Source organism: Mya arenaria, chromosome 2 (assembly GCF_026914265.1).
Source record: "Mya arenaria isolate MELC-2E11 chromosome 2, ASM2691426v1".
Classification (NCBI taxonomy): Eukaryota; Metazoa; Mollusca; class Bivalvia; order Myida; family Myidae; genus Mya; species Mya arenaria.
In genome coordinates this window covers 26,840,552-26,977,312 of record NC_069123.1, presented here as the reverse complement: position 1 = coordinate 26,977,312, position 136,761 = coordinate 26,840,552, and the positions used below count along the sequence as shown (strand labels likewise).

The 136,761-nt window shown below is 36.4% G+C and overlaps 12 protein-coding genes and 2 pseudogenes across 20 annotated transcripts; 7 read left to right on the top strand and 7 right to left on the bottom strand.

Annotated features, from left to right (window-relative positions):
- The first annotated feature begins 814 nt into the window (after positions 1-814).
- On the top strand, positions 815-16,886 carry LOC128218070 (UPF0585 protein CG18661-like). Of its 4 annotated transcripts, none has more exons than XM_052925612.1 (7): positions 815-856; positions 2,924-3,129; positions 3,843-4,008; positions 4,960-5,019; positions 9,290-9,357; positions 13,638-13,716; positions 16,712-16,886. In XM_052925612.1, exons 1-7 carry the CDS (start codon positions 854-856, stop codon positions 16,757-16,759), a joined length of 630 nt encoding a protein of 209 aa, XP_052781572.1. In that variant the 5' UTR covers positions 815-853; the 3' UTR covers positions 16,760-16,886. The 4 variants fall into 4 exon arrangements, with proteins under 4 accessions (XP_052781572.1, XP_052781564.1, XP_052781588.1 ...); XM_052925604.1 differs by having other exon boundaries at positions 837-928; XM_052925628.1 differs by having other exon boundaries at positions 845-891.
- Positions 16,887-25,568: 8,682 nt separating this feature from the next.
- LOC128220213 (hepatocyte growth factor-regulated tyrosine kinase substrate-like) lies at positions 25,569-48,010 on the bottom strand. 2 transcript variants are annotated; one of them, XM_052928505.1, is made up of 18 exons: positions 47,871-48,010; positions 45,545-45,629; positions 45,152-45,227; positions 44,557-44,649; positions 43,403-43,523; positions 42,834-42,955; positions 42,230-42,354; positions 41,226-41,328; positions 39,952-40,056; positions 38,753-38,848; positions 35,040-35,228; positions 34,627-34,837; positions 33,696-33,868; positions 31,696-31,830; positions 30,333-30,518; positions 29,779-29,941; positions 28,895-29,029; positions 25,569-26,699 (listed from the first exon to the last, which is right to left on the bottom strand). In XM_052928505.1, exons 1-18 carry the CDS (start codon positions 47,905-47,907, stop codon positions 26,446-26,448), a joined length of 2,409 nt encoding a protein of 802 aa, XP_052784465.1. In that variant the 5' UTR covers positions 47,908-48,010; the 3' UTR covers positions 25,569-26,445. The 2 variants fall into 2 exon arrangements, with proteins under 2 accessions (XP_052784465.1, XP_052784474.1); XM_052928514.1 differs by having other exon boundaries at positions 41,253-41,328.
- Positions 48,011-51,523: 3,513 nt separating this feature from the next.
- LOC128241792 (uncharacterized) lies at positions 51,524-52,649 on the top strand (annotated as a pseudogene).
- A 1,219-nt stretch (positions 52,650-53,868) lies between these two features.
- LOC128221070 (ADP-ribosylhydrolase ARH1-like) lies at positions 53,869-56,374 on the bottom strand. Its single transcript, XM_052929516.1, has one exon. The coding sequence runs from the start codon at positions 56,315-56,317 to the stop codon at positions 55,238-55,240; it is 1,080 nt and encodes a 359-aa protein (XP_052785476.1). The 5' UTR covers positions 56,318-56,374; the 3' UTR covers positions 53,869-55,237.
- A 135-nt stretch (positions 56,375-56,509) lies between these two features.
- LOC128221066 (uncharacterized) lies at positions 56,510-59,257 on the top strand. Its single transcript, XM_052929504.1, has one exon. It carries the CDS (start codon positions 56,697-56,699, stop codon positions 57,849-57,851), a length of 1,155 nt encoding a protein of 384 aa, XP_052785464.1. The 5' UTR covers positions 56,510-56,696; the 3' UTR covers positions 57,852-59,257.
- Positions 59,258-61,657: 2,400 nt separating this feature from the next.
- LOC128203412 (uncharacterized) lies at positions 61,658-63,669 on the bottom strand. Its single transcript, XM_052904825.1, has 2 exons — positions 63,518-63,669; positions 61,658-62,982 (listed from the first exon to the last, which is right to left on the bottom strand). Exons 1-2 carry the CDS (start codon positions 63,541-63,543, stop codon positions 61,818-61,820), a joined length of 1,191 nt encoding a protein of 396 aa, XP_052760785.1. The 5' UTR covers positions 63,544-63,669; the 3' UTR covers positions 61,658-61,817.
- Positions 63,670-63,775: 106 nt separating this feature from the next.
- Positions 63,776-69,179, top strand: LOC128203404 (uncharacterized). The gene has a single exon (XM_052904815.1). The coding sequence runs from the start codon at positions 63,918-63,920 to the stop codon at positions 68,733-68,735; it is 4,818 nt and encodes a 1,605-aa protein (XP_052760775.1). The 5' UTR covers positions 63,776-63,917; the 3' UTR covers positions 68,736-69,179.
- A 131-nt stretch (positions 69,180-69,310) lies between these two features.
- LOC128203423 (ADP-ribosylhydrolase ARH1-like) lies at positions 69,311-71,274 on the top strand. Its single transcript, XM_052904835.1, has one exon. It carries the CDS (start codon positions 69,565-69,567, stop codon positions 70,717-70,719), a length of 1,155 nt encoding a protein of 384 aa, XP_052760795.1. The 5' UTR covers positions 69,311-69,564; the 3' UTR covers positions 70,720-71,274.
- A 6,592-nt stretch (positions 71,275-77,866) lies between these two features.
- On the bottom strand, positions 77,867-90,825 carry LOC128214053 (uncharacterized; annotated as a pseudogene).
- Positions 82,595-84,585, bottom strand: LOC128209325 (uncharacterized). The gene is made up of 2 exons (XM_052913316.1): positions 84,458-84,585; positions 82,595-83,922 (listed from the first exon to the last, which is right to left on the bottom strand). The coding sequence occupies exons 1-2, from the start codon at positions 84,481-84,483 to the stop codon at positions 83,454-83,456; spliced, it is 495 nt and encodes a 164-aa protein (XP_052769276.1). The 5' UTR covers positions 84,484-84,585; the 3' UTR covers positions 82,595-83,453.
- Positions 84,753-88,105, top strand: LOC128209316 (uncharacterized). The gene has a single exon (XM_052913304.1). It carries the CDS (start codon positions 84,858-84,860, stop codon positions 87,282-87,284), a length of 2,427 nt encoding a protein of 808 aa, XP_052769264.1. The 5' UTR covers positions 84,753-84,857; the 3' UTR covers positions 87,285-88,105.
- A 2,367-nt stretch (positions 90,826-93,192) lies between the features above and the next one.
- LOC128242988 (monocarboxylate transporter 6-like) lies at positions 93,193-96,473 on the bottom strand. Its single transcript, XM_052960453.1, has 3 exons — positions 96,212-96,473; positions 95,083-95,246; positions 93,193-94,570 (listed from the first exon to the last, which is right to left on the bottom strand). Exons 1-3 carry the CDS (start codon positions 96,397-96,399, stop codon positions 93,510-93,512), a joined length of 1,413 nt encoding a protein of 470 aa, XP_052816413.1. The 5' UTR covers positions 96,400-96,473; the 3' UTR covers positions 93,193-93,509.
- A 797-nt stretch (positions 96,474-97,270) lies between these two features.
- On the bottom strand, positions 97,271-101,281 carry LOC128225153 (monocarboxylate transporter 2-like). Its single transcript, XM_052935198.1, has 3 exons — positions 101,008-101,281; positions 99,667-99,830; positions 97,271-99,208 (listed from the first exon to the last, which is right to left on the bottom strand). Exons 1-3 carry the CDS (start codon positions 101,193-101,195, stop codon positions 98,148-98,150), a joined length of 1,413 nt encoding a protein of 470 aa, XP_052791158.1. The 5' UTR covers positions 101,196-101,281; the 3' UTR covers positions 97,271-98,147.
- A 4,699-nt stretch (positions 101,282-105,980) lies between these two features.
- On the top strand, positions 105,981-123,830 carry LOC128213041 (inactive rhomboid protein 1-like). 5 transcript variants are annotated; one of them, XM_052918526.1, is made up of 15 exons: positions 105,981-106,047; positions 106,651-106,746; positions 107,198-107,528; positions 107,823-107,936; positions 109,821-109,939; positions 110,174-110,422; positions 111,433-111,544; positions 111,896-111,970; positions 112,659-112,820; positions 113,102-113,190; positions 114,853-114,916; positions 115,236-115,412; positions 116,255-116,355; positions 117,122-117,275; positions 117,832-123,830. In XM_052918526.1, the coding sequence occupies exons 2-15, from the start codon at positions 106,661-106,663 to the stop codon at positions 118,279-118,281; spliced, it is 2,283 nt and encodes a 760-aa protein (XP_052774486.1). In that variant the 5' UTR covers positions 105,981-106,047; positions 106,651-106,660; the 3' UTR covers positions 118,282-123,830. The 5 variants fall into 5 exon arrangements, with proteins under 5 accessions (XP_052774486.1, XP_052774492.1, XP_052774512.1 ...); XM_052918532.1 differs by having other exon boundaries at positions 105,994-106,038; XM_052918552.1 differs by having other exon boundaries at positions 106,011-106,038; positions 106,654-106,746.
- Positions 123,831-136,761: the final 12,931 nt, after the last annotated feature.

Here is a 136,761-nt window from a genome sequence, read left to right as displayed (position 1 = left end):
TAGCTCAGCCTCCACACTGTTTAAGCAAAGTTACGTAAGGCCAGACTCAAGAATTTACGTTAGATGGGGCGTAACTTAGGGGCGTAACCGTTTGACTTGCGCCCCCCCCCCCATCAGAACCGAGAATTATTTGGTTTAAAGTTTTGGCATTGAGGGTTTGGGGGCGGGGGCATTTCCCGCGAAAAAAAGACAATTTCAAGCCGAAAATGGCGCATATTATTACTTAATTCTCAACTTTTAAAATAAAAAGTAACCTTGGACATTTTTTCTTTGTTTGTTTTTTTGGTATGACCCCCCCCCCCCCCCCCGACCCCAAAACACACACACACACACACACACACACACACACACACACACACACACCGTCACACAAACCTGGCTCCACTAGTGTAACTCTGCAGTGATCATTCAGGATTAAGGTATTACGCGAAAGTATGATACAGTATTGTAAATTAACCATAATTGCTATGCTTAATCTCTATTTTGTCACGCGAATTTAAAACCACTGCTATACCACAACGTTGGACTCGGTAACCCGGAATCTACAGCCCTGGTTACTCTTAATACCCGATTAATGATAATGAAAGTGTTGTTGTTTTTATTTTATTTTCGTAAATATATATCTACCATACAGCGTAGTTCTATGGATTCGAATTGAGTCACAATAGTTATCATAATAGTTGTTTTAAATTGTTTATATCACTCAATGGAAGATACCTTCTTACTATTCCGGTTTCTTTTCCGGCAAATAAACTGGCTTTGATTCTTTAATCAATTTGAGTTGCTTGCCTTATACTTAAATTATACTTTTTGTGAGTAGCGTCCCGTGTTTCAAAATTTGTCATGAGCCCTAATGGTAATCAACTTGATACAGTTTTCTAGAATTAAACAGTTTGTATCTTTTTCTTCATCAGTCATAAAAGGAAAGGTTGGTTTTATGGCATTAAATGCAATGTTGTTTATTTGTAATCTTTACATGTAAATTTTCAATATGCAGCTCTTGAAAATTAATTTCAGCTGTTCAGACTAGCCAAAAGCCTGAAAAGGGCGGCTGTGACCAGTGGTGAATATAAAGATACCATGAGGGCCCATAATATTTGAATCAGCGATGGTTATAATACAGACACAAGATGGATGAATCCACAACTTAGCAGTTTACCTTTTGTACTGAAGTTTGTTTGTGTGTGGCTAAGAACCAGCAGACTAGTTAGCTCAGTTGGTTAGATCTCCATGCTAGTGTTTTGACTATCTTGGGTTCAAGCCCCACACTTGGCACACTGTTCCTTCCAGGTTTTCTTTACCTGTGTCAGAAGTGAAAGTCAAGAGTGCCCAGATCAGCCTAAAAGGTTTATTAGGGGAGGAGTGGAGTCAGTGTGGTAAGAACCTGAGCTACTGGATTAGCTCAATTGGTTAGAGCTCTGCATCCAATTGTATTGAGCTCTGCAGCCAATTGTATTGAACTGGATAAGTTATCCACAGCTCATCACTCGGCTAGTTTGCACAAATAAGCAATTGGATTGGTCAACAACATACATGTGATAATTTCTTGGGTCGATTCCGGGACACTCGTGGTAATGTCAACGCACACTAGGGGGGTCTGGGGGCATGCCCCCCCCCCCCCCCCGGATTTTTTTTAAATGGGGAACGTCTGTGGTGCATTCTAGAGCATATCTGGGGCTATTTTAGTTGTTTTTAATGTCGGGAAAATGTACCTATTTTGACTGCCAAGACGTATTTTTTACTTGACATGGTTTGTTTTTTTCTGCATTTTCTTGAAAAAATAAAACCACCAGATATTTTCCCAGGCTTTAAATGAAGTGCTAACCAGGAGGATATGCAGTCTACTTTCGGTTTCATCAAAACAGGAAATAAACAACTATACGGGCACCTGTTTTCCCGCGCTTTTGAGAACATGCGTTACAAAATATTTATTTTTTCATCACATTTAAAACATTTACAATTTATGACACACAATATTTTCCAGTCGATGAGCTTTTTTCCGTTTTGGGATGCATATAATTTTGATCGAGACGTGTCAACAATCGGCTGTATAAAGCGATCACATGACTTACCATGGTCACGTGATTAAAGCACTCTATATAACCACCTGTATACCCCATATCATCAGTTTTATTTCTGCGTAAAAATACACAACGATAGTTCGAAAAAAAAGTTCAAAACACTAAAATTCCTTATGGACGCGTAAGCTGTTTAAAGTTGTTTAAAGTATAACGACGTATCGACTTTGAAATTTGAATGGAATACGGGATGTTTTCTGTGTTTTAATTTTGTTTTTTTTACTCATTTTGTCACTTTCTTTGAACTTACCTTCATGCTCGTTTGTCGGTAAAATGTGTGAAAAATATCAATTCATCAATTAAAAGCTATCATTCATAAGACCAAACAAATCCATATGAAAACAATGGTTTTGTATACAAGAACCCTCCCCGACTCGTTAAGCACAACAGTAGGCCAATAGAACGGGTGATTGATGATGACCTCGACGACACACGTGCCAATTAACAGATTAGTGTCAACATGTCCTGTGGTTTACGACCAGTGTCCCGGACAGGCAAAATAGCTGACTTACATTGGTAAAATTAAGATTCCGAGATTATTTTTTTTTGTTTTTATTTTTATGACTTTCCGGGACAAACATGCACCCTCCGTGACTCCGTGACAGAGATACGATTTCCGGGACAATCCCGGACGTCCGGGACGTTATCACATGTATGGTCAACAATCATTATTGGATAAATATTGACCAATCAGTAAACATTTTACTTTTACCAAACCAAAGAGTTATAACCAATTGGTTTCAGTTCTAGTGTCTCGTTGGTCATGTGTACGAGTCTAACACCAGGCACACTTTTCCTCCACAGTTAACTTAACTTTAGATATATCTTTTATTGTTTGTTTACAGCAAGTAATGCAGCAGGCTCCAGCAGCTGACCGGAACAAGGGGGCCATTCTAGAAGTGCTTTTGAAGTACCTAGGGAACCCTGAATCCTTTATGGGAAATGTGTTGGAGATTGCTTCTGGAACCGGGCAGCATGTAACTCATTTTGCCCAGACTTACACGGCAGCCACATTCCAACCCAGTGATGTAGAACAGTCCCACGTTGACAGGTTGGATTTTTTTTTATCGGCATCAAGCTTTGAACACATGTTCACCATAGCTTATATGATCAGGACAGCATAGCAGGTCCCATAACTCTGCCTAAAATAATTGTTAAGATATATTGAGTAAAAGGGACAAACTTTTCATGCACACCAGATAGGCATTCCCAGTGAAATTTTGCATGATGGAAAGTTCCATCTGGCAACCCCAATGCCAGATGAATCATATCTAATAACAGCAGTAAATAAAGCGCTTTTGATGAAATATACAGAAAAGCATGTTTCCATGTAATTTTTCGCACATGTAAATGTAGGTATTTATGAAAAATCAATCATGTGGCCTGTTCAGATAAATATATCTAATCATTCGGCACACTGCTTTGCTGGTAACTTGGCCAATCACGTTAACTGCTTAGACACCTGCCCTTAGGTCAAATTTTTTCTATCTATTGAGGACAAGAAACCAATATTATTTCTTCATCATTTGAATTGAAAAATATACAAGCGTAACAAGTAAGAGCAATTAATTCAATAGGACTAATAGGATATTTATAAGGAATTCTATTTCTAATTTAAAAGAACTGTTCCATGAATATTTGTAAAATTATTGTACTGACTAATTTCACAGTGTATTTAATATATTTGTCCCTAATGGTAGATAGAACGTTAATCTTAACACATTTGGCCATCACTTACCTATATTTTATTGGTATGTCTTTCAGTATATCAGCGTATATATCCCACTGCAAGCTAGGAAACGTCCAACAACCATTAAAAATTGACATCACAGCTCCTGTGACGAGCTGGCCTGGTGACATCACCGCAGGAAGCTATGATGTCATCTACAACGCAAATATGGTGCACATTTCTCCCTGGAGTACTGCAGTGGTAAGGGAATAGCTTATTTATTAGTTTAAACTTATTTGATATATAATCTTATGATGTCGACTTGCACCTTTAAGTATTACGTTGTCTCTTATCATGTCCTTCGTTACCTGTAAAATCATTCGTAAAATTTAAACAAGCCTTACGTGCTCCACTTGCTATGTTATTTGTAAATGTTAAATCGTGTATTTTGTTTTTCTAACGGGCCATGTGGCTTATTGAACATGTATTTAAAATAAACCATCTATCTATTTATTTTACAACAATTGTTAAACAAGTTGTAACAACTTTAATCACTCTCGTTTGGCACTATTTTAAGCGAGAGTCTGATTTTGTGTTGTGTGGGAAAACTGGAGTACTCGGAGGAAACCCAATTATCAGACTAGGTGACCACAAACCAAACTCACATGCACCCAGGTATGGAATCGAACCCGGGTCGCCTAGGTGAAAAGTGAGTGCACTAACCACTACGCTAACCAGGCTGGACAAGTGGGCTTCATCCGGGAACTGCGACCATATTCGCACGTAAACTTGTGCCAATCAGAGCTATTAATATAATGTTGTAATAAATTTCACAATCATTGTATTAGGATAAATAAGTTGGAACTTCTTTTTTAATAATGATGTCTATGGAGTGATGTAACTATTTGTAACATGTTGATAGTAGGCTGTTGCCTTGGACAACATTCAATAACTACCATGTGTGTAAGAGAATGTACTTGTTCTTTGTCTGCATGCCAGTTTTTGCACAGCATACTTTGTACCTTTCTGAAATAAAGGTAAATCTACAGACGGAGAGAAAGTAAGTACTGCCATTTTCTGACAGTGAAGTATCTACTGTTTAATGTTTACCATTATATCTTAATTAAACAGTTTAAAATGTAGGGCTGATAAAAAAATGTATCATGTCTTACCAACCCACATCTGATTTTACCTTACCATATTTTATTTTAGGGCCTGTTTAACTTTGCTGGATACTTACTGAAGGAAGGTGGAATGTTAATTACATATGGTGTAAGTTAAACAATTTTGTAAGTTTGTCTTAAACTATTCGTGTGGGGGTTATTCCTCAGTAACCACCAGCTTGAATCCAATAAAAAAAATTGGGAAGCTTCACTAAGAAGGGAAGATGCATATTTTATCAGCATGTCCCGGCTGGGTGATATTTCACAGTTTTATATGACCCTTTTAATATCTATGTATGGTACAGGACCAGTCTGTCCCACTATTTGTGTCTGGGCTGTTTCTCATAAACAATTGGCTTGAATTCAATGAAACTTAAAGCTGCACTCTCACAGATTAAGCGTTTTGACAACTTTTTTTAATTTTTTGTCAGAACGAGATGATTTTTGCGAAAATGCATGGAAACCAGTTATATAAGACTGCTGACAAAAAAATAAATTGCAGATCTTTATATTCAAGTTAAAAAATTGATGTTTTATGCATTTTGTTTAAACCGTTAACGCTTGAAGCAATAAAACATTAATTTTCGAACGGAAATATGAATATCTGCGACAGATCTTTTGTCAGCAATCTTTTGGTTTGCAGATATTTACGCAAAAATTTGCTCTTTCCAAGACAAAAAATAAAAAAAGTTGTAAAAACAGTATATCTGTGAGAGTGCAGCTTTAAAGAGAAGTTGAAGTTATAATAAGAGATGCACATATTATCAGAACTTGAGTTTGATTATTTTTCACAGAGGTATGACCCTTTTAATTTCTAGTTTGATTTATGTCCATTCATTTCTGGGCTTTTTCTCAATAAAATAGGGGCTTGAGTTCAATCAAACTTCATGGGAAGCTTTTCTTCAAGAGGAAATGCGCATTTTATCATGTTCCGGTTTGATGATTTTTCACAGAGTTATGGTATACTTAATTTCTATATAGGTTGATATAGTTTCATTCTGGTCTGGACTATTTCTTAGCAACTGACTTGAACACAATGAAAATTTATGGGAAGCTTTGCTGGCAAGTAGACATGTGCATATTATCAGCGCATTCCGGCTGTATAGTAGTCACAAATGACAGTTTAAACGAAAATAATACCAAGTGTTTGTAATATGAATATGTGAAATATTATAGAGTTTAAGGGACATCATATTTCACAGAGTTTTAATCACGTCAGGGAGCATTCATAGTTTCCAATGACAAGCTGTAAAGTGGTCTGTTTTTTTCCTTATTTTTGTTATTTCTTTTATTCCTTCCTATAATGAACTACTTTTTGGTCCAAAACTCCTGAAATTTCCTTCTTTTTTGGTTCAAGTTGTGTATTGCACAATTGCCTTATCTTAATAGTTGAAAAATGGTAGTATATTTGTAGAATCTTTTCAATTGGGAGTGCATAGAAGACTGAATTCATCTTGATGAGACTGAACAGACTGGGGGTGCAGACTGGGTACCTGTGGCTGCTAATACTTCATGATTACACCAAAGTGAAAGATGTATGAATCAAAAGACCAGTCTATGCAGTCTTGTCAAGATGTATTCTAGTTTGCAATTGTTGTCTGTGAGTAATACCAAGTTCTGTCCAAAGGTTTGTAAAACTCCTACTTTTTGAGTACAAATCTCTTATTTTTCCTACTTTTTGATAAATTTTATTCCTACTTTTTGGTAAATTTTATTCCAATTTTTCTCCTACTTTTTGGTAAATTCTATTCCTACTTTTCTCCTACTTTTTAGTAAATTGTATTCCTACTTTTTGGTAAATTTTATTCCTATTTTTCTCCTACTTTTTGGGTAAATTTTATTCCTACTTTTCTCCTACTTTTTGGTAAACTTTATTCCTACTTTTCTCATACTTTTTGGTAAATTTTATTTCTACTTTTTAATAAATTTTATTCGTATTTTCCTCCTACTTTTTGGTAAATTTTATTCCTACTTTTTGGTAAATTTTATTCCTATTTTTCTCCTACTTTTTGGGTAATTTTTTTTCCAACTTTTCTCCTACTTTTGGGTAAACTTTATTCATACTTTTCTCCTACTTTTTGGTAAATTTTATTTCTACTTTTTAATAAATTTTATTCCTATTTTCCTCCTACTTTATGGTAAATTTTATTCCTACTTTTTGGTAAATTTTATTCCTATTTTTCTCCTACTTTTTGGGTAAATTTTATTCCTACTTTTTGGTAAACTTTATTTCTACTTTTCTCCTACTTTTGGGTAAATTTTATTTCTACTCTTTAGCTCGACTATTCGAAGAATAGGTGGGCTATACTACTCGCGTCGGCGTCGGCTTCCGGTTAAAGTTTTAGGGCAAGTTGGGATTTTCACTTATAAGTCCAATACCCTACATTCAATTGACTTAATACTTCACATAGTTGTTCAGGGCCATCACATGATGAGGTTAGATAACTCCATATTATTCTTTACACAGATTATGGCCCCTGATTGACTATGGAACTTGGGTTAAAGTTTTAGGGCAAGTTGGTATATTTATTAATAACTTCTATATCCTTTGTTAAATTGACTTAATACTTCACACAGTTGTTCAGGACCATCCCACAATGAGGTTACATAACTCCATATTATCCTTAATACAAGTTATGGCCCCTGATTGACTTAGGTTAAAGTTTTAGGGCAGGTTAAAGTTTTAGGGCAAGTTGGGATTTTCACTTAAAACTCTAATACCATTCATTCAATTGACTTAATACTTCACACAGATGTTCAGAGCCATCAAATATTGAGGTTAGATAACTCCATATTATCTTTTATACAAATTATGGCCCCTGATTGACTATGGAACTTAGGTTAAAGTTTTAGGGCAGATTGGGATATTGTTTAATAACTTCTATACCCTTCATTCAATTGACTTAATACTCCACACAATTGTTCAGGACCATCACCCAATGCGGTTACATAACTCCATATCCTTAATACAAGTTATGGCCCCTGATTGACTTAGGTTAAAGTTTTAGGCAATTAAAAGTTAAGGGCAAGGTGGGATTTTAATAAAAAAACACTTCTATACCGTTCATTAAATGCACTTAATAAAATTCAAAATTATTTACGACCATCTGACAACAAGAAACATAACTCCGTTTTAAGCCTAAATACAAGTTATGGCCCTTGATTTTTTTTTTTTAATTTCCTTTGAAAGGCATATTTGTATATTCTTAACCACATTTTCATAATGGGAAATCAAGTTATTTGAATGACTTGCATCATTGTTTGGGCAGGCTGCTGGGAGGGCAGCATCAAAGTCACCTTAATATGTATCAAATAGTTTAAGTTAGGTTTGACATAAAGAGACCAAACTTGGTATTATGACATCGTTATTGTATTCTAAGTCAAAGCGGCGTAGTCGAGCGCGCTGTCTTACGACGGCTCTTGTTGATAAATTTTATTCCTATTTCCCACCTACTCTTTGGTAAATTTTATTCCTACTTTTTGGTAAACTTTATTCCTTCTTTTCTCCTACTTTTTGGTAAACTTTATTCCTACTTTTCTCCTAGTTTTTGGTAAATTTTATTCCTACCATTCTTCTAGTTTTTGGTAAATTTTATAACTTCTTTTCTCCTACTTTTGATAAGAAGTTCACTTGACAGCCTGCAATTATGACCTTATTTTTTAAAGGAAAAACTATTGAATAAATAATGTATACAAAAGTCATGTACTATGTGCTCATGAGAAGGTAGAAGCTTAGATACTTACCCATTGGATTGATTGTGCTGAACTTTTTCAATGTCATTAACAGCAAAGATAAAACAAGTATAGTTAAAACATTGTTTCAGTATTTGTGAAATGTACCACAAAGCACATGTGTACACATGAAACTTCTGGGCTATCAAAGATTTGAAATTTAACAACGATCCAGGTAACAACATCGTTAACTTTAACAATGTTCTGAACAATCAGCCAAGTGAGGCCTAAAAAAAAAATACGGAATAGGCACCGACCATACCGATTTTATAGTCAGTTTGAAAAAAAATTGAAAAACTTAAAAGAATTTTTTTTTTTTTAAATTGCTTTTCACTTTGTAGTTAAAAACCTTAAATGCTTATACAGAAGATAACTTTAACACCATTATCTAATGATGAAAATAACATTCATATATAAAGCCTAATAACAAAAAAGCCTACCTACCCTACCTATTTTGGAAAAGGATGTAACCCTAACCAAACATTTTTTTTTATTTAGGCCTGATTGTTAAATTAAAACATGTAAATTATATTAAAATATTCAATAGTTGTTAATACATTTTATAAACTATTCTTTCAGTATCCTGTTTGTAATAGCATATTATTTATGGAGAAATAGATTATTTACTTAAATGTTTTATCTTCCAGCCGTATGCTGAAAACGGAGTTTTGAAACCTGACAGCAATGTACAGTTTGATTCATCGTTAAAATCAAGGTAGTGTGGTCCACTTTACTCTCATCAGATTTCCATTTCAAGGAGTCATGTTTAAAGCTGCACTCTCACAGAGTGTCAGTTTTGACACGTTTTGTCTCAAAATAGGCTGATTTGGGCATCAATTCCTTTAATTCAGCCATATTAGGTCATTCACATAGAACAGATCTCAATTGTTTGGTAAACTGCTGAAAATTTCATTTTTCTTAAAGCATTAGTAATGCTTTTAGCCATAAAACATAATTTTTTGAAGGTAAATATGATAAATGCTGATCTGATCTTTTGTCCGCAATCTTACCCGGAATATCACTGGTTTCCAGACATACACAAAAAAGTTTGCTCATTCAAAGACAAAAAAAAAAAAAAGTTGTCAAAACGATGAATCTGTGAGAGTGCAGCTTTAAGTTATCATATTATTATAACTGTGAAAAGCATGGATCTGACCTAAATTTAAAAACAGTTCATGGAACGCATAATTTTTAAAGTGTCTCATATTTAAAATCAATATAACAAACATAAATCTTGAGTGATAGACCTGTTACTAACTAAATGATATATTTATGGAAAATATTTGTCACTGATAACAGGATTGTAATTGTGGAATTGTGTTTTTAATAGCTGAAAATGCAGAAATATTAAATGACTGGTAGGTCCTAAAAGACTTACAGTTATCAACTATTGTCTCATAAGGAATAAATACTGTGTTTTCTGCACCTTTCTTTCAAATTAAACAGGTATCCTTCAGACTGCTTATTTGGGAGTAAAAGTGCATATTTAAGTTATAGAACCTTTTTACTTTGAAGGGTATGAACATAAACTGAAAAAAATTAAAGCAGTTCATGGAATTTTAAATGTTCAAATTATAGGGGCGATACTTCTCATCCGGTCTCTGTTTTCAAAATTATATTATAATAGTAGGTATCGACCGTGTGAATGACCAGGGGATAATAGGATTACAATTGATTAAAGATGGTAATAAAACAAAACAACATATGTAATATCAATGTAACAGATAATAATTAAACAAATAATATATATGCAAATACAATTGACAATTTTGTTTGCCAAGCATTGGCAACATTATCCATTGCCTGACGCCATAAGTTATTTCAATACCTAGGGACTGGGAATTAGGAGACCGGCTGAGACCGGATAATACAGTAGAGACTGGGAAATAGTATCGCCCAAGTATGTTTTTTACTATGAAGAACATGGACATGAACTGATTATAAAAAATAGTTCATAGAATGTTTAATGATGAATTTATGGTATCTTTCAAAAATGTTCCGTCTGTGAGAGTGCAGCTTTAATATTGGTTGTCTCAGACGTTTGCATCAAAAACACTAGGAAGGACCTTGAAATGAATATAGACAACTTTGGAAGCAATTATAAAAAGGCTCTAAGGCCCTTTTACTTATGCACACCCTCAGCTATTTTTCAGTATTGACATTTATCAGCTACAAGAACCCTTGTTTTGTAGTGAAGGGAAAATAACCGAATATAAATATATTTCAAGGACTTTAAAAGAAAGTTTTAATTTAATATAGTCTAGACATTGATATCATTTGGGAAAGGGTTCGTTACAGTGTGGACGGAAATTTGATTATGTTATCGTGATTTTAGTTGTCACCCAAGGGATGTGTTCCTAGAAAAATGAGGTTGTTAAATTAATGTATTGGAGCTTCAAGAAGAGACATCTGATAATGGAAATCTGTATATATTGATGCCATTAATAGCTAGATATAGCCTTGGTTCAGTTTTTGCTGTATTATATTAGTACCATTAGGAATACTAAAAATAACCGTTATCATATAATAAGCTATCATTAAATCACACCTAATTACTTTTCCTTGGTATAAACCAGAAGCCGGATGTTATGAAACAGGTTACGTTTTTGCGTTTGTTCAATGTTATCCAAAATGTTGTTTATTTGATCCACAAATAAATCCTTCACTGCCTGCCTTTTGCCCCCACACCCTGGCTTCCGCTGGTCATCACAGCATCTTGTTGTACTTCGGACGGTCACATGACTGTTGGGGTACAGTACTCTGAGCTTCAATCTTCTACAAGAGGAACCAGACTCATAATATGCTAGGGAAACCTAGTGGGCAACCTGGTAGTACCGTACTACAAGGTTGCCCACTAGGTTGCCCTAGGATATGTTGGGTCTGGTTTCCAATGTAGAAGTTCTTCCCCAGAAGTTTTTTATCTTGTAGGTTCTTCAAAATGTTTATTGATTGGTCAATATTTATCCAATAGAAATTACCAAAAAGTTTACCCAAAATGAGAACAAAATTAATGGTCATAAAAAAACCTGCCTGGTCAAGATCGGAGGACCCATAATGGTTCCCAGCTCTAGCATTTCCTTTTATTATTTTACACACACAGAAGTTTGATGGGAATGAACTCCTGCTTTGGTGTCATATGACCTGTAAATCATTTAGTGACATTTATTTTTTTAAGCCCTCTACTCTTGTATTCAAGTGATCCATCCCGATGATGCTCTTGTATTTAAGCCTTCTACTCTTACATTGAAGGCACCCATCATGGTGATGCTCTTGTATTTAAGTCTTCTACTCTTACATTGAAGGCACCAATCATGGTTATGCTCTTGTATTTAAGTCGTCTACTCGTACATTGTAGGGATCCAGGATGATGATGCTCTTGGATTTAAGCCTTCTTCTCTTACATTGTAAGGATCCAGGATGATGATGCTCTTGGATTTAAGTCTTCTACTCTTACATTGTAAGGATCCAGGATGATGATGCTCTTGTATTTAAGTCTTCTACTCTTACATTGTAGGGATACAGGATGATGATGCTCTTGTATTTAAGTCTTCTACTCTTACATTGTAGGGATCCAGGATGATGATGCTCTTGGATTTAAGCCTTCTACTCTTACATTGTAGGGATCCAGGATGATGATGCTCTTGGATTTAAGCCTTCTTCTCTTACATTGTAGGGATCCAGGATGATGATGCTCTTGTATTTAAGTCTTCTACTCTTACATTGTAGGGATACAGGATGATGATGCTCTTGTATTTAAGTCTTCTACTCTTACATAGTAGGGATCCAGATGATGATGCTCTTGGATTTAAGCCTTCTACTCTTACATTGTAGGGATCCAGGATGATGATGCTCTTGGATTTAAGCCTTCTTCTCTTACATTGTAAGGATCCAGGATGATGATGCTCTTGTATTTAAGTCTTCTACTCTTACATTGTAGGGATACAGGATGATGATGCTCTTGTATTTAAGTCTTCTACTCTTACATTGAAGGGATCCAGGATGATGATGCTCTTGGATTTTAGCCTTCTTCTCTTACATTGTAGGGATCCAGGATGATGATGCTCTTGGATTTAAGCCTTCTACTCTTACATAGTAGGGATCCAGGATGATGATGCTCTTGGATTTTAGCCTTCTTCTCTTACATTGTAGGGATCCAGGATGATGATGCTCTTGTATTTATGTCTTCTACTCTTACATAGAAGGGGTCCAGATGATGATGCTCTTGGATTTAAGCCTTCTACTCTTACATAGTAGAGATCCAGGATGATGATGCTCTTGGATTTTAGCCTTCTTCTCTTACATTGTAGGGATCCAGGATGATGATGCTCTTGGATTTAAGTCTTCTACTCTTACATAGTAGGGATCCAGGATGATGATGCTCTTGTATTTAAGCCTTCTACTCTTACATTGTAGGGATACAGGATGATGATGCTCTTGGATTTAAGTCTTCTACTCTTACATAGTAGGAATCCAGGATGATGATGCTCTTGTATTTAAGTCTTCTACTCTTACATAGTAGGGATCCAGGATGATGATGCTCTTGTATTTTAGCCTTCTTCTCTTACATTGTAGGGATCCAGGATGATGATGCTCTTGTATTTAAGTCTTCTACTCTTACATTGTAGGGATCCAGGAAGATGATGCTCTTGTATTTAAGTCTTCTACTCTTACATAGTAGGGATCCAGATGATGATGCTCTTGTATTTTAGCCTTCTTTTCTTACATTGTAGGGATCCAGGATGATGATGCTCTTGGATTTAAGTCTTCTACTCTTACATAGTAGGGATCCAGGATGATGATGCTCTTGTATTTAAGTCTTCTACTCTTACATTGTAGGGATACAGGATGATGATGCTCTTGGATTTAAGCCTTCTACTCTTACATTGTAGGGATACAGGATGATGATGCTCTTGGATTTAACTCTTCTACTCTTACATAGTAGTGATCCAGGATGATGATGCTTTTGGATTTAAGCCTTCTACTCTTACATTGTAGGGATCCATCGTGGGGAATAAGAGACATTAAAGATCTAGCTGAGCTTGGGAGGAAAAATGGCATCACACTTGTTGACAAGGTAAGATGGTTTGCAAGTAATTCAAATGGAAATAATTTAACACCTTTAAGTCAAGCATTTTATCAGGCATCACACTTGTTGACAAGGTAAGATGGTTTGCAAGTAATTGAAATGGAAATAATTTAACACCATTAAGTCGAGCATTTTAACACTCCATTTTCACATCTTTACTTAATGACTTTCAGCTTTTTAGAAATTGACCATAAAATTCTCATACTAGGTGCAGTCAAAAAGTTCCCAGACTGCCTTTGTACTGTTGTCATTTTTGGGATTTGAAAAAATAAAATTGCATCAAAGTAAAGCAGAAACTATATTCTACAAGACTGTACATATATTAACTTTTAATCACACATAAAACAATCATTTTTTACATAGCAAATAAACATAACTCAAACTGTACGGATCACTTCATATGGAAATGACGTACTGTTGACGTTCACTAATGAAATTTGGATATATTAACATATTGTTAGGATTTACGTGTGACAAGGATTGACATTTTCAGACGTCAAAAGTGTGCAATATATAACCAGTCCGGGAACTTTTTGACTGCACTTCGTACATGTATACAGTAAACATTGGCTTTTATGTGAATTTGTATTCTGTTTCCATACTTACGGAATTTTTGAAATTGAATACAGCTAAATATGGTGCTTTTGGACACTGACAGTGTTTTAATCCTACTTTAATGTTACTCTTAATGAACAGTTCTGATTTACCCCCAATTTTTTTTTTTAAAGATTTATTACTTGGATATACAGTAGTTTTTTTGAAGGACCTTTTTTGCAGAATGCATATACAGTAAAACAGTTGAACAGGCAGTCATATTCCAATGTAGGTTGTTTAGAAAATGTGCTTTTTGTAAAAAAAAAAAATCTTGTTTATTAATTGTTTATTTTTTTCCATTTTCACATTATTATATGACAGCCTTTGAAAATATGGGCGAATTCTACAACGCAATACATAATCAGTGCCGTGCCGAAATAAACAATCTGTATGACAACTTCAAACTTTGTAAGACATTGAATAATAGACTAAAATAGAAACTAGGGTCATTCGAAACATCAGATCACTCGAGGTTTTAGCTCGAGCTCAGCGTCATGAGCGATCGCAGTTTTACTCTACATGCAATTGTTTTGGGCTGCAGATATATTAGTACAGTTAACATGAGATTTATTCATATGCTCTCAATGTTTACTTTTAAATATCTACACATGGACAATAGAAATTCAAAGCATTTAGTATGCTTCTATGCAGGGTTAACTTTATACTTGAAGTTGATTTTTTTTTACTAATGCGTCCCTATAGTTTTCACTGTGTATCATTTGATGATGGAGATTTTTAGCTCGACTATTCAAAGAATAGGTGGGCTATACTACTCGCCCCGGCATCTGCGTCGGCGTCGGCGTCTGGTTAAAGTTTTAGGGCAAGTTGGGATTTTCACTTATAAGTCCAATACCCTACATTCAATTGACTTAATACTTCACACAGTTGTTCAGGGCCATCACATGATGAGGTTAGATAACTCCATATTATTCTTTACACAGATTATGGCCCCTGATTGACTATGGAACTTGAGTTAAAGTTTTAGGGCAAGTTGGAATATTTATTAATAACTTCTATCTCCTTTGTTCAATTGACTTAATACTTCACACAGTTGTTCAGGACCATTCCACAATGAGGTTACATAACTCCATATTATCCTAAATACAAGTTATGGCCCCTGATTGACTTAGGTTAAAGTTTTAGGGCAGGTTAAAGTTTTAGGGCAAGTTGGGATTTTCACTTAAAACTTCACTACCATTCATTCAATTGACTTAATACTTCACACAGATGTTCAGAGCCATCACATTATGAGGTTAGATAACTCCATATATCTTTTATACAAATTATGGCCCCTGATTGACTATGGAACTTAGGTTAAAGTTTTAGGGCAGGTTGGGATAATGTTTAATAACTTCTATACCCTTCATTCAATTGACTTAATATTTCACACAATTGTTCAGGACCATCACCCAATGAGGTTACATAACTCCATATCCTTAATACAAGTTATGGCCCCTGATTGACTTAGGTTAAAGGTTTAGGCTAGTAAAAGTTAAGGGCAAGTTGGGATTTTAATAAAAAAAACTTCCATACCGTTCATCATTAAATGCACTTAATTAAATTCAAAATTATTTGCGACCAACTTACAACAAGAAACATAACTCCGTTTTAAGCCTAAATACAAATTATGGCCCTTGATTTTTTTATTTTTTTTTTATTTTTTATTTTTTATTTCCTTTGAAAGGCATACTTGTATATTCTAAACCACATTTTCATGATGGGAAATAAAGTTATTTGAATGACTTGCGTCATTGTTTGGGCGGGCTGGTGGGAGAGCAGCATCAAAGTCACCTTATGTATCGAATAATTTTAGTTAGGTTTGACATAAAGAGACCAAACTTGGTATTATTACATCCTTATTGTATTCTAAGTCAAAGCGGCGTAGTCGAGCGCGCTGTCTTACGACGGCTCTTGTTTAACATATTCTCAACATATAAAAAATCATGAATAATTATATATCGATGAATCGAAGGGCAATTTGTTATTAGAATGTTTATTTCCTTATAAGACAGTTTTCTTCATACATTTTTCAATTGTTATGTTTGTTGTTGAAGCCTTTTGAAAAGCGTGCTTGAAAAGATGCTTTCTATCATTTGTAGTTAAATTAAGAACTGAGACACTGAGATCATATTGCCAGGAATGAAAGAGGATGGTCTGTTTCCTTAGAAATAAATAGAGAAAGTAATTAAAGTCTGTTATTTCTGTAAGCGCGTTGATTATCAGCTACAGTTTTATTACCACATTAAAACTCTGAATATTTTTTTTGTCATTCCGCAAAGATTTATTTGAAATGTCATTGCATCTTTTAATTTAATTATTCCGTATTTATTTATAGTTTCAGGTGACATTGTTTCAAGTAAGTTATATAGTTCTGTACTTTCATTTTAAGGTTGAAATGCCAGCCAACAACAAGACGCTTATTTGGAAAAAGACGTAGATATGTTCTCAATGTCAGCTATGTTTTGAATTGCTGTAGATTCAGCTTTTTACATTAATAAAATAGTGTTTATTCACCAAAGATTTGAAATATCAGTGCATCTTTTAATTAAATTATTCCAAATTTATTTTAGTTCCTGGTGGCAATCCTTTCAGTGTTTGTCCATGGCTTTCAAGGTGAAAATTCCGTAGAAACGTTTGCATTGTCAGCTATATTTGGAATTGTTCTAAGGGTTGCCTACAGAACCAGTCTTTTCTCAGTGCTCTTGTTCTGTGAGAAAACAATAACAGTCCTCATTTTTTATGTGTCACACTGTGTGCGTCGTTTGTCACACTGTTGACTGTCGTCTGTCACAGTGTTGTCCGTCGTCTGTAACACTGCTGTGCGCCGTCTGTCACACTGCGCGTAGTCTGTCACACTGTTGTGCGTACTCTGTCACACTGTTATGCGTCGCCTGTCATACTGTTGTGCAGCGTCTGTCACACTGCTGTGCGTAGTCTGTCACACTTGTTGTGCGTCGTCTGTCACACTGCTGTGCCTCGTGGGTCACACTGTTGTACGTCGTCAGTCACACAGTTGTGCGTCGTCAGTCACACTGTTGTGCGTCGTCTGTCACGCTGTTGTGCGTTGTCTGTCATACAGTTGTGTGTCGTCTGTCACACAGTTGTGCGTCGCCTTACACACTGCTGTGCGTCGTCTGTCACACTGCTGTGTGTCGTCTGTCACACTGCTGTGAAGGGCAAGGGCTTTTTGTTAGTATTTGCGGTACGAAGACTGGCCACTTTGACCGCAAAAATATGGTTATAAAACCAAATAAAAAATCCAATAACTATGTCAAAAATCTTAACACAAACACTAACGGTTGTTGGGTGCGAATGTTGTAAAAAATTGATATATGGTGAATAAAGAACGAAATCATGAAAATTACCACCATATATTTTTACGGTTCGTCAATGGATTGCAGTTGCGCAGTGTGCATGCACGGGACATGTCTAAGAGAGACAACTTGTTTCTAGAGTTTGCAGTTGTTGTTTTTTGTTTGTTTAACTCTCCCTTGCCTTTGTTAAAGAGGTAAAAATTGCAGTTTAAGACGGTTAATTAATTTTACCCCTTACTGACGCAGTTTCCGTCGATCGTCGTTTGTGCGTTCGTCTGAACACAATTGATTGATTGTGAATAATATTCAAATTATGCCCCTAGGGTCAAAACTGGCCACGCCCCGAGGTTCACAAATTCCCTAAAGACTTACATAGAGAAAAGTAAATCTTTGAAAATCTCTTGTTTGTTCAAAGTATGCCCCTTGGGTCGAAGCTGGCCCCATCCCTTTTGACATTCTTTCGTATTTTTGAATATACAGCAATAACATTTTAATCATGTGTATAGTTTTAAAAACAAATATCAATGTAGTCCTCGAATGACCTTAGACCCACCCTTTTGACCTCCGTTTTTATAAGCAGCTGTGCATGGCACTATGTACTTCGCCCGTACGTCAATGTGGTTGTAAACAATTGTTTGTGAATATTCTGCTTATTACATTTCCTGCCCTCGCACATTGAATTTGGCACAACGTTGACCAGAAGAGCAATGCCAGTAGAGCATAGACCCAGGCTCTCATGGGCCTCTTGTTATGTTGATCAACAACATTATCATTGTATTTAAGAGAAAAAAAAGTATTTTAGTTCTTTTCAATACTTCATATAAATTCAAAAGTAATAAATTGATTGGGTTTTTTTGCATTATATTTAATGGCCTTATTTAGATATCATACTCGTTCTTTTAAGAATATAAGAATATTGAATTTGAAACAACAATAATTTAATTTCCGTTCTTTTCCAATATATACAAGATTGAAAGAATGTTCTTATGTAGAATGCAGCAGAATGTTAACTTGGAGACAATACATATCTTAAAGAAATCAAGGTATAAAGAGTGATAACGCGGCAAAAATTGGCCCGAGAATTGTAAATATTTTGAAACGCACACTTTCTTATTGCCATCTTTTTATGTCCCAAGTTCCATGAAAATCCTTTCAAATGTTTCCGACTTAGGCTTAAGGCAAAATTGGTTGAAATCAAAGTATAAAGGGAGATAATTCACAACGGTGTGAACATAAGCATGTTTCAATTCCTGCACTCTGATCATCTTCCCTTATCTATCAATGATAAACATTAAATCAATGTCTTCCAGTTATGTCCACGTAACGCTTTCATATGGGACAAACGTTTTTTTAAAGAAATTAAAAGGGATTTTAACTCTGCATAAAAGTTTCATAGAGTTATAATACTTACTCTGTGAATAACTTCGCATTGTAATCTACCAATGGTTAAAAGTTTTTAAGTTTTCTAATCCTTCTACTAGTTTTTTGAGTTATGCTAAAGACAACTTTGCTCTTAGGGAAATGACACGAAATGGGCCAAGTTTATATGCATTACTTCACATCTATATTTGCTCAGTTTCATTCATTTCCTTCCAGTAGTTTAAAGTTATATTTTGCACAAACGGTTTTCTGTTGTCTCCTCTTCGACTGGGATAGACATACTGCTTTTGTTATTCTTCTTCTAAGCATGTCTCCTATTCGACTGAAAGGGAGACAAACCGTGTTTGTCATTATTCTTATTATTATGTCTCCCCTTCGACTGAAAGGGAGACAAACTGTGTTTGTCATTATTCTTATTATTATGTCTCCCTCCGACTGAAAGAGAGACAAACTGTGTTTGTCATTATTCTTCTTATTATGTCTCCCCTTTGACTGAAAGGGATACAAACTGTGTTTGTCATTATTTTTCTTATTATGTCTCCCCTTCGACTGAAAGGGGTACAAGCTGTGTTTGTCATTATTCTTATTATTATGTCTCTCCTTCGACTGAAAGGGAGACAAACTATGTTTGTCATTATTCTTATTATTATGTCTCCCTTCGACTGAAAGGGAGACAAACTGTGTTTGTCATTTTTCTTATTATTATGTCTCCCCTTCGATTGAAACAGAGGCAAAATGGACTTATTATTCTTCTTCTTATCATTTCTCCCCTTCGACTAAAAGGGAGACATAATGGACTTATCATTATTCTTCTTATTATGCCTCCCCTTCGACTGAAAGGGATACAAACTGTGTTTGTCATTTTTCTTATTATTATGTCTCCCCTTCGACTGAAAGGGAGAGAAAGTGGACTTATCATTATTCTTCTTATTATGTCTTCCCTTCGAATGAAAGGGAGAGAAAGTGGCCTTATCATTATTCTTCTTATCTTGTCTCCCCTTCGACTGAAAAGGAGACAAACTGTGTTTGTCATTATTCTTATTATTATGTCTGTCTCCCTTCGACTGAAAGGGGGACAAACTATGTTTGTCATTATTCATATTAGTATGCCTCCCTTCGACTGAAAGGGAGACAAACTGTGTGTGTCATTATTCTTATTATTATGTCTCCCTTCGACTGAAAAGGAGACAAACTGTGTTTGTCATTATTCTTATTATTATGTCTCCCTTCGACTGAAAGGGAGACAAACTGTGTTTGTCATTTTACCTATAGTAAGTGTCCCCTTCGACTGAAAGGGAGACATAATGGACTTATCATTATTATTCTTATCATGTCTCCCCTTCGACTGAAAAGGAGACAAACATTATTCTTATTATTATGTCTCCCCTTCGACTGAAAGGGAGACAAACAGTGTTTGTCATTACTCTTCTTATTATGTCTCCCCTTCGGCTAAAAGGGAGACATAATGGACTTTTCATTATTCTTCTTATTATGTCTCCACTTCGACTGAAAGGGAGACAAACTGTGTGTGTCATTATTCTTATTATTATTTCTACCCTTCGACTGAAAGGGGGACAAACTATGTTTGTCATTATTCATATTAGTATGCCTCCCTTTGACTGAAAGGGAGACAAACTGTGTGTGTCATTATTCCTAATATTATGTGTCCCTTCGACTGAAAACGAGACAAACTGTGTTTGTCATTATTCTTATTATTATGTCTCCCCTTCGACTGAAAGGGAGACACACTGTGTTTGTCATTTTTCTTATAGTATGTGTACCCTTCGACTGAAAGGGAGACATAATGGACTTATCATTATTATTCTTATCATGTCTCCCCTTCGACTGAAAATGAGACAAACATTATTCTTATTATTATGTCTCCCCTTCGACTGAAAGGGAGACAAACTGTGTTTGTCATTACTCTTCTTATTATGTCTCCCCTTGGGCTAAAAGGGAGACATAATGGACTTTTCATTATTATTCTTATTATGTCTCCACTTCGACTGAAAGGGAGACAAACAGTGTTTGTCATTATTCTTATTATTATGTCTCCCCTTCGACTGAAAGGGAGACATAATGGACTTATCATTCTTCTTCTTATTATGTCTCCCCTTCGACTAAAAGAGAGACATACTGGATTTGATATTTTTATGCCCCCGAAGGTGGCATACCAAGATGACGTGTCGCGTGCAAGACCCGTGTCCCTACCTCTAAGGTCAAGGCCACACTTAGGTGTTTATTCACAATGGATTGCTGCATATATAAGGACATAGAGTATAGGTTGTCGTGTCCGGGCTGTAACTTTCCCTTGTATGGACAGATTTTAAAATAACTTGCCACATGTGTTCCACATACCAAGATGACGTGTCGCGTGCAAGACCCGTGTCCGTACCTCTAAGGTCAAGGCCACACTTAGGTGTTTATTCACAATGGATTGCTGCATATATAAGGACATAGAGTATAGGTTGTCGTGTCCGGGCTGTAACTTTCCCTTGTATGGACAGATTTTAAAATAACTTGCCACATGTGTTCCACCAAGACGACGTGTCGCGTGCAAGACCCGTGTCTCTTCCTCTAAGGTCAAGGTCACACTTAGGTGTTTATTCACAATGGATTGCTGCATATAAGGACATAGATTATGGGTTGTCGTGTCCGGGCTGTAACTTTCCATTGTATGGACAGATTTTAAAATAACTTGCCACATATGTTCCAGATACCAAGATGACGTGTCGCGTACAAGACCCTTGAAAGATACACTTAGTGTTTATTTTCAATGGAATGCTGAATATAAGGACATAACAGTGTAGATTGTCAAGTATGGGTGGTGTTTTTTTATGTTCAGAGGCAATTTAAAATAACTTGCCATATGTATTTGACACGTAAAGGCAAGATCAACTTTTCATGTACTGACCTTGTTCATAGGTCAATGTCACATTCGGGGGCATTCGTCACATACTGTGACAGCTCTTGTTCTTCATATTATGTCTCCCCTTCGACTGAAAGAGAGCCATACTGGATGTGTCATTACTCTTCTTGTTATGTCTCCCCTCCGACTGAAAGGAAGACATAATGGACTTATCATTAGTCTTCTTTTTATGTCCCCCATTCGACTGAAAGAGGGACATACTGTATTTGCCATTTTTTATGTTATTCTTATTCCCGGGAGACATACTCTTTTTGTCATTATTCTACTTCTAATGCTTCTCATTCTTATTCTTTAACCTAATTTTGTCCGGAACAACTGAAATGAATTGATTGGAACTTGCACCTTGCAAGATTTATAGCTCTCAGGCACATTTATGCAGAGCTATCCCCCCTTGTACATTGTAAATGCAGTTTATCCAGGCTTTTACTTAAAACTGCCTGGAACAATTGAAGCTTGGTACATATATAGATAGTAATACGAAGTTGTGCACCCTGCTAGAATTATAACACATGGGAACTTTGTTTCTGAATTATCTTCCCTTGTTTATTTTTATAATAGAAATTTTGTCCTGGCACTACTTGAAGGAATTGATTGAAACTTTGGACAAAGATAAATATGGATGTGAAGTTGTGCACCTTGCACAAATTATAACACTCGGGCACTATATTGCAGAGTTATCCACCCTTCTTGTTTTTTTTTTAAATAATGCAAACTTTGTCAAAATTGCTTGAAGGAATTGAATGAAACTTATAACATAGATGGGTATTGATGTGAAGTTGTGCACATTGCACAATTTATAACTAATGGGCGAATAATTGAAAGGTTATATCCCCATGCTCATTATTTTATAAAACATTTTTCCATACACTTACTCAGGAAATTCAATGTAAAAACTATTTTACCCCCTACTTAAATCTTATTTTTCTGCAACTAAGCTCCCCTTTAAGGGGAGACATCAGTTTTCGAAGGCAGCGCCTCGAAAAGAATATTTCTAGTTTTAAGTTTCAATACGACAAAAAGTCATAATCATTGCATTGAAAACACCATCGCATTGTCACCTTTCAATGGTCAAAGATGCATTCAATTCCAGGAAGAGGTTTTTGAGAAATGTATCAGACAACTTTTTAAAAAAAAAAAACAAAGTATAACTGTGTAACAAAGTACCAAAGGGTTAATATTAAAGTTCTTGTGCTGCACATAACTTCTCTTTGCTATCTAGCAATGTTCAAAGTTTCATTTTTACCATTCACTAATTTCCAAATAATATATTGCACTCTTTTAACTCTTGGTGATATTGTTGGCAGAGTTATCTCCCCATTCACGTTGATTTTTTTATGAAATGTTGTCGAAACAACTGGAAAGATATGTATGCAACTTTGAACATTAAAATGCACAGGTCAAGAATATTAATTCTTGCGCACTTTCTAGTAAAGTTATCTACGCTTGTACTTTGATTATCTTCAAACCAAGTTTGTCTGAAGCATAACTAAAAACTACCTGAAGGAACTGATTTAAAAAATCAGTCTTACTCCCAAATAAGATTAACCAAACTTAATGTTGTTTTTTTTAATATATCGGAAGGGATGAATAAATGTCGAAAACGATGGTTCTTATGCAGGATACCGAGTTAAATTTGAACAAAAGGTGCAGAAAATGTCTACCTTATGAGACGATAGTAGATCACAGTAAATGTTTTAACACTCACCAATAATTTAATATTTTTGCGTGTTCAGCTATTAAAATACTCGGATACAGTCGTATCATCAGTAATCAATATTTTTCATAAATGCATAATTTAAGAAGTAGAAGTTTAAAGGTTTACCACTCAAAGTTTATGTTTGTTATGCATGTGTATGTATTGATTTTGAATAAAAGTGCCACTTTAATATATGGCAATGTGGAGGAGTAAACAACACTGGGGTCGTAGCTCTTAAACACGTTCTTGCTTAGTTATCTTCCCTTGTACTTCTCTACTTATAAACAATGATTTCTTTCGAACACAGTTTGCATGAAGCATAACTCGGTATCTGCTGGAAGGGATTTAATGACTTGATGATTTAAAAAACAATGAGAAGTTGTGCACATCACACGAATTGTAATTATTGGTCACTTTATTGCAAGTTATCATTCTTTGTTTTTCGAATTTCTATAAACAAATATTATCTTTAACCTAAATCCGAAACTGAGGAAAGGAATTCACTGATGCTTGTGACATTGATACAAATGTAGATTTAAGTATTAAATTGAGAAAGATTTATAACTCTTTTACCAATATTGCAAAGGTATCTCCCATTTTAACTTATTAAATATACTCTAAAACATAAATTATTATAAGTCTTTTAAAACATTTAATTTGCTTTCCCCGTCTAGGTTCGAGGACCTGACCCTGAATGTCCGCGATCAGGCCCTAGATCGAGTGTACGAGTCAGCTCCGTATACTTCCGGGAAAGTCATTCTAAAATAGATTCCGTATACATCTGGAGTAACAATTGTCTCCCCGATAGCTACATTGTATGTTAATAAAGAACCTGTCCAGTAAAATATAATGACACCTGTAAATATTGTAATTATAAATGAACATTAATATTCAATTTAATATCCCCGTCTAGGGCCGAGGACCTGACCCTAAATGTCCGCGATCAGGCCGTAGATCGAGTATACGAGTCAGCTCCGTATACTTCCGGGAGCATCCCTCTAAAAAAAGATCATTGGTTTGTTTCTAGACCTTGCAGTTTAATAACGATTAAATATCTTAATCTAAAATTGAGGTAAAGTGTACTCATAAAATGCCTACGTCAACACTATTTGTGATCACGTGATGCACTTTAATCTGCTGCGTCACCGAAAATTGCTGTAAAATGTACTCATATAATGCCTACGTCACCACAATTTGAAGTCACGTGGTACACATAAAATATTTACGTCATCACTATTTGTGATCACGTGATGCACTTTTATCTGCTACGTCACCGAAAATTGCGGTAATATTTACTCATACAATGCCTACGTCACTACATTTTGAAGTCACGTGGTACACTTAAAATACCTACGTCATCACTATTTGTGATCACGTGATGCACTGTAATCTGCTACGTCACCGAAAATTGCGGTAAAATGTACTCATATAATGCCTACGTCACCACAATTTGAAGTCACGTGGTACACATAAAATACCTACGTCATCACTATTTGTGATCACGTGATGCACTTAAATCTGCTACGTCACCGAAAATTGCGGTAAATGGTACTCATATAATGCCTACGTCACCACAATTTGATGTCACGTGATACACTTAAAATACCTACGTCATCACTATTTTTGATCACGTGATGCACTTAAATCTGCTACGTCGCCGAAAATTGCGGTAAAATGTTCTTATATAATGCCTACGTCACCACAATTTGAAGTCACGTGATACACATAAAATACGTACGTCATCACTATTTTTGATCACGTGATGCACTTAAATCTGCTACGTCACCGAAAATTGCGGTAAAATGTACTCATGTCACCACAATTTGAGGTCACGTGGTACACAAAAATTAAACCGTAATTAGACCACAATTTGATACATGTGATTCACTTAAACTGTCTACGTCACACCAGGAATTACAAACTCTGCTCCATGTAAATATATTTATTTTTTTCAACTTTCATCACAACGTTTTATTGTTATAATGTTTAACCATACACAACAGATTGGAAAACAACATGTAATTTTAATTTAAAAAATCATTCTTTCACTATTCAATATAAGACATTTCATTGTAAAATTTCAAAATGGAAATCAGGCTAAGTCATTAGTCTGAATAAACAAATAATTCACTATTACAATGATTACAAATTAAACAAATACACTGCAAGTGTAGAATTACACATTTACATTGAAAGAAATGTATCACAAAAACGTAGACTACACCTATATTGTTATGCAATTTTAAACAAGAGTGCCGGAAAGGGAATGCCAACGGTCGTCTGTCAAAACAAGATGCATGTAACTCAACAAACATTTAAGAGATATGGCTTTGTTATACAATGTACATGTACATAATGTCTCAAAATATGTAATTAATTTCTTGATCGTTTTATAAATTGTGGCCAAGGTTTTTTTTATCAGCATGATGTAACATGATTTTAAAATGCTTTTATAATATCTTGTTCATTTCATTTTTACTTTCCGATTTGATTTGGCAATGCTAGCAACAAAATCGTTCTAAATTGCAATGAACACATTTTTGACGCAATCTGGGGAAAAGAGACCGCAGGGGATAATGACTTTATACCGGATACCAAGTGGGGGTTTTCAAAAACGACATGTTATAATAAAACCCATTGACACACTAAAAAAATTGTTCTGTTGAAAAACGTTATTTCTTGCGCTACATCAATTTCGCATGTGGCCTGATTTCGCAGATTGCGTATCATTTATGTATTTAACTTTTAACATAAATGTGGTAGTCTCAGTGTTCTAGAAGTATGTATCAACTTTTATAACAGTGTCAGTCAAATGATATAAGCTCTGCCTCGTGGGGGCCAGGTTTATGCTGGGAGGTACCAGGCTCTACCCCCTGGGGCTGTCCGATCCCCTGCGGAGGATACTGCTGTGCTGGGGGTGGGGGTGCTCCACCTTGACCCCCTATGTAGTACTGCTGTTGTTGCTGCTGGGGTGGTTGTTGGTGTGGGTGGTGTTGCTGTTGTTGAGGGGGCGGTTGTGCTCCATAGCCTTGGTTTTCTGGGAGTGCATTAGACATGCCTGGAACACAGGAGAATTTTAGAATATAACAACAACACTGTTAGGGGATTCTAACACTAGTCTTTAGGGCATTAATCAACAAAACTATCAGCAATAGTGATACCTCTGTTAAGCTGCACATAACTAGTTAGTTTCATAAAATACATTAAAATAAAAGATAGTAATAAGCAACATTAATACCAAGTTTCATATCTTAAACAAGAGCTGTCACAGTATGTGACGAATGCCCCCGAATGTGACATTGACCTACGAACAAGGTCAGTACATGAAAATTTGATCTTGCCTTTACGTGTCAAATACATATGGCAAGTTATTTTAAATTGCCTCAGAACATAAAAAAATACCACCCATACTTGACAACCTACACTGTTATGTCCTTATATTCAGAATTCCCTTGTGAATAAACACTGTATCTTTCACCTTAGAGGAAGGGACATGGGTCTTGCACAAGACACGTCGTCTTCGTATGTGGAACACATGTAGCAAGTGATTTTAAAATCTGTCCATACAAGGGAAAGTTACAGCCCGGACACGACAACCTATACTCTATGTCCTTATATGCAGCACTCCATTGTGAATAAACACTAAGTGTGACCTTGACCTTTGAGGTAGGGACACGGGTCTTGCACGTGACACGTCGTCTTGGTATGTGGAACACATGTGGCAAGTTATTTTAAAATCTGTCCCTACAAGGGAAAGTTACAGCCCGGACACGACAACCTATACTCTATGTCCTTATATGCAGCACTCCATTGAGAATAAACACTAAGTGTGACCTTGACCTTTGAGGTAGGGACACGGGTCTTGCACGTGACACATCGTCTTGGTATGTGGAACACATGTGGCAAGTTATTTTAAAATCTGTCCATACAAGGGAAAGTTACAGCCCGGACACGACAACCTATACTCTATGTCCTTATATGCAGCACTCAATTCTGAATAAACACTAAGTGTGACCTTGACCTTTGAGGTAGGGACACGGGTTTTGCACGCGACACGTCGTCTTGGTATGTGGAACACATGTGGCAAGTTATTTTAAAATCTGTCCATACAAGGGAAAGTTACAGCCCGGACACGACAACCTATACTCTATGTCCTTATATGCAGCACTCCATTGTGAATAAACACTAAGTGTGACCTTGACTTTAGAGGTAGGGACACGGGTCTTGCACGCGACACATCGTCTTGGTATGTGGTACACATGTGGCAAGTTATTTTAAAATCTGTCCATACAAGGGAAAGTTGCAGCCCGGACACGACAACCTATACTCTATGTCCTTATATGCAGCACTCCATTGTGAATAAACACTAAGTGTGACCTTGACCTTTGAGGTAGGGACACGGCTCTTGCACGCGACACGTCGTCTTGGTATGTGGTACACATGTGGCAAGTTATTTTAAAATCTGTCCATACAAGAGAAAGTTACAGCCCGGACACGACAACCTATACTCTATATCCTCATATGCAGCACTCCATTGTGAATAAACACTAAGTGTGACCTTGACCTTTGAGGTAGGGACACGAGTCTTGCACGCCACACGTTGTCTTGGTATGTGGAACACATGTGGCAAGTTATTTTAAAATCTGTCCATACAAGGGAAAGTTACAGAGCCGGACGGACAGACGGACGGTGCAATTTTAATATGCCCACCTTTGGGGGCATAAAAAATGGTTATAAGCAACATGAGTACCAAGTTTCATATCTTAAAAAAATGGTTATAAGCAACATGATTACCAAGTTTCATATCTTAAAAAATAAGATAATAATATTTAAGCATCGTTAATACCAAGTTTCATATCTAAAAAAAGAACGTTAAAAAGCATCATGATTACCAAGTTGCAGATCTTAAAAAAAAAAGAACGGTAATAAGCAACATGAATACCAAGCTTCATACCTTAGAAAAAAGAATGGTAATAAGCAACATGAATACCAACTTTCATATCTTAGAAAAAAATGGTAATAAACAACATGAATACCAAGCTTCATATCTTAGAAAAAAATGGTCAAAAGCAACATGAATACCAAGTTTCATTTCTTAAACAAAAAGAATGGTAATAAGCATAAGCACACCATCATCAACGAAGACCCCCGCACTTCGACATTCACAATATCTCAATTTTTCTTTTAGAATTAAATAGACAAGCTAGGAAACAAGTTCCTCTTGAGTACAATGTATGTAATCCAGCCCCAAACCTTGCAAGTTGAATGCTCCCTGTTGCTGATAGTCTCCCATCTGTGGAGGCATGGAGGTGTACGCACCCGGCCCCTGACCTCCAGGCATCCCGCCACCAGCACCCTGGGGTAGTGATTGGGCTCCTGACGGATCGGCTGGAATATAAAGTAAGCCACTTTTAGTAATGTGTTTGTAATTCGTTTGCAAAATCAACAGATTAAATTTACTGCAAGTGATACTACTCTTGTCCACAGCTTTTGTAAAATGACCTTTGTTGTCCGGGTAGCGCAGTGCTTTTGCACTCGCTTTTCACCAACTCGAGGTTCAATTCCTGGCCTAGGCTACTGTGAGTTTGGTTCCTGTTCACCAAGCTGGATAAGTGGGTTGTCGAAGTGTTCTCAGGTTTCCCTCCCAACACAAGACCATGCTCTTGCAACATCTCGTCAACGAGAGTGACATTGTATAAGTTAATATGTCTTTCTTCACAATCGTAAAATAAAGTTTTAACTAAACGACCTTTGTATGAACAAATATAATAGGTAGATTTATGAAGCACTAGAAACAAATTGAAACAAGACAAGAGAGCAGCAGATTGAATGCCAATACTGGTCTGTTTTTGTGTTGATGTTTTTCATTAAAAAGGGGGCATAACTCAACAACTACTAAAGCCAGATTAATGGGCCTTGCTTTTCATGTGCGTATTATCTCTGGCCACATGTGTACCAAAAAATATCTTAAAGAAGTTTGAATTATGGCTAAGGTAAAGATTTTGCAAGCTGACATTTACACTAAGGCTATGACCATACCTTAAATCTTTTTTTTTTGAAAAACAAACAAGTTAAATATGGTTGTTGAAATTCAATAATCTGCACAGTAGTACTCAGTTGACACAATTTCAAAGTACCTGCGTTATACTGAACACCATGGTGATGCTGGTATGCCCCTCCACCCTGCCCATGCATGCCCCCAGGGGCAGGACCATCTGTCTGGCTGTATCCACCCTGGTACTGGTGCGTGCCCTGTGGGGGTATGGACTGGTACATACTGGACTGGGGCCCAGCTCCGCTCTAAAATATGGATATATTGTACATGTACTCACATACTTGCAAAGAGATGAGGATAACTGCTTTTACAGCAATATCATCACAACAGATCTGCACAATAGTACTAATTCTAGGCTGCTATTTGTAAATGATTATCTTTACTGTTTATTAAATTCATATTCAACATTGCATTATCATCATCATCATGATTTTTTCGAAAATAGTTAAATTTTTCAAGAAGTCCGATACACTGAATTATTCAGTCTAGTTTTTACAACAACAGTACTCTCCATGACCTTTTACCTGAATGCTTGCTTAAGAGTAGTTGCATTCAGTACTGCTTTTTTTTTAACGTTTTACAAACTGGCCTATTTTAATTTTTCAACGTTTTACAAACTGGCCTTAAGTGCAGTACCTGGTTATACTGTGGCTGCTGTCCGCCATGTGGAGGGTACATCTGGGGCATGTATCCTTGTCCCGGGGCCATCTGGGCTCCCTGCTGCATCTGGTGGACAGGGGAACCCTCAACTGGTGCCCCTGGGCCAGGCCCGTACATCCCCTGTGGCGGCATTCCCTGCATCTGACCCTGAGGGTAGCCAGCCTGAAGTATCATTGGACAATGTGTTAGATGGATGACGATGATAAACTTTAGCAAAAATAATTATTGTAGAATACAGTGCAAGGTGCTTCTATAAATGAGTAAATGACTACTTAGCAAATTACTTCTGATGTTAAGGAGCGCTGTAGAGCAAAGGCGAAAGCACATCTGTTGATCTTTACAGTCAAACAAGGGACATAACTAATTTAATTGGAGAGTAGGAGTGTATTGTCTCTGGCAACATGTGTACTAAGTTACATTTAATATGTGCAAAGTTTTTACACAGGGATGACATCAAGGCAAGACAATACATTCCCGAAAATAATCTTTGCAAAAAAAAAACTAATAAAAGGGAATGGTCATGTCCAGACAACTGATTTGAAATTGAAAATAAAAAATAAAATCAATACAAGAAGGAGAAATACATGTAAAATGTTACTTAATAATTGCCACTAAATTTGACATTTAAATATTATAAAGTTGACCAACATAGAAATGTTAAAATGAGAGCAGTCTGGTGGTGAAGGTGTCTTCCTCTCACCCAAGAGCTTGTGGGTTTGAGCTCCACCAGGGGTATGTTCTCTTGATCTTTCAAAAAGTACACCAGTACTGGTTTCTTACAAGGAAACACACTCCAAGAGTATAAACACTAGCTAAGCTGTTTTCACAATCCAGCTCAAGTAAATTTGTATAACCTTTAAATGGCAAAAAATTCAAGGCTTATTGTACCAAGTTGTATCCACAAAAGTTCTGCATGTGTCATCTCAATATAACTACAGTGACCAACCATGAAACCATACCTGGTTATATCAGCCATTAGTTCTGCATCTGTATGAGCTGTCTGCTGCTCAAACGTCATCTGCATCTCCCTCTCAATATGACAACATTCTGTATAAAACTATAACAAGCTACCATGATCTATACCTGGTAAAATCCACCATAGTTTTGCATCTGTATGAGCTGTCTCTGCTGCTAAAACGTCATCTGCATCTCTCTACTACACCACATTCTTTATAAAATGATGAAAAGCTACCAACCATGATCCATAACTCGTTATATCCCCCATAGTTCTGCATCTGCCTCATCTGTAAGAGCTGTCTTTGCTAGACAAACGTCATCTGCATCTCCCTCTCAACTTCACCACATTCTTTATAAAACGATGAAAAGCTACCAACCATACCTGGTTAAATCCGCCATAGTTCTGCATCTGTCTCATCTGGGTGAGCTGTCTCTGCTGTTCAAACCTCATCTGCATCTCGCGCTCCTGTTCCTGCATACGCTGTAGGGCAAGCTGGCGCTGCATCTCCAGGTACTCCTGGTAGGGAGAGACAAAGGAAAGGTTGTTCTCAATAAGTTTTGGTTTTAATGTTGAGAAATTACGGCAAGTTATGTCACAAAGTCACCTAGCAAATGCCAAACCTCATCTGTTGTTTTTTCTTAAACAAAACGCATTCTTCAACAACAACTGAAGCCAAAGTTATAAGCTTTGCTGTACATGTTTGTATTGTCTCTCAAACATGGTACCAACTTTTATTTGAATGGTTTTTGAATTATGTTTATGGTTAAACTTTTTGCATGACCACATTGCCAACATTGACACCAAGGCTATGACAATACAGTACACTCAACGAGTTGGACCCACTTTCCGTTTCCCTCCGCGATTTTTCGCTATCGCAGCCAACACAATGATTTTATCGACTGTCAGCGTTGCTCGGAATTTAAGGCCCTCGGTGGGTGATCAGTCGACCGCAGAATAACGAATGCGGCGTTCCTTGGAGGGGTTAACTCTGCGAAACTCTGCGGACACTTGATAAGAATCTACGCTTAAGTTATTTTTTTTATTAAAATTTTGAACCGATAACGACGGCTCCAGTAAATTGCTATTATTCTTTTTCCTCTGCCCGTTTTGCATGAAGTTAGCTTACCACAAGAATGCAGTCGTATTTCACTAGTTGCACATGCATCTTATAAACGTGTTTTAGCTAATGACTGAATACATCGATAAACACATTACACTCGAGAAGGCTAGGTTACACATTTTCGGAAAATCAGGAGGTCAAACACGCATGATTTTGAAGGCCTTCTTGCCTCGTTTTCTGTGGAAAATTCCATTAAACGTCATAGCTTTTTTTAACCACCAATAATAAATAGTATATTCTGCATTGTATTGACAACGCGCTTGACGTCAGAGGTCATGGTTCAGAATCGTGTAAAATGTCAGCTGCTTTATGATGCAATAAAATTAGTGTCAATACTTTAATGATTCAATGTTTATTCGTCAAGACAATATTCAATTTGCATTTACGGACACAAATACAAATTAAACGTTGGTACATGTAAGAAGCGTAAGCATACAAATAAATAACTTGTAAACAAGAATTATTTCTTGCTTATCTGATTAGACTCGGAGTTCTGCCGCGGGATCATAAAATCGGACGATTTCCAACACTATCGTTCATATTAAACTCGGCGGTAAGCCAGCCACTCGGAGGAACTCGGGGGGATTTTAGAGAGGGCAACAGTTTTACCCTCAGAGGAAATTCGCGATCATCGACTTTATCCCTCGGAGTGAGCGAGGAAAGTGGGTCTAACTCATTGAGTGTACTGTACCTCAACATATTTCTTTGAAAACAGACAGGCTATGAATACCACAGCGAAGCAAATGCCATCTTTCTCCAAAAGGGGCATAACTCAAGACTAATGAAGTCAAACTTATGGGCCTTGCTATGCATGTGTATAATTATTGTCTCTGGCAAAATGTGTACCAAGTTTGATATCAATATCTTTGAATTATTTCCAATATATCAAATTTCGATTGAATGGATCAGTGATCATAGTCTACATATGCACTTAGTTTTGAAAAAAATGTTAGAATGGCTGATGAATTATAGCCACAATGCTGACATCAAGACAGTATGACACTATCAGGTATTGTCAACAACAACACCAAGTCTATAACAATACACGAACATGTACTGGTTTCTGAGAAATCAAAAAAATCTTTGCCAACAATGTTCTCAAACAAAAGCTCTTGCCCCAATTTTTTTAACAATCCCAAGTCCCTTAAAGAACAGGGTGAAGCTAGACTGACTATCTGCCTTTATGTAAGAGACTCATGAATACTGTTAGGCCTAATGTTTTTAAGAAACTCGGCCAGAATTTCCATCTACCAACACATACATGTTTCTTCTGCCTCATGATGTCCAGTTTCTGTGCCATCTGTATTTGCCTCAATCTCTCCATCTCCTCAAATTCCCGACGTTTTTTCTCCCGATGGTCCTCTCGTAGGGCGTCTAGTGCCTCTCGCGCATCTCGTAGCTGAGCTAGCTTGTCTTGCAGGGACTCATAGTGCCCTTTGAAAAGAAATTAAAAAATAATTAAAGTGATACTCGTATCAGACCATACATATGTATAACAAACATAAATCTTAAGTGATAAACCTTTAACTACTTACTAAATCATGCATTAATGGAAATTTTTTTTTTACTGATTACTGATTGAAACCATGTTTTTAATAGCCGGAAAACACAAATATTAAATGACTGGTGAGTCCTTAAAGATTTACAATGACCAACTATCGTCTCATAAGGTAGAAATACCGTGCTTTTTGCACCTATCTTTCAAATTAAACACGGTATCATTCAAAAGAACCGTTGTTTTCTAAATATTTTCGGTACATAAAAAACAATTGTATTAATTGTGGTACTGCTTATTTGTGAGTAAAGGCTCATCTTTAAAATTGGAGTGAAATTTGCAATTGGTCCATCTAGCACGATTCAATATAATAAGATGCTAAGTTTTCTAGAAATACCTATATGTCACAAATAACAGTTGATAAACAGTTAATAAACAAAATCACCCCAATACAAATGGATGCCAATATTTCCAGTAAATAAGGGGTAACAATTATTAAGGCCAGAGTTATGAGCCTTGCTACAAAAGTGCAAACAGTCTCTGGCAGCATGTGAACCAAGGTTAAAATATCTTGAACATTTTTTTTACAAAGAAGGCCGAGCTTGAAGTTTCTGCAGGCAGAAACCAACTACACAAATTTATGCTGTGAAAATGACGTCGGAATAAATTCTATGATTCAATGTTCATCCATCCATACCTCTCAGGTCCTCCTGTTGTTGGACATACTTCATCAGCTGTGGGTGCATGTTGCTGATCACGTTAAACAGTGACTGTACGGACGAGTCGACAGCAATACTCCGCCCACGAGTTGAGTTGCTCCGCATACGGTTCACGAAAATCTCCACGCTACTATTGAGAGCATGAAGAAACTGGGCTGGGTCTTCCTCGGTCTCCCCATTCTGGTAATGCTGAGGAATTAATATCAAGGTCAAGCCAAATTTCACATGATGCTTTTTGGTTAATCGTCAATTCAATTGTCTTATTGAGGGATTATAAATTTCCAATCAGACTTCCATGAAAGCCTAAAGGTCAGAAGTGACATTAAATAAAGAAGCAGATTGAACCTTTTCACTCCCATCCCTCAAAATATACACAATCTTAATCCCCTACCTCCTGCACTTTACCCCCACCATGGGTGTTCTTGGGCTCAGTTGCCTGGGCGACTGGTGCCGAGGGCTGGGTTGTTGTCGTGGAGATGACCTTGACTGTCTCAGATTTCTGCTCCCAGTAGTTACGGTTCAGGTAGCGGGCTAATTCCGGGTCCATATCAGAGGTGTCCATGACAGGGGCTGATACAACCTGTGAAGGGATATTAATTATTTCATGTTTTTCGATGAAATATGGAGTTTGATCTGTGAAATAACAACAATGAAAATATCAATTTCAGTTATAACCTGGGAAGAGATATTATACATTGAATTTATCATAGCATTGCTTGCCTCCGATTCATGCTATCAGTGATAATGATTAAGTTAAGATTTGTTAAAATTAACAGCGGTCTAAATTGTTGTAAACTTTCAAATCTTCACTGCTCTGGAAATTTAAAGGATACACTTGTGATCTGCAATACAAATCATCAACTATTTCAAGTTGAAAAGTTAACAAAAATGTCTTAACAACAGAAGTTCTGAACAATCCGCTAGAATTGTTTATAGGGCCATTTCACCAAGGATTGTTTTGGTCCCGAGAGTACCGGATCCCTTTTTTAGTCGATCGGCCCTTTTTTTGCAAAATAAGTCGGGAACCTGTGTGCACTAACGTGCACTAACCTATACCTTCGGGATAAGATCTGGCGTGATCGCATTAGTCCCCTGAGGGTTTGGTACTTAAAAAGTGATCGGCTACTGTTTTTAAACAAGTTGAAAAACAGTAGCCGATCAAAAACCGTCGGCCCGTGGTCACCTTGGTCGTCCGTAGGTCCTCTAAAGGTCCACTTGTCTCACCTGCCCTCTGGAGCCTTCTGGAGCTTTGGTGTAGCCTCTGCCGCTCTCTTCCGAGGGTCGTACGTAGTGTCGTCAGAGTGTAAGCATCCGACCATCACCAGATCCTCGGATCCGTGGTTCATTTGTCAGGACTCAATCGTCTTAAAAAATAGGGACGATTGGAGGCGATTCAGGACGACAATCTGGCCGATCAAAAAAATAAATCATCGGGGATAATCTGGTACAGATCAGGCTGATTGGATAAAAACAATCCTTGGTGAAATGGGGGTATTATCAATGATTATAAAACGGTGTCAGAAATGTAAAAAAACAAGAGATGTTTGTCAAACATTATGCCCCCCCTGAGCGCCATGTTGTCAGGATTATATGGACAATTGAATGAAATATGCATGGACCGAAATGACAGCTGATTTGTTGCCGTTAAGGCAGTTTTAAGATTATGACCATTAAAGTGTGAGGATAGAGTGTGTTATGACCATGACCTTTGACTCTATGAACTCAAAATCCAGAGTCATCAGCTGGTCACCAGAAACCTAAATGTCAAATTCCAGGGCCATGGGTGCAGGCATTGTCAAGTTATCACACAGACAAGTTTTTTTCGTTCAAGGTCACTGTGACCTTGACCTTTGACCCAATGACCCCTTAAATAATAAGGGGTCATCTACAAGTCAGATGCAACTCCAAGTCAAGTTTGAAGGCCATGGGTTCAGGCATTGTTGAGTTATCACTCGGACAACCTTTTACCATTCAAGATCACTGTGACCTTGACCTTTGGCTCTATGAATCCTAAAATCAATAAGGGTGATCTACTGGTCAGGCTTAACATCCATGTCAAGTTTAATGATCATAGGTTCAGGCATTGTTGAGATATCAGTGGGAGAAGATTTGTTAACTTTTTTGCGTTAAAGATTACTGTGACATTGACCTTATCCTGATGACCCCCAAAGTCGAAAGGGGTCATCTACTGGGCAGGCCCAACCTTCATGTCAAGTTTGATGACCATAGGTCCAGGAATTGTCGAGTTCGCTTTCAAGGTCACTGTGACCTTGACCTTTGACCCCTAAAATCAATAGCAGTCATCTACTGGTCAGGCCCAACCTCCATGTCAAGTTTGAGGGCCATGGGTGCAGGCATTGTTGAGTTATCACTCGGACAACCTTTTATCATTCAAGGTCACTGTGACCTTGACCTTTAGCCCAATGACCCCTAAAATCAATAGGGACCATCTTCTGGCCAGGCCCAACCTCCAAGTCAAGTTTGAGGGCCATGGGTGCAGGCATTGTCGAGTTATCACTCAAACAACCTTTTACAATTCAAGGTAACTATGACCTTGACCTTTGGCCAGTTGACCCCCAAAAACAAAAGGGTCATGTACTGGTCAGGTCCAATTCCAAGTCAAGTTTGAGGGCCATGGGTGCAGGCATTGTCAAGTTATCACACGGAAAACCTTTAACCATTCAAGGTGACTGTGACCTTGACCTTGGCCCGATGACCCCCAAAAACAATAGGGGTCATCTACTGGGCAGGCCCAACCTTCATGTCAAGTTTGATGACCATAGGTCCAGGAATTGTCGAGTTCGCTTTCAAGGTCACTGTGACCTTGACCTTTGACCCCTAAAATCAATAGCGGTCACCTACTGGTCAGGCCCAACCTCCATGTCAAGTTTGAGGGCCATGGGTGCAGGCATTGTTGAGTTATCACTCGGACAAGCTTTAAAATTATTTTACCATTAAAGGTCACTGTGACCTTGACCTTTGACCCAATGACCCCCCAAATCAATAGGGGTCATCTACTGGTCAGGCCCAACCTTCATGTGAAGTTTGATGACCATACGTCCAGGAATTGTTGAGTTATCACTCGGACAAGCTTTGGTCTACCGACGGACCGACCGACCGACATACCGACATGCCTGTGCAAAGCAATATACCCCTCTTCTTCGAAGGGGGGCATAATAAATAAAATTGTTCAGTAAAAATTAGAACATTCTACTGTTCTAGTTGTTTTACGCTCAAAACTGTTCCCATAGGTTCAAATTAGCCCAAACCCAGAACACACAGTAAAATGTTTTCCCTGCATGATCAAATTCTGGATTTTATGTCACAGTGCGTGTTAATTTTTTGGGAGGTTGTCAGTGACACATTCTTTACATTTTATGCCCTCCTATAAAATCTGAACCTGAAAAATGTAATTCCCTGGTGCTAATAAAATCAGCCACCAGACATTACGAAATTGGAGACTTTTATAGCTTGAACCAGTCTGGCATTGAAACAAAAACAATCTTGCAGACAAGATAAAACATCAATCAGCCCATTTAAATGAAGTTCAAGGATTTGTTCATTCTTCAATTTATATATCAAGAGCTTTGCTTAAAAGGGGTATGAAATGACAAAAAATCCACCCAGAGATATGGGTCTTATTATTTTGGACCAATAAGTGCGGAAGTTTTGGTAAAACCATTTTTTTTTTCATTTTATATAGCCATTTTCACCATCAATGCATTAGAAGATCAGCAATTTTTATAAGTATTTGCATGAATAGGAAACCAGAGATCAAACATCATGCCAGCTTCTATGAGACTAAACATGTTTTCTTTAATGTTTGTGCTTTATGTATTGTGAATTGAGCAAAAGAGGGCCTCTCTCCTTGGACCACAATTTAGCAACTTGGCCTGTTGGTCAAACTGAGCTTCAATATCTCCAAGAGCTCTGGCATTACGTGAAGAAATTATTCGTCAAATAGAGAAGCAAACAAGACCTAAAGCCTTACTACTCACAATCGGCTTTTGTTTGGGGACGGGCACTGGTGCCAGAGTTTCAGCTGCCAAAGATACTGTAGCTTTTCTGCAACACTATCAGACAAGATACTTGAATTCTACTCACCACAGCAGGCTGTTGCTGCGGGATGGGGGAGGGGCCCCGATTTGTCTCCTTGTTTCCACCCCCATAGATACCATAGTTGCTCCGCATCCTCTCTCGCTGTTAATTTACAAACATGTTGTAATTTTTATAATTTGAAACTTTTTTAATTGAACGCTCAGCTCTAAAGGAGCAAATTCTCTACAGAAGTGAATAATATTATTGCATATTAATCATATATAAAGGATATTACATAAATTACCATTTGCTACAGAAATATATGAAACAAATGTTATAAAGCAAGTCTTCATATTTTTTTTTATATCAAATGGCAATAAAAGTATTATTGAATTTATTCATTTCATCACATGAAACATTTGTTGCCAAGAAGATATTTACCGGTATTCATTTTTTTTTCAGAAAAAGGTTGACTTTAATTTTAAAGTTATATTACACTAGTGTATTATAAAAATATGGGTTATGGTTGTATTACAATAAAATAATGTGATATAAGTCAATATAATATGGGTGGAGCAATTTCATTTTCTCATTCAACAATGCCTTTCGTCTATTATTAACACCAGTATTCACAAAACATCTCAAGTCATTTCCTAACTTAAGTCATTTTCTCATTAAAGTTAAGTATCTCACTTATGATATGCTATAATCGCTTGATAATATCTTAAATACCTGATTTGCATTGAACTGATTCAAAAGACATACTTTAATACTTTCATTTCACCATTTTTTTAGGAAATTGTCTTAAGTTAAGAAATTACTTAATATGTTTTATAAATACTGCCCCTGTTACACTTCCTTAGATGAATGCACATCCTTCAATTGAATAAATATTCCAATGAACCCAACATCTTTGGAATACCTTTTTTAATATGAAAATGACTCTTGTGATTGGTCAAATGACATTTTATGGCAGTAAAATGTTGCTGACATCTGTAACAAGTGATTCTATTGCCACTGTTTAAAAGTGTAGTTTGTACTACACTCAATTGTGTTGAAAGTGTTATTTTCAGTGTTGAAGGAGAAAAATGCGCAAATAATGAGGGTAAATTTATACGACCATTGATTGTTTTAGAATACTGCTTCATCAAAATTTGGTCAGTTCATGGATAACTATGGAGACTTATAACCGTGCACTCCCAAATTTTTGAAATGATGAACCACAATACTTATACATTCAATCTGTAATTAATATAACTTTTTACCTCTTTAGCCTTATTTTCCTCCTCACTTTTTGAGAGGGCAATGGCCAACTGTAATTCCTCCTCTTCCTGGATTTCTGCCTCGGTCTTACCAGCACTGGGCGGGGCCTAGAAAAGAAAGGCAAATATTTAGGAAATATATTTTACTTCCTTTTAAAGAGGGCGGTGGCTAACTGTAATTTCCCCTTTTCCTGAATTTCAGCCACTTGGTGGGGCCTTAAAAAGGTACAATAATATTGAGGTAATATTTTTTTCTCCCTGCTCTTGGAGAACATGATGGCTACCTGGACTGGATCTTATCCTGTTACTGCCAAGGCATTGGGCAGTTGCACGAAAATTGGCCAATTTATTCTCAAATAATACTGCCTATGTAAAAGGGTATACATGTATTCACATAAAATATACATGGTCACGGTATACAGTGTAAGGTACATACATCTTTGTTTATACTACAATAAATTTGTTGTATAATATTTATCTTCAATGATAATAAATTCAAGATAAATACATTTTTTACTTGCATTCAATGTTTTTTGTATGATATTGCAGAAATATTAAAACCTTCTGTGCTATTAAAACAAGCTGACTATTAACCTTTAGTGCTATTAAAACAAGATGATTATTAACCTTCTGTGCTATTAAAACAAGCTGATTATTAACCTTCAGTGCTATTAAAACAAGCTATTATTAACCCTCTGTGCTATTAAAACAAGCTGATTATTAACCTTCAGTGCTATTAAAACAAGCTATTATTAACCTTCTGTGCTATTAAAACAAGCTGATTATTAACCTTCTGTGCAATTAAAACAAGCTATTATTAACCTTCAGTGCAAGAACATGTAAAATGTGCTGGCAGATTTTAACCTTGTTTCTTTGCTCAAATATTTCATTGACTATTTCAGAGCGGCAGTTTGCAGAAATTCTTCATTGACCTCCAATGGTTTTACTATTTTTTATCCTTTATAAAGTGCATCTTTATTTATGACCCTTTATTTACCAATCAAGCCATAATTGACATAGGTATATGCGGTAATTGGCATATTGTCCCACTGTAGAAAGTGTCATAAATTGTGTGATGTTGACCGTAGATAGGACGAGATCTATGCGTGGTGAATTTGTGAACAATTTAGGATCGCAGTTTCGAAAAAAATAAAAATTCAATAATTAAAGTACCCACAAAGTTGTCCTTTTTTTTAAAAAACAACAAAATTTCATGCCACAAAAACAAATAATTTCATAGTAAGTTACAAATAAGTTATCCTATTTGTTTATCTTACCGCATCCCTGGAGTACTGAGTACCCACCTGAGACTGTTTAGACAGAGGACTATTCAGGTACTCAGCTGGTAGTTCATCGTCCTTACTTCCTTGATCTGTGCCCCTGTAACACAAGCAATTTGGTTTAAACATATTCATTTTACAGCAATTGTGAAACAAGTTATTACAATATTATGTTAATCACACTCAAAGGCATGATTTTATGCAAAATTCTTGTCTTCTGCTGTGGGGGACCAGAGTATCCGGAGGAAACCCAAGGATGTTCTTTTTAAATCATTGTTTATTTTAGTGGCCACAAACCAAACTCACATGTGCCAAGGCTGGGTATTGAACTCCGGACACTTAGGTGAGAATTGGGAGCTTTAACAACAATGCTAATCTCACCACCAATACAACTTTATGGGCTGTAGCAACACAATCAAGCATATTGATTAATTAGTAGTAAATGTTACCATGACTTAAACATGAGCATGTCATACAGATACCAAACCTATTATGTTGTTTAATTCTCAGACAAAGGGGCATAACTTCATTATTAAAGCCAGAGTTACAGACCTTGATGTACTTATGCAACAGGCAGACAAAGTTTCATTTGAATATCTTGAATGTTTTTATTAATGGCCAAGCCTTGTTTGTACCTTATATTTTCCAAAAATAGGGGAGCTAAAAACAACACAACATTCATTAATGAGGCAGTTAAATTACTGAAAAGGTCTGTGTCAATAATTATTAAACACCCTTAGAGTAATTTCCTAGCTAAAGTTGATATCCTTAAATTTTATGGCGAAATTAAATGATATTCGGAAATGAAAATTTATAAAAAAGAATAAATGTTGAGTTAAGTCTATAAAAATAAAGTGTTTTTGATATTATCAAGTAATTTTATCATATGACCAGGATTTCAATTGGGAAATGACTTGAGATGTTTCAAGAACAATATTCTTCTTCCTAAAAACAACAGAGAGAAAAATTGATGTCAAAAAGCACTACAGTAAAACACCTACGTGTTGATCTTGTCGTAACAGGAGTCACAGACCCGGACCTCCTTCTCAATGCCGTACTTCGGAATGATGGAGTTCTTGGAGGAACACTTCTGACACACAACATCCCCACAGGCCCGACAATGGTGCTGAAAAGGTGATTTCAGTAAACAAAATAATTTGTTGAGCTAAATATATAAACAAAAATTATATGGTTCCAAATTTTGTTGATTCACAGGTGTTTTTATACAGAAAAAAAATTGTCCTGGCATTTTCATTTTTGAATTTTTTGTGAAAATGCTTCAAGCCCAATTTCTCAAAGCAATAATAGTAATAATATGATCAATAAATATTTTGAGACAAACACAGCTACACAGGAAACAAATCCCAAAAATTGTGAAAATACTATTTTTTGTCAATTGAAAAGTAGCCGAATTTCGGCCTGAAAAACTGTGATTTTACATCACATAGCCTTGTGTTTTATAAGAAATAATGACAGTCCTGCATAGAAAGAAAGCACATCTTGTCTTTTCTTTGGGGACAATAGAAGAAATTTAAACTATTCCCAAAAGCATAAGAAACTAACACACAATTATAAACCACATGCTATCATATAAACAGCACCTACCTTCCTCTGGACCATGCCAAATGTGGTACGACAACGGGAGCAGCAATCGGCGTCCTTCCACTCTGGGGCTTTCTCAGCAGAGAACATGGCGTCAGACTCCTTCAACTGGGGGAATGATTGACCTGGGAAATAAACATTAAGATTAAGAATCTAAGTGATAAAGTGGAAAGTATAATTTCTAGAAAGAAATTTGACCTCCGACTGCATAAATTTCTGTCCGAGAAACAAGATATCTGATTCCTTCAGCTTAGCAAACGAGTGACCTTGATAATTGGTTTTACTGGTGTGCGATGAAATCATGTCCGAAGGTATTACGAATAAGTCATGGTTTTCCCATAGGAATAGTACATCAGGTTTGACAAAGTCCACTGGCAAATAATTGGATGTTATGAGTTTTGTTGTACACTGGTAGATAAGAAGGCCGGCACCTGAAATTTTGTTGAATACTTTTGTAGAGCTTTATTTGTACGGATGCTGGACTAAGTCATCCGTATTTGTCTGAGCCATCACACAGTATTATTATTCAATCAAACAAGCATAACAACTAACAAGAAAAGACAAAAACAAACCTTCAAGTTTGAGAATATTGAATGTATCCTGGACAATCTTGTACTTGGGCTCGTTGCGGAAGGCGTGAGACCAGACCTGTATCAGCTCGAGAATCTTTCCTTTCACTGGTTCACCACGAGTCTGCAAACAATTATGCACGTTAGTCAGGGATCGACACTAGAGGGATTCCAGGAGTCTGAGACTTCCAAATTTTGACCAAATAATGGCTCATACTCTTAAAATTTGCAAGAAGGAAGTCAGACAGACTCCTCTGCAACAGTTAGTATCTAACACTGTTATGGCTAAAAGGTACAATCATTGAAATCTATCTGCTTTCACTTGTTTATGTTTTAGAGGAAAAAGAAATGTAAATGTTTTTAAACTATACGTGACTTTGAATACACATCACATCCTTGGAACAACCAGTTCTATTTTCAGTGAGATATTGTTTGCTTAACTTTTAAATTGAAAATAAAATTTCAAAAAGACAGGCAAAAAGTTATAAATACCAGTACATGTTTATCATACATGGTAAAAGACATTTAATAGACAAAAGGCTCATTTTCCGTAGTTATTCCTTGTCTATGTATAGAATTTGCCAAAAATAAGTATCAATTTCACTCAAATTATACCAGCCTTGGGTAGTGGGCGAGACTAACTTTGTGAATATTTGTGGTATAGAATAAGTTTGGTCTTTGTCTATTTGGAATTTGGCAAAAAAGAATAACCAGTCCCTCTTAATTTTACCAGACTTGCATGGTATGTTAGACAGGTTTTGTGAACTCTGGTACTATTTATGAAGTTTAAAGATGCCCTCTTTCTCCAAAATAAGACGTACCACAATTAATACAATTGCTTTATCGAAAAGGACAAATAAATATCGAATACAATGGTTCTTATGAAGGATTCTGTGTTTAATTTGAAAGAAAGGGGCGGCAATAACAGTATTTCTATCTTATGAGATAATAGAAGATCACTGTAAATCTTTTAGGACCCACTAGTCATTAAATATTTGTGCTTTTTTAGCTATTTAAAACACCGTTACAGTCTTGTTATCAGTAATTAATATTTTCCATGAATGCATTATATTGTAATTAGTAAAAGATTTATCACTCAAAATGTTTGTTATAAATGTGTCAGTATTGATTTTAATAAGAGTGTCACTTTAACATACATTGACAAGGTTTTTCAAAAATTCCATAAACTCCTTGGTAGCTACTTCATCATGGACCAGGTTGCCACAGTTTTTCATACACGACTCGAGAACCTGCAAGTATACAAATAGACAATGTTCATGTATTTTACTACTTGGTCAAAATAAGCACCAGCCTGCAAGCCCTGCTAAATTCTGGGTTTTATATAGAAGGGGTTGTTTAAAATGTTGGATGACAAGGCACCCACAGGTATAAACATTAGGTGTTGTTCAACCAATGACTAATTTTACACTGCATTCATTCAACATATAAACAAAGGTGCTTCGTTAATACTTTTGTTATGTAGTTAGCTGGAACTTAATTTATTTAAGTGAATAAATTTAGATTTTACTGTGATAATCTTCTTGTGGAATTTCATAATAATGAAATACCAATTTCTCAAAAGACAGTGAGATTCACTAACATTAAATGACGTCAAAATATATCATAAACCAAGCCACACCACACATTTTGTTATTACAAATATATGGGAAATGCCACTTGGTGCTGTATTATAGTGCATACAGTGAAAAATGGACATCTTTTTATCCTTATATCTAAAGTGATGTTGTATACCTGAAGTGCATACAGTGACACATGGGGATTCTCTACTCCAACCTTTCTCTTAATACCATTTACTGCATGCTTTGGCCTGAAAATCAAAGAATTGGTAAAGTGATAATTAAATAAATGTTCTGTACTCAATTATTACAATATCAATTACTACGGTAGATAGTATAATGACAAAAATCCACATGTATGCATAGTAACTGTCCTATAATGTTTTAACAAAATTATATTGGCAGCTCAAAGACATGTTCACCAAAGTGGACCATGGTTATATGTGGTTCACATGGTCCTGAACTGGTACACTGGGAAAGTGGTTCACTTAAGAAGTGGTTCACTAAGTCCGGCACCCTTTCAAATATACTGGATGTCACCCTAACTGAAAAAGTAAGATATACTCACTGGACATCCCCCTGTCTGATACAGTCAGATATCTGAAGAATCGAGTCCCAATCTGGCTCCAATAGAAGCTGACTTGTAGCTTTCTCTGAATAATAAAACACTGTTTATTATACTATCAATGTACAGAAAATATTGCATGTATTCTAAAACAAAAAGAACATATGTAGAATATATATACAGTACACTCAACGAGCTAGACCCATTTTCCGGTTCCCTCCGCGGATTTTCGCTATTGCGGCCAACACAACAAATTTATCTTCTGTCAGCGTTCCTCGGAGATGGAACTTTAATAAGGCCCTCGGAGGGTGATCAGTCTACAAAAGAATTACGAACGCGGCATTCCTCACAGGGGTAACCTCCGCGAAACTCTGCGGACACTTGATAAGAATCCACCCTGAAGATATCATTATATTAAAAATTTCAATTGATTATGACGGCTCCAGTAAATTGCTATTATTCTTTTTCCTCTGCCTGTTTTGCATGAAGTTAGCTTACCACAAGAATGCAGTTGTATTTCACTATTAGCACATGCATCTTATAGACTTGTTTTTTACTATTGACTGAATACATTGATAAACACATTTCACCCGAAAAAGACTGGGTTATTTATTACACATTTTCAGAAAAGCAGGAGGTCAAACACACGTCTAAAGTTCAGAGTGCATGGTTGAAGGCCTTATTGCCTCGTTTTCTGTGGAATCATTTCCTAGAACGTCATAGCTTTTTTTAACCTCCAATAATAAATAGTATATTCTATATATTGTATTGATCATGCGCGTGACGTCGGAGATCATGGTTTAGAATTGTGTAAAATGTTGGTTGTTTTATGATGCAATACAATTAGTGGCAATACATCAATGATTCAATGTTTACTATTAACTAGTCCACATAATTGTACGTTGACAGATTTTTTTAGATTTTTGATATGGCAAATCCTTCACGTACAAATTGTTTAGTATCAAAAGTGGGTAGTTGTTCCGATCAGGATTCCGGGTTAAAGCATATAGCGTCTATAAAATATCATAAAAACAAGAAATATTACCAGATAATGTTATTTTATAATTAGTTCCGTACACAAAAAATAAATATCCAACTTATAATTATGTGTTTGACGGCTTTTCTTCATTTCATTCTGTCAAAACATAACGATATATACATGAAGGGCACCTGCAAGGCTTCAGGGCACAGTTTTAAATCACTCGGAACATTTCGGCCATGGCCGAGTTGTTACGATTGTATAACGAGGTCTATCTCGAAGCTTTGTTGGAGGAGGCCGAGTTATTACGATTGTATCGAGTTGTTCCCCTTCGCATAATTGTTGTCTGTGTCAGTCAACTTTCGTTTAATTGGAAAGGTAAACAACTTGTTTTAATGCATTAAATGCTTGTTTAGTGCAAAATAACATTTCACTTACACTGTAAAATATGAATATAACTCTTTATGATCAATTTCAACCATAAAATACTTCACTTTTTCAATATTTTTAAAAAAAAAACATTTTTGCACATTCCCGTTTAGACAATAGGGATTGGAAAAATCCTGTATAACACGTCTATTATTTTAGACTAACTATTAACAAGTCAAGACAATATTCAATTGGCGTTTACGGACACAATTACAAATTAAACGCTGGTAAGAATGTACATAAATATAAAAACAAATAACTACTGAACAAGAGTGATTTCTTGCTTATCTGATTAGACACGAAGTTCCAATGCGGGGTAATAAAATCGGATGATTTTCAACACTTTCATTCATATTAAACTCGGCGGTAAACCAGCCACTTGGAGGAACTCGGTGGGATTTTAGCGAAGGCAACAGTTTTACCCTTGAAGGAAGTACGCTATCATCGACTCTATCCCTCGGAGTGAGTGAGGAAAGTGGGTCTAACTCATTGAGTGTAATGTTAACTACAATGATAAACAATGCATAGATAATATATTTATATAAATGTGAAAGTAGTGACTTTTGCAGTATCTAAGAAAACATTTTTAAGCTTCCTTCCTTCCATCCAACAGGATTTACTAGTTATAAAGTTTAAAACAGACTTCAGTTTTCACTTTTTGGAGCTGAAATTCAGCTCCATTCCCCTCCTGAAAAAGTATATTCTTACCCTGGCCAAGGTAAAAAAAATATTGTGTTAATATTAATCCTCGCTTTACCAAAACGACTCTTTTTTCCATATCAAAGTGCTACGCCACCATTGCTTTAAAAGTGGAAAAAACATGTTGGAAGTACAAGATAAAAATATTCATAAAATCTGAAAAAGGTCAACCTAATTAAAATACAACAAATATAAACAACGAGTACTAATAAAGGAATTTACCCAAATGCTTGTCGAAGTTCGACCTTCCTCCAAACATAATCTTCGGTTCTATGTAATATTTAGACAGATATAAATAGTTCTTTGTTATGATTCACCGTCCCGTGTAGAATTTTTAACACGAAGTTGACAGGTTATCCACATCCGGGTTAAATTTCACGCACGAATTATAAATCGTTATCAGAAAGAAAATATTAGGTCAAAACGGCGCCAAGAACGAATGGCCAACATTGCATATTAAGTGAATGTACGATTTTTACGACGCAACTGGTATGTGAGAGTATGAGTCTTGTTTGGTTGTAGGGCATAGTTCACAAACAGAATGTAACCCTGGTAAGAGCTATTTTTAACGTCTGCAAATGTATATAGCACTGACACACGGAACCCCAATTTAACGTCCCCCAACGATGACGGGATATATAATAATATATAAAGAAGTTTTAGTAAATATTGTTTACATATGTTGGCTTGAATTTGCTAGGCATACGGGTCAATATACCGGTAAATAATATCAAGGATGGTGTTACCCCTTTGGTAATCCGGATTTCAGCCCATTTTGCGGTATTCTAGGGACGCCACCGAGTGAAAGGCACACCGGATATCACTGTTAGAGCAGCCTGCATGGATTCGGATTCCATAAAACAATATGTGACATATACAGGTGCAATGCAGTATGCAGAAACTTAAAATTTGATATTATTTGGTACGTAAACTCTCAGAAGAAAGTCATATAAGTTGATACGAATTATTCGGTTAGAAGATAAAAGGGCCAGTTAGTTAACTTGACATTTCCAATTATACAAAAACAAAGCTTAGCTCGAAATTTCTCAAGTATAAGGAAGGTAAAAAAAAACAACGGCGATTAAAAGGGAACAAATGCATTATACGTGTAACCTAGAGCTAAACGCGCGAAATTAAAAAGGAAATCCAGGGATTTATTCATAAATCTTCTGAGTAAATGTGTTCAACTTAGTAAAGAAATATTTGGTGTTGATTTTGAATTTAAAGAAAACTAACACTGGTTTAACTTATAATATGGAAATAGGGGGTATCTGAAATATTCGTTGTTAAAACACCGAAAACAAAAGAGAGAAATTCCCAAAAACAGTTAATGAGTACGGCCCATGAGATTAATAACTATTCTGAGAAAGGGAGGATTTTTATATGTTTATAGAATGAAACCATTGTCTTTCAAAAACAAATATTAAATGTCAACATACGGAGTCAATTCTTAGAAGGGGAATAAATTATTCGTGACACAAAAAATAAACCAGACAAAACCATATATAACATTTTATTTAGACAGCCTGGTGTACAATTTTAGCACAATTTTTACAAATTGTCGACTGCATGACTGAGTACTATTGGTGATTCTTTCCATGTCAAATAGTATAATTCATTGTATGCTTTCCAGTAGGTTATATATAATGCCCTGATATTTTCACCGTTTCAAACATATTTCACTGTTTTGAGTTTTAAGCCCACTCTCACTATCAGTGAGTATAGAACAATTTCAAAGACGTCATTTCCGAGATTATTGCTTTTTGTTCCAGTGTAAGATCGCAATGTATTTCACCTTATGAACACCTAAAGAAAATAACTCACGAGGGCATAGCTTTTGGTGCTCACTCGGTCCTATATATTACGATCTTTCACTAAAACAAACACTTATCCTCATTAATGCAAAAATTGCGTGTGGTAAAGTTTCATTTTAAAGAAAAGACCTACCACTGAAGCTCAAAGATTGGTAGAAATGTAATTGTCCTTGTTTAAACACTTTACTCTTGCAGAACATGGCATGAATTTTGCTATATTGGATGTCACGAAGTCTTTATAAGTGTTTCAATGCTGTTTCAAAGTAAAACTAGTATTGCAAACTATCTCGAACACATTCCTTCCAAGAAATTGCACACACATTCGCATGAGACAGCGTATGCATCAAACTACAACCCCACACATGAATGGATTTCATTTGAATGGCGTAAGATGTAAATAAAGGATAATTGTAAGAGATCTAGAGAACCTGGTTGATGACGGTGAGTCAACCTTCTGATTATGTGCTCACTTAAATCAGATCATCAAACTGTTCTGGTTTTGGATATTTAGGTTCAATACACATTAACAGCATTGCTGGCCCTGCCCCAACCCCGTAAAGGCCTAGTTTAAGCATTATATAAGTGACACCCCTTCCAATCCGTGTATAGTACACAACCTATATGTATTGATCTTTATCTTATTCGTCTTGTGCTGTTTATCAGATCTCCGACCTGAGTGACCATATACATGTATGTATAGTGTTAATATTTTTCTCTCAGTTGTTTGGCCAGGTGTCCTTCTCCCCATGTCTGGCATTCTAACTTTGTATTATTCTGCGAGTTTTGAATATAACACTTCCTTATCGGTTTAGCTTTTGTGTGCAACAACAGCGTTGTCCGTTACAATATTCAGAACCTTATCATCGCAAGTAGGGTAGTATGGCAGTGTCAAGTGAATGCATTCGATGCCGCATATTCTGTTAACTTATGCATGTATTCGAGATCCTGACTTGCAAAATTCCAAATCGCATTTTTTTATCCTAGAAAATCCCCCACAGCACTGAGAACCATTCTGCTTGATATGATTTCGTTTCCAACTTACCATCATAGCCATATTGTCAACGTTGCAGTTAATATTTCTTTACCTGTTTTACATGCAATATTGAGGCTACTTTACCAATGCGATGTACATGTTTATTGAAAAGAATATTTTAGCATTACACTTTAGGACGGAAGTAAAAGAAAAACTTTAACGAGATTGACCAACATATTACGAGCTGTATTTTCTGAAAATAATAATTAACAAGTAAGCCGGAAAATATTGTAAACATATTATATATATTGCGACATAGACTGCACTGTAGGGTGTATAAAGAAAGGATAATCTTAATACTTGTCCTCAAAATGTCAGTGAAGAAAAACGACATAGAAAATGAATCGAAAGTTAAAGCTAATTTATTATCGGCGGCCAGGAATGGACATTGGGCTGAAGTCTGGGGCATTTTAGGAACCCCTGATGCTCCGAGAAAGAGTTATTTGTTAAACGTTATACCTGAAAATAGACGATGGGGCGTTATTCACCAGGCTGTATACTGGCGTGAGACCACAGTTATTTTTACTATATGTTTCATATAGACACTAACCTGGCTTTTGACTTTATACACACCCCAATTGAAAAACAAGGACATGACATCTCTAGAACAATTCAAGACACAAAATATAATCACAAGAAAACACCATGTTGACCATTGACCCGACTGTCAAAATTGAGTTCAAATACATAACCCTTCCGCCAGGGAGTCAATCGGCTACAAACAACTAATTTTCAGACTTCCACAAGCTATGATTTTTCCAATATTTACATTGAAAACTATCAATTTCTGCAATAGAATGTCAAATTCAGTCAAGTTCTCTGCAAAAAGAACATTTTTTGCTTCTTTTTCATTCAATTTTAATAAAATATTGATACTTGAACACAAGCACTCTTTGTTTCTGTATTCACATCCGGATCTTGGTCAACGGGGGGCAGATAACTGTGGTCTTGAGCCTACTGGAGGAAACATGGCGTTTTGAGAAAAATATTACGCTTTAAAACATGCGACAAGAACACCAAAACAAAAGCCTGCACATCAGAATGCGGAGATACAAGCCGACAGACACCACTAGAAGTAGCTGTATCACATGGGTACATAGATATGAAGAACATAATTCGCAAGGATGGAAAAAATCTCACGGACACACTCGTCCAAACTTTCCTGAAGTATGAGTTTTATAGTGAACAGTGGGCTCTTGGTTTACTTTCTGTCACGTTAGCTGCATACAAAAACACATTCCACCCAAGCCCGATTGACCGAAGAAATAACATGGTTTCGATTCTTAAAGACGTATGGAATTCCATGCACAAATCAGAAAAAAGATGGCAGATTATTAGGGACATTGTGGCTGATTCCGTTTACATTGTATGCGAGGACAACAGTGACAGAATTAAGGCTACCGAAAGTTTACACGATTTCTTTCTTTCAATCATAAAAACATATACGGAAGAAGAGAACAGATTGTACACGATTCTGAGCATGGCATTAAGAAGACAGAGTCAAAGAAACTACTCCGGGGATGACCTTGCTATTGGCCCCTACGCCGTGGTTTTCCAGATGTTGTTGTTATTTGGGAGGAAGTTCCTAGAGAAAACCGCCAAACCTACCGCAAGATGATGCTTACACAACAGGACAGCGACAGGTACCAAGTAGGAACAAAATTCGTATGGCCTTCGGTTATATCGTCATCAACAAACCTAGAGAACGCTATGCCGTTTCCGACTTGTGGAGACGTCGGGGATAGATCTGTGATATTTACGATCGACAATAGCCTACCGAGCTCTTGGCAGCCGCGAAATATTGAAAAGTTTGCGACGTACAGGGAGCATGAAAGAACTTATCCAGCCGGTGCAAGGTTTGTTGTGACTGGAAGAAGGCAGAAAAATGAGGACACGCATGTGGCATTGATCCTTCTCGAGAAATAAAACACTAATAAAAGCAGTACCGAAAGCATTGAACATGTTTAACATTGTGACACGTTCAACCGACTCAAATTTTAAAGTAAATGCGAAAAAATCTGGTATGTGTAAATGTAACACATACTAGATTACACAGCAACAATCAACTTATATTTTAGCCACAATAATGCGCGTTTAGGGAACTTTTTTACATTTGGATATTCCTTTTTGTTCCTAAACGTCGCTAAAGGTATTTTTTTCATGTCAGCTACGACGTAATGCACTTACAAATTCATGGTCGTATAATGAATAAAAAATATTAGGTATATTGTATCCGAGCAAAATGCAGATACCACTGTTTGTTAAACATTGCATTTTGAAAATTGTATCAAGTAATTTAAATGAGAGCTGCGGCGGAATGCTATTTTGTGAACTGTTACGTCAGTACTCCGACATATCGTGTTTTTATTTTTCTTGAATTTGTTATCATAACATGCACAGATAAAGGTAGGTTTGAGAATGAACTTTTCAAGAGATTGTAAAACGAAGAAGTAAAAAAGCAGCCATTGAAATTAACAAATATCATCAGAAGAGAAACGTAGCATGATAGCGTGACTATGGATCTTGAAATATTTTATTATGTTATTGCCATCAATCTATATAAATACAGGTTCATTTGAATCCTTTTGAAACATTGCGAGATATGGCCCGAAAAAAGCACGGATTATAGCAAAAAAATAAGTTAACGGGGGATAAATAAAAGTTCATTTAGATCACAAACCCCTATTATGAAAAAATGGTTAAAGGGAGATAAATTAATAGATATGCATATGAATATGTTCTTGTGCACTACCTTCCCTTCATTGCCATCCATCTATATACAAGTTGTATTTCAATTCAATCACTAAATTTATTCACAAGGATGAGATGGACGGACGGATAAAGCGGAAACTTTATGTTCCCCTTCGGGAATCATAATTAGTCAAACATAATAGTTCTGCCAAGTCCTTAAACAGCTCAAAATGATATTGTTCGCAAAAAAAAAAAAAAAAAATCTTCGTATACAAAAACCTGATAAGTTCATCTGTTCGCAAATTTTCATATTTCCGTTCGAAAATTAATGTTTTATGGCCTAAACGGTTTACGAAAAATGCATAAAACATCAATTTTTGAACTTGAATATGAACATCTGCGATCTAATTTTTTGTCAGTAGGCTTATATAACTGGTTTCCATGCATTTTCGCACAAATTAGCTAAAGAACTTCAGCGAACACGTTATATATTACCTTTTTGGATGTGTTCGCTGAAGAGAACGCCGTATCCAAACCCTACCAGATTTCGTGACATTTTTATGTCACGCTGTTATTTCACTTGTATGCATTGTACAGACAAAATAGCTGTATCCTTAGGTTAATGAAGTAAAATGTAGTTCATAAACTCATTTTCAAAACCAAAAAACGCTTTAAAGATAGTTGATTTAGCATTTTAATAAATCATATTACAAGCATTCCTTATCTAGGTCATAGTTGTGTTCAAATTTAATCACGTGACACCAAGATTTTCAGAAAATACCCATGTGACCTAATGTTTATTTTGCTGTTATTTTTTCTATTTCGAATAATTAATAAATAACTAATAACAACTTTGGAATAAATAAATTGTTTTTACTTATCAAAAGGTATTTACAGCCTTACTGCAATTGGATTCAACTAAATGAACAATGTGAATCCGATGCTATAAATAGAATCCATCGACGTCATCATGGTCATGTGATTGCATTGCATCATCACACTCAATTGATTCTGGTTGACTTTACTATGGGGGTTACGCCATAACTTTAATGTGTTGTAAACATAAAAAAATACCAGCTTGAGTTTAATTTAAAGATGCACTCTTACTTCCAAAAGAGACTTAGCAACATTAATAATATTGTTTTAATATTTCAAAAAGGATAGATAAATGTCGTAAACAAAGGATCTTATGAAAGATACAGAGTTTAATTTGAAAGAAATGAGCAATAAACACGGTATTTCTACCTTATGGGACTATAGTAGTCCACAGTAAATATTTTAGCCTTCACCAATCATTTAATATTTCTGCCCTTTCTGTTATTAAATACACGGTTAAAATCTTGTTATCATTAATTAAAATGTTCCATAAATGCACTATTTTGTAAGTAGTTAAAGGTTTATGACTCAAAACTTGTGTTTGTTATACATGTGTATGTATTGTTTTTGATAAAGAGTGTCACTTTAACTTTGTAGGACCAGGAGATTAATTGAGATTGTGTGAAAGAAGTACAGGATGAATTTTATGCGTTTATAACATGTTTCCATTATTATTTGAAAAAAAAATAATCAGTGCTACCAGACGGAGTCAACACTCAATTCTCAGAATGGAAATACATTATTTTTGACTCCAAACATAAACACGATTAAACGTTTGACATCATTTAATTAACAACGAAATACTAGAACAACTTGGCCGAAAATATGACCATAAAGGCAAGAAAATCATAAGTATAAATAAGTACAGAAATATATGTAAATGTCGTGTCCTAAATGCCGTAGTACTTTCAAACCAAGAAAGTTTGAAAAATATATATGTGAATGCAGCACATTATATAAATATATAGCTAGGAAAAGGGGGTCGGTATTATTTAGTCATTGGGAAATATATCCGGCCGGGACTTAACTAAACTTAGAAATGACAAAGGAAATGGTAATCGCATGAGTGACTGCACACAAAGTGAAGTTCCCTATAATATAACATTTAGGCTGAAATGCAATACATAATACATGTAAGGTTTGTTTACAACTTAATATTAATACAGTACAGTGGTCTAAAGTTTGCTCAATGTTTGCAAAGATTTCCCAAGGTCCATCAGGATTCTGTTGAATTCAACATCTTTATAATTGTTACTGGGTACGCTATCAAACCCATACAACGCTCCATACCAGCATCCCGCGATCGCACCGGTAGTATCACTATCACCACCATGAAATATCGCTGTGTTGCAGAGTTGTCGCCAATCAGGACCACATCTTAAAATTGCGTCATAAGCTATCATTGGCGCATCATGTCCACTACTCCCCGCCCAGCCATTGAAGCTCAAAGAATGGTAGAAATCGTCCCTTGTTTCAACACCGTACTCTTGTGGAAAGCGAGCACCACTTATGCCATCTTCAATGCGTCGTAGATTTAAATAGCGTGCCCATGCTGTTTTAAAGTAGTTCCATTCTCGCATATTATCTCGAACATATTCATTCCGAGATTTTATATACTCTTGCGCACGGGGCAGAGTCTGCATCAAGCCATAACCCCACGCATGAATGTGTTTCCTTTGTATGGCATAAGATGTAAATAAAGCTGAAGCAAGGGATCCCAGATAACCTGTTGGGTGGTGATGAGTCATTCGTCCTGATTCTATGCTCACTTCAATCAGATCATCTAGCTGTTCTGGTTTTGGATATCTAAGTCCAATGCACATTGAACGCATTGCTGCCCCTGCCCCGCCTCCTTTATGATTAAACGGCAGCTTATATCCACCTGGTCTCCATGGATCTAGCAAGTGACATGCGCTCTCAGTTGTCGGTCCAACTGCCCTTTCCCCCATGTCCTGCATGCTAACTTTGTACTGTTCTGCAAGCTTTGAATATAATACTTCCTTATTGGTATCTCGTTTTTGTGCAACAAGAGCCTTGGCAGTTGCAATATGAAGAACCGTATCATCACTAGCAGGCCAGTATGGCAGAGTAACGTGAATGCTTTCGATGCCACCGATTCTTCTAACTTCTTTGTGTATCCTAGATCCTGACTTGCAAAATTCCCAATCACCATTTTTGTATCCAAGAGAATCACCGACAGCACTGAGAACCATTGCCGCTTGATATTTGTCTAGTGTCCCACTTAGCGCCGCCATATTGTAAATATTTCATTAAATAATATCTACATGTTTGCTTTATCAACCGTCGTTATATTTGGCCAGTTTCCCATTATAATGTCTATTTTCATTGAGAAGGAAAACCCAGTAGTTTTACATTTAAAACGAAAGTCATTTTCAGAAAATCTTCAACTGGATTTTATTGAACAAAAAATTACAAGTTGTATTTTCTAAAAACGGTTGTTTACCTATGCATGTAAATATAATTAACTGCAGCATTAATGATATGAACAATAAACTACGAGTTGTATTTTCTGAAAACGGTTGATAACGTTCGAATGTAAATATTATTAACTGCAAGATATTGAACTTATATAATGTGTACTCTTTATAAAAAAGGATAATCTAAATAATCAAAATGTCAGTGAAAAACGACATAGAAAATGAATCGAAAGTTATAGCTGATTTATTGACGGCGGCTAGGGATGGACAGTGGGATCACGTCTGGGGCATTTTAGGAACCCCTGATGCTCCGAGAAAGAGTTATTTGATAAACGTGATACCTGAAAATAGGCGATGGGGTGTTATTCACCAGGCTGTCTACTGGAGGAATCATAACGTTATGAGAAAAATATTAGGCTTTAAAACATGCGACAGGAAGGCCAAAACTAAAGCTTGCACATCTGAATGCGGAGATACAAGCCGACAGACGCCACTAGAAGTAGCTGTATCATATGGGTACACAGACATAAAGAGCATCATTCGCAAAAACGGAAAAGACCTAAACGACACACCCGTCCAAACCTTCCAGCTGTACGAGTCATACAATGAACAGTGGGCTCTTGGTTTACTTTCTGTCACATTAGCTGCATACAAAAATTCATTCCACCCAAGCCCGATTGACAAAACAAAGAACATGGTTTCGATTCTTGCAGATGTATGGACTTCCATGCACCAATCAGAAGAAAGATGGCAGACTATTAGGGACATTGTGGCTGATTCAGTTTACATTGTATGCGAGGACAACAGTGATAGAATTAAAGCTAGCAAAAGTTTACACGATTTCTTTCTTTCAATCATACAAACATACACAGAGGAAGAGAACTACATGTACACATTTCTGAGCATGGCCTTAAGACGACAATGTCACACAAATTACTCCGGAGACGACCTTGCTCTAGGGCCATACGCCGTTGTTTACCAGATGTTGTTGTTATTTTGGAAAAAGGTTCCTCGGGAAAACCGCCAAACCTTCCGCAAGATGATGCTGACACAACAGGACTGCGACAAGTACCAAGTAGGAACAAAATTCGTGTGGCCTTCGGTTATATCTTCATCTACAAACCTACAAAGCGCCGTGCCGTTTCCGACTTGTGGAGCCTCCGGGGATAGATCAGTGATATTTACGATCGACAATAGCACACCGAGCTGCTGGAAGCCAAGAAATATTGAAAAGTATGCAACGTATATGGAGCATGAACGAACCTATCCTGCCGGAGCCAGGTTCGTGGTGACTGGAAGAACGCAGAAGAATGAGGACATTCATGTGGCATTGAGACTTCTCGTCAAATAAAAAAAGACAATTTAAAATTCAGTGAATGTGTTTCACTTCGGGAAATTGTCAACCGACATGAATATAAAAAATATATGCAAACGAACCGTTAGTTAATTCTGATACATAATACTCCTTTTAGTTGTTAACTAGCTAGCGCTTATCATTTGTCAGATTATTGTAATTTGTGAATAAATAGTCGTGTTATGTCGTGTATTCATAAATATAGAATGATGAAAAATTGAATATTGGAATCCCAGTGATTGCACATATCACTAGGAAATCTAAGTATATATAAGCATCGTATTATCTTTAATATTTTTTGTTATCTTCACTGCTAATTGTTAGTTGCGGAGAAATGAGTTCCTGTACAAGCCGACAGACGCAAATGCAAGTAACTGTATCGTTTGGTTACAAGTATGTGAATAACATCATTCTCAAAGACGGAACGCACAACGTAAATTACTTGTTCCAACATTTCAACAGTATCAGTTCTTCAGTGAACAACGGACACTTGGGTTGCTTTCTGTCACGTTCGTATCCAACAAACATCCATTCAAACTAAGCCATTTTTATCCAAGAAATGACATGGTTTTAATTGTGAAAGATATATGAAATTTCATGCACAATTCTGAAAATAGATGACAGAGCATCAGGGACACTGTAGCTGATTCCGTTTCATTGTTTGCACGACCAACAGTGACATTATCAAAGCGAGCAAAACTAAACAAGAGCTATTTATATTGATCATACATACGTATACCGGAGAGGAGAACTATATGAACACGTTTCTGAAGATGGCTTTTAGACGACAAAGCCAGGCAAACTACTCTCCATCCGAAGATGATCTTTCTCTTGGCCCTAACCACGTGGTTTTCCAGATGCTGCTGCTGTTCTGGCAAGAAATACCTCGGTAAAACCGCCCAACCTACCGAAAGATGATGCTTACACAGCAAAATTAAGATAGCGAAAAAATGTAAAGAACAAAGTAGGAACAAAATTCGTGTGGCAATCGGTTGTATCTACAACTACAGCGCTGACAAAACGCTGTGCCGTTTCCGACATGCGGAACCTCAGTGGAAAAGACTGTGCTATTTACGATTGACAACCGCACACCGAGGTCCTGCAGGAGCTAGTTTTGCTGTGATTGAAAGAACGCAGAGGAGAGGGGACACGCATGTGGCATTGAAACTCCTCGAGAAATAAACCATATTATACAACACAACGGTGAATATGTTTCACTACGACATTTGAACAAACCGAAAGTGACTTGGAGTTATATAAAACTGAGTGTTTTTATGAATCATAAATACATGTACATGTGGCAATGACTGAAGCAGAGTTTATGTGGTGCAAATTTAGTTCTTTCCTTGTTTACGTTTTTGACATTGCTTGTTCCAGTTTTTTAAATAAATGTCTTCTTCGAATGCGTGTATATATATAATTCAAGTCCTGCTGAATCAGCTTATTGGCATAGAGACAAGCAATTCGTGTATTGATACCGACGATACACGAGTCCGATGAAGGTATGAAGACTTCTACATGTAATATAAAGTGTATAAACATTTCTTATACGGCTTATTATATTTGATAATTGTTAGTTCCAAATAAAAAATCATTTCAGTCTTAATACAGTTTCAAGTATAGGGGTTGTTTAATTGATCTGACATAATCTGAAGCCCTTTCAAAATGGTTTGTTCTATCAATAACATTCTTTTCCGGCATTATTGACAGTCGATCAACACTAACAAGAGACATAAATTAAGGATTGTAGGTCAAAACATATCGTAGACTTGCTGAGGTGTGCAGTTGTGGAACCCAATTAACCAAATACCAGTGATAAAAATACCCTGACATTGTATATATTTCTAATATGTTTTGTTCTTTATATCTTATACGCAGTATTTTCTGAAAATCACAGACATTTACATACAGTGGAACTTCCACCTCTCTATGAATAAATGTCTGTAAAACTAATCATTTTTAAAAAACGAGGCAGGTTTTTCCATATTCCCTTTCTAAAAATAGCTTCAAAATATAAATATTCTTCCAACATGTTGGACGTCGGATTTTCCATATGTTATTTTTAGATTCACGATCAAAACAAAGTGTTCAATATAAAATCTCGTGATTAAACGTTACAAAAGTAGAACTCAATAGTGGCTATATATATAAATAGAAGTTGGCATTGGGCCGATTCAGACCTTTCATAATAATAATAATAATAATAATAATAATATCTTTATTTTAAGAAGGTGACATATTAAGATCATGTACAAAACTACAGAATCTTATTTTCGATATGGCCCTCTGAAACAGAATGAAAATATGGCAAATAATCATAAGACAAACATGAAGACGATGCTAACAACGATGACGATGATGATGATGATTATAAGTATGCTGTTGATGCTGACGATAATGATGCATATGATGACATGATGATGATGTTGAATCAATATTAGACAGATACTCTCAGTTAAATATAATTATGAATAAAACATCACAATTTGTATAATCACAAGTTTCCTATGAGGTACTGTTTGACCTTTATTTTATACGTATTAAAGTTTTTTGATTCTCGTATTTCCAAAGGTATATTATTCCAAACAATTCTGCTGTAATATGTAAACGATGCTTTCATATAATTAGTACGAGGTCTAGTTTGTAAAACAATATCTTTGTGTGCCATTGATCTTAGCATATATACATTATTGTCTGAAACTGTTACTAATTCTGACATATATGATGGAGCCATGCTATTCAACGTATTGTAAACTAATACTGCTGCGTGGTATTTACATCTATCCGAGTAATTTACTGCTCTGTAGTACTACTAATATTATCACAGGTACTTTGAGACTTAGATATACGAGCAAACTATGCATTTTATCTTGATACCGAAGTATGAACAGTAAATGTGTTAAACAATTCAACGTGATTCCCCCACGCCATTTTATTCCGTTGTAACCGTCGGCCCGGGAAATAATGTCGTTTTCCTTAAACAATGGAATGACGTCATGTATAACTACTTCAAGTCGAATGGCGACAATACTTTTCATGATTTAAGGCGTGACTCACAATTTTACTCAAATATCAGTTTATATTACATTCTTCGATTAGGCTTATACTTTTAATATTGATGTTCATTCATAAATGTTGCGACAAGACAGTACTTATACACTAGTTTTACCCCAAGGGAACTCTTGTTTAAGGCGGTGCACGCAACATTTCGTAACAATGTTCATGCTAACGTCACGTCTGACGCAGATGTATTTTGACGTTCTATTGTCTGTTAGCCATTAACCGTGTTCCTCTTAACTGGGGCTCTGTAATTACTTCCCGCTGTTTAAGTTTCATTGCATTATTAGTCGTTATTTAATAGCAGCTATATTGGCAGTGTTATCTTTTAACGCGTTTTGTAAATCATGACTTTTCGTCTAAATGAGTGAAACATACTATAAGACTGGGCGTTGCCATTTTTGGCGTGGTTTCACAAGTGACCATGTGATTACCGCCTATAAAACAAAGGTTACGGCTGTGTCTTGTAAACAGAAAGCTTTTGTTATCAAAATAAACTTCCAAATTGAAGATTATAAGGTTTGTTTTTCAATCATAAAACTTCCTCTTGGTTTTGACAATACGCATTCGAAGGCGAAACGGCGCATGGGCAAATTCAAATTCATTCAGGCTTCTTCTGCCGCTTGTGCGAAGTATTTGTTAAAAAACATTTAATACTGGCACTTTTTACTATGTTTCATTGATTACAATAAAATATTTAAACATATTTACACAGTATGAAGACGGACAAATAACAAACCATAGACTAACAATTCAATAATATAATGATTCAATATTGCAACAATTAACATGCTTACCTGCAAAAAGCAACAAGCTAATTAATATTCATAATACAGGTTCGACAACACTTTTCGTACAAAACAAAGTTGCACCACAGCAAAGATTATTTCTGTTCCGTTGTCAATTTTATTTCCCGAGCAGTTTCAGCGAAACATTGACTTCTTCGTTTCTCTCTTGTCGATTGGTGACCAAGAACTTTGCTCCTGCAGGGTACGTTCTTTCTGTCTCTTCAAACTCTGCATGTGCCTCAATGTTTCGTGGTTGCCAAACACACGGCGTAGAGTTATCAATCGTAAATATGATAGCGATATCTCCGACTGGGCCTTGCGTCGGAAATGCGTGGGTGTGTTCATCTCGCACCGCGGATGAAACTATTGACTGCCAGACAAACCTTGTCCCCGGTGTATATTTATCCACGTCGCCTCTTCTAAGCATCATCTTTCGGTATGTGATTCGACTTTCAGCCGCTAAGTTCTTCCAGAAGAGGAGAAGCATCTGGTACATTACGCAATATGGACCCATAGCTAGGTCATCGCCGGTAGGGCAATAATGGTTCTCCCTTTGCCTTCTAAACGCCATGTTCAGGTAAGAGTAAATCGAGTTGTTTTCATTGGTGTAGGACCTTATGACTTGGCCAAAAAACGAGTCCATGTCGATGCAGCTCCTTATATCATCTGCTTTCTCAACCGAGACAGCGTAAACGGAGTCTGCCACCACCTCTTGAACAGCCTTCCAACGCCCTGCTCCACGACATATGTCGTTGAATACATCGGAGAGAATCGATAGAACCGATTTATTAGGGTCCACGGCTGTCGGATGAAACGCCTTCTTGTATGACGACAGAGTGACCGATAGCAAACAGAGTCCTTTATTGTCGCAGTAACCATCATATGGCTGGAACGTCGGGATATGTTGTTCTCGAACGCTGTTAAGCATATGGTTTTTCAAAATAACACTCATTGCTGTATATTTATACTTATTTGCGATTTCAAGGGCATTCATTCTCCCAGTGGCGCCGCATTCTGACTCACATTTCTTTGCTTTCATATCTGAATCGCACGATTTGAATTTTAGCAAAGTTCGAAGAATGCTCGGATCTTTCCAATACACGGCCTGATGTAAAACACCCCATCGACGATTTTGAGGGATTGCGTTTAAGAGGTAACTCTTTTTTGGAGCATCTGGTGTTCCAAGAATGGACCAAGCGACATCCCATTGTCCCACCTTAGCAGCATACACGAGCTTGTCTACATCATTGGCACATTTCTCGACATTATTTCCCTCCTTTTTGCTGAAATATTAATTCATCGTTCGTGTCATAAAAAGCAAACATTGAATGAATTGAAATGATCATAAAATAATAATAATAATAATAATAATAATAATAATAATAATAATAATAATAATAATAATTATGACAAATAATAATAATTAATAATAATAACAACAGCACTGAAAATAGTTAAAGGAGCTGTAGTAGAGGTAGTGGTAAAGGTTTTGGTAGCGATAGCAGTAGCAGTAGTTGAAATATTATATTTCGAATAAAAAGTATTAAATTACATTGGTAAGGATATATATTCTACTACAAGGATTACAAGAAACACGATACTAAAATCTTAAAGTCTGGTATATGAAAACAAAATAAAAACATTTGCGCAATGAGTATTTTCTCTGCCGGGTTACTTGGAAAAATGACATTCTATCCGGTAATGACTTGGTAAACTAAAACAATAATTGTAGTTGTTTATTGTTTATTCATATAAATTGAAACTATAAGTTATTAACTAAAATGAATCGCCAAAGATAAATTGTACATAAAGGATTACCTGCCGGGCACTTGAAACAACGACATGTTATCCAGTAGTGATTTGAAAAATTAAAACGACGCACAAAAGATTTATATAGGGTATACGTTTTGGTTTTCCTACACCTACTAATGTTCATTTTCTGAAAATATGCGCATGTTTACATTATATTTCACAATGTCAATGCACACAAAATACGCGGAAACCAAAAGTACTTTTGATTTGGTAGAGTTGTTATAGGCCTGCTTATTCAATGCTATTTTCTAAAACTAGTTGCATATAGAATAACTGCTATCTATAAACAAGCGATATTCTATTTTCATGGAAATTCATGTAATTGGAAAACCCGACATAACGGATAACTTCGACTGTTTCTATCAACACAACTTAAGAGAGTTCAACATTGCTGAATGGTGAAAATATGGAAGTTGTAGAGAACTCGGTAGATAGTGGACCGGCGCCGAAAAGTAGTGTGAACTTTGAAGCGGCTATGGTTTTAAGTGGTGTTGGTGACGCTCTCGGCTACAAGAACGGTCACTGGGAATTCTGCAGTTCAGGAACGAAAATACTAAATGAAGTTCGTAAAATGGGTGGTGTTGCTAGAATCAACGTGAAAAAGCCCTATTGGATCGTTAGCGACGATACAGTTATGCATATTGCTACTGGACAGGCTTTAATTGAAAATAGGCACGATGTAGTTTTGGATGAGCTGATAAAGAAGCTGGCAATAAAGTATAAGGGATGTATGTCTGATATGGTCGGAAGAGAACCGGGAATAATGTGCGAAGACTCGTGCCGTAAATTGGACCCTTGGTCTGCATTGGGCTGCCGTATCCCCTTTAATACCCGTGCTGGCGGTTGTGGCGCGGCTATGCGAGCAATGTGCATCGGTTTGAGGTACTGGAAATCAGATCAGTTAGACCAGCTCATTGCAGCCAGTATTGAGTCCGGCAGACTTACTCACCATCACCCGACGGGCTATCTCGGTGCCCTCGCTTCCGCTCTTTTCACCGCATTTGCTATTCAAGGGAAATTACCGTACGAATGGGGTGCAGAAATGATGACCATACTACCGAAGGCGAAAGAACATATCCGTTTGAGAAGCATTGAAGTGAAAAAAAACTTGGAATACTGGGATTTCTTCGAGTCTCGGTGGTGTGAGTACCTGCGTATGAGAAATATATCAGACGGCAAAAGTGAACCAGTATTTCCCATGATGTTTGGTGCAAAGAAAAGAGATCAGTTTTATACATATGTCAGTTTTGAAGATTGCGGAGGAAGTAGTGGTCATGATGCCCCTATGATCGCTTACGATGCCATTCTCGGGTGTAATGGCAATTGGATAGAACTATGCAATCGTGCTATGTTCCATGGAGGAGACAGCGATAGTACCGGTGTAATAGCAGGCTGCCTTTACGGCGCAATGTACGGATACAGCGGGGTACCGAAGAGGAATTACTCTGATCTTGAGTACAAAAAGGAACTGGAAACCATTGGACACAAGTTGTACAAGCTTAGTTTATTTGCTGAGGACAGTTATTCAAAAACATCTCCTGAGAACGGTGAAACGGGAAAAGATGCTGGGAACGATGATTCTGGAAAGTCTCTTGAGGTCGATGACACGGTAAAATTTGCTGAGAATGGTGATTTGAAAAAGTCTCTTGGGGACAGTGTTACGGGAAAGGGTTCTGGGGAAGAGGAATCGGTGAAATCTCCTGGGGACGGTGCTACTGCTTCAAACGATGATTCACTTGAGAACGGTGATACGGGAAAGTCTCATGAGGACGGTGGTACTGGAAGTATTGCTGGAGAAGAGGAATCGGTGAAGTCTCCTGGGGACGGTGCTTCTGCTTTGAACGATGATTCACGAAAGTCACTTGAGAAGGGTGATATGGGAAAGATTGCTGGAAACGATGATTCGGGGAAGTCTCTTGAGGACATTGTTACAGAAAATGTTCCTGGGAAAGATGATACGGGGAAGTCTAATGAAGACAGTACTAAGGGCAAGATTGCTGGGGACGATGATTCGGGGAAAGCTCTTGAGGATGGTGTTACGATAAAGATTCCTGAGAGAGAGGATTCGGGAAAGTCGCCTGTGGATTGTGATTCGGGAAAGATAACTGGGGACGATGATTTAGGAAAGTCTCATGAGGACGGTGGTACTGGAAGTATTGCTGGAGAAGAGGAATCGGTGAAGTCTCCTGGGGACGGTGCTTCTGCTTTGAACGATGATTCACGAAAGTCACTTGAGAAGGGTGATATGGGAAAGATTGCTGGAAACGATGATTCGGGGAAGTCTCTTGAGGACATTGTTACGGAAAATGTTCCTGGGGAAGATGATGCCGGCAAGTCTCATGACGACAGTACCAAGGGAAAGATTGCTGGGGACGATGACTTGGGGAAGTCTCTTGAGGATGGTGTTACGTTAAAGATTCCTGAGAAAGAGGATTCGGGAAAGTCGCCTGTGGATTGTGATTCGGGAAAGATAACTGGGGACGATGATTTAGGAAAGTCTCATGAGGACGGTGGTACTGGAAGTATTGCTGAAGAAGAGGAATCGGTGAAGTCTCCTGGGGACGGTGCTTCTGCTTTGAACGATGATTCACGAAAGTCACTTGAGAAGGGTGATACGGGAAAGATTGCTGGAAACGATGATTCGGGGAAGTCTCTTGAGGACATTGTTACAGAAAATGTTCCTGGGAAAGATGATACGGGGAAGTCTAATGAAAACAGTACTAAGGGCAAGATTGCTGGGGACGATGATTCGGGGAAAGCTCTTGAGGATGGTGTTACGTTAAAGATTCCTGAGAAAGAGGATTCGGGAAAGTCGCCTGTGGATTGTGATTCGGGAAAGATAACTGGGGACGATGATTTAGGAAAGTCTCATGAGGACGGTGGTACTGGAAGTATTGCTGGAGAAGAGGAATCGGTGAAGTCTCCTGGGGACGGTGCTTCTGCTTTGAACGATGATTCACGAAAGTCACTTGAGAAGGGTGATACGGGAAAGATTGCTGGAAACGATGATTCGGGGAAGTCTCTTGAGGACATTGTTACAGAAAATGTTCCTGGGAAAGATGATACGGGGAAGTCTAATGAAGACAGTACTAAGGGCAAGATTGCTGGTGACGATGATTCGGGGAAAGCTCTTGAGGATGGTGTTACGATAAAGATTCCTGAGAAAGAGGATTCGGGAAAGTCGCCTGTGGATTGTGATTCGGAAAAGATAACTGGGGACGATGATTTAGGAAAGTCTCATGAGGACGGTGGTACTGGAAGTATTGCTGGAGAAGAGGAATCGGTGAAGTCTCCTGGGGACGGTGCTTCTGCTTTGAACGATGATTCACGAAAGTCACTTGAGAAGGGTGATACGGGAAAGATTGCTGGAAACGATGATTCGGGGAAGTCTCTTGAGGACATTGTTACAGAAAATGTTCCTGGGAAAGATGATACGGGAAAGTCTAATGAAGACAGTACTAAGGGCAAGATTGCTGGGGACGATGATTCGGGGAAAGCTCTTGAGGATGGTGTTACGATAAAGATTCCTGAGAGAGAGGATTCGGGAAAGTCGCTTGTGGATTGTGATTCGGGAAAGATAACTGGGGACGATGATTTAGGAAAGTCTCATGAGGACGGTGGTACTGGAAGTATTGCTGGAGAAGAGGAATCGGTGAAGTCTCCTGGGGACGGTGCTTCTGCTTTGAACGATGATTCACGAAAGTCACTTGAGAAGGGTGATATGGGAAAGATTGCTGGAAACGATGATTCGGGGAAGTCTCTTGAGGACATTGTTACGGAAAATGTTCCTTGGGAAGATGATGCCGGCAAGTCTCATGACGACAGTACCAAGGGAAAGATTGCTGGGGACGATGACTTGGGGAAGTCTCTTGAGGATGGTGTTACGTTAAAGATTCCTGAGAAAGAGGATTCGGGAAAATCACCTGTGGATTGTGATTCGGGAAAGATAACTGGGGACGATGATTTAGGAAAGTCTCATGAGGACGGTGGTACTGGAAGTATTGCTGGAGAAGAGGAATCGGTGAAGTCTCTTGGGGACGGTGCTTCTGCTTTGAACGATGATTCACGAAAGTCACTTGAGAAGGGTGATACGGGAAAGATTGCTGGAAACGATGATTCGGGGAAGTCTCTTGAGGACATTGTTACAGAAAATGTTCCTGGGAAAGATGATACGGGGAAGTCTAATGAAGACAGTACTAAGGGCAAGATTGCTGGGGACGATGATTCGGGGAAAGCTCTTGAGGATGGTGTTACGATAAAGATTCCTGAGAAAGAGGATTCGGGAAAGTCGCCTGTGGATTGTGATTCGGGAAAGATAACTGGGGACGATGATTTAGGAAAGTCTCATGAGGACGGTGGTACTGGAAGTATTGCTGGAGAAGAGGAATCGGTGAAGTCTCCTGGGGACGGTGCTTCTGCTTTGAACGATGATTCACGAAAGTCACTTGAGAAGGGTGATATGGGAAAGATTGCTGGAAACGACGATTCGGGGAAGTCTCTTGAGGACATTGTTACGGAAAATGTTCCTGGGGAAGATGATGCCGGCAAGTCTCATGACGACAGTACCAAGGGAAAGATTGCTGGGGACGATGACTTGGGGAAGTCTCTTGAGGATGGTGTTACGTTAAAGATTCCTGAGAAAGAGGATTCGGGAAAGTCGCCTGTGGATTGTGATTCGGGAAAGATAACTGGGGACGATGATTTAGGAAAGTCTCATGAGGACGGTGGTACTGGAAGTATTGCTGGAGAAGAGGAATCTGTGAAGTCTCCTGGGGACGGTGCTTTTGCTTTGAACGATGATTCACGAAAGTCACTTGAGAAGGGTGATATGGGAAAGATTGCTGGGATCGATGATTCGGGGAAGTCTCTTGAGGACATTGTTACGGAAAATGTTCCTGGGGATGATGATGCGGGGAAGTCTCATGACGACAGTACCGAGGGAAAAATTGCTGGGGGCGATGACTCGGGGAAGTCTCTCGAGGACGGTGATACGGGGAAGAATTCTGAGAAAGAAGATTCGGGAAAGTCGCCTGTGGATTGTGATTCGGGAAATATGACTGGGGACGATGGCTTAGAAAAGCCTCATGAGGACGGTGGTACTGGAAATATTCCTGGGGATAATGTTTTGAGAAAGTGTTTTGGGGACGGTGAGACAGGACATATTGCTGAGGACGCTGTTTCTGAAAAGAATGATTCTGAAAAACAGTGGGAAAAGGAGGTTTAGTAATGACTGACGTCGATTTTAGAGGAATGTATTTTATCTGAATATACTGCGTCAGAGGCACAGGAGCTGGGGTTGCAGTAATTGCTTTCGAAATCCAATTCCCTTCATTGTTTTTACCTCTTATCGATAGTAGGATGTATTCCCTGAGTGATGACTGTTAAATCGGATTGTGTAAGAATGTCTAAGGATGTATGGTGCTTGAACGTTTTGTTTGATTTTAAATGGTTCCCAACGATTGTACATCGTTGAGTTCATTGTAGTTACCATTGTACATATCAAAATATATCAATTTTTAATACATCAAAGATCAAAGAACTGGTCACAGTATTGATATGATTGTAACATAGTTGTCATTGTTCGTAACATTTGAGTTTATGATCCGTATGCTTCATATTCAGTCTTGTCGTGTTGTTATTAGACCCGAATAAATTATTTTGAATGATAGTACAATTATATTTTTTTAATATATAATTTTTATTTTTATCATTGATATTATGTATTGAAGGTGTGAACCATCTACTCTCGTTCATTACAACATGTATTTTCAGACCTCCTTGCTTACTTAAAAAACGTACATGAGAGCCCAATATAATATGAAAGACAATGGCATTCGAAATTATGTTATCGTCCTATTTTTTAAAAATTGCGAACGCTATATATAGATTAAATCTAGGAATTAGAACATGCAACTGCAGTGTCGGTATTCCATCGTACTTCCCAAAAGGTAGCGTTATTTTCGTTTCTGTCCTTCTGTTTTCTGACATTGTGAACGCTATTTATAGCTTTAATCTAAATAAACTAGGACGCGACAGTCCATTATCGGTATTACATGGTATTTTCCCTTACATTGAACTTACATGAGCCAAAACCTCGCATAAATATGGATGTTCCCGGACGGCGTGTGGAAATAAACATTCGATATGAAGCTGCTATGGTCCTTAGTGGTGTCGGAGATGCCCTTGGTTATAAAAATGGCGAGTTTGAAACGTGCCAGTCTGGGACAGAGATTAAGGCAATGGTAGAATCATTGGGTGGACTGGATCAGATTATCGTAAAACCGCCGGAATGGATCGTTAGTGATGATACGTTGTTTCATATGGCAACAGCAAAGGTACTTATTGACGCGAGTTCACGGGACTTATCAAACGCTAAATTTCTGAGAAATCTTGCAATCGAGTACAAAAACTGTATTGCAGAAATGGTCGAAATGGGAGATAGAAGTCCCGGGGAAACGTGTTTGTCTGCATGCCGACTGCTTGATCCATGGGATCCCAATGGGTGCGGGGTGCCATTCAACCAAAGAGGCGGAGCATGTGGAGCGGCAATGAGAGCAATGTGTATTGGGCTTCGCTACCCGAAACCAGAGCAACTGGGTGATCTTGTTAAAGCTAGCGTAGAAGCTGGTATAATAACGCATCATCATCCGACTGGGTACCTGGGATCCCTTGCTTCTGCTGTGTTCACTGCGTTCGCTATTCAGTCAAAACCTGCACGTGAATGGGGAGCAGGTCTCCTGTCCGTTCTTCCTCGGGCTAGAGAATTTATAAGTTCCCGGAATCAGAGTGTAAATGAAAATGTTGGAGCATGGGACTACTTTGAGAGTCGCTGGAAAGAGTATCTTGGAGCACGACAGATCATGGATGGCAACACCGACGCCATGTTTCCGCTCAATTATGATTTCTCAAAACGGGATGCGTTCTACGAGTACATGAGTTATGATGGGCTTGGAGGAAGCAGTGGTCACGATGCTCCGATGATTGCCTACGACGCCATTCTTGGATGCAACGGAGAATGGAAAGAGTTATGTGATCGGGCTATGTTCCACGGCGGGGATAGTGATAGCACTGGTGTCATTGCGGGATGCCTGTATGGCGCCTTGTATGGTTACCGAGAGGTCCCAGAAAACAACTACGCGCAGCTAGAGTACAAAGGGGAACTGGTGAAATTAGGACGAGATTTATACCAACTCAGTCATACGGAATAAATCTTTGGAATGTCCAACAATTGTTACTCTGTTAATTTAGTGTATGTACACTTAATCAGATAAATGACTGAACTAGACGAAAGCAATATTCAACATGTTGTAATCAAATGGCATTTATTGAAAAAAAAATAAGATCAGTTTGGTTATAAGTATGTGCTACAGTGTGAGGACACCGCGCAAATTATAGCGTTTAAACAAAATTCGTTAGATGACACCTTAGTGTTGCATGATGCATAGAATGAATGTAGATGTTCTTATTTGTAATGGAAGTGAATTGATATCCTAGAACAACAAAAGGAAAAGCTTCGCTACCTTATTCAGTGTGTAAACGTCTTGGCAATGTACACACAAATAATGTCTCAAGAATATTACACCAATCAATAGTTACATTTTGTTTTGATATTGTTGTTCAGGTATACGTTACATGCATACCAGCAGCAATTAATAAGTATGCATAAAAAGGCGTTGGTTGAAATGCATAACAGAATTTGTTGCATTGTAAACATTTGTTTATATTCATCTATATACATATCAAAACACCCATGATACAAACGAGTATGGTGTCATCCTATCTACGCTCGTACGAAAACGAAAGATTAAGATTTTAGTACAATATGTCAGTGTCAGAGATTAAATTGAAATCAAATTCACCATGTTTCAAGCGATAAATACAACTATACACGTTATTTCGATTCTTTTACGATCGTTTATTCGATGTCTCCTATGTCCGTACTTCCGCTTCCGATATGAAGAAAAGTTAGAATTTTTTGTGGGACTGAAAATTGTGATATATAGAGTTTGTTGGATAAATATAGGACTTAGTATTTAACAAACGGTGAGCGAGTGGCTTGTTCCTTACTTTTCGATGAATGTTTGTTACATACGGGCAGGAAATGTGTTCTTATTGCATTTGACAGAATTTCCTTTGTCTGGGCGAAAAAACCAAATTAATCAAGCGCGGAGTTGATAAACAAGGACACATAGCATATCTAGCATACCAGAACTATTACACCTATTGTATTTGTAAAAATACCGTTAAGTGCTCATCGTTAATTGATCACCTTGCCAATATCCCTTCAAAGACCTTTTCGTCACGCATGAACATACCGCTATTCAAAGAACCGCTACATCGTTGGACATAGCGGTACATCATGGGAAACGACTTTTCACAGTGGCGAGCAACAATTGAAACACTATTCACAACCAATCAAAAACAGAAATACCGTTGAGTGATTAAAGTATCACATGGACATGTGTCGTTATGCATACGAATAGTACTTTCCTGTTGCTTTCTGCCCAGTGCATTGAAATGAACCCCGGCCCCGGCCCAGAACTCCGAAATGCACGGCAGCGTACTGGTGGACGCGGTGGCCGCCTCTCATCAGTAGCATCATCCAACAACACCCCAAATGTCAGTGACTCCGAGAGTGGTCAACTCGCATTGTCACAAGACAATCTCGCCGAGCTGACGCAGACTTCCCATGGACAGGCGTCCATCTCCTCCTGGTTGAATCCTTGGCCTCAGCGGGAGGCGTCGGAGGAGGAGTGCGCCACCTCGGCTACAGGTACGGACCACAGACCGGCTATTAGCATTGGATAAACCGACATGACGTCGGTTCTTCTAGACATCCGATCCGAACTTCGACAGATGAACAAACGGTTCGACGGGCTAGAAAAATCGGTAAATGAAATCAAAACTGAAAACGCGGAAATTAAACAAGAAAATGCCAATTTGTCAAGTACTGTAAATTCGCTTACACGGGAACTTACGTCCGTAAGAGATGAATTATCTAAAAGTAATTGTAGAAATGACAAATTGGAAACATATATTCGCAGAAATAACCTTAAATTTCATGGCCTACACCAAACTGATAATGAAACAGCGATAGAAATTGGAACTAAAGTGAAACATTATATAACAAATACACTTGGTATCGACGGTGATCAAATGATATATGAAAGTATGTACAGACTACCAGGCAGAGGCGATCGCCCAATACTGGTTAAATTTGCTAATTATCTTGATCGGGAACGTGTACTGCGCGAATTTCGAACGAAACGAAAATCGGTAACGTAGATGGTAGGGTTGTAGAAGATTTGCCGGAAGCAGTAGTTAAAGTTCGCACCGGTCTATATCCATTTCTCAAACAATGTATCGACGAGGGGAAAAAGGCTCATTTCAAACATGACAGACTTATGGTAAATGGAAGTGCCTACTGTTACGATGATGTTGAAAAAAGGCCAGTTCTAGTTGAAAAATAGGGCTGCGGCCAAGGTCCAGAATACAGTTTTGTAAATAGCAATTTTACCGAACTTAAGATCTGTTCACTTAATATTCAGGGACTGAGAAAGTTTGAAAGTGACTTTTTATTTTCTGACTTTTGTGCTCAGTATGACATCATTAGTCTCTATGAAACATGGGAAACTAAAAATGATGATTTTAGTTTATATCTGTCAGGTTATACTTTGTTTTCCAAATCTCGTATATGCTCAAACAAACGAGGTTCTGGTGGAGTAGCTGTTTTCATGAAAGGTTGGTTAAATGACCATGTTAAACGAATTTACGATGATTTAGACGATTGTATAGTCTTGGTATTGGCAAAACAACTGAACTATCTGCAAAATGACATTATTATGTTATTCACATATGTGTCATCCGAGCGGTCGACAATTTATGAAGAAACTAATACGAACGGTATATCTATTCTTAACCAAAAAAATAACTGCGATTGTATCTGACTTTCCGTCGGCTGATCTTATAGTCGCTGGAGATCTAAATGCGCGTATCGGATTGTTGCAAGATTTTATTCCAAACGATGACTTAGACTTCGTATTCGGAGACAGTGATTATCCGTCTGATAACTTTGCTGTTCCTAAATGTAATAAAGACACAATAGTGAATACATTTGGGACATCGCTGATAGATTTGTGCTGCACACATGACATTCATACAATGAACGGACGTCTGTTTCACGATAATAACGGAGAATTCACATGTACCGCGAACAATGGGCGAAGCGTTGTAGACTATATACTTGCATCGACGTCACTGTTCGCTAACGTTTCTAACTTTACAGCTGGCTGCGAATTGTTCTCAGACCATTTTCCATTAATGTGTACCATAAAGTGGCCCCTTAATGACACTCAAAAAGTAAAACATAGAGACAAGAAATTAAATCCTGCGTACTATTACAAATGGAAGGAGACGATGAGAAGTGACTTTGTGAATACTTTCGGTGACTTATTTCGTGTTTTCGAACGCACTTCACCACTATTAAACATAAATCAAAGTCTAATTGCTTTTATACATGTATATGAAGAAGCTGGGGCACTTATGAAAAGGCAACGATGCAAAGGTTATCGTACAAAAATAAATGAACAACCTGAATGGTGGGACGTTGATTGTTCACAGTTGAAATATGATAAATATAGCAAGCTGCGAAAGTTTCGTATTACAAATAACCAAGCGGATTTTGAGCAATTTATAATAGCAAAAAGTGCTTTTAAAGCTGTATGTAGATCAAAACAATATGAACTGCAAACGATCTCATTAGTTGTAGAAATGACCCAAAGCTCTTTTGGAGTACATTGAAAAGCATAAAAGACAATAAACATCCGAGTATCAATTGTATATCGGACAGTGAATGGTTCGAATACTTCAAACAGTTATTTTGCGACCCCAATAATTACGATAATTGGGATAATCGATCAGTTTTTGATGATATTACACGACCTGTAAACGGTGACATATTGAATGAAGTAATAACAGAAAGTGAAGTACGGGAAAGTATAGCACACTTACGAGGGAACTGTTCACCCGGAACTGATGGCATTTGTATGGAAATGTTTAAAAGTACCTCCCAATTGATTACCCCGTATATGACTGATCTATTTAAAAACATATTTAACACGGGTAACTTTCCATCGGGATGGAGTGAAAATGTTATCACTCCTATTCACAAAAAGGGCCCATTAAAGGATACCAATAATTATAGAGCAATTTCGCTTACAAATAGTATAAGCAAAATATTTGTTAATATAATGACAAAGCGTCTTACTAAATGGTGTGAAGAAAATGGGATCATAGATGAGGCCCAGGCAGGGTTTAGAAGTAAATACTCTACAATAGACAATATATTTACGTTACAATCATTGATTCAAAAACATATCTCACGCCAACGAGGGAGATTTTACGTCTTTTACGTGGACTTTAAAAAGGCGTTTGATAGCTGTCAACATAAAAAACTATGGCAATGTCTGTACAGAAATGGAGTCCGTGGTAAATTTCTAGTGATATTACAATCTATGTACGAACAATTAAAATCATGCGTGAAAATACCAGGTTCCAACGTCCAGGCTCGTATACCTACCGATGATATCCGATCCACAGCAACAGGCGATTTATGGACTACTTCCGGTGCTCCATTGGGACAAAGCAGGGCTGTGTGTCATCTCCAGTAATATTCTCATTGTTTATGAATGACTTAGTTCACTATCTTACGGCTAATTCTACGAATGGGATATTTGTAACCGACAAAATAGGTAATTTATACGCTCTAATGTTTGCCGACGATGTATCGAGTTTCGCAGACACAGCTATAAACTTACAAAGACAAATTACCCTTATTGAATCATTCTGTGCAGATACTGGTATGGAACTTAATACTGAGAAATCGAAAGTAATGGTTTTCCGAAACGGTGGTATTCTAAGACACTATGAAAAATGGTACTGTCGTGGTACTCAATTGGAAGTTGTATCCCAGTATAAATACTTAGGAGCGTTTTTCACTCCAAAGCTCTCCTGGATACTAACTAGGGAAACACTTCCGAAACAGGCGACAAAAGCCATAACAAACATATTAAGATATCAAAAACATTTTGGTTATTTACACCCGAAAGACGCTTTTAAATTGTTTGACTCAATTGTACAACCTATTTTGTGTTACTGCGCCAATATATGGCGATACCGTTATTCTGAATGTACGGAGAAAGTCCATATTGACTTCTGTAAACGGATTTGTGGTTTGAACCAGTCGGTTGCCAACTTTTTTGCATTAAGTGAGTGTGGAAGAAACCCTATGTCCATCCAATATACAACACGTTGCATTAAGTACTGGTTAAAATTGATACACATGCCAGAAAACCGTTATCCACGACAGAGTTATCTTATGCTCAAATCACTGGATGAATCAGGTCGTACAACATGGGCAACAAGTGTGAAGAATTTATTATTTGAGAACGGCTTTGGTTATGCGTGGATTTCACAAGAGATTGGAAACCAAGAACATTTCTTAAGGCTATTTATTGAAAGACTCAAAGATTGTGCTGTACAACAACTGTATTCATATATAGAGGCTTCACCTAAGGCAGTCCATCCATTATAAACATTTCAAAACTGCTCTTGATCCTGAACGATATTTATCATGTGATCTATCATATATATTGAAAAGACACTTGTCGAACTTTAGGTGCTCAAGTCACCCCCTGATGATTGAAAAGGGCCGACACCTGAATATTGAGCGAGAATTTAGATTTTGCCCATATTGTTTGTCCGAACATATATATGTCATTGAAGACGAATTCCACATGTTCATGATTTGTCCGTTGTATGCAAACTTGAGAAATGAATATTTCCAATCTAACTGGATTTTGTCTATTCCAACGCAATCAGCTTTCTACAACATTACTGTACTGATTTCAAAATATATTCACAACGCTTTTATAACAAGAGAAATATTTCTTAAACGTAATGATAACTCGTTATATAGTGCTATTCACCTGTGCCTTATTATTATATATGCATCTTATTCTTATACCAGAAGCTTATGAATGCAATATTGATGTGCAAGCATGTTGATTCTTTGCATTTTTAAACATTGTTTAAAACAGTTTTCAAGAATATTATTGATATATCATTGCTTTAAAATATGTCTTGTTCATTATTGTATTATATCTATGTTGTTAAAAATATATGTATGAATAACTGTATTATGGGCCGGAGGCCTTAGATTACAATAAACTATATATGTACAACCTTTCAGTTCAGTGCTTTTAATCTTTTTTATGATTTTGCCTGCGAAGTGACTCAATACTGCTAGTATACTTATACTTAACTAAAGCAATAAATAACTACTTGAATGATTTGAATGATTAGGACGATATCTAAATTTGGCTACACCATAAAACGAACTATAACATATAATATAGCATGATATGCGTGTTTTAATATTTAATTGATACGTGGCAATTAAACCATAAAATAAGTCTCATCTTTTAATTGCCATTGATTAAGTCAGTTAAAGGGAGTGTCGTCGACCTACCGTCATAAATAGCTAGCCCACAAATCACAAAAATACATAAGTCACATCTTAATATCAACTCAATTTAACACATACGAATGTAACCTCAAACGTTAAAATCGTATATGTTTTTACACATTATAAAAGCGCATGAAAACTTGGTCAAGATGCCAGCGAAATAAAATGATTTTATAGCAAAACATGTGATTGGGAACTGACCAAACGTTTCCGTACACCGATTACTCAATTACTAAAACAAAATAATATAACAGTCCGCTGTAGGAGTAATATAACAGTCCGCTGTAGGCTGCGTATTAGTGTAACGGTCTGCTGTAGGCGGCGGATGTGCGTTCGTGGTATAACATAGACGAAAGTACGTGCATAGTAAATTAGCAAAGCCCGGGCTCTGTGTGAATAGAGAATTTACTGTATATAAAGACAAGTGGACCCCTTCAAGGTCGAGCATGCTTTGCTCTGAAGGGATCTGTTGGTGTTTGTTTGGCGTCGCACGTTAAAATTCCATACACAATCAAGAGTAAATTTATTGAAACCCGTTTTGAAACAGATATATCGCTTTTGCTACTTAATATATATTACACTAAAACAAACGTGGGGTTGTCGATCTAATTTTAAAGATACCATCTTGCAACGATTACTAAATAATTTTAAAACTAAATTTAGGTATAAAACTATTTAGATATAAAATCAACAAAATTTGTTTCAAAGCAGAACTTTGATGCTGTCTTTCTCGTATCAGTGTTTTTGAGCCCTTTTCGGATATATCGAAAGTTATGTCGATGTCCCGACGACCTCGACATAACGGGTTCCTTAATTCAATCTAAACAATCTACAGTTTCAAGTTTTATTTATACTCGTTGCTCGCACGGGCTTAAGAGATAACAAATGTACATGTATATCAAAACATGAAACAGCAACAAAACTAAAATAGTAAGACAACCGATTCACAGCAAAACAACCTAATATATACATACAACACAAGGAATCTTAGTTTTACTATATTATGTATAAGGAAGATGAATCAATTTACATTCAACAGTATTATTTTTGCAAACAAAGCTAGCTTACTCAGTGCAATCTTATCAGTACTACATATAGAATTCGTTTTTTTTTTTGGATAGAGATAGTTATTATGATGATCATTATAACGCCTTACGTAAAATGATTTCAATAAAAAGCTTATGAAACTCGTCGTCTATTTCTTAAATACAACTGCGTTAGTCATTATGTTTGTCCAGTAATACAATGGATAAGTTCGGTTACACAAAGTGAGTTTAATGGATAACTTGGCAGAAATAGCAAAACAACATCTAAATTAGAACATAAGTCTCCGAGTTTCAATTTGTCTTTGTTATATTTCCTTAAATTCCGTCCCTAGCATGAACTCCTATCTGTAACTACAAAATACTGCAACGTTTTTGAAACCGATGTGTGCTCTCGATCACAACTTGTTCCCCTGATCTCATTTTAAAAAGAGATTTTCCCAAATTCTCGATCTTTTTAAAGTACTCCACATCTCTATAGTTTTTCTTAGGCACACCAGCAAATCCGTACATGGCACCGTACAGACATCCAGCAATGACACCGGAGCTATCACTATCCCCGCCGTGAAACATCGCTCTGTCGCAGAGTTCTTTCCAATCAGCGTTACAACCAAGAATTGCGTCGTACGCTATCATCGGAGCATCGTGACCACTGCTACCGCCATATCCGTTAAAACTGATTGAACTATAAAACTCGTCTCTTTCCTCAACTCCAAACACTGGAGGAAATTGAGGTTCGCTGTTTCCGTCTACAATATTCCTTAAAGTAAGGTACTTGTCCCATTGTTCTTTGAAGTAACCCCAGGCGCCAAGATTTTCTTCAACAGAGTGACCATCTTCCTCTATGAAATCTTTGCCTTTTTCAATAGCTTTCATCAGTTCTGACCCCCAAGTTTTAGGGGGGAGACCTTGAATGGCGTACGAAGTAAACAACGCAGAGGCAAGTGCACCGAGGTAACCTGTCGGATGATGATGACTCAGTCGTCCTGATATTATACTGACTTTAATCAGCTGATCAAGAGATTCGGGGTCTGAATATCGAAGCCCGATACACATTGCCCGCATCGCTGCACCACATCCCCCTCCCTTCGGGTTAAAGGGGATATGACATCCCTCGGGCGATGATGGGTCGAGTTTGAAACAAGACGCCTGACAGGTTAAGCCAGCAGCTCTATTTTCCATGTCCGACATACAGTTTTTGTATTCCCCAGCAAGTGCCTGAATAATATTACCTTTATCACGGTACACTGTCAGCAGAGCCCGAGCTGTTGCCATATGCATTACGGTGTCATCGCTAACAATCCATTCCTTAGGTTTAACTGTTATATTTTTAACACCACCTAATTCTTCGAGTTCTTTGTGGATTTTCATAGCATCTCCACAAAATTCCCATTCGCCGTTTTTGTATCCAAGAGCGTCCCCAGCGGCACTTAACACCATAGCAGCTACATATCTTTCTGAAACATCCGCAGTTACAGTAACATTCTCTTTATTGTCAGCCATTTTATTTACCTAATTATTTTCCTATTTCTATTTTTAGTGATATTCATTATGGGATCCCACGAATTCTTCTATATAGATAAAGCTGGCTTTTATTCGTACTGTTGTCTGTAACAAGACTGGCACATATAGATTATTATACATAACGATCTGATTTTTTAATACCTACATAAAACTAAATAAAGAGAGCGTATTTTTTTTTAACTAAGATCAAGATAATTATACATTATGTGTAGGTAATGTTACAAAATCTTCAAACGGTCAAAGGTAAGCTACTCTTACTATCGCGATAACTATGGACCAGCTTAGGTTCTCCCCCCTCCTACTAAATATAGCACAGGCGTCTAGCTCATTGTGTATAAAATGTTGATTTATATCATTTCGGGTACATATAATTAGATAAACAACAAATCTGAAAATAGTTGATGCCTTTGATATATATGTAAGTGATTCGAACTTGTCTCTTTCCGATCGAAAAATTAGTTACTAATGAACTCAGTATTGTACAGTATTAGTCATTCGGACGATTGATCGATCCATTAATTCATAAAATGGTATAACAATATTCATTGATTGTTCTTATTCATACCTTCGTGTCATGCGCAACACATTTACTTACTGTAATAAACATATTTAGTTTTATACCAAGACATGCTTAATTCAAATCATAACTGTTGAAGCTTCAGAGTACATTTAGAGTTTCAAGTTTTTTTCAAATTCAAGGAATGATACATGCATGTGAGGTATGCCTATATCCGACGTTAAATATTTGAAAAATTAACTCCAGTTAAAACAAGAATAACAGAACCTTTATAACAAATAAAACTAAGTAATAGTTAAAGCTTGTTTGTTTGGACGCTGTCGCATAACCATTTATTGTGTGTAAGTTCACATTAACAGCCCTCAATTTCTTTAGTGATCTACATACAAGTATTCAAACTACCCACTAGGTGAACCAGCCACTGTTTATATCTACTAGTTCTTAAAGTCAATAACGGCTGACTGATGATATACTGAAATAAATATATTTGCAAATTTTAATTATACTGCCTTTTCAGTAGACAAAATATTATGTTGACCACTAAGCGATATTAAAAAGTAATTTGATGTTAAAAAGTAAACATTTATAACTGTATCAATATTATGCATCAAAAATAAAAAGCGAGTAACACTAAACGCTTTCTAATACAGGGAGAATGATATAAAATAAATAGTCAACAATAGTAATAATATGATTTCCACAGACATAAACACGGTATTTCTACATTATGAGACTATAGTAGACCACAGTAAATCTTTTAGCATTCACCAATCATTTAATATTTTTTGCACTTTTTGCTATTAAATACATGGTTACAATCTTGTTATCAGTAATTAATATTTTCCATAAATGTATTATTTAGTAAGAAGTAAAAGGTTTATTAGTCAAAATTGATGTTTGTTATACATGTTTATGTATTTATTTTGAATAACAGTGTCACTTAAACATATATTGCTGAATCCACTTGTGCAAAACCTTGTTAAAATAGCTATGTTCCATAAAATAATAATAATCATCACCCAACACATCATGATTACAAAGGTTTCAAACACGGTTATAGTTTCTGTCGCAGTAATAGCAACAGGCTGAACGATAATTGATGTTGTGCCAGAAAACGAAAACAACACAGTATAACGCATTATAGAACTTTCATTTCTTTATTAGACATCATTACTGCCATTAAGAATAAGTTAATCTGGTAACTTCTCGTAAGTTTGCAAGATTTCTTTCCGATCCCTTTTCTTTAGTATCACCGATATTAGACAGCATTTCTGCCATAAAGAATAAACTAATCTGGTAACTTCTCGTAAGATTCCATATTCCCTTTCTAAAATATTCTTCCAACATGTTGGACGTCGGATTTTCCATATGTTATTTTTAGATTCACGATCAAAACAAAGTGTTCAATATAAAATCTCGTGATTAAACGTTACAAAAGTAGAACTCAATAGTGGCTATATATATAAATAGAAGTTGGCATTGGGCCGATTCAGACCTTTCATAATTTACTGCTCTGTAGTACTACTAATATTATCACAGGTACTTTGAGACTTAGATATACGAGCAAACTATGCATTATATCTTGATACCGAAGTATGAACAGTAAATGTGTTAAACAATTCAACGTGATTCCCCACGCCATTTTATTCCGTTGTAACCGTCGGCCCGGGAAATAATGTCGTTTTCCTTAAACAATGGAATGACGTCATGTATAACTACTTCAAGTCGAATGGCGACAATACTTTTCATGATTTAAGGCGTGACTCACAATTTTACTCAAATATCAGTTTATATTACATTCTTCGATTAGGCTTATACTTTTAATATTGATGTTCATTCATAAATGTTGCGACAAGACAGTACTTATACACTAGTTTTACCCCAAGGGAACTCTTGTTTAAGGCGGTGCACGCAACATTTCGTAACAATGTTCATGCTAACGTCACGTCTGACGCACATGTATTGTGACGTTCTATTGTCTGTTAGCCATTAACCGTGTTCCTCTTAACTGGGGCTCTGTAATTACTTCCCGCTGTTTAAGTTTCATTGCATTATTAGTCGTTATTTAATAGCAGCTATATTGGCAGTGTTATCTTTTAACGCGTTTTGTAAATCATGACTTTTCGTCTAAATGAGTGAAACATACTATAAGACTGGGCGTTGCCATTTTTGGCGTGGTTTCACAAGTGACCATGTGATTACCGCCTATAAAACAAAGGTTACGGCTGTGTCTTGTAAACAGAAAGCTTTTGTTATCAAAATAAACTTCCAAATTGAAGATTATAAGGTTTGTTTTTCAATCATAAAACTTCCTCTTGGTTTTGACAAATTTATTCAGGCTTCTTGTGCCGCTTGTGCGAGGTATTTGTTAAAAACATTTAATACTGGCACTTTTTACTATGTTTCATTGATTACAATAAAATATTTAAACATATTTACACAGTATGAAGACGGACAAATAACAAACCATAGACTAACAATTCAATAATATAATGATTCAATATTGCAACAATTAACATGCTTACCTGCAAAAAGCAACAAGCTAATTAATATTCATAATACAGGTTCGACAACACTTTTCGTACAAAACAAAGTTGCACCACAGCAAAGATTATTTCTGTTCCGTTGTCAATTTTATTTCCCGAGCAGTTTCAGCGAAACATGGACTTCTTCGTTTCTCTCTTGTCGATTGGTGACCAAGAACTTTGCTCCTGCAGGGTACGTTCTTTCTGTCTCTTCAAACTCTGCATGTGCCTCAATGTTTCGTGGTTGCCAAACACACGGCGTAGAGTTATCAATCGTAAATATGATAGCGATATCTCCGACTGGGCCTTGCGTCGGAAATGCGTGGGTGTGTTCATCTCGCACCGCGGATGAAACTATTGACTGCCAGACAAACCTTGTCCCCGGTGTATATTTATCCACGTCGCCTCTTCTAAGCATCATCTTTCGGTATGTGATTCGACGTTCAGCCGCTAAGTTCTTCCAGAAGAGGAGAAGCATCTGGTACATTACGCAATATGGACCCATAGCTAGGTCATCGCCGGTAGGGCAATAATGGTTCTCCCTTTGCCTTCTAAACGCCATGTTCAGGTAAGAGTAAATCGAGTTGTTTTCATTGGTGTAGGACCTTATGACTTGGCCAAAATACGAGTCCATGTCGATGCAGCTCCTTATATCATCTGCTTTCTCAACCGAGACAGCGTAAACGGAGTCTGCCACCACCTCTTGAACAGCCTTCCAACGCCCTGCTCCACGACATATGTCGTTGAATACATCGGAGAGAATCGATAGAACCGATTTATTAGGGTCCACGGCTGCCGGATGAAACGCCTAAATCTTGTATGACGACAGAGTGACCGATAGCAAACAGAGTCCTTTATTGTCGCAGTAACCATCATATGGCTGGAACGTCGGGATATGTTGTTCTCGAACGCTGTTAATCATATGGTTTTTCAAAATAACACTCATTGCTGTATATTTATACTTATTTGCGATTTCAAGGGCATTCATTCTCCCAGTGGCGCCGCATTCTGACTCACATTTCTTTGCTTTCATATCTGAATCGCACGATTTGAATTTTAGCAAAGTTCGAAGAATGCTCGGATCTTTCCAATACACGGCCTGATGTAAAACACCCCATCGACGATTTTGAGGGATTGCGTTTAAGAGGTAACTCTTTTTGGGAGCATCTGGTGTTCCAAGAATGGGCCAAGCGACATCCCATTGTCCCACCTTAGCAGCATACACGAGCTTGTCTACATCATTGGCACATTTCTCGACATTATTTCCCTCCTTTGTGCTGAAATATTAATTCATCGTTCGTGTCATAAAAAGCAAACATTGAATGAATAGAAATGATCATAAAATAATAATAATAATAATAATAATAATAATAATAATAATAATAATAATAATAATAATTATGACAAATAATATTAATTAATAATAATAACAACAGCACTGAAAAAAGTTAAAGGAGCTGTAGTAGAGGTAGTGGGAATGGTTTTGGTAGCGATAGCAGTAGCAGTAGTTGAAATATTATATTTCGAATAAAAAGTATTAAATCACATTCGTAAGGATATATATTCTACTACAAGGATTACAAGAAACACGATACTAAAATCTTAAAGTCTGGTATATGAAAACAAAATAAAAACATTTGCGCAATGAGTATTTTCTCTGCCGGGTTACTTGGAAAAATGACATTCTATCCGGTAATGACTTGGTAAACTAAAACAATAATTGTAGTTGTTTATTGTTTATTCATATAAATTGAAACTATAAGTTATTAACTAAAATGAATCGCCAAAGATAAATTGTACATAAAGGATTACCTGCCGGGCACTTGAAACAACGACATGTTATCCAGTAGTGATTTGAAAAATTAAAACGACGCACAAAAGATTTATATAGGGTATACGTTTTGGTTTTCCTACACCTACTAATGTTCATTTTCTGAAAATATGCGCATGTTTACATTATATTTCACAATGTCAATGCACACAAAATACGCGGAAACCAAAAGTACTTTTGATTTGGTAGAGTTGTTATAGGCCTGCTTATTCAATGCTATTTTCTAAAACTAGTTGCATATAGAATAACTGCTATCTATAAACAAGCGATATTCTATTTTCATGGAAATTCATGTAATTGGAAAACCCGACATAACGGATAACTTCGACTGTTTCTATCAACACAACTTAAGAGAGTTCAACATTGCTGAATGGTGAAAATATGGAAGTTGTAGAGAACTCGGTAGATAGTGGACCGGCGCCGAAAAGTAGTGTGAACTTTGAAGCGGCTATGGTTTTAAGTGGTGTTGGTGACGCTCTCGGCTACAAGAACGGTCACTGGGAATTCTGCAGTTCAGGAACGAAAATACTAAATGAAGTTCGTAAAATGGGTGGTGTTGCTAGAATCAACGTGAAAAAGCCCTATTGGATCGTTAGCGACGATACAGTTATGCATATTGCTACTGGACAGGCTTTAATTGAAAATAGGCACGATGTAGTTTTGGATGAGCTGATAAAGAAGCTGGCAATAAAGTATAAGGGATGTATGTCTGATATGGTCGGAAGAGAACCGGGAATAATGTGCGAAGACTCGTGCCGTAAATTGGACCCTTGGTCTGCATTGGGCTGCCGTATCCCCTTTAATACCCGTGCTGGCGGTTGTGGCGCGGCTATGCGAGCAATGTGCATCGGTTTGAGGTACTGGAAATCAGATCAGTTAGACCAGCTCATTGCAGCCAGTATTGAGTCCGGCAGACTTACTCACCATCACCCGACGGGCTATCTCGGTGCCCTCGCTTCCGCTCTTTTCACCGCATTTGCTATTCAAGGGAAATTACCGTACGAATGGGGTGCAGAAATGATGACCATACTACCGAAGGCGAAAGAACATATGCGATTGAGAAACATTGAAGTGGAAAAAAACTTGGAATACTGGGATTTCTTCGAGTCTCGGTGGTGTGAGTACCTGCGTATGAGAAATATATCAGACGGCAAAAGTAAACCAGTATTCCCCATGTTGTTCGATGCAGGGAAGAGAGATCAGTTCTATACGAATATCAGCTTTGAAGATTTTGGAGGAAGTAGCGGTCATGATGCACCGATGATCGCTTACGACGCCATTCTAGGTTGTGATGGCAATTGGATAGAACTATGCAATCGTGCTATGTTCCACGGAGGAAAAAGCGATAGTACCGGTGTAATAGCAGGCTGCCTTTACGGCGCAATGTACGGATACAGCGGGGTACCGAAGAGGAATTACTCTGATCTTGAGTACAAAAAGGAACTGGAAACCATTGGACACAAATTGTACAAGCTTAGTTTATTTGCTGAAGACGATAATTTAAAAATAGCTCTAGAGGTCAGTGATTTGGGAAAGCATGCAATGGGTGAGGTTTCGGGAAAGTCTGTTGAGGACAGTAACACGGTAAAGTTTACTGAGGACGAGGTTTCGGGAAAGTCTCTTAGGGACGGTGATATGGAAAAAGTTGCTGAATACGTTGATCCGGGAAAAACTCTTGAGGACAGTGATACGAAAAAGATAACTGCGGACGTTCCTGGAAGGCGAGTGGAACTATGCATTCGATACGAAGCTGCTATGGTCCTTAGCGGTGTTGGGGATGCTATAGGTTACAAAAAAGGCGAGTTTGAAACGTGCCAGTCTGGGACCGAGATTCAGTCAATGGTGGAGGCATTGGGTGGGCTTGATCAGATAATCGTCAAACCGCCGGAATGGATCGTTAGTGATGATACGTTGTTTCATATCGCAACAGCAAAGGTACTTATTGACGCGAGTTCACGGGACTTATCAAACGCTAAATTTCTGAGAAATCTTGCAATCGAGTACAAAAACTGTAGTGCAGAAATGGTCGAAATGGGAGATAGAAGTCCCGGGGAAACGTGTTTGTCTGCATGCCGACAGCTTGATCCATGGGATCCAAATGGGTGCGGGGTGCCATTCAACCCAAGAGGCGGAGCATGTGGAGCGGCAATGAGAGCAATGTGTATTGGGCTTCGCTACCCGAAACCAGAGCAACTGGGTGATCTTGTCAAAGCCAGCGTAGAAGCTGGTATAATAACGCATCATCATCCGACCGGGTACCTAGGATCCCTTGCTTCTGCTGTGTTCACTGCGTACGCTATTCAGTCAAAACCGGCACGTGAATGGGGAGCAGGTCTCCTGTCCGTTCTTCCTCGGGCTAGAGAATTCATAAATTCCAGGAATCAGAGTGTTAATGAAAATGTTGGCGCATGGGACTACTTTGAGAGTCGCTGGAAAGAGTATCTTGGAGCACGACAGATCATGGATGGCAACACCGACGCCATGTTTCCGCTCAATTATGATTGCTCAAAACGGGATGCGTTCTACGAGTACATGAGTTATGATGGGCTTGGAGGAAGTAGTGGTCACGATGCCCCGATGATTGCCTACGACGCCATTCTTGGATGCAACGGAGAATGGAAAGAGTTATGTGATCGGGCTATGTTCCATGGCGGGGATAGTGATAGCACTGGTGTCATTGCGGGATGCCTGTATGGCGCCTTGTATGGTTACCGAGAGGTCCCAGAAAACAACTACGCGCAGCTAGAGTACAAAGGGGAACTAGTGAAATTAGGACGAGATTTATACCAACTCAGTCATACGAAATAAATCTTTGGAATGTCCAACAATTGTTACTCTGTTAATTTAGTGAATGTACACTTATTGATCAGATAAATGACTGTACTAGACGAAAGCAATATTCAACATGTTGTAATCAAATGGCATTTATTGAAAAAAATAAGATTAGTTTGGTTATAAATATGTGCTACAGTGTGAGGACACTGCGCAAATTATAGCGTTTAAACAAAGTTCGTTAGATGACACCTTAGTGTTGCAAGATGCATAGAATGTAGTTGTTCTTATTTGTAATGGATGTGAATTGATATCCTAGAACAACAAAAGGAAAAGCTTCGCTACCTTATTCCGTGTGTAAACGTCTTGGCATTGTACACACAAATAACGTCTCAAGAATATTACGCCAATCAATAGTTACATTTTGTTTTGATATTGTTGTTCAGGTATACGTTACATGCATACCAGCAGCAATTAATAAGTATGCATAAAAAGGCGTTGGTTGAAATGCATAACAGAATGTGTTGCATTGTAAACAGTTGTTTATATTCCTCTATATACATATCAAAACACACATGATACAAACGAGTATGGTGTCATCCCATCTACGCTCGTACGAAAACGAAGATTAAGATTTTAGTACAATATGTCAGTGTCAGAGATTAAATTGAAATCAAATTCACAATGTTTCAAGCGATAAATACAACTATACACGTTATTTCGATTCGAAAAAGCGATCTTTTACGATCGTTTATTCGATGTCTCCTATGTCCGTACAACCTTTCAGTTCTTTAAGTGCTTTTATTTTTTTATGATTTTGCCTGCGAAGTGACTCAATACTGCTAGTATACTTATACTTAACTAAAGCAATAAATAACTACTTGAATGATTAGGACGATATCTAAATTTTGCTACACCATAAAAAGAACTATAACATATAATATAGCATGATATGCGTTTTTTTAATATTTAATTGATACATGGCAATTAAACCATAGAATAAGTTTCATCTTTTATATTGCCATTGATTAAGTCAGTTCCAAGGTACCGTCATAAAAAGATAGCCCAAAACCACAAAAAGTACATAAGTCAAATCTTAATATCAACTCATTTTAACATATGCAAATGTAACCTCAAACGTTAAAATCGTATATGTTTTTACACATTATAAAAGCGCATGAAAATTTGGTCAAGATGCCAGCGAACAAAGATGATTTTATAGCATAACATGTGATTGGGAACTGACCAAACGTTTCCGTACACCGATGACTCAATTACTAAAACATTCCATACACAATCAAGAGTCAATTTATTGAAAACCGTTTTGAAACAGATATATCGCTTGTGCTACTTAAAGATGCACTCTTAAAAACTTAAACATTTTAACTTAAATATATAAATCTGCGTCTAATTTTTGTCAGTATTCTTATATAACTGGTTTCCATGGATTTTCGCAAAAAATGGCTCGTTCCAAGACAAAAAATAAAACAGATGTCAAAACGTTCAATCTGTGAGAGTGCAGCTTCAATATATATCACACTAAAACAAACGTGGGGTCGTCGATCTAATTTTTGAGATACCTTGCAGCGATTACTAAATAATTTTAAAACTAAATTTAGGTATAAAACTATTTAGATATAAAATCAACAAAATTTGTTTCAAAGCAGAACTTTGATGCTGTCTTTCTCGTATCAGTGTTTCTAAGCCATTTTCGGATATATCGAAAGTTATGTCGATGTCCCGACGACCTCGACATAACGGGTTTCTACTGTTCCTTAATTCAATCTAAACAATACACAGTTTCAAGTTTTATTTATACTCGTGGCCCGCATGGGCATAAGAGATAACAAACGTACATGTATATCAAAACATGAAACAGCAACAAAACTAAAATAGTAAGACAATCCGGATTAACAGCAAAACAACCTAATATATAATATATACAACACAAGGAATCTTAATTTTACAAGATGTATAAGGAAGATGAATCAATTTACATTGAACAGTATTATTTTTGCAAACAAAGCTAGCTTACTCAGTGCATTTTTATCAGTACTACATATAGAATTTGTTGTTTTTTTTGGATAGCGATAGTTATTATGATGATCATTATAACGCCTTACGTAAAATAATTACAATAAAAAACTTCTGAAACTCGTCGTCGACTTCTTAAATACAACTGCGTTAGTCATTATATTTGTCCTGTAATACAATGGATAAGATCGGTTACACAAAGTGAGTATAATGGATAACTTTAATTGGCAGAAATAGCAAAACAACATCTAAATTTGAACATAAGTCTCCGAGTTTCCATTGTCTTTGTAATATTTCTTAAATTCCGTCACCAGCATAAACTCCTATCTGTAACTACAAAATACTGCAATATCTTTGAAACCATTTTGTGCTCTCGATCACAACTGGTTCCCCTGATCTCATTTTAAAAAGAGATTTTCCCAAATTATCGATCTCTTTATAATACTCCAAATCTCTATAGTTTTTCTTAGGCACACCAGCAAATCCGTACATGGCACCATACAGACATCCAGCAATGACACCGGAGCTATCACTATCCCCGCCGTGAAACATGGCTCTGTCGCAGAGTTCTTTCCAATCAGCGTTACAACCAAGAATTGCGTCGTACGCGATCATCGGAGCATCGTGACCGCTACTGCCGCCACATCCGTTAAAACTGATTGAACTGTAAAACTCGTCTCTTTCTTTAACTCCAAACACAGAAGGAAATTGAGGTTCGCTGTCTCCATCTACAATATTCCTTAAAGCAAGATACTTGTCCCATTGTTCCTTAAAGTAACCCCAGGCGCCAAGATTTTCTTTAACAGAGTGACCATCTTTCTCTATGAAATCTTTGCCTTTTTCAATAGCTTTCATCAGTTCTGACCCCCAACATTTAGGGGGGAGGCCTTGAATGGCATAAGAAGTAAACAACGCAGAGGCAAGTGCACCGAGGTAACCTGTCGGATGATGATGACTCAGTCGTCCTGATATTATACTGACTTCAATCAGCTGATCAAGAGATTCGGGGTCTGAATATCAAAGCCCGATACACATTGCCCGCATCGCTGCACCACATCCCCCTCCCTTCGGGTTAAAGGGGATATGACATCCCTCGGGCGATGATGGGTCGAGTTTGAAACAAGACGCCTGACAGGTTAAGCCAGCAGCTCTATTTTCCATGTCCGACATACAGTTTTTGTATTCCCCAGCAAGTGCCTGAATAATATTACCTTTATCACGGTACACTGTCAGCAGAGCCCGAGCTGTTGCCATATGCATTACGGTGTCATCGCTAACAATCCATTCCTTAGGTTTAACTTTTATATTTTTAACACCACCTAATTCTTCGAGTTCTTTGTGGATTTTCATAGCATCTCCACAAAATTCCCATTCGCCGTTTTTGTATCCAAGAGCGTCCCCAGCGGCACTTAGCACCATAGCAGCTACATATCTTTCTGAAACATCAGCAGTTACAGTAACTTTCTGTTTATTGTCAGCCATTTTTTATCTAATTATTTTCCTATTTCTATTTTTAGTGATATTCATTATGGGATCCCACGAATTCTTCTATTAGTATATAAAAAGCTGGCTTTTATTCGTACTGTTGTTTGTAACGTGACTGGTACATATAGATTATTATACATAACGAACTGATTTTTAAAATAACTAAATAAAACTAATAAAAAGAGCGTATTTTTAACTAAGATTATGAGTGGGTAATGTTACAAAATCTTCAAACGGTCAAAGGTAAACTACTCTTACTACCGCGATAACTATGGACCAGATAAGGTTCTCCCCCCCCCCCCTACGTAATATAGGACAGGCGTCTAGCTCATTGTGTATAAAATGTTGATTAATATCATTTCGGGTACATATTAATAATTAGATCAGCAACACATCTGAAGATATTTGATGCCTTTGATATATTTTTGGTATATCAAGGGCATTAAACACGTTTCTTTCTTGTATATCAACGGCATTAAATATCTTCGGATGTGTTGTTTATCTCATTATATTAACTTGGATGTACCTAAAATGATATTGGCATTTTAGACACAAACAATGCGCCAGACGCCTGTGAAATCTAGCAGCGATAGTTTAGTTGATTAAAATTACATTTATAATAAAAAGGCCACTACGTGTTCAATATCAGGGGTGGTTCAAGGATTCGACATTAGAGGGTGCGTTATTTATGGGGCATATCCTTTTGCCTTGCGTCCCTCCCACAGAAACGAAATTTATTTGGTTAAAAGTGTTGGCAAGGGGGTCCTTTATAACAATTTTTAGTCCGTGATGGTGTATTTTGGGCGTTTTTAATTACTTTTCTTGTTTATATTGAAATAAAAAGTAAACTAGGATGGCTGGGGGGGGGGGGGGGGCACCAAATCGTCCTAGTTTACTTTATTCAAATCCGCTAGTGCATATAAAGAGGAAATCCTAAAACGTTGCGTTCTCTCAATGTGTTTCGTGTATTAGCGCCGTGGTTGACCGTTGGTTTAATACATAGTCACGAAATAGGTTTATAATACTCATGATAAAATGTTATTTTTGAGAGTGATAATGGGTATTCGATTCGATACTCGAGTACTTGACTCTTTCCGATCGAAATATTAGTTTCAGTAATATTCAGTAACTCAGTATTATTCAGTATAGGTTACTCGGACGACTGATCGATCCCTTCATATAATGGTATAACAATATTCATTAATTGTTCTTATTCATACCTTCGTGTCATACGCAACACATTTACTTACTGTAATAAATATAGTTAGTTTTATACCAAGACATGCTTAATTCAAATCATAACTGTTGAAGCTTCAGAGTACATTTAGAGTTTCAAGTTTAATTCAAATTCAAGGAATGATACATGCATGTGAGGTATGCCTATATCCGACGTTAAATATTTGAAAAATTAACTCCACTTACAACAAGAATAACAGAACCTTTATATACAAATAAAACTAAGTAATAGTTAAAGCTTGTTTGTTTGGACGCTGTCGCATAACCATTTATTGTGTGTAAGTTCACATTAACAACCCTCATTTTCTTAAGTGATCTACATACTAGTATTCAAACTATACCACTTAGTGAACCAGCCACTGTTTATATCTACTAATTCACCTGATTAAAGTCCATAACGGCTGACTGATGATATACTGAAATAAATATATTTGTAAATTTTAATTATACTGCCTTTTCGGTAGACAAAATATTATGTTGACCACTAAGCGATATTAAAGAGTAATTTGATGTTAAAAAGTAAACATGTATAACTGTATCAATATTATGCATCAAAAATAAAAAGCGAGTAACACTAAACGCTTTCTAATACAGGGAGAATGATATTAATACTATTGTTATATGATTTCCACAGACACAGATCTGGCTTTATTTCAACTTCTTTTTTCATTTGTTAACATTTGGATGATTAAAGATGCACTCTTACTCACAAATAAGATTTACCACATTTAATATTATTGTTTTAATACCCCCAAAAGGATGAATAAATGATAAAAACAATTGTTATTATGAAGGATACCAAGTTTAATTTGAAAGAAATGAGCATAAACACGGTATTTCTACATTATGAGACTATAGTAGATCACAGTAAATCTTTTAGCATTCACCAATCATTTAATATTTTTTGCGCTTTCTGCTATTAAATACATGATTACAATCTTGTTATCAGTAATTAATATTTTCCATAAATGTATTATTTAGTAAGTAGTAAAAGGTTTATTTGTCAAAATTGATGTTTGTTATACATGTTTATGTATTGATTTTGAATAAGAGTGTCACTTAAACATATATTGCTGAATCCACTTGTGCAAAACCTTGTTAAAATAGCTATGTTCCATAAAATAATAATAATCATCACCCAACACATCATGATTACAAAAGTTTCAAACACGGTTATAGTTTCTGTCGCATTAATAGCAAAAGGCTTGAACGATAATTGATGTTGTGCCAGAAAACGAAAACAACACAGTATAACGCATTATAGAACTTTCATTTCTTTATTAGACATCATAACTGCCATTAAGAATAAGTTAATCTGGTAACTTCTCGTAAGTTTGCAAGATTTCTTTCCGATCCCTTTTCTTTAGTATCACCGATATTAGACAGCATTTCTGCCATAAAGAATAAACTAATCTGGTAACTTCTCGTAAGTCTGCGAGATTTCTTTCCGATCCCTTTTCTTTAGTATCACCGATATTAGACAGCATTTCTGCCATAAAGAATAAACTAATCTGGTAACTTCTCGTAAGTCTGCGAGATTTCTTTCCGATCCCTTTTCTTTAGTATCGACGATATAAGTTCTACGCTCAATGCTTCATACACAAAGGCGCCTGCTGCAATATAGAATATCAGATTGTAGGAGCCTGTGACGTCTGCACTATAACCTCCAAGAAATCCACCTAAAATTTCCCCAACCCCATTGACGAAGAACGTCATTGCAGCAACTATAGGGTACTCGTCTGGTCCCCGTAAGGCAATTTGTAGCGCAGGTATAAACGCGACGACAATACTCGATGCAAACCCTCGAAGTAGCATGACCATAAACATTGCCCAATAATATGGTACGGTCACAATCAGATAGTGCGCCAACCCCCAAAGCAAGAAAGCAACGCAAAGCACATGTTCTGATCGTCTTTTCGGGTAAAACTTGATGTACAATGCTGAGAAAACTCGCGCAAATATACCTGATACGCCGTTAAGCGAGAGCAGAACAGTTCCTTCTTGAGAAGTGTATCCTTTTAGTACGCTCAGGTCCACTACAAACCATTGTTCAACTGGTCCTAGACCAGGAAATATGAACATTGTACTAAGAAATATAAGAAAAGCGACATCCTTTATCATAGTGAAGATTGCTGGACTTTTCTTGCTTATATTGTTAGGTGTTGGTTTATGAAAATAGTCTTTCGACAAGTGTATCACGAATCCAAAAACAGCAGAGTTCAGGAAGAGACCTCCAAGTATCAGCAGACATCCTCTCCATCCGTACTGATCGATCAGAAAGTTGGTCAGAAACGGTAAGGTAGTCTGAGCCAAAGCCGCTCCAAGCGTGAGGACGCTCAAGGCGACCCGACGGTTTTCCCCAAACGTCCAATTGACAACAATTGCCGCAGAGAGACAGGAAACGCTCACGGAGAGTCCTCCAATAATCCCAACCAGGACTATCACAACCCAGACGTTGTTTGCAGCCATACATAATGCAAAGGCGGTACAACATATTGTGTTTGCAATCATGACAAAGTATCCTGTGTCATACTTGGTCAAGGGCCTTGAAAACAAAATTGTTCCTCCTGAAAAAGAAAGAAATCACTATTTATGTTTAAATACTGTTGACTCGAACTCGCTTGGCTCGAATTCCTTTTTGGCTCGAACTGTATGTAAAGGACTGAATTCTTTATACTGAAGGAAAGCACTCCCGCTTGACTCGAATTCCCCGATGCTCGAGGTATTTTTGCAGGTCCCTGGGAGTTCGAGCCAACGGTGTTCGACTGTAGTCTATCCATCATGTAGTTCAGATAAATAAACATACAGATGGTTACTGTTGTGTTCGCTGTTTAACTTCTTGCATATCAATGTCATAAGGGGAATGCATCGCTATGAGCAATATTCAAAAGTTCAAAAAAAAAATCAACTAGCCTGTGACGCGATCAATAATATGCATTGTGCTTATGATAAACCAATATATTAATACAAAAGTACGTGTATTGGAAATGGTAAGAAGTGTAGATGTGTTGTACAAGTTAGAATCTTTAAAACGCTCTGTTCAATTATTTTTACATCAAAACTAACAAATACCCAATACCTAGTGATAGACCCAAGTATAAGCTCTGGACAAGCGCTGCTTCTGATCTCAGACATTGTAGGTCTTCAATAAGAGCAACATAGACCACACCTAGACAGGTCGCCATGCCAAATGTGAGGTAGTTGAGGTACAGGCAAGCCAACATGATGACAAGCATACGCCATCTGTAATTAAAATCATGTTGAAATGACCCTGTTAAAAGTAATCCGCTCTCGGTAGTGAAGGAACTTGGTAAACAAACGAAAGGAAGTATATAATTAATTCAACGTCACGTGTGATCATATTGTTATGGCTTTACATTTCTCTCGTTGGTTTAAAGGTTAGTAGAAACAGAAGAGGACAGCAGCAGTAGCAGTAGGTTTGAAACACTTTGGGGGATATCTCCAGTATGACAACCACACGAACAGGCATTTCCTGTTCGCCTGTACCTACAGACAAAATTATCGATGTTGATGTCCATTTTAATGCAATGACCCTTATAATTGGTTATTTTCACGAAATTTGTGTGAATATGTGTTGGCTTTTGTCTCAAATGTTTGCATTCGTTCAAGACCTAGTTTAAGTCTTCTATATGCTCTTGAAACTTGAAACTTAACATGAGGGCAATAAACAGGGGATGCATATCAGACCTTCAATAAACTAGGAATTGTGTTCCACTGAACCATCACAGAAGGTTTAAAGCTGCACTCTCACAGATTAACCGTTTACAATTTTTTTTTTTTTTTTTGTCTTGGAAATTGAGTCAATTTTTGCGTAAATATCCTCAAACAAGTAATTAAAGACTGCTGACAAAAGATCAGATGGAAGAGTTTCATATTTCCGTTCGAAAATTAATGTTTTATGGCTAAAGGCGTAACTAACACTTTAAGAAAAATGCATATAACATCAATTTTTGAACATAAATATTAAAAAACAACTGCGACTTGATCTTTTGTCAACTGTGTTAACTTAATTGTATCACTGGTTTTCAGACATTTACATAAAAATTGGCTCGTTCCAAGATTTTTTTTTAAAAGAAAGTTGTCAAAACGTTCAATCTGTGAGAGTGCAGCTTTAAGGCTGCTTCGCTTGTCCCTGTAGTTCATATTACACCACCAAGAGGCTGTCTCTTGTTATTAAAAAAACTTGCCTTGATGGTTTAGAAGGTTCTCTGGTATTTTTCTCTGGCTGCAAATTACTGCTGGATGACAGAATAAACTGCTGGCTGCCTGTCTTGTTGCTGGTCATAATGCGCGAAATCACGTCCTCTCTTTCATATGAAGCATAATTGAACGAGTATTCACCCTCCGAATCAAAGTTCAGCACTGACGTCGGCATGTTTCTCTTTGTAAACGGTCAAATTGATTTCATATTGTACCATTATAAGTCCGTATTATTTCGTTAATCGTTAATTGTTCTGATAACAATCTGCCTCGATCCATTTCTCCTAAGTTATGAAGTTACTAGAACATCATAATCCTTGCATACATGGGTATTATTCTTGACGATGTTTCATCAGCTTAGTAATATATGCACAGAAGCGGACTTTGGTGACATTACTGCATGTTTAAGCAAAGCCAAATTTATGAACGCACATGCAGTCTTCAATCTTAATACTAGTATGATTCAAAACGTGTACATGTTTCAGTTGTCCATGTCGTTATTCAGTGGAGGATCCAAAATTTGGCCTGGCATGCACCCCTTCATCAGAACCTAACAATATATGGTTTTAATGTGAAGGGGGGAGGGGAGGGGGGTCCTCATCCTTATTTTTAGTGTTGGTGTATTTTGCTTATTTCCATCTGCCATATTAACATACATAAATCAAACTTGGACAATTTAATCTAAAAAGTTAAAATAAGAATAACAGAACCCTGTACAAATAAAACTTAGTAATGGTTAAAGCTTGTTTGTTTGGACGCTGTCGCATAACCATTTATTTTGTGTAAGTTCATATTAACAACCCTCATTTTCTTAAGTGATCTACATACTAGTATTCAAACTACCCACTAGGTGAACCAGCCACTGTTTATATCTACTAGTTCACTTGATTAAAATCCATAACGGCTGACTGCTGATGATTTACTGAAATAAATGTATTGGTATACTGCCTTCTCAATAGACAAAATAATATGTTGACCACTAAGTGATATTAAAGAGTAATTTAATGTTCAAAAGTAAACATTTATTACTGTAAAGAGATCAATATTATGCATCAAAAATAAAAAGCGAGTAACACTAAACGCTTTCTAATACAGGGAGAATGATATAAAATAAATAGTCAACAATAGTAATAATATGATTTCCACAGACACAGATCTAACTTTATTTCAACTTCTTTTTTTATTTGTTAACATTTGGATGATTAAAGATGCACTCTTACTCACAAATAAGATTTACCACATTTAATATTATTGTTTTAAAGTACCCCAAAAAGGATAAATAAATGAAAAAAACAGTTGTTGTTATGAAGGATACCAAGTTTAATTTGAAAGAAATGAGCATAAACACGGTATTTCTACATTATGAGACTATAGTAGATCACAGTAAATCTTTTAGCATTCACCAATCATTTAATATTTTTTGCGCTTTCTGCTATTAAATACATGATTACAATCTTGTTATCAGTAATTAATATTTTCCATAAATGTATTATTTAGTAAGTAGTAAAAGGTTTATTTGTCAAAATTGATGTTTGTTATACATGTTTATGTATTGATTTTGAATAAGAGTGTCACTTAAACATATATTGCTGAATCCACTTGTGCAAAACCTTGTTAAAATAGCTATGTTCCATAAAATAATAATAATCATCACCCAACACATCATGATTACAAAAGTTTCAAACACGGTTATAGTTTCTGTCGCAGTAATAGCAAAAGGCTGAACGATAATTGATCTTGTGCCAGAAAACGAAAACAACACAGTATAACGCATTATAGAACTTTCATTTCTTTATTAGACATCATTACTGCCATTAAGAATAAGTTAATCTGGTAACTTCTCGTAAGTTTGCAAGATTTCTTTCCGATCCCTTTTCTTTAGTATCACCGATATTAGACAGCATTTCTGCCATAAAGAATAAACTAATCTGGTAACTTCTCGTAAGTCTGCGAGATTTCTTTCCGATCCCTTTTCTTTAGTATTGACGATATAAGTTCTACGCTCAATGCTTCATACACAAAGGCACCTGCTGCAATATAGAATATCAGATTGTAGGAGCCTGTGACGTCTGCACTATAACCTCCAAGAAATCCACCTAAAATTTCCCCAACCCCATTGACAAAGAACGTCATTGCAGCAACTATAGGGTAATCGTCTGGTCCCCGTAAGGCAATTTGTAGCGCAGGGATAAACGCGACGACAATACTCGATGCAAACCCTCGAAGTAGCATGACCATAAACATTGCCCAATAATATGGTACGGTCACAATCAGATAGTGCGCCAACCCCCAAAGCAAGAAAGCAAAGCAAAGCACATGTTCTGATCGTCTTTTCGGGTAAAACTTGATGTACAATGCTGAGAACACTCGCGCAAATATACCTGCTACGCCGTTAAGCGAGAGCAGAACAGTTCCTTCTTGAGAAGTGTATCCTTTTAGTACGCTCAGGTCCACTATAAACCATTGTTCAACTGGTCCTAGACCAGGAAATATGAACATTGTACTAAGAAATATAAGAAAAGCGACATCCTTTATCATAGTGAAGATTGCTGGACTTTTCTTGCTTATATTGTTAGGTGTTGGTTTATGAAAATAGTCTTTCGACAAGTGTATCACGAATCCAAAAACAGCAGAGTTCAGGAAGAGACCTCCAAGTATCAGCAGACATCCTCTCCATCCGTACTGATCGATAAGAAAGTTGGTCAGAAACGGTAAGGTAGTCTGAGCCAAAGCCGATCCAAGCGTGAGGACGCTCAAGGCGACCCGACGGTTTTCCCCAAACGTCCAATTGACAACAATTGCCGCAGAGAGACAGGAAACGCTCACGGAGAGTCCTCCAATAATCCCAACCAGGACTAACACAACCCAGATGTTGTTTGCAGCCATACATAATGCAAAGGCGGTACAACATATTGTGTTTGCAACCATGACAAAGTATCCTGTGTCATACTTGGTCAAGGGCCTTGAAAACAAAATTGTTCCTCCTGAAAAAGAAAGAAACCATTATTTATGTTTAAAAACTGTTGGCTCGAACTGGCTTGGCTCGAATTCCTCTTTGGTTCGAACTGAATGTAAAGGACCGATTTCATTATTCTGAAGCTAGGCATTTCCGGTTGGCTCGAATTTTTCGAGGCTCGAGGTGGTTTGAGTTCGAGCCAACAAGGTACTAGTTTATCCATCATTTAGTTCAGATAAAAGAGGAATGCAGTGCTATGAGAAATATTTAACAAAAATAATTTCAACTATCCTGTGACGCCTTCAATAATATGCATTGTGCTTATGATAAACCAATATATTAATACTATAGTGTTTTAACTAGGAAATGATACGAATTCTGAATCATTAAACGGTCTGTTCAGTTAGTTTATACACCAAAACATTAACAACATTAAACTGTCTGTTCACTTCTATGCATCAAATAAACAAATTTAAAACACAATACCCAGTGAAAGTCCCAAGTATAAGCTCTGGACAAGCGCTGCTTCCGATCTAAGACATTGTAGGTCTTCAATAAGAGCAACATAGACCACCCCTAGACATGCCGCCATGCCAAATGTGAGGTAGTTGAGGTACAGGCAAGACAGCATGATGACAAGCATACGCCATCTGTAATTAAAATCATGTTGAAATAACGCTCTAAAAAGTGGTCCGCCCTCGGTATTGAAGGGAACGAAAGGAAGTATATATAATGAATTCAACGTCACGTGTGGTCATATTCTTTTGGTTTTACATTCCTCTCATTGCTTTAATGGTAAGCAGACAGAGCAGAGGCAGCAGTAGTAGCAGCAGGTTTGAAACACTTACTCACGAAATTTGTGTGAACTTAATGTGTTGGCCTTTGTCTCAAAAGTTTGCGTTTAAGACCTTGTTTAAGTCTCCTATACGCACCTCACCCACCCCCCTTCCCCGGGATCCGGGGTATAATGCACTGGTTATTCATATATTGACCAAAAGGTTTGAAAGAAAACATCAGTCCAAGGCGAACTGATATGGATGAAGGAAAAACAAATACAATGTATGACTGTGGATTGGATGAAAAAAGGCATTTATTAAAAATGCCATAAAAGTGTTATAAAACTATCATACACGTAAATTATGACGTTTTAACCCGAGAGACAATTAATTTATTAGGCCCTTCTGTGATGGCCCTCAGTATGCGATGACATCATCGCCCCAGTGTAGATACGTTCTCTTTGAAAACAGCTCTAATTTTAAATGACCATTTGCCACTCAATACACACGGAAATTCGCATATCTCTATAAACTTGAAACTTGACATGAGGGCAATGAATAGGGGATGCATATCAGACCTTCAATAAACTAGGAACCGTGTTCCACTGAACAATCTCAGTAGATTTAAAGCTGCACTCTCACAGATTAACCTCTTTGACATTTATTTTTTTTATTTTTTTTGTGTCTTGGAATGAGCCAATTTTTGCGTAAATATCTGAAAACCAGTGATATAAGTCTGCTGACATAAGATCAGATCGAGGATTTTCATACATGTATTTCCGTTCGAAAATTATTGATTTATGGCTAAAAGCGTTACTAACGCTTTAAGAAAAATGCATAAAACATCAATTTTTGAACACAAATATGAAAAACTGCGACTTGATTTTTTTTAACTGTTCTGTATCACTGGTTTTCAGACATTTAAATAAAAAATGAAAATCTGTCAAAATGTTCAATCTGTGAGAGTGCAGCTTTAAGGCTGCTTAGCATGTCCCTGTAGTTTTTATTTCATCATCAAGAGGCTGTCTCTTGTTCTTTAAAAAAGACTTGCCTTGATGGTTTAGAAGGTTCTCTGGTATTTCTTTCTGGCTGTAAAGTACTGCTGGATGACAGAATAAACTGCTGGCTACTTGTCTTGTTGCTGGTCATAATACGCGAAATAACATCCTCTCTTTCATATGAAGCATAATTGAACGAGTATTCACCCTCCGAATCAAAGTTCAGCACTGACGTCGGCATGTTTCTCTTTGTAAACGGTCAAATTGATTTCATATTGTACCATTATAAGTCCATATTATTTCGTTAATCGTTAATTGTTCTGATAACAATCTGTCTCGATCCATTTCTCCTAAGTTATGAAGTTACTAGAACATCATAATCCTTGCATACATGGGTATTATTCTTGACGATGTTTCATCAGCTTAGTAATATATGCACAGAAGCGGACTTTGGTGACATTACTGCATGTTTAAGCAAAGCCAAATTTATGAACGCACATGCAGTCTCCAATCTTAATTCTAGTATGATTCAAAACGTGTACATGTTTCCGTTGTACATGTCGTTATTCAGTGGGGGATCCAGGATTTGGCCTGGCATGCACCCCGGGCTCCACCAGAACCTAACAATATATGGTTTTAATGTGAAGGGGGAAGGGGGGGTCCTCATCCTTAACAATTTGAATTATTTTTAGTCTTGGTGTATTTTGCTTATTTCCATCTTCCATATTAAAATACATAAAGTAAACTAGACAATTTAAGAGGCGTCGACCCCCCCCCCCCCGACCTACTCCCACCCCACACATCTGACATTGGTATATAAAATAACACAACATTTACCATGTTATATCTCATATGCTTATTGTTTGACACATTAACGTATCAACTGTATTATGTAAAATGATTGTATTCATAATTGTACATGTATAGCTAACTTTGCATAACGGCGACATATAGGTCCACGGGGCCGGGTGTTCTCCTTTTGTCTTTATATAAATCCATTTACTGATGTATATAACACATGTCACGGTAATAAATAATTTACTAACTTATGCCCCCATTTCACCAAGGATTGTTTTTTTTTTCAATCGGCCCGATCTGTACCAGATCATCCCCGATGATTTATTTTTTTGATCGGCCACATTGTCGTCCTGAATCGCCTCCAATCGTCCCCATTTTTTAAGCCGATTGAATCCCGACCAATGAACCACGGCGAGGGACGATTCACGGACGTTCCTCGAGCGATCGACACGTTTCAGGGGCGAAAGTACGCGCAAGTACCCGCAGGTACAAGACAAAGGCCCGGTAGAGACCCGCATCTCGTGCGCAAGTGAGCGATGTTCGCGCGTTGTTCGGCCGAGAGGGACCGAAAATGGGCCATCCCGGCTCGAGGGAGGACGCTTTCGGCCGCTCTGTGGCCGATGTCCGCCGTTCTTACGCCGTTCTTCGCGCGAAAGTGGCCAAATGTAGGCTTATGTCGACACAGGTAGCCGCAGAAACCCGAAAGTAAACGTTCTTCGGACGATTTAAACGATATTTGGCTGACTAAATTTGCCCAGATCGGCGAGAGATCGGTGTTTTTGTGGCCCGACTATATAAATCGAGCCAGATCGAAGCCTTTCACCATTTTTTGACAAGCCAGTGAAGGTCATGGACCAACAAGCAGTGCTGGGGCTTGTTGTAGCTTTACAACTTCGTACTGCTATAGCACAGCAAAATGTTACAAGACTAGAAAGTATGCTGAGGAGAAGGCACAGGGTCAAGAGAAGATATGCTAAAAAGAAGTAAGTTGTTGTGCATTGTTAAAGGGTTTTCACCTGTGTTTTGTTTCAGTACCTGTTCTGAGAAAAGTTTGCAGTTTATGTTTGTTTTATAAAAGATTTATAGTTCTCTGGCATTGGTATTAATTTGTACATTTATTATTATTTATAATTACTTTGAGTAAATATATGCGTTGCTGTTCTATTAAGTAACAATTAATTATTTGTGAAATTTAAAAGGATTTCTATATGTTGATGGTCGGGTGCTTACACTCCGACGACAAGTACGCACGACCCTCGGAAGAGAGCGGCAGAGGCTAAACGAAAGCTCCAGAAGGCTCCAGAGGGCGGGCGAGACAAGTGGACCATCATAGGACCCTCGGACAACCATGGCGACCACGGGCCGACTGTTTTGATCGGCTACTGGTTTTCAACTTGTTTAAAAACAGTAGCCGATCACTTTTTAGGTACCCGACCCTCGGGGGACTAATGCGATCGCGCCAGATCTTATCCCGAAGGTGTAGGTTAGTGCACGTTAGTGCACGCAGGTTCCCGACTTATTTTGCAAAAATAGGGCCGATCGACTAAAAAAGAGATCCGGTACTCTCGGGACCAAAACAATCCTTGGTGAAATGGCCCTATTACTTAATTACTAAATACTTCAGTTGATGGTTTTATTGTTGTTGTGTGTGATGCTGTGTTGTTGTGTTATTGTTCTACGCAATCGGAACACCTCGGCCATTTTCCATCGAAAACAAACTCGGATGTAAGTAAAAGTAATTTGTAAAAAAAATATAATAGCATTAAGTAAGTGTAGTGCTTTTACGTGTATTTTGTATAACTAAGTTCAAATCGATTGCCAGTGATGTGTATTATTGCATGAATTATTAACTGCTAATCTTAAATCACTACCTGATCTACTTTCAGGGTAGTTAAATATAGAGAAATCAGACATTGTTAACCGATCAATAACATCCGAGGTTGTTTTTCGATGGAAAGTGGCCGTGGTGCTCCGAATGAGTTTTGCGATCGGCTTATAAAACGAACAACAATTAAAATCGTTCTTAGGTACATTCGGAGCTCCTCGGCCATTTTTTTTAAAAACACCCTCGGATGTTTTTAGACGGTTTACAATCTAAAAAAGAGGTACGTTTAAGTCCGCTGCAAGTAGATCGCGTAGTGATTTTATTTAGCAGTTAAACTTTATGACTTTACTCCTGGAAATCTCAATTATGTTTGCAATAATATACTTCACTGGCAATCAGTTTAAACTTAGATCAATAAATACAATTCTAAAACACTACATTTCTAAAATGATTTAATTCAAACAATTACGAACTACTTTAACTGATGTACCGACATACATCCGAGGTTGTTTTCGATAAAAATAGCCGAGTAGTTCCGAATGTTGTTTTCGATAAAAATAGCCCAGGAGTTCCGAATGTTGTTTTCGATAAAAATAGCAGAGGAGTTCCGAATGTTATTTTCGATAAAAATAAATGTTGTTTTCGATAAAAATAGCCGAGGTGTTCCGAATGTTGTTTTCGATAAAAATAGCCGAGGAGTTCCGAATGTCTTAGGTTCTGTTGACGAAAATGACGATATACATATCAGTTCACAAGTTTATTGAAAATCGGCATATATACTAGCTTTAGCCTATGCCCCAACAGCTAAGAGACCCAGTCATATTCAATTAATGCGACCGTTTTCGTGGATTTCTAAGTGATAGGTTATTGTTTATTTTTTTTAGATAAGCTGCAAATTTAATAGTTATGTGGAGCAACAATGATTTTTTTCCTAGAGTGGACAATAATGTTTCTATTATAGCTATGAATAATTCCCTAATTATTTTAACTAATTACTAAATGGAACTTTGGTGATCGCTTTCGATAGAAACTTGTTATAAGATCAAAGCAGAATCAGTCCAACGATCCTATAGCCGGTAGAAACATGAGTGCTAATTCTAACCAAACATGAGTCAATCGATGTTATGCATATCTTTAAAAATGATTTTTTCAAATCTATTTTCATACTGTAAACAGCATAACGTCTCAAACAGATGTCTGAATAGTTTTGCCGAATATTTTGGCATAACATAATGATTTAGTGCATGTCATGTATTATAACATTGTTGTTTAAGCATATGTGTTGAATATAGTTTGAAAGAAAAAAAAAACATGAGTTAATCAATTTGTCGGGCAATCCAATTGGTTGAGACTTGAATTGACGTGAATACTAATTTAAAACAGCTCTATTCAAAGCACGAGCATGTTTTGGTTCGTAGTCACGATTATTTTTATATCAACTTCATCTGCATTCTTAAACTTATCATAAAGATCACGATCGACACAACCATCTAGCAGTTCTCAGTGTTTTTTTGTCCTTGAATTGTTTCGCAAACTTGTAAAGCATAAACGCTGCGCGTGTTTTGACCGTGTTTGTGACAAATTTCAAGGACGACCGCATGGGCGTAAAACGCGTAAGCATTTACTACATATACCGGCAGTTGCTTTGTACAAACACAGAACTATTAATAAGTTTGAGGCCGGACTCTCACGCCCCTTCGTTTTGGGACGCGGCATTTGTGGACATTTTGGGGATGACCCGGGACTCAAGAGGGCGCTACTACGATAGAACGAAAATGGCATTTTTTCGTAACGCAGACTCTTAAAATCATTGATTGGGTAGTAAATTACGGTCCCTCGTGCCTTGATAGTGAAAATATGGAATTTTCATAAATATTTTTTAGCTGTATACGGAACAAACTTTCAAAGAACAGGATACAACTTTCAACATAGTTAAACTAAGCGGTAAACAATATACAGGGACTAACTACATGCACTTTGTTCGGTTAAAGTTTAAAATTTCAATTTATATGTGTTGCCATAGTATTTATCCTCTCAAATATTAGGTGCATTGCTTTACCCAATAAATCTCGTCAGTGAGAAGTTTAAAAAATATCTGAAAATGTTAAAACTTGGACTTATTGTCCTTACTACCATGGCAACAGGAAAGAAACAGTAGAAATAAAGGTACATGTAACTAAAAATAGCATACAGTATCATTAATGAATGGCACATCTTGTATAATTTATTATACTAAACATGTTTTAATAATATAGCGTCTTTATAACGAATGCAACTCATAGATATTTATCAGAGTTATATAAATATATTCACTATTCTAACACTACTAATTGTCTAACATAAACTATTTAAACGGGACGTTTTGACCATCCTTGTTTAGTAGGGTATAGGGTTATTACAGGTGTCAGGCATGCGCAATGCCTAACTTCCTGTGTTTTTAGCAACTGAATCAAAACCAGAAGTAAGCCTGGTAAACATTTTATTTTTAAGAGCTTGTGTTTGATTTGTTATTTGAAAGCATTGAAGTTCATTTTTTTCTCCAATTTCATATTGCTTGGCATTGATTTCCTGTTGAATACGTTTATGAGCATTGGCTTGAGGAAAATTCCGAAAAGATGATGTCAGTTTGGAAACCCAGCTGATGTCATAATATTTTTAGGACGTCATTCCTTTTGAATAGCTTTGATGATTTCATTCTATTAAAATATTGCAAAAATAATATATAAACAAGTGATCAGTGGACCAGAAATGAGCATTAACTGATTGGCACTTGGACAGAAACACTCACTGAATTAAGACTATTAGGACAGTGGTAATCATCGTCAACACAGATGATCTTGTTGGACATTATACATATTTTAATGTTATAATAATAAATAATGTGCTTTAAATAGAACTGTGATATGTTAATAGTGCTGTATTTAGCTAAAACTCGGGTAAATCATTTTTATTTTGAAAATCACATGTATATTATTATTGCTAATGCTATTAATGGATTCATAATTCTACATCAATATCACATCTTAAGGGCGGAACAAATCAATATAGTTAATCTCTGTATTCACATTTACAGCAGTTGCACCATGGATCGCCAGATGAGTGCCCCAGCTGGCACTGGCAGGTACCAGAAAAATCAACAGAAGACATCGAAAATGGGCAAGGTTGGAAGGTATGCAGTGATGATTTTTTTAATCATTGGCCATTATTGGCTGTTTTTGCATATTTTTTTTATCAATGTTTGAGAAATGTAAAAACACAGTTTATTTCTTAAGAACAACCATGATCTATACGAAACCAGAACTTACACAGTAAGAGTCAAGTAATATTTAAAGTTTTAATCATTTTTTGAGTTTGACAGACAATTTTATCATTAATTTTGCTGCCTCATGATTTTAGACTTTTCCAATGTCTGGTCATTTCCTGATTTGGAAGGACGAAGTGGTTGAAAAAGTACTTGATTATGTATTTATAATTTAAATGTCATTTGATATGTAAAAATATTGAAAGTCATTTGCAAGAATGATTTTTTTTAAAACAAACAAGTCAGTTCATAATTCTTTTATATTATATTTGCTTTAAAGATGTGTTTTTGACAGTTGTTATCGGTTATACATTCCCAGATCTGTTAAGAACAGTGTTGCTGACTTCTTTGGCCTTGGGGATGAAGACTCTGCCCAGGCTTCAAAATGGCAGAACAGGCACATGCGGTACTACCGGGGTAAAGTGAAGGACTCTGCTCTTACAAATACTACAGATTTTGATGAGATAGATTCCTCCTCGATCCCTCACATCATTGACCCTCTGGCCCGCAGTGGACGCTACAGTTCAAGACGGACTACTCCATTATCTAGCACCAGCACTTACACAGCTAGTACAAGAGGGTTCCCTAAGCAGAGGACTCGTAAAGACTCTGTGCTCAAGATGACATGGAAAGGAATGCAGACTATTACTGTGAGTATCTTAAAATCAATTCACATTCCACATCATCTGACTGCTTGTATGTAGAATTTTTTATTCCCAATTTGAAGATGGTTAACTCAACATTAACCAATAATTTATTTTTAAGTGTCTTCTAAATTTGTGTCTCTTGTTTGATGTTTGTTTTGGTCTTGATTTTTCTGCCTTTAATCTTGGTTAATTGTAAGGCTACTATTTATTTATTTTTTTTATTTATCTATTCTAAGTGAATATATATGAATGTTTAAGCCTTGGAAGATGGCTTCATTACAAACATTTTTTATGCAGGGCACAAGAAAGAAGCTGAGAACTCACAACAGAGCTAGCATGAGGAGCTACGCCCCAGCAAGCCTTGCAGGAGATATCGCTGATGGTCGCAGTGAGCTTGGGGACAGCTACCCTGTAAGTGATTTAAAATTGAGACAGCTACCTTAAGAGTTATAAGATGAAAACAGCTATCCTTTAAGCATTTTTTAGCTTGACTATTCGAAGAATAGGTGGGCTATACTACTCGCCCCAGCGTAGGAGTCAGGTTAAAGTTTTAGGGCAAGTTGGGATTTTCACTTATAAGTCCAATACCCTACATTCAATTGACTTAATACTTCACGCAGTTGTTCAGGGCCATCACGTGATGAGGTAAGATAACTCCATATTATTCTTTAATATATTATATATATATATTTAAATATTCTTCTTCTCAGCTCGTGCTGTGACGTCACAAATTGTACTGTTTGATCTGCAGCCGACATACAGAGCAAATTCCATTACATGTGTTAATGAGTTATATTTTTGCAAGTGTTTGTTTGTTTGGATTGCTGTTGATGGGACTTAAATTTTAGGTAATAAATAACCATTGAAGATTGCGGATAAATTAATGTAACGATTAATGAAATATGTATTGAAATCTGCTAGTTACATGCATGTGCATGATATATGCAAAGCCTTATAGTAAGGAAAAAGTAAGTTTTATTTACGATATAGAAAAAATAACAATGCATTTTAAAAAAAAAATAATGTCAAAATATTTTTATTTTAAAGGTAACAAAATATGTCTCCTGTGAAAAACAACGTGTTTTGGACCGATAACATGTGTTAAATATTGAGTGTTCATCCTAGCAAAACAAAGCAGATCTATGGTCGTCTTAATCCGATGGGTGTGATCGTGTCACTTTTATTGGGGTGTCATCCACAGACAATACATCAGTCAGTTGAATACATTATGTTGAATATGCCTGATTATGACTCTATTCTTTATGAAATTCTTATAGACTCGCCTATAAGACGGGCCCCCTACTTTAAGGTTCAAAATCAGGACCAAATTTCCCCGTCTTATAGTCGAGAAAATACGATACATAACTCCATATTATCCTAAATACAAGTTATGGCCCCTGATTGACTTAGGCTAAAGTTTTAGGGCAGGTTAAAGTTTTAGGGCAGGTTGGGATATTGTTTAATAACTTCTATACCCTTCATCCAATTGACTTAATATTTCACACAATTGTGCAGGACCATCACCCAATGATGTTACATAACTCAAAATCCTTAACACAAGTTATGGCCCCTGATTGACTTTGGTTAAAGTTTTAGGCAAGTAAAAGTTAAGGGCAAGTTGGGATTTTAATAAAAAACTTCTATACCGTTCATTAAATGCACTTAATAAAATTCAAAATGATTTACGACCATCTTACAAAAAGAAACATAACTCCGTTTTAAGCCGAAATACAAATAATGGCCATTGAATTTTTTTCTTTTTAATTTCCTTTGAAAGGCATATTTGTATATTCTTAACCACATTTTCACAATGGGAAATCAAGTTATTTGAATGACTTGCGTCATTGTTTGGGCTGGCTGGTGGGAGGGCAGCATCAAAGTCACCTTATGCATCAAATAATTTTAGTTAGGTTTGACATAAAGAGACCAAACTTGGTATTATTACATCGTTATTGTATTCTTAGTCAGGGCGGAGTAGTCGAGCGGCTGTCTTACGACGGCTCTTGTTTTAAGTTTGAGTTGCTGCCAGATGATTTTGAGCATTGTATGTTAAAAGTAAAAAAGACAAGAAAAAGGCTTTTTTAAACATGTACTGTAAATACTGTCACATGGTACAACACTTAACTCTTGTATAAGATATTTAGTAAATTTTTGTGGTGTGTACGGAATTGAGCCTACAACCCCTGTTTTGCCAACCAAGTGTCTGTTTCAAAGACCATGAATCTTCCACAGCTTGGCCATGTAAACTACTGTCCCCTAAGGCTCTAAGTTACTTATCCTAATAATTCATTACAGCCCATGCATGATGACCTGGTTGATGATGTGTTCTATGACGAACCAACAGCTGGCTATGTGGAGAAACCCCTGGAGAAAATCAGGGAAGAGACGAGCGCTGACCTCAGTGAAAGCGCTAAGTAAGTTACTCAGAATTTCATCTTTACTCTGCATGGGTTTTGCCATAGCCTAGTCAACCATTTTCATTATTTATCAATTATTATACCAGATAGCAATTTGTCCAAGGCAATGCTTTGACAGGGCTTAATTATCATTATTCCAGATAACAGTACACATAACACCTATTCAGTTATGTAAGTCACATCTGGAGGTCATAAAATTGTATCATAACACTAACATATTCTATTTTACAGCATGATGCCAGCCCCAGGGTGGCGGCGTGGAGCCCAACCCCAGCCTGCCCCAGGGACACCAGGCACAGGGCTGGACATGCCTGACTTTGGTATGCGTAGGATAGGGCGGGACGTGCTCAACTCAGTCAGGGAGAGGGACAGGAGAAACGTTGGGATGGGCTTCGTGGGGCGACTGTTTGAGAGAAACTACCGGCCTGATAGAATGAACTCTGAAGTGAAAAAACAGATTGATGAGCTGGATGATCATAGGTATTTTCTTTGTCATTTTTTTTAATACTTTGTGTACGAGACCATTGAATTGTGTGACTAGCCATACACAATTATTATCAATACAAGGAATATTATGCATACTAAGGGGAAGAGTTAGAAATATATCTTATAGCTTATATCCTTGCTTGCTTTGAATTTCATGTTAAAATACACTTAGATAGGGAAATTTTCTATAAAAGTCCACAAACAAGGCAAATTTACCACACATGCACTCCATAAACAAGGGGAATTTACTGTATTCCTTTAACAAGGGGAATTTACTGAAGTCTTTTATCAAGGGAAACTTACTGCATTCCTTTAAAAAGGGGGATTTACTGTAGCCCTTTAATAAGGGGAATTTGCAATCTAGTCCATTAATGAAACAATTTTAAACATACATAAATCAGATCAGATTTGTGGATCTTATACTGTTTGGGCTTTTTTATTAACTATAAACACTTGTTATTCAAAAGTTATGTTTTCAATTAGAGTAGAAATAATATCCTTATTCTTGTCACTTGTGTTAGAACAAATTCAAAATAAAATAAATCTGTTCAACTTTTATATGTAAGTGATTGTCAGTACATTTATATTATTTGCTGATTTTACATAGCAGTATATGCTTTAATTGAGGCACTAATACTTGTGCATTGTATCATAATAATTGCTGTTACTATTCTGGAATCAAGGAAGCATCAAAGTTTAGGGAGAAGTCCAGAAAATGTTTTCCAAAAAAAATACTGTATAATATATCTGTTTGTAATCACAATATCTTTTATTTGTATATAAATTTTATGTAACTGCATAAACACATTTGATGTATTTGTATCTATTTTACTCCTAATTAGGAGAAAAAAAATTGTGCCTGTATTTGAAGACAAAAGTTAGAGAAATAAAACCGTATTTTTGTAATCCAAGGGACTGTTTTTTCATTTGTTTCAAAATAGTGTACATGTATGTCAGTTAACATAAATATACAAAGAACATTAGAAATTGTCCTTGTTTTGCAGGCCTTTCTTCACCTACTGGGTGACATTTGTCCAGATTGTGGTCTTCATTGTGTCTGTCGCTGTCTATGGTATTGCCCCCATTGGATCCTCCGAAACCGTCTACACTCAATCCGTAATTAAATTTCTGGTCAACATTTGTAATAATTTCTGGAAAACATCCTCCAGTTTAGTAGATGGTTTGATAGTAAATATAAATCGGTTATTAAAGGGACCTGTTCATGTTTAAGAGGGTCAGAAATCAAAAGAATTAACTTCAGTGAAATGTATTTTTTATGCTTTACTTTGCCAAGCACTCTTTACTACATTATTTTAGAAAGGTTATTCAAAATGGAAGTCTTTAAGGCTTGGATTTGCAAAAATCTGTCAAGCGTATACAAGTTGCTGTTTGGCGTTTGTTTATAACAGAAATTTGACTTGAACAATTCTTAAGTGCAGTTCACATGATTGTACTTGTGTTTTTTAGATCCAGAAACCTAACTTGGCCATTGAATCAACCCGCTTTGTGGAAAACGACAACTTATGGATTGGACCTAGACAGGTTATATGTGATACAACTATTTGTTGTCTTCAACTTCGTTGCCATTGTGTACTGTCTAGTTTTGAGTCCTGTAAAATAAGTTTGAAAAACAATATGACAAATAGATGAAAATGTTGTTTATAGAGTTGAATTTGCAAGTCTGCATTTGAAGTATAGTTACAGAACCTTACCCAGATAAATATTCCTACACACCAGAAAAACATTCTGACAGACCCAAACAAATGCAAGCTGAACTTCTACATCTCAGGCTGACCTTATGCATCAAAAATTCAGGCTGACCTATACAACTCAAATTCAGGCTGACCTAATACATCTCAAATTCAGGCTGACCTAATACAACTCAAATTTAGGCTGACCTCATACATCACAAATTTAGGCTGACCTGATACAACTCAAATTCAGGCTGACCTCATACATCACAAATTTAGGCTGACCTAATACATCACAAATTTAGGCTGACCTCATACATCACAAATTCAGGCTGACCTAATACATCACAAATTCAGGCTGACCTCATACATCACAAATTTAGGCTGACCTCATACATCACAAATTCAGGCTGACCTAATACAACTCAAATTCAGGCTGACCTCATACATCACAAATTTAGGCTGACCTCATACATCACAAATTTAGGCTGACCTAATACAACTCAAATTCAGGCTGACCTGATACATCTCAAATTCAGGCTGACCTGATACACCTGGGGGCTAAGTACTCCCCCTGTATGAGGATGGACCAGGGTATACAAAAGGGACTTGACAAGGACTTGGAGCAGGAGCGAAACTCGGCATGCTGTATTAGGGATGACGGATCGGGATGCTACCAGTCTGTGGAATCTACATGTTCGGTAAGAGCATAGGTCACAGTTTCAAACAGCGATGGTTTTTTTATGGAATATAAATAACACAATACTGCTGTCACACGGCTCAACACAAGCGCTCAATACCGGGGATCATATTTTTGTCCATAAATTTTTACTAGTACATGGCTGTAGAATACAATAAATTACTTTGCCCATATCTTAATGTGTAAGAGGGACAATGAAATATACAGGCAATATCAATTAAGAAATTATGCGTGAATTATATGGAATGATTTGCTGTACAGCAACCCACTTTGATCTTACAGAAAACATTGAACACTTGGGACAAGTGGAGTGAAAGTAATCCGGGCCATGGCAGGTGGACGTCGGGATCTGTGTGTGGACAGGACCCACAGTATGTATATTAAATTTATAACTTGATGGTCCATAAGCCAAAGCTTTGAAGTTATCAAATATAAACATTTTTTATAATACATAAACTAATTGTTTTTTTAGAAAAACAGATTTAAACAGATTTCAACATTTGTTTGGCTCAAGTTAATAAGCAAGTCATCATTATGAACCTTTTTGTACATGTATATGTGCTAATCAATTTAAGTGTGTTTTTTTGTTTACAAACAAAACAAAATACTCATTAAGGTCTGCCACCCACAAAGATATAAGTTTTCTTTGCTACAAAACTAACTATGGTAAGAGATCATTTCCTTGCTTTGCCAAAATTGACTGAAGTTCTTTCATTTAAAGGGGCTGTCTCATGTATGATAAAATAAAGAAAAAAAAAGAAGATAATTGTCAAAAACTGACATCTTGGCATCAATGTGTACAATGCATTGAAACTTACTAACTGAAGTACCACCTAGTTTACAATTTATTTAAGTTTAGCAGTTATTTTGTATTTTTCCATTAAAAAAAATTACTGGGTATGTCTACGAGGTAGAATTCATTCCTTATGCATGATTGGCTAGTCGGTGTTATCATGATATTACCGAGGTAGGTGTATAGCTTAATTATGTAACGCGATTAGATTTAGTCTTTGTAGCTCAGTGAGTACGACGCTGGACTACAATTTTGGCCACACGTGTTCGAACCCGGTCTCCGGCACAATTTTTTTTTTACATTTTGTTACTTTTTTACAATTATGATATCAAAGCGTAACACATTCTATTAGATAATTGTCCTGAGATTCGTTACAGAAAAAAAAATTTTTTTGGTGCCAATACGTGAGACAGCCACTTTAAAGCCAAGTATAAACAAATTCCTTTTGGCAGACCAGTATATCACTATTGCTATAATTGACATCATTCAATGATTTTCCTGATTGATAAATGCTCCTATTTCTATCTCGAATGTCTGTTGCAATATGAGGATTGTCGATGCATATGGTTCATGATTTTTGCATGTACAAATGATTGATTATTTGTTTTAATATTGTTCAAGCCATGTACATTGTCTAATCTTTATATTGTCGTAGTTGAAGACCACACTGTAAAAAAGATACAGATGTACCTTAAAGTGACACTCATATTTAAAATTAATACATACACATATATGTATAACACACATAAATTTTGAGTGATAAAAACCTTCTTAATTAAAACTAAATAATGCATTCATGGAAAATATTAATAACTGATAACAAGATAGTAAACGTGTATTTAATAGCTGAAAACAAACAAATATAATATGACTGGTGCATCCTGAAAGATTTACAGTGATCAACTATCGTCTCATAAGGTAGAAATACCATATTTTTGCACCTTTCTTTTAAATTTAACACTGTATCCTTTATAAGAACTATTGCTTTTTGTTTTTTTCATGCATCCTTTTTGGTAATTATCTTATTTGGGAGTAAGAGTGCATCTTAAATCAAAATCAATCAAAATATAAATATATTATTATTATTATTATTATTATTATTATTATTATTATTATTATTGATGTTATTATTATTATTACTATATAACACATTTTTTGTCTTATTATCACAGCTATGGAATGTTTTTAAATTATGTCACATTTATTCTTTGATATTTCATTTACACTTCTTTATCTCCAGGTATTGTAAGAAACCCTCCTCTTCTCCTCCGTTTGAGTGGGAAAATGATATTACTCAGTGGCCGGTAAGCTATTCTTTTATCTTGATATTTAGGCATTATAAAATTATTGAAAAAGTTATGTATGATCTTGTTTTCTACAGTGACGTGTCATACGCTGATGTGAACCATTTATGATGTCAATATTGGTGAACATGTTTTGTGTTATTTTTTATACTTCTTCATATAATTTGTCAGCGTACACCAATGTTATATGTACAAAGTCCAACAAAAGTGCAGTGTTTAACCATGTGATTTATGGGTTAATCATTATAGCTGAAAAATAATCACTGCTGGATACACAACAATTCAGACATTGATCTTCCAACCCTTGAATTCATTTCAGCTGTGTACAGACACTAGCAAACCCAACACCACGGGTAAGGACGACCGGCACATGACGTGTACCATCTCCGGGCGACCGTGTTGCCATGGCATCCAGGGCGAGTGTATGATCACCACTCGTGAACACTGCGACTATGTCAAGGGATACTTCCATGAGGATGCTTACCTGTGCTCACAGGTATAATTAACTTGCCCGTCTTTCGTATCACCTGCGAAGTGTGGCAGACATATAGGGATTACTTTGTCAGGTGTAACTATGTCATTGTTAATCCGTGAAAGCAATAAAATTCCGCAATAATTAACGAGATGTCAACTGGGCCGTGACTGATTGCCCTAATTATTGAATTTGTTCTCGCACCAGCAGATGTGCTTGATTTATTACAGTGACAGAATCTTTTATCATGCAGGCCGCATGGGTACAGCTTATTACATTTTAAGAAAATATTTTCAAAAAAATCACTATAAATTCGCCAAATTTGAAAAATTGTCGCCCCTTTTGCGATTTTGTCGCAAATGGTGACAATGGCTATCGCCAGCGGGAAGCCTGTGTGTTGTCATACAAGGTGTTACAGTTTTGTTTCTGATAGATAACTTTTGAATGACTTGTTTCGGAGTCTTGTTTTCATGTGCAATGTTTTTAACTGGATTGAGTTGACCTTCAAATCCTTAATTCACATGTGAGTTTCATGGACATACAGGTGATACCCGTTATATTTCACAAATATTGAAACCACTGATTCAGCTATGCTTGAGTTACTCAAATTTATAAGCACATCATAAATTTAAAAGCACATCATAAATCATTTCACCTGTTAAAAGTTAACAAAATAATTTTGTTAACAAAATTGTTAACTTTAACCAAGTTCTGAACACAACTTTTTTTAACTTTTAACAATGTTTTGAACCAAATTTCAGGTACAACTTTTAAGCAAGAAGGAAGACTTCAATCTAAGTATTGTAAACTTGATATTAGGTGATAGTTTAGAGGCATTGTCTAGTGAATTTTGTATGTTGATTTAGGTGCCGTGTATGAAGCAGATCTGCGGGATGATTCCTTTTGCCCAGGACAAATATCCTGACCAGTTCTACCGTCTGTGGACGTCTCTTTTCCTGCACGGAGGGTAGGTACTTTTGTGCTTAAGCTAGAATTTCAATTTATTAATGTAACATTTTGATGTTTATATTATGAAGTTTAACATAGTCATTCGCAGAAAGGACTTGAACAATTTTAGGGAAATTTTAAGACCATTGTGATTTGAAATTAAATTGCCATTAAACCATCCAAAATTTATAAAAAGTCCATACCAATATCATGTAACTCAGAAAGTTGTAAATTTTGAAACTTAAATGTCTGATGACAACCTACTTAAAAAAAATTGTGTGCCTGTTTTAATAGATGGTCCCAATTTTTACCATCATAACATCGATTGTTATGAAAGGATACAATTCACAACTAAATTCAAATACTCCGTTTTAATAGTGTTTAGAGTCTAAACTCGACTTGAGATTGATTGTGATCATGGGCTCTGGATTGATTGTGATCATGGGCTCTGGATTGATTGTGATCATGGGCTCTGGATTGATTGTGATCATGGGCTCTGGATTGATTGTGATCATGGGCTCTGGATAAGGACGATATAGAAAGTATTTGTAGACAAGAAACTGTTTAGGCACATTATAACTAAATGCCAAGTGCCCGGACATGGTCAATTGCATTTGAAATTGACTTAAAGGAGATGAATGGTTGTCATATACATGAAATTCTATGAATAGCATTTTTACCAGTCTGAAGTCTGCCTGTTTCAGGAAATTTATTAGTAGTATGTAGCCTTAAACTTTCCAACATCACCAAACAGAACTGATGTAAATCTTTCATCCCCATCCCAGGTTGTTTCACCTGGTTATCACCCTGGGCTTCCAGATCCTGATAATGCGTGATATGGAGAAACTAACAGGCTCTATCCGGATGACCATCATTTATGTGGGCTCAGGCATAGCTGGGAACCTGGCCAGCTGCATCTTTGTTCCCTACCATGTTGAGGTAATTATTGTTAATTCATGTTTTTTTGTTTGATATATTGGGACTGTGAAATTTAGAATAAAAATCTGAGAATTATGAAATATTTAACTTGCCCATAAAACTATGTTTGTCCATTTCATGATTTTTTTTCCATGTAGGTATAAAAGTTTTCATTAGATGAGCAGATTATACATTATACCTTATTTCCTTTTGTAAAATATCATTCTTAAATAAGGTAAATCTTCATCGATATACATACAAATATAGATTATACAATTATTTATAAGGAAATCTGATATAATTGCATGCTATATTTACAATGAATCACTGTAAACATATAGAAATTTGAAATTTTATCAAACAGATTTGTTGATATAGAATATCCTGCCATATATTCACTAGAAATTAAAACCATAAGGTGACAACTAATAAATAATTTGATTGTCATTCTGACAGACAAAACATACCCTCAACCTTATTTAATATTAGAAAAAGAAAACCAACCTGTCCACACTTAAAATGCGGGAAGTGAAACGCCAAACAGATTATTTACGTCCTAATTATGTTAAATATCCAGGTTGGACCAGCGGGTTCCCAGTTCGGTATCCTGGCTTGTCTTCTCGTGGAGGTCCTCCAGTCATGGCAAATGTTGCAACGCCCTGCTATCAGTCTGCTCAAGGTCGCCGTGCCCATCGTTGTCTTGTTCCTTCTTGGGCTCCTCCCATGGATCGACAACTGGGCTCACGTCTGTGGATTCCTGTTCGGATTCCTGCTGGCGTTCTCCCTACTTCCTTACGTCTCGTTCGGGCAGTTCGATCGGCGGAGAAAGTTGATAGGAATTATTTTGTCACTCGGTGGAGCAATTCTGCTCTTCGTTTTGCTGGTGATCTTATTCTATGTTCTACCACTGTATGACTGTCCAGGGTGCCAGTACTTTAACTGTGTGCCCTTTACACCAAACTTCTGTAAAAACATGGAGGTGAATATTGACAGAAACGCCACATACAGCTCAGCGCTTAGTGAATAATGTTCACATTCACCCAGTGCTGTTTGGACTGTGTTTGGACAGAAATCCTGTTATTTAGTAATTTTTACCTAATATATGATAATTTTTTTTTTAAATATCTGCCTCGCTTTTAAATTGTCATACAGTTCTGTTTGACACACCGGATTTGAATGGAAATGGTTACCCATTATTCCCTGGAATGGCTTTCAAATAACAAAATGTCAACTATTTTTTAACTTTATTTATTATGACATTTTCGAAAGGTTTGACATGAATGATAATTTACTTGAAAATAACATACATTAATCATTGATCAATGAACAAAATTTCATATTTAAATTATACATGTTGAAATAAATATGCTTTGATATGCTAAATGAACTCAAGTGCCAAAACTACAGCAATTTGTTTAATGAGAGATTGTTGAAATGGAACCTCAATTAAAAAGTCATTGCTCATTTAATGTATTAATACTTATGCATATTTCACTCAGAATTTATTTGGCAAATTTATCTCACATTTTCATAGCTTATCCGGTAACTTTTTATTGGCTGAGGGTTCAGGGTAAAAGTAAATTAACTTCTAACATTATTTTAGGGTTTACTCCAGTTTTAATCTAATCCAAGGCCCCAATTTCCCTAAACTTCTTAAGCTTAACAGGCTTAAGTAGCTTTTTTCAATAAGACGAAATACATACTTAAATCGAATTTGGATAAATGAAAAATAGTTAATTGTGATTATAATAAAGATAATTCCTATCAGAAAGTCAAAAATCTTAGAGAAGTTAATGTTATGCAAATTATTGAAAAACAAAAATAGTGAGCTTAGCTTAATCCTGTTAAAAGGGACTTAAGAACTTTCGAGAAATTGGGCCCAGAAGAATGGTTATATTTTGTCAACCATCAGTCAGTTATGTTCATATTTAGCTTTAAACAGTATTGTTCTTAAGAAATTGAAGTGAACAGAAAATCAAATCAAAAAGGTACATGGCCTTGTGCCATTAGCGTAACTTTCCCTGTTTGTGATTAGTTTGAAATTGCATTTAACCAGTAGATTAGGTCTAGTCTGGCTTAATTATAATCTAGTTTGCCTTTGTGTGGTTATATTATTGATTGTTCAGAAGTTTCTGTTTGAAGTTTAATTTCCTGGTTTCTTGAGTGAAAGGCTGTGAAGAATGCAATAGTTACTTGAAGAAATACTCAAAGCATCTTTCAATCTATATCATTCATCTCTTGTTTTAAATTAGATTATGTATTATATATTTACAAGTTAACTGATTTTTAGAAATGAAGCGCTTTTATAGAATTATTTATACAAAGATTGTTACAGGATTTACTATATTAAAGCTGCACTCTCACAGATGGACTGATTTGACAACTTTTTTATTTTTTGTCTTGGAATGATCCAAGTTTTGCGCAAGAGTCTGAGAGCCATTGATAATAAGTCTATACATGACAAAAGATCAGATTGCAGTTTTTCATATTTACGTTAAAAAATTTATGTTTTATGCTAAAAACTAATTTTTGTGAAAGCATTCGTAGAGCTTTTAGCCATAAAACTTAATTTTTTTCGAACATTAATTAGAAAACTGCAATATGATCTTTTGGCTCATTTCAAGACAAAAAATTAAAAAATATTGCCAAAATGGTCAATATGTGAGAGTGAAGCTTTAAGAGTCATCTTAAATAGAAATAATATCTTACTTTTATTTACTTATGTATACATTCACATATCACTTTTGTCATATTATTTTTGTTATATATGTCATGGCATGCCTTTGTTTGTTTTTTCATTTTTGCTGCTCATTTTTTTTATTAAAATGTGTTTGAAATTTACTGTTAATGTATTTTTACAATGTACAATTATGCAGTGTTTTTTTGCAATTAGAGATTTACAAGAAAAAAAAAGAAGCAATATTTTGTGGCTTATACATGTGCAAGTTTCCAATTGCACTGCCAAAAATATACAAGGTAGATAGTTCATGATTTTTTTGAACTGAAGTTGTATATCATTTTCACGCCGAAAACCATGGCCATTTGTTCAAGGCTTATTCAGGCCCCACTCCTGTGCAAAAAGAAGATTTTCTAAAAGAATTTGATATGAGTTTGGAAAAAAACTGTCTGAACATAATTACTGGCAATAAAAAAAAATCTGGTGCAAAACATAAAAGTACCTGGGAAACTGGACACATTTTTTCATACACCTAACCATATTCATATATTGTTTCATGAATGCTATGATCAGCAGGGGATATGTGACAGTAATTGCTGTAAAGAAATTAACACGAACAAATTGTATCCGTTAATTAACTTTGTACATAATGTTTGAATCTTGATCATGAAATATTTGTCATGTCTAGCTAGTCTTTTCTTCGAAACAATCATTTATACATTTGTCATACAGTATCAATGATCTGACTTTAATCCCCACCCCCTCCAACCTTACAGATGCTAATGAATTGTGTTTAACTATGCAACTAGTATTTCTGGCTCATATTCCTGTCTTTGATGTAAGTTAATACATCATAAATGTCATAAAATCAAACATTTGGCAGATTGTTCAGAGCTTGATTTACAATAAGTTAACAATTTGTTAACATAATCATTGTTAACTTTTAAAGCTTTACTGCCCTGGAAATGAATGGATACAAGTTTGTGATCTGCAGTATATCTAACAGGATTTGAGACAACTGTTTAAACTTATATAAACCTGTTTCATTTAAACATATGAGCACATCATTAATTAATTCATGTTTGAAAGTTAACAACGATGTCGTTAACTGCATTGTTTACTTTAACAAACATTTTAACAATCGGCACATAGTCTTATAAGTCATAATAAAGATATGTCATGGATATTGATATATTCTTAATGGCATAATGAATAAATTTCTTGGATACTGGTTATCATCGGTGAAAGTCTATTTATATGTATTTACTGTTATTTACACCAAACTTTTTCAGAGTAGAATGTACTGTCATAGGCTTTGTTCTGTTGATATTTCTTGCCTAATTTCATGTATTATTTTATACATTTTACGTGTATACGATTTTATTTCTAAAGGCCTTAATACCTTCAAATGTACATAATGGCTTTTATATTAATATACAGACTGAAGGCTAAATGCAGGACGGTTGTAACTCCGTATATATCATAAATGGAGATACTTTTGTTTTGCGTGTAGCCTTCGATTAACTATATCAGGTTTTACAGGTATTCTGAATGTGAGAGAAACTGCCAAACTGTACTAGCTCACTGGATTTTTATTGCGAGTTAGTATAGTTTGGCAGACAAATTATGCCTGGACAAGAATAGAATAAATGATTTAAATTTTTGTGTTTTCATTGGCAACCAAGCCTCGATTTCTCGAAATTTCTTACACATAATGGGTTAAAGCAGCTCTTTTCATTTAGCAAATTACTTGCTTAAACTTGAGTTAATTTTATAGGAATTATTTTTTTATTGAAATCTTTAAACTATATTCCTTTAGAATGATAAAATTACACAATTATACAAAAAAAATAATGTCAGCTTTATCCTCGAACGATTAAGCTTGTTAGAAAAATTTGGGGACTAATGTTTTTTTCCATTAAAGATGCACTTTCACCGATATACTATTTTTACAATATTTTATTTTTTGTCTTGGAAAGAGCAATTTTTTTACGTAAATAACTGCAAACCAATGATATAAGATTGCTGACAAAAAATCAGATCGCAGATTTGCATATTTCTGTTCGAACATCAATGTTTTATGGCTTAAACCATTACTAACGGTTTAAGAAAAATGCATAAAACAATTTTTTGAACTTAAATATAAAAATCTAATTTTTGTCAGCAGTCTTGTATAACTAGTTTCCATGGATTTTCGCAAAAATTGCCTGGTTCCAAGACAAAAAATCAAAAAGTTGTCAAAACGTTCAATCTGTGAGAGTGCAGCTTTAATTGAAAACTTCAAGAGAACTCAGAAAAACTGCCTTATTTACATGTATTGTCCTTATGAAATATTTTTCTACTCATATCATTTATTTCCTAGCTAAGCGTGTGAGTTTTTTATGCATTTGTTTTATTTCTAACCTGTGATATTTACATTTTTATGTGGAGCTTGTTTATGTTGCGTTTGTGTTATGGCCTTTGATAATATTACACTTTTGAATAACTTGAATGCAATCTGGGCTGAAGTATTTACAAAAATTGAATTATGTTTCATTCAGCCCTGCTATAAATTATAGAAAATGTTCATTTGTATTTACCAATTATTAGAATGTATTTACCAAAAAACTCTTAATTTTGGTAGATTAAACTAATAACCCTTTAACCAGCTTAGTGTTTAAAACTTTATTTTGTCTACTCACCCAGCCTGTGTTAAAATTCACCGATGCAACTGATTAAAATTAAAATTGGCAGACTGCAAATTTACCCAAATGAATTTCAATAATACTGCCTTTCTATTAGACTAAATATAATTTCAAACACTAAGCCAAGTAGTAAGTGTGATTTTGACATGATTTTATCTCAACCAGAACCATTGTTTTGGCAATGGTTTTGTAAAATAAATTATGGAACATACATCATAGATAAAGATATTGAATCTGATAATTATGTTCATTATTTAAACTAAAATTACTCATGAAATTGCCTATTTTGTCATATTTTAAGGTGAAAAAAGATTGTAATGTTACCTTAAGTATAATTTATAAATATTCTTTCTCTACACATTAAATGATACATAACTATATGGGGTCCCCAAGCATCCAGCATTCACATAATTTTCATAGGGTACATCAAAGTGTTATACAAGGTAACCAGCATATTTTTTGTTAATCATGATCATTTCGTTCTCAGAAAATTCTCCTCTAAGGCCTAAAAAAAAATTGTTTGGTTAGGGTTACATCCTTAAAAAAAATAGGTAGGGTAGGTAGGCTTTTTTTAAAAAAATTTTTATTTTTTTATTAGGTTTTATATAAGAATATAATTTTCATCATTGGAGAATGGTGTTAAAGCTATCTTCTGTACAAGCATTTAAGGTTTAAACTTAATATTAAAAAGCAATTAAAAAAAAAACGAAATATTTTTTTTTTTTTTTTTTTTTTTTTTTAGTTTTTCATTTTTTTTTCAAACTGACTATAAAAACGGTAGGGTCGGCGCCTATTCCTTAGGTAGGGTCGGGTAACCCGAACCAAACGTATTTTTTTTTAGGCCTAAGCAACAGTAGTTGACTCATTTAATTGATCTTGTATTACAAGTATAATTATATATTTTTCATCTACATGCATATTCAATTTTATTCACATTTTTCAATTTATGTTATGTATTAGTTATTTGGTAGACATGTTTTTCATATACTTTTAATAAAATAGACTTTTCCTATACCTTTATTTGTAAATAATGGTATTGTTTGTGTTGTAGCCTCTTAAATGACAAATTGTTGCTGGACCGCGTTTGGAACTATGTAAGCTTTTTTGTCCTCGAAAGAAAAAAAACCTAGGGTTCGTCTGCAAAATTCTAAACTTGGGACATGACGCCAAAATCAGTCAATTTAAACATATTGATAATAAATTAACTAAAAACTCGTTACTTATCTATTGAAATACAGAAAAAAGACGAGTGCTGGCAAGCGGGGGTTACAAAGAATGTATAATTCTTGTAAGGTTGTGAGCCATAGAGCACATAATAAATGTAACGCTGGTAACAACCTTTGCGTTTCTTTACCGTGCACCAGATTACAGCACTATCAAACGGGACCTCCCGGCTGAGGCGGGGATTGAACCTATGACCACTGGGCAAGTATTCTAAGTAAAACTTATTTTTATACTTAGACATGCTTCAGCGATTCCATTCAATCCATTGACCAGTTCTATTTATATAAACGTTATATCCAATCAAAACACTAACATTCTAATCCTAAGTTATATCTTAGGCTGATTTTGAATACAACACCAGGGTTGATCGTCAATTGTCTAACCACGGATCCAGCAGCCTATGTTTGCGATGCCTCTGTTATCTACGACAGGCCCATTATGTTGCGTGGATCAATTATATTCCGACGTAGACATTGTTTGATGGGAGTCTTATTGCCTCATTACGCCTGACCGGAGCGTGTATTTGTCTCAATCTTTTCTCTGTACTCCTATTAATAATTGACACAAACTTCGTCATCCCATATAAACTCTTCCTAGTCAGGAGATGCCCAACAATTTGTATAATTTTGTCTGAACACTTATTTGATGAGTATTCCTAGAGTTTAGGTAGTTCGCAGGGTTCCATGTAACAGAATATATTTTGATTTCTGGTGATACTAGTATTTTAGGATTCAGTCCAAGCAAGTAACAGACGGTACCACCAACACGTTTCGAAGAATCGTCCTTATCTAGTTGTCCGTTTTAAGAATATACAGTTTGTGATAAGGACTTAATTAAAATGAAACTACAGGGTCAAGCCCAGAAGCCAAAAATATCATTTATTAAAGTTGTTGGTTTCGGCGCCGAAGTTGCAAACATGCAATAGCCAGGGACAACGCTCCAACATCATGGATCGTAAAAGAATATTAATAAAACAAATAAAAGCCGTAAAAATAAAACCAACCGATGTCAAGTAATTGCTAGGTTAATTTTTTACTAAAATGAAATGACAGCCTATTTAAAAAAATACTTCTTGATTTCTAGATTAATTTTCTAGGCAATATTAGCTCCATACAAGACGTAATTAAAATGCCAGTGATTCTACGGCAAAGAATAACATAATTATGCCTTTGATGACAAAGATGACAACACTTTGGATTTCCATTGGTAGGGAAATGGAGACTGACAAGTTGAAAACGTGTTAATAATTTTTGTCGCTAAAATTTTTCATTCAGTATTGATTAGTATTAGCAAAACACTATAAAGGAAAGTAATGTTGCTAGGAATGTTCCATTGAAACAAAAGTTGCAGCCGTGCGATGCAGTTACCTTTCCCGCTAGTATACTTATGTCACCCCTTTTCTGAGAGAGAGACATGTTGTAATTGTCAGTATTTTTATTGTTCTTATTCTTTTTCCACAACCTATTATTTTTCCCGAGCAGACGACGGGAACGTTTTGAAGAAAGCTATTGAAACTGTTAACATTGATAGATGGCAAAGTGAAGTCGTGCACAGCGAACTAATTATAACTATATGGCACTTTGTTCTCAAGTAAGCTCTCCTTGCTCATTTGTAATAACCAAATTTGTCAAACTCTGTCATTACTCAAAACCTATATAACGAAATTAGACCAACCACTGATCTTACATTGTGCTGTGCACAGAGCAATATTTAAAACTCTTGGTCACATTACTGCAGAGTTATCTTTCATTGTAATATGAATGTATGCGCAGCACAGGAATTTAAAGACTTGATAACTTTCTTACAAAGTTCTATCCCCTCTTTGATATTTTTCAAACAAATCTTGTCTGAGGAATATCTTAGAAACCACTGCAAGGAATTGAATCCACCTATAAAAAGTAAGTTATGTTTTTGTACATTACTAATCTGTCACAGGTAAAACAACTACTTAGTACTGACCAAACAATTCTTTTATACCAAGTACATTTCTAAAGGTAACATTATTGACTAGCATGTACTATTTGTTGCAATTACCATTCTTTTAATCTATACTTTCCAACTATACCACCTACTAAATGTAATTTGCGTAAATCAGGCATGGATTAAATCATATCAAATATTTTGCTTACTTGTCATATTTGTTACATTCATCATATTCCAAAAATGCTATAATACAATAGAAACCACAGGGACAAGCCCAGTAGCCACCATTTTAACATAGACTCTGTTTTAAGCCACAAGTCTAAGGCCAAACATCGGCTAAACAAGAGACCCAAACAGTCATTCCAAATGAAGGCTGTCTACGAAGTTATCTTAAAATAAACGTATTGCGTGATAGCCTCATTAGCTCGGCTGATCTCATGCAATCAATAATAATGGTATCATCGCAAGCGGTTGGTTGCTGATAAAGACAAGTTTTTCAAATATAAAAAATAGTGACATTTGATATTTATTCAGGAATGAATATGTTTTAACTGTTTATCAACCTTTAGGCTATTTGTTTGGTATAATGGCGGCAACGAAGCTACGTTGTAAATTTATTGACAAGCAGACATGAAAAAACAACTACCTACGGATAAAAGATTGCCCAGCATTGCTTTTTCGTTACGTGCAAAATTTGCATTGCCGTCATTGATTAATAATTCAACAGGTTTTTTTTGCGCAACGCATGATACCAAGCAACATTATCGCAGAGCCTGCAGAGTTTTCTGTGTTCCAAAACCTTATATGGTAGGGCTAATCAACGCTTCTAAAATTGGAAGAAGAAAGACCATGTTTGGTTGAATTTTGGATTTCAATTATCATAATAATAGAGCCATAAATGTTGTTATAAATGTGTTCTATTCATATCAGTTATTCACATAAATATTTAATGAAGACATTGTGCGAAAGAGTGATATCATTACTTCTGTTATTAGAAATACAATGGTCTAGTGTATGCATGGCAAGAATTGTTCTGATGCTATTAATGCAGCTTTATAAATCTTTGCTACCGAACAAAGACGTTCAATATACAGCTCTTTAAATGTTGTTCTTGATATTTTCTATTGAAATAGAATATTTGTACAGGTCATTCGAATAGCATAGTATTCACTTTTATTTTATATCTTTAAAGTGTCTTTTAAATTAAAAATAATAATAATTTTCTTTGCAAAAGCATTGAAATTCGACGGCAACCGCCCAATTTCGTTCGCGTAATATTGCGGAGATTGATTTGAGCACGCGCACTAGGCTGCTGTGTGAAACGGAATCAGAAAACACAGATGAGTATGTAATAAAGACCTTATTCTGGTATCTATATTTTATTTCCTTATCATGCAGTATTTTGGACTGAAATTAAACAGATATAAAATAAAGGGAAAACACTCTCTAAGTTGAAATAAACAAGGCAGTCCAAAGGACGGCTATATCCCCCGCCGTTGTTTTTTAGTATATTTTATTTTTCTCGCAACCTGACTGGTACGTTAAATCTGACCAAAATTGTACACAACCACTGGTCAAGAGTGGGAATATAGGAAATACAAGTTGTTTGATCGGTAACCTAAATATTCTTGGATGTTTGAACATATTATAAAAGGATATTGGTTAACGTTTTTCATATTGTGTGTAGTGTAGGTGAGATCAATGTCAAGGTTAATGGCTAGAAATAGGAAGGAAAATGAGTCCTTGATTTATAACATCGATGAAAAAGCAAGCCTTAAATATTTTCGATTAAGTGATACATATATATTGTGGTGACGTCATAACATTGTTTTATTGCTTTTGAAGAGAAAACACATGTTATAAATATATTATCACATTTGTGTCCATTGTTTTTTTTAATATTAAGCTTGTTGCACATAATGATAATGCTTGCTAGAGTGCACTTAGTATCAATCTGTGCAACTTGTTTAACACTTTCAATTAACATTCATATCTTATCCTCTATTTAGCATTGTCATAATATGGACCCAAAACTTAATGATGTATTACTGGCACAAATTGCAATTGGTTTGAGTTCTTGGATCAATTCAGTTACTGTTGCTAAAAGAACATGAAATGTATAAGGTCAAAAATCCAGTAAGAATTGACATACGTACACTGCTAAATGTAAAACGCCCGGACACAAGCATGTGTACTATGACCTTTAAATGTCATATGACCATTGTGGTATGGACCCGGGTCAAGGTCACTGCACATCGTCTCAATAAGGACAACATTTGTACCAAGTAATATGGTAATCCATAAATGCATAAGTAAGTTATAGCGCGGACACGAGCATGTGTACTCTGACCTTTAAATGTCTCGTGTGACCTTACCTTTGAGGTATGGACCCGGGTCAAGGTAACTGCACATCGTCTGAATGAGGACAACATTTGTACCAAGTAATATGGTAATCCATCAATGCATAAGTAAGTTATAGCGCGAACACGAGCATGTGTTCTCTGACCTTTAAATGTCTCGTGCGACCTTGACCTTTGAGTTATGGACCCGGGTCAAGGTCACTGCACATTGTCTGAATGAGGACAACAGTTGTACCAATTAATGTGGTAATCCATCAATGCATAATAAAGTTAAAGCGCGGACACGAGCATGTGTACTATGACCTTAAAATGTCTCGTGTGACCTTGACCTTTGAGGTATGGACACGGGTCAAGGTCACTGCACATCGTCTAAACGAGGACAACATTTGTACCAAGTAATATGGTAATCCATCAATGCATAAGTAAGCTATAGCGCGGACACGAGCATGTGTACTCTGACTTTTAAATGTTTCGTGTGTCCTTGATCTTTAAGGTATGGACCCTGGTCAAGGTCACTGCATATCGTCTGAATGAGGACAACATTTGTACCAAGTAATATGGTAATCCATCAATGCATAAGTAAGTTATAGCGCGGACACGATCATGTGTAATCTGACCTTTAAATGTCTCGTTTGACCTTGGCCTTTGAGGTATGGACCCGGGTAAAGGTCACTGCACATCGTCTCACTAAGGACAACATTTGTACCAAGTAATATGGTAATCCATCAATGCATAATTAAGTTATAGCGCGGACACGAGCATGTGTACTTTGACCTTTAAATGTCTCATTTGACCTTGACCTTTGAGGTTTGGACCTGGGTCAAGGTCACTGTACATCGTCTGAATGAGGACAACATTTCTTCCAAGGAATATGGTTATCCATCAATGCATAAGTAAGTTTTAGCGCGGACACGAGCATGTTTACTCTGACTTTTAAATGTCTATTGTGACATTGACCTTTGAGGTATGGACCCTGGTCAAGGTCACTGCACATCGTCTGAATGAGGACAACATTTGTACCAAGTAATATGGTAAACCATAAATGCATTAGTATGTTATAGCGCGGACACGAGCATGTGTACTCTGACCTTTAAATGTCTCGTTTGACCTTGACCTATGCTGTATGGACTCGAGTGAAGGTCACTGAACATCGTCTCACTGAGGACAACATTTGTACCAAGTAATATGGTAATCCATTAATGCATAAGTAAGTTATAGTGCGGACATGAAATGTTACAGCCAGACGGACGAACGGACGGACGGACAGACTGACAGACGGACGAAGTGCATTCCTATAATCCCCTCCCCACTCCATGGCGGGGGATTAATAAATCATAAACCAAAACAGGAATAATGTGGCTTTGGAAAGGCGATGAAACATAAACAAGAAAAACATGAGCAAAGAAAGATTTTGAAGAATAACAATGTGTTGGAGTCATTTGATATGCTCCCGTTTCACTTGTTTACACGTTCTACATTAGAGCGACCCCATAACTCAAAATCGTAACCATTGCGGGTTTCAAGTTCCTGGTTTTACTAAGGAATTCCCATGCGAATCTACACAAAGCGTTTTCCCAATTTCCAAATTGTACTGGCAGGATTTATATCCGAGATTATAGTTAAATGTACACGCATGCTCAAATCCGCATTCTCTGTCGATTGTGCAATGTTTTGCAGGCATACACATCTCCTGTTGACAACTACCGTCGGGACAACCGAATGAACAGCGCGTTTTTGGGTAGCAAATCAGCTTGTAGACACAGTATTCCGCCGGACAACAGCCCTCAGAGCAATAACGGTACTGCAACACAATGGACAATATTTCTCATGTTTTTACGAATGATCATATCACAAAGAAATCAATATATTTATATTTTTGCTGCTCCGAAAATTATGATTCATTATCTCAGCCTTGTACCCTCCCTCAGGGGAAGAATCACTTGACTTAATGGGGATTTAAATCATGTTTTTAATGATGCAATCCTTGGTCAAAGTTTTAGCGTTTCATAGTTCTACAAAATTCCGTCAAGTAAAACATTTGGCCAAGGATTGCATTATTAAAATACAAGCAAATCTAAATACGCTTAGCAGCAGAAAATAGCATAGTCATTTAAAGGCTAAGACATATTTCCATATATTTTCTGTCAAAAGAGTCATTTAGAAATTAACTTCACTTAATTGCATATTTATATAAGTTGTGACCCGTGGTGACCCATGTGAGAACCCCTTTAAGTCACGTGATTCCTCACCCTGTCATTGCCAGGCTTATTTAGAATGTCAGGGTTTCGCCGGCAGGGGACAGCATATTGAAGGCTGGAAACCGTAGCGAAGATAAACATAAACGTACAGATCTTATGTTATATAATGTTAGAGTAACGTTTCTTACCAAAACGACGTCGAAAAAAACCCACGTCACCATTTTCATTAAACACCAAAGATATTCAGACGAACTGCATGTCTGTCCATGAGTAATAATGATACTACAACTCGTGACAGGTAATACTAACTTTTTGATGAAATATTCAAATTGCGTTACACGTCATCAGTATATGTATATTAACACTGCAATGTAAATACTACAGCGACTGACGAGTTGTAAAATCTTATATATAAACCATGTTTAGAGGCAAAATGTCGTATACGAATAGTTATGAAATAATGGCAAATTACTTTGAATTCAAGGGTTATTTTGAAGTTGTATTCACAGTACAAAAAAAATGCTACAAAGAAAGTGTGTCAATAGGAATACATTCTTACCCTCTTGGCCTCCAAGCAAGATATTCCCGCTAGAATCACAGTCACCAAATACGAAAGCCACATGTTCAATAATTTCCCAAGTTCTGGAGAAATAAAACGTCATTAGAAGCATAGGTAAAGCTTGTCGACACCCAGCGAGGAGCAATCAAATAATTATCTACAAAAGCGACAGACGCTTTATATAGGGGAAATCTCTCAGACTAATACATGGAAAGCATGATCTACACCATACACCTATATAGACAGCCTGCCTTATTTCTAGCATGACAGAAGTGCATGTTTCACGGACATTTGCAAACAAAATGCTTCTATTCATTTACATACACATTTGCTTTGGCACGGAGACTGAAACAGCAACAAACCCAAATGCAACACAACTAAAAGGCTACATACGTGAATTGGCAAACTAATTAACCATACCACAAAGTTATTAAACAATTCGTTAGGTAAGTTCCGTCTGAGAAATTATCAATTTGAAAAAGGGTATTTCACATGACTTAAAGTAATGTTCACATTAAAATTCAAGCTTCTAGGTATTTGCCAATTGGTGGTTCCTTACGAACTTCTGTCTCATATAAAATCTAAAACAAAGCTGTAGCTTGTATACATGAGCTAAATATGAAAAAAAGTAAGAATAAGTCAAAACATGTGACAGACTTAAAGTAATATTCAATGACCATGGGGGATTAGGCAAAATAGAAAATGTAAATCATATATGAAAGCTTGCCGCGACGTTTCATTCCTAAATGTTCGGGTCTTGTCCAGAGAGGTGGTAATTTTATAGCATTCCATTGCCCTAATGTTTACTTGGAGACTTTCTAAATTCATATAGTTTAGCGATTGCGACTAAGTATATGTTAGAATTCTGGCGATTTACAGAAAATAGAGTGGGCGTTACTGGGCAGGTTGAGGTAGCCCCCTCTTTTTTCTGTACATCACCAAAATTTTACTCTAAATGTAGTAAGATTAACAATAAGATGAGGATATGTGGAATCCATTCATATATATATATATATTAATCATTTATGGGATGTGATACATCAGTGGGTAATATTCAATGCGTTGTATACAACGTTATCAATTTCATGTAAGTTTTTGACAATTTTCTTTTTTCTTGCACTTGTATCATCAGGTGTCTAGTCCCTTTAATACTGCCATTTTTGAAGCATTTTATTTAGTATACTTCTGCACAAAAAGACACTGTGCAAAACACTAAATATGGCTAAAAACGTCGAAACTTTCGATGAAAACATGCTGATGAAGTCAATCATTTGACACACAAATTTAACTGACATACAGGAATTTACCTCCTAAAAGCATGTGACAAGCATTCAGCTAATATATTATGTTTCAATTAGGACTCAGAAATTTCAGCTTACTTTATGTTTATGTAACAATAAGCTTTCTAAGCCATACTTCTGTTGGTATAGGTATGGCCTTAGAAATCGTAGCTTACCTAATAGAAAAGTTGATTAGGATACTACTATTGATTCAAATTCAGATTTGTTTATGTGTGCATGGGCAAGAATTTATATGTGTAATTGTTAATTTTGGGTTCTATTGTATCCGGATAAAGATATAGCTACAGTGTAATAAAAGAATTTAAGAAAAAAGTAATAAAAACATATATTGAATATTTCATGATGAATAAAGCATATGGAGATAAAATAATTATCCAAAATGTTGCATTTCTCGTCCTTGCCAAGCCAACAACATTCTCGTTAACCACCATTGTTTCAGTTGAAATCTTTTGGGAAAATTTTCGGTAATAAATAGCTGGCTTTAAAGAGCGTGGAATATAAATTATGTACTACCATTAGCGAATAAATGTTTCATGGACATAAGCTAATAATAATAGGAAAACGAACTCGTAATACTATGTCAGGATTGTGTGTCGGTATCTTGAATACTCCTATTGATTAGATACTACCATTTCAGATGTAAGCAAATTTTGAGTATTATTTATTAGAAGCTATGGCCTACAATTCAATATTTATGTAAAGGAAATTATTGGTACTGTACAGTAAAAACCAACAAGGCACATAAAAAACATATTTAACAAAATTCTTACCAACGAATAGCAAACGATAGCTGGGTTCTTTAGCAACACACCAACAGATAATAAACAACAAACAAGGCTCTTACAACAAACCATCAAGATTATCACTATAACACCAAGATTCTGGCCGTTGCAGCAAACAAACACAGAAACAAGGTTCTTAACAACGTTCTTCACAACAAACCAACAGCCTCGCGGAAGCAACGAACAAGGTTCTAAACTATGTTCTACAAAACAAACACACAGCTGATCGCGTTGTTAAATTCATCGTTGTTAACTAACATTAAAATCGTTACTGCTCTGTCAATTTAATGGATAAGTTTTAGATCTGCTGTTTTTACCATATTTGAAACAGGTTTTCAGCATTAAATATGTGAGGGCATAATCAAATAAGTTACGTTTAATAGATAACAACGATTTCGTAAATCACGCTGTTAACTTTGATACAGTTCTAAACGATCGGCCCTATGATAATGTGAGAACGAATGACATTATATTTTTTGGACGTTATGTCATTTTAATCAACACTGAGTTTTCCTTTTGTCCTGGTTAAGTCTGTCTGCAAATAAAACGTCACTTATTTAAAACATAAAACAGTGTCCCATATTTATGTCGCATGTCATTACTAGCACGAACGAACCCACCAGAAACCATTATCTTCTTTACTGGAAAATTGTTGTATAATTTTAGATTTTAACAGATTAGCATTTCAAGCAAAGAAAGCACTGGCATTGGCTTCCGAAACCTTTTGATGGAAAGATATTTCGGAGTATTTGAAGGGTAATAACAACACAGTTTAAAAGATAATTTTATTCTAGTTTTATCGCAAGGGAGATAATTTAACTATCTTGTCAATCAGCGACCTTCGCAGAATTCAAAGCGAGTGTCTTAAATTGTTCCAATTCAAATAAATCTAGTTTAAAATACATTTCAACATACATGTATCAACCAAGTATAATAAATTCGAAAAAAAACAGCAATTGAGTGATACAGCCCCATATAAGTATATTAATGAAGAATTATTTTTGGCGCACATGTTTCATGAAATGTGAAAATATCGCAGAGTAAGATTGCGGTAAGTTTTCGGTAAATTTGATGAAGATATGCCGATACATGTTTAAGTTTGATACGGAAAGTGCCGAAACATTGAAAACTACAGGGACAAACACGGTAGACAAACTTCGAAATAATAATCACTGTTAAGAGGCATAAGGCAAGAGATGAACACTGAACAGGAAACATATAAACACCACATACAGATGACACACATGCATCAGAGTAGCTTAAAACATAAATGATGGATGTACCGCTTTTGAGCACACACTTTCGTCATAAACGGTTGTACCAATTTAGTTAAAATTTATCAATCACGATTTGAAGGCTAATGTTGTAAAACTTCACCTTCACCAGTTTCCACTTAAAACAAAAATCAAACTAAGTAAACATTCTGGAAAGGAATCTCAATAAAACTAATGAAGCCATGGTTTCTCCGATGTATCATGTTATGAACACAATTACGCATCTGTCAATATTGCAGCCTTAATCTTCAGTTATGAAGAAAATACATAATTCCAACTGTTTGTGAGCTTAATTTAAGTTGAAAGTCTGACTTCGAATCTATTGCATTATTTGTTATTTCGTATCAAGGAAATCACTCGACAGTCGCCGTTTTGTTTTTGCCGCATATGACATCATTTACCGAAGCGTCCGCTTCGTACCGATTAGTATTAGCGCGTGAGTAATATTGCCCATATCCAAACGGCATACGAATCAATATGTCAACTTATTATGGGTCATTTGACCGCTTTTAATCAAACAAAAATCATGTCACCAATATGATTAAATAATAATTAGTATTGTGTTGGCAGTGTTTAACGTATACATTTTCAAATATATTGGAATTGAAAACTGACCAATGAGAAACAAATGTTAACTGTTAAGATTATTTAAGTAGGGTCTTTTTTGATTTTATGTGTTTTAATAAATATGCTCTTGGACTCCAATTATAGTTTCAGGAGGTTCCATTAAAATGAAGAAACACGTACTTTGTAAGCTAATGAAGATGACTCAATCACTGCTCCTGTTATAGCAACGTCGTTACTTCAAAGGCTTTAAATTGAACATTTTTGAAACTAATTATGACCAACTTAATGTAAGAAATGGCATGCAAACCCATGAACTGGAAGTTAAAATCGATTCCTCTGTTTTATTAAAATTAATTCACCTTTTCCTTTTAAAGTGCTTTCACACGTTTCAGAGGGCCAACGTTTGTCATTTAATAGAACTGAACAAAACAAGACATACAAGAAACAAGTGTTTGCTATATTATGCATACTGCATATTGAAAAATCAATGACAAATACAAACATATAGTGAAAAAATGTACAAAATAATTAAACATTGGACATGATAAACTGCGATATTTTAAACCATAATTAAAACAACGTATTTATTGCTTTGAAATCTGAGCATGAGGTTAGATGACGAAGACTATACTCATATTCAATTGCACTGCAATTTATTGTGACTGCCCTGTCATCAAACAGATTGCTTAAATGTAGAGAAATGCACTTTGTTCAACATCAAATAACTATGACCTATGAACGATTCAAATTACTGTATATATGGACTCGACATATCCCTATCACAGAATTGTCTGACTGTTTTACACACTACATATGTTTGCAATGACGACACTTAAGTCGCCAAAATACCTCAAGTCTAAAGGTTACCCAAGAAATACTAAAGCAATGAAGAATAAGAGTTTGTAGTTGGCAAGTGAGGAGCTATCAATTTATCACAAACATCGATGCAAGTTTTCCATTACAGCGTACATAATGTTCTATTGTTCTTGTTCTTCGCGATCAATGAATATTACTATGTGACGATAATCACTTAAAGCTAAGCATCCCCTATCATCGCAAATGTACATGTGTAACAATGCCCATAACTTTGTTTTCGATATTTCCCAGTAATGACTAGTTTGTAGCATGACACTGTTGCAAGGGACAAAACATATAGTGTGGTCAATTGCAATTGGGTTCGTAATTGTTGTCGTTGGCCGTTTAATTATGTGGCGTGTCCTTTGTCGTGTCGTGAGACACTTGACTATCAACCCTGTGGTCAGAGGTTCGATTCTATGACTTACCACTTAGTCTATATTAAATACTGACCGTCGTCCGGCAGGTACGTTAAACGAGGGTCACACGTGAAAGTGCTATAAGGAACCAGCGTAGATTTACAGAGGCTTACATTATATTTTTGAACTATACCCTTCATCAAAACACAATACTTTAACGATGGACCGACGCCTTTGAAAAGTCCGGTGACTTCATAAAATAAAAGAACACATTCCCTACCCGTCTTTATATTATAATCTTGTTTCAGTTTGCGTGCCAAAATGAAATACTTGTGTAATTGAAAATTGGCTATTGTTATGAAAACGTGTCTGAGAGAGGCACTGCTGTCCTACTAGAAAGCAGACAGGCTGTCTAGCTGTATGGTATATATCATGCCCATGTATTAGTTTGAGAGATTTCTTCCATATAAAGCGCCTGCCGCTGTAGTAGATAGTTATTTGATTGCTCCTCGCTGAGTGTCGACAATCTTTACCTACGCTTTATTGCCGAGAAATTTTTAAATTATTGAACATGTGGCTTGTTTATATGGTGGCTGTGATTCTAGCGGGATTAACTTGCTTGGAGGGTAGGAGAGTAAGAAAGTATTGTGATTGACGTACTAGTGCAACTTCAAAATATCACTTAGATTTAAAATGTTCTGTCACATTATATCAATCAATTTTCGTACACTGCAAATATATAAT

Coding starts and splice junctions, on each gene's coding strand:
- LOC128221066 (XM_052929504.1), top strand. CDS start 56,697: ATGTCAGTGAAAAACGACATAGAAAATGAATCGAAAGTTATAGCTGAT.
- LOC128220213 (XM_052928505.1), bottom strand. CDS start 47,907: ATGTTTGGAGGAAGGTCGAACTTCGACAAGCATTTGG. Junction 44,650..45,151: donor TGTCACTGTATGCACTTCAG/GTATACAACATC, acceptor GTATACTTGCAG/GTTCTCGAGTCGTGTATGAA. Junction 33,869..34,626: donor ACAACAGGAGGACCTGAGAG/GTATGGATGGAT, acceptor TTCTTTTCAAAG/GGCACTATGAGTCCCTGCAA.
- LOC128209316 (XM_052913304.1), top strand. CDS start 84,858: ATGGAAGTTGTAGAGAACTCGGTAGATAGTGGACCGGCGCCGAAAAGT.
- LOC128218070 (XM_052925604.1), top strand. CDS start 854: ATGGTAATCAACTTGATACAGTTTTCTAGAATTAAACAGTTTGTATCT. Junction 929..2,923: donor CATCAGTCATAAAAGGAAAG/GTTGGTTTTATG, acceptor GTTTGTTTACAG/CAAGTAATGCAGCAGGCTCC. Junction 5,020..9,289: donor GAATGTTAATTACATATGGT/GTAAGTTAAACA, acceptor TTTATCTTCCAG/CCGTATGCTGAAAACGGAGT.
- LOC128225153 (XM_052935198.1), bottom strand. CDS start 101,195: ATGCCGACGTCAGTGCTGAACTTTGATTCGGAGGGTGAATACTCGTTC. Junction 99,831..101,007: donor GAACCTTCTAAACCATCAAG/GCAAGTCTTTTT, acceptor TTTTAATTACAG/ATGGCGTATGCTTGTCATCA. Junction 99,209..99,666: donor ATACTTGGGACTTTCACTGG/GTATTGTGTTTT, acceptor TTTCTTTTTCAG/GAGGAACAATTTTGTTTTCA.
- LOC128209325 (XM_052913316.1), bottom strand. CDS start 84,483: ATGTCGTTGTTTCAAGTGCCCGGCAG. Junction 83,923..84,457: donor TTGTTTCAAGTGCCCGGCAG/GTAATCCTTTAT, acceptor TTAATATTTCAG/CACAAAGGAGGGAAATAATG.
- LOC128203404 (XM_052904815.1), top strand. CDS start 63,918: ATGGAAGTTGTAGAGAACTCGGTAGATAGTGGACCGGCGCCGAAAAGT.
- LOC128213041 (XM_052918526.1), top strand. CDS start 106,661: ATGGATCGCCAGATGAGTGCCCCAGCTGGCACTGGCAGGTACCAGAAA. Junction 113,191..114,852: donor GTGTGTGGACAGGACCCACA/GTATGTATATTA, acceptor CTTTATCTCCAG/GTATTGTAAGAAACCCTCCT. Junction 115,413..116,254: donor ATGCTTACCTGTGCTCACAG/GTATAATTAACT, acceptor ATGTTGATTTAG/GTGCCGTGTATGAAGCAGAT.
- LOC128203423 (XM_052904835.1), top strand. CDS start 69,565: ATGGTATTTTCCCTTACATTGAACTTACATGAGCCAAAACCTCGCATA.
- LOC128221070 (XM_052929516.1), bottom strand. CDS start 56,317: ATGGCGGCGCTAAGTGGGACACTAGACAAATATCAAGCGGCAATGGTT.
- LOC128203412 (XM_052904825.1), bottom strand. CDS start 63,543: ATGTCGTTGTTTCAAGTGCCCGGCAG. Junction 62,983..63,517: donor TTGTTTCAAGTGCCCGGCAG/GTAATCCTTTAT, acceptor TTAATATTTCAG/CAAAAAGGAGGGAAATAATG.
- LOC128242988 (XM_052960453.1), bottom strand. CDS start 96,399: ATGCCGACGTCAGTGCTGAACTTTGATTCGGAGGGTGAATACTCGTTC. Junction 95,247..96,211: donor GAACCTTCTAAACCATCAAG/GCAAGTTTTTTT, acceptor TTTTAATTACAG/ATGGCGTATGCTTGTCATCA. Junction 94,571..95,082: donor ATACTTGGGTCTATCACTAG/GTATTGGGTATT, acceptor TTTCTTTTTCAG/GAGGAACAATTTTGTTTTCA.